Source organism: Ranitomeya imitator, chromosome 1 (assembly GCF_032444005.1).
Source record: "Ranitomeya imitator isolate aRanImi1 chromosome 1, aRanImi1.pri, whole genome shotgun sequence".
NCBI classification, from domain to species: Eukaryota; Metazoa; Chordata; class Amphibia; order Anura; family Dendrobatidae; genus Ranitomeya; species Ranitomeya imitator.
The window spans coordinates 826,933,026-827,074,095 of record NC_091282.1 but is presented as its reverse complement, the minus strand read 5'-3'; the positions used below and the strand labels follow the sequence as shown (position 1 = coordinate 827,074,095).

General features: G+C 45.9%; 1 protein-coding gene across 1 annotated transcript; it reads right to left on the bottom strand.

Annotated features, from left to right (window-relative positions):
- Window positions 1–23,803: 23,803 nt before the first annotated feature.
- Window positions 23,804–112,733, bottom strand: FKBP8 (FKBP prolyl isomerase 8). The gene is made up of 9 exons (XM_069740568.1): window positions 112,537–112,733; window positions 92,245–92,548; window positions 66,331–66,497; window positions 64,949–65,037; window positions 58,143–58,360; window positions 55,082–55,254; window positions 53,924–54,001; window positions 29,826–29,957; window positions 23,804–25,418 (listed from the first exon to the last, which is right to left on the bottom strand). Exons 2-9 carry the CDS (start codon window positions 92,543–92,545, stop codon window positions 25,332–25,334), a joined length of 1,245 nt encoding a protein of 414 aa, XP_069596669.1. The 5' UTR covers window positions 92,546–92,548; window positions 112,537–112,733; the 3' UTR covers window positions 23,804–25,331.
- Window positions 112,734–141,070: the final 28,337 nt, after the last annotated feature.

Here is a 141,070-nt window from a genome sequence, read left to right as displayed (position 1 = left end):
GACGGTGCTGGAACCCGGTTACTAAGCTGTAGGTGCCCGCGCTTAAAAGCACTACCAAGGACCGCCTGGCGTTGGCGGAACTCGGATACCCAGGAGGAGGCACCTAAGCCAAAGGCTCGGCCCGGAACCAGCTGACGGTGCTGGAACCAGGTGGTGGACCCGAAGGTCCACAGGAGAGGAGAGAACAGCTAGGCCGCGAGGCAGCCGCAGTTACCGAACCCCAACAGTCCTACAGGGGGAGCTGGGCCTACTGGCACTACAGAACCAGCCTTGACTACCAGTTCACGCAGCCCACATAGGAAGCTCCTAAACTGGAGGCACCCTGGAGTTGGCTAACCCGACCGCACCACGACGAGGCAAGCATAGGTGTCTCAGTGAGCTTGACACAACCCGGAAACAGCTGACGGTGCTGAAACCAGGCTTGGCACGAGGGAGTACCTGTGACAAAAACACTGCCGAGAACCAGCTGGCGGTGCTGGAACCCGGATGCGTTGCCCCAGTGTGCAAGAGCCAATGGCACGACCGAGGACCAGCTGACGGTGCTGGAACCCGGTTACTAAGCTGTAGGTGCCCGCGCTTAAAAGCACTACCAAGGACCGCCTGGCGTTGGCGGAACTCGGATACCCAGGAGGAGGCACCTAAGCCAAAGGCTCGGCCCGGAACCAGCTGACGGTGCTGGAACCAGGTGGTGGACCCGAAGGTCCACAGGAGAGGAGAGAACAGCTAGGCCGCGAGGCAGCCGCAGTTACCGAACCCCAACAGTCCTACAGGGGGAGCTGGGCCTACTGGCACTACAGAACCAGCCTTGACTACCAGTTCACGCAGCCCACATAGGAAGCTCCTAAACTGGAGGCACCCTGGAGTTGGCTAACCCGACCGCACCACGACGAGGCAAGCATAGGTGTCTCAGTGAGCTTGACACAACCCGGAAACAGCTGACGGTGCTGAAACCAGGCTTGGCACGAGGGAGTACCTGTGACAAAAACACTGCCGAGAACCAGCTGGCGGTGCTGGAACCCGGATGCGTTGCCCCAGTGTGCAAGAGCCAATGGCACGACCGAGGACCAGCTGACGGTGCTGGAACCCGGTTACTAAGCTGTAGGTGCCCGCGCTTAAAAGCACTACCAAGGACCGCCTGGCGTTGGCGGAACTCGGATACCCAGGAGGAGGCACCTAAGCCAAAGGCTCGGCCCGGAACCAGCTGACGGTGCTGGAACCAGGTGGTGGACCCCAAGGCCCACAGGAGAGGAGAGAACAGCTAGGCCGCGAGGCAGCCGCAGTTACCGAACCCCAACAGTCCTACAGGGGGAGCTGGGCCTACTGGCACTACAGAACCAGCCTTGACTACCAGTTCACGCAGCCCACATAGGAAGCTCCTAAACTGGAGGCACCCTGGAGTTGGCTAACCCGACCGCACCACGACGAGGCAAGCATAGGTGTCTCAGTGAGCTTGACACAACCCGGAAACAGCTGACGGTGCTGAAACCAGGCTTGGCACGAGGGAGTACCTGTGACAAAAACACTGCCGAGAACCAGCTGGCGGTGCTGGAACCCGGATGCGTTGCCTTGCCTATTAAAGATTGTCTTCCTAGAGCCCCAACTAGCGGTGTTGGAGCAAAGGGTAAGCAGGGGGAGATGAGTGTAGGCCGAAGCCTGCACTGGAGGCAGCTTTGTGTCTGCGTTGCGTTTGCAGGACACTTTGCCGGCTACACACTGGGGGAACAGCTGGCGTTGCTGAACCCCACTAACACAATGGCGTGTGTTTTTCTCTGTGCAGCTAGCACTTGCGGGCAAAAACTAGCGATGTTAGAGCCCGTGTTGAAGCAGGAGGAGGAGGAGAGGAGCAGAGTGTAGGCCGAAGCTTAGTTGAACCAATTTCAAAGGAAACCTTTAACCCCCCCCTCAGGTGTTACAAAGTACAAGAGACACACCTTGTGCAGTATTAATGCTGCACAAGTGAAAGGTTGCTCTATTAATTTGTCTACTTGCACACGCTGAATGAAAGACATACACAATTTACCCCATTCTACAGTCAAACTGTAGTGGATGCGTGACTTGGTTTTTTGATGAGACGCAGCACAGGTGTCCAAAATAACGCCTTGGTGCTTGGAGCAGCTTCCTGAGCGTTGTTATTTGCTGTACAGGAGTCTGCGCTCTTGTGTTATCCCTTGGCAATGCCCTGTTAGCGCTGCCCATCTTATGACATCATTTCATGTTGGCCGGTGCGGTTAACGATGGCCATAAATCCCAGACCCACAGTGTCTTTTCATAAAGCCACACTGCGGTGCTGGGATTCGTGGCCTTGAGCAGTAAATATTTTGGCCGCTCACACACGTCCTTACACCTGCTTCAGACTGGGCGGCCTCTGCATGCCCTTGCCTCGCATGCCGCGGCCATGAGGCTGCACAGTCTGAAGAAGGCTGAAGGAGATGAGTTAAGACAGGCGAAGATATGCACTGCTCGTGCCCATCAATCACACCCTCGCAGTCAAAATAATTAAGACAACGAGGAGCATTTTATTCAGGCAGGGCGGACGAACAGGCGCAAGTAGCCAACCAATGATGTCAGAAGACGGGAAGCGCTACCAAGGGGGGTGCTGCGTATCATTAGAAAGGAAAGTCACACCTCAGGGACAGTGGAATGGTCTCAAAGAGACACATTTTGTACGTGTTGAGTTCCACGTGGGCAAGGAGAAAACATCAGCCACCTTGTACAAATGCAGCAGTACTGCTGTACAAGGTGGCTGTTATACATAGAAACACCTGGGGGTGGGGGCCAGGCTCCCTTCAATTTCAGTTCATGTGCCTGCGTGGCGTTTGCAGGTCACGTTGCAAGCTGCACAGCAGGGGAACAGCTGGCGGTGCTGAACCCCACTAACACATTGGCTGGTGTTTTTCTCTGTGCAGCTAGCATTTCCGGGCAAAAACTAGCGGTGTTTGAGCCCAGGGTCAGCAGGAGGAGGAGGAGAGGAGCAAAGTGTAGGCCGAAGCCTGCACTGGTGGCAGCTTTTGGTCGGTTGTGCCAGCGTGGCTTGTGCTGGACACGATGCCGGCTACACAGCGGGGGAACAGCTGGCGTTGCTGAACCCCACTAACACATTGGCTGGTGTTTTTCTCTGTGCAGCTAGCATGTCCGGGCAGAAACTGGCGTTGTTTGAGCCCAGGGTCAGCAGGAGGAGGAGAGGAGCAAAGTGTAGGCCGAAGCCTGCACTGGTGGCAGCTTTTGGTCGGTTGTGCCAGCGTGGCTTGTGCTGGACACGTTGCCGACTACACAGCAGGGGAACAGCTGGCGGTGCTGAACCCCACTAACACATTGGCTGGTGTTTTTCTCTGTGCAGCTAGCATTTCCGGGCAAAAACTAGCGTTGTTAGAGCCCAGGGTCAGCAGGAGGAGGAGAGGAGCAGAGTGTAGGCCGAAGCCTAGTTGAACCAATTTCAAAGGTTACCTTTAACCCCCCCTCAGGTGTTACAAAGAACAAGAGCCACTCCTTCTGCAGCATTAATGCTGCACAAGTAAAAGGTTGCTCTATTAATTTGTCTACTTGCACAAGCTGAATGCAACACGTAGACTATTTAGCCCATTATACTGTTTAACAGTAGTGGAGGCGTGACTTGTCTTTTTAAAGAAAAGCAGCACAGGTGTCGAAAACAACACCTTTTTGCATGGGCGCAGCTTCCTGAGCGTTGTTAGTTGCTGTACAGGAGTCTGCGCTCTTGTGATCCTTTGGCCATGCGCTGTGAGCGCTTCCTGTCTTATGACCTCATTTCATGTTGGCCGTTGCGGTTAGCGATGGACATGAATCCCAGACCCACAGTGTGTTTTTAAAAAATCACACTGCGGTGCTGGGATTCGTGCCCTGGTGCAGTAAATATGTTTGCCGCTCACACATGTCCTTACACCTGCTTCAGACTGGACGGCCTCATCTGATCCCTTATCGCCTGCCGAGGCCATGAGGACACCCAGTCTGAAGAAGGCGGAAGGAGATGAGTGAACACAGGCAAACATATGCACTGCACATGCCCATCAATCACACCCTCGCTGTCCAAAAAAATAAGACACCGAGGGCCGTTGTTTCGAGCAGGGGAGATGCACAGGCGCAGCCAGCTAACCAATGATGTCAAAAGACGGGCAGCGCTAACAAGGGTGGTGCTGCGTGTCATTACAAAGGAAAGTCACACCTCAGGGACATTGTAATGGTCTCTAATGAGACACATTTTGTACGTGTTGAGTTCCACGTGGGCAAGGAGAAAAAGTCAGCCACCTCGTACAAATGCAGCAGTACTGCTGTACAAGGTGGCTGTTATACATAGAAACACCTGTGGGTGGGGGGCAGGCTCCCTTCAATTTCAGTTCATGTGCCTGCGTGGCGTTTGCAGGTCACGTTGCAAGCTACACAGCAGGGGAACAGCTGGCGTTGCTGAACCCCACTGACACATTGACTGGTGTTTTTCTCTGTGCAGATTGCATGTCCGGGCAAAAACTAGCGGTGTTAGAGCCCAGGGTCAGCAGGAGGAGGAGGAGAGGAGCAAAGTGTAGGCCGAAGCCTGCACTGGTGGCAGCTTTTGGTCGGTTGTGCCAGCGTGGCTTGTGCTGGACACGATGCCGGCTACACAGCGGGGGAACAGCTGGCGGTGCTGAACCCCACTAACACATTGGCTGGTGTTTTTCTCTGTGCAGCTAGCATTTCCGGGCAAAAACTAGCGGTGTTTGAGCCCAGGGTCAGCAGGAGGAGTAGAGGAGCAGAGTGTAGGCCGAAGCCTAGTTGAACCAATTTCAAAGGTTACCTTTAACCCCCCCCCTCAGGTGTTGCAAGGTACAAGAGCCACACCTTGAACAGCATTAATGATGCACAAGTCAAAGGTTGCTCTATTTAATTTTGCTCCTTGCACACGCTGAATTAAACACGTACACTATTTAGCCCATTATACTGTCAAACAGTTGTGGAGGCGTGACTTGTCTTTTTAACGAGACGCAGCACAGGTGTCAAAATTTGCACCTAGGTACTGGGCGCAGATTCCTGAGCGTTGTTATTTGCTGTACAGGAGTCTGCGCTATTGTGTTATCCCTTGGCAATACCCTGTTAGTGCAGGCCGTCTCATGACCTCATTTCATGTTGGCCGGTGCGGTTAACGATGGCCATAAATCCCAGACCCATAGTGGCTTTTCCTAAAGTCACACTGCGGTGCTGGGATTCGTGGCCTTGTGCAGTAAATATGTTCGCCGCTCACACATGTCCTTACACCTGCTTCAGACTGGGCGGCCTCAGCTGATCCCTTATCGCATGCCGCGGCCATGAGGCCGCACAGTCAGAAGAAGGCGGAAGGAGGGGAGTGAAAACAGGGGAACATATGCACTGCTCGTGCCCATCAATCACACCCTCGCAGTCAAAATATATGAGACAACGGGGGGCGTTGTGTCGGGCAGGGGGGACGCACAGGCACAGCCAGCCAACCAATGATGTCAGGAGACGGGCAGCGCTAACAATGGGGGTGCTGCGTGTCATTAAAAAGGAAAGTCACACCTCAGGGACATTGTAATGGTCTGTAATGAGACACATTTTGTACTTGTTGAGTTCCACGTGTGCAAGGAGAAAAAGTCAGCCACCTTGTACAAATGCAGCAGTACTGCTGTACAAGGTGGCTGTTATACATAGAAACACCTGTGGGTGGGGGGCAGGCTCCCTTCAATTTCAGTTCATGTGCCTGCGTGGCGTTTGCAGGTCACGTTGCAAGCTACACAGCAGGGGAACAGCTGGCGTTGCTGAACCCCACTGACACATTGACTGGTGTTTTTCTCTGTGCAGATTGCATGTCCGGGCAAAAACTAGCGGTGTTAGAGCCCAGGGTCAGCAGGAGGAGGAGGAGAGGAGCAAAGTGTAGGCCGCAGCCTGCACTGGTGGCAGCTTTTGTTCTGTTGTGCCAGCGTGGCTTGTGCTGGACACGTTGCCGACTACACAGCAGGGGAACAGCTGGCGGTGCTGAACCCCACTAACACATTGGCTGGTGTTTTTCTCTGTGCAGCTAGCATTTCCGGGCAGAAACTGGCGTTGTTTGAGCCCAGGGTCAGCAGGAGGAGTAGAGGAGCAGAGTGTAGGCCGAAGCCTAGTTGAACCAATTTCAAAGGTTACCTTTAACCCCCCCCTCAGGTGTTGCAAGGTACAAGAGCCACACCTTGAACAGCATTAATGATGCACAAGTCAAAGGTTGCTCTATTTAATTTTGCTCCTTGCACACGCTGAATTAAACACGTACACTATTTAGCCCATTATACTGTCAAACAGTTGTGGAGGCGTGACTTGTCTTTTTAACGAGACGCAGCACAGGTGTCAAAATTTGCACCTAGGTACTGGGCGCAGATTCCTGAGCGTTGTTATTTGCTGTACAGGAGTCTGCGCTCTTGTGTTATCCCTTGGCAATACCCTGTTAGTGCAGGCCGTCTCATGACCTCATTTCATGTTGGCCGGTGCGGTTAACGATGGCCATAAATCCCAGACCCACAGTGGCTTTTCCTAAAGTCACACTGCGGTGCTGGGATTCGTGGCCTTGTGCAGTAAATATGATCGCCGCTCACACATGTCCTTACACCTGCTTCAGACTGGGCGGCCTCAGCTGATCCCTTATCGCATGCCGCGGCCATGAGGCCGCACAGTCAGAAGAAGGCGGAAGGAGGGGAGTGAAAACAGGGGAACATATGCACTGCTCGTGCCCATCAATCACACCCTCGCAGTCAAAATATATGAGACAACGGGGGGCGTTGTGTCGGGCAGGGGGGACGCACAGGCACAGCCAGCCAACCAATGATGTCAGGAGACGGGCAGCGCTAACAATGGGGGTGCTGCGTGTCATTACAAAGGAAAGTCACACCTCAGGGACATTGTAATGGTCTGTAATGAGACACATTTTGTACGTGTTGAGTTCCACGTGGGCAAGGAGAAAAAGTCAGCCACCTCGTACAAATGCAGCAGTACTGCTGTACAAGGTGGCTGATATACATAGAAACACCTGTGGGTGGGGGGCAGGCTCCCTTCAATTTCAGTTCATGTGCCTGCGTGGCGTTTGCAGGTCACGTTGCAAGCTACACAGCAGGGGAACAGCTGGCGTTGCTGAACCCCACTAACACATTGGCTGGTGTTTTTCTCTGTGCAGCTAGCATGTCCGGGCAGAAACTGGCGTTGTTTGAGCCCAGGGTCAGCAGGAGGAGGAGAGGAGCAAAGTGTAGGCCGAAGCCTGCACTGGTGGCAGCTTTTGGTCGGTTGTGCCAGCGTGGCTTGTGCTGGACACGTTGCCGACTACACAGCAGGGGAACAGCTGGCGGTGCTGAACCCCACTAACACATTGGCTGGTGTTTTTCTCTGTGCAGCTAGCATTTCCGGGCAAAAACTAGCGGTGTTTGAGCCCAGGGTCAGCAGGAGGAGTAGAGGAGCAGAGTGTAGGCCGAAGCCTAGTTGAACCAATTTCAAAGGTTACCTTTAACCCCCCCCTCAGGTGTTGCAAGGTACAAGAGCCACACCTTGAACAGCATTAATGATGCACAAGTCAAAGGTTGCTCTATTTAATTTTGCTCCTTGCACACGCTGAATTAAACACGTACACTATTTAGCCCATTATACTGTCAAACAGTTGTGGAGGCGTGACTTGTCTTTTTAACGAGACGCAGCACAGGTGTCAAAATTTGCACCTAGGTACTGGGCGCAGATTCCTGAGCGTTGTTATTTGCTGTACAGGAGTCTGCGCTCTTGTGTTATCCCTTGGCAATACCCTGTTAGTGCAGGCCGTCTCATGACCTCATTTCATGTTGGCCGGTGCGGTTAACGATGGCCATAAATCCCAGACCCACAGTGGCTTTTCCTAAAGTCACACTGCGGTGCTGGGATTCGTGGCCTTGTGCAGTAAATATGATCGCCGCTCACACATGTCCTTACACCTGCTTCAGACTGGGCGGCCTCAGCTGATCCCTTATCGCATGCCGCGGCCATGAGGCCGCACAGTCAGAAGAAGGCGGAAGGAGGGGAGTGAAAACAGGGGAACATATGCACTGCTCGTGCCCATCAATCACACCCTCGCAGTCAAAATATATGAGACAACGGGGGGCGTTGTGTCGGGCAGGGGGGACGCACAGGCACAGCCAGCCAACCAATGATGTCAGGAGACGGGCAGCGCTAACAATGGGGGTGCTGCGTGTCATTACAAAGGAAAGTCACACCTCAGGGACATTGTAATGGTCTCTAATGAGACACATTTTGTACGTGTTGAGTTCCACGTGGGCAAGGAGAAAAAGTCAGCCACCTCGTACAAATGCAGCAGTACTGCTGTACAAGGTGGCTGATATACATAGAAACACCTGTGGGTGGGGGGCAGGCTCCCTTCAATTTCAGTTCATGTGCCTGCGTGGCGTTTGCAGGTCACGTTGCAAGCTACACAGCAGGGGAACAGCTGGCGTTGCTGAACCCCACTAACACATTGGCTGGTGTTTTTCTCTGTGCAGCTAGCATGTCCGGGCAGAAACTGGCGTTGTTTGAGCCCAGGGTCAGCAGGAGGAGGAGAGGAGCAAAGTGTAGGCCGAAGCCTGCACTGGTGGCAGCTTTTGGTCGGTTGTGCCAGCGTGGCTTGTGCTGGACACGTTGCCGACTACACAGCAGGGGAACAGCTGGCGGTGCTGAACCCCACTAACACATTGGCTGGTGTTTTTCTCTGTGCAGCTAGCATTTCCGGGCAAAAACTAGCGGTGTTTGAGCCCAGGGTCAGCAGGAGGAGTAGAGGAGCAGAGTGTAGGCCGAAGCCTAGTTGAACCAATTTCAAAGGTTACCTTTAACCCCCCCCTCAGGTGTTGCAAGGTACAAGAGCCACACCTTGTGCAGCATTAATGCTGCACAAGTAAAAGGTTGCTCTATTTGTTTTGCTCCTTGCACACGCTGACTAAAACACGTACACTATTTAGCCCATTATACTGTCAAACAGTTGTGGAGGCGTGACTTGTCTTTTTAACGAGACGCAGCACAGGTGTCAAAATTTGCACCTAGGTACTGGGCGCAGATTCCTGAGCGTTCTTATTTGCTGTACAGGAGTCTGCGCTATTGTGATCCCTTGGCCATGCGCTGTGAGCGCTTCCTGTCTTCTGACCTCATTTCATGTCGGCCGTTGCGGTTAGCGATGGACATGAATCCCAGACCCACAGTGTGTTTTTAAAAAATCACACTGCGGTGCTGGGATTCGTGCCCTGGTGCACTAAATATGTTTGCCGCTCACACATGTCCTTACACCTGCTTCAGACTGGGCGGCCTCATCTGATCCCTTATCGCCTGCCGCGGCCATGAGGACACCCAGTCTGAAGAAGGCGGAAGGAGATGAGTGAACACAGGCAAACATATGCACTGCACATGCCCATCAATCACACCCTCGCTGTCCAAAAAAATAAGACACCGAGGGCCGTTGTTTCGAGCAGGGGAGATGCACAGGCGCAGCCAGCTAACCAATGATGTCAAAAGACGGGCAGCGCTAACAAGGGTGGTGCTGCGTGTCATTACAAAGGAAAGTCACACCTCAGGGACATTGTAATGGTCTCTAATGAGACACATTTTGTACGTGTTGAGTTCCACGTGGGCAAGGAGAAACAGTCAGCCACCTCGTACAAATGCAGCAGTACTGCTGTACAAGGTGGCTGATATACATAGAAACACCTGTGGGTGGGGGGCAGGCTCCCTTCAATTTCAGTTCATGTGCCTGCGTGGCGTTTGCAGGTCACGTTGCAAGCTACACAGCAGGGGAACAGCTGGCGTTGCTGAACCCCACTGACACATTGACTGGTGTTTTTCTCTGTGCAGATTGCATGTCCGGGCAAAAACTAGCGGTGTTAGAGCCCAGGGTCAGCAGGAGGAGGAGGAGAGGAGCAAAGTGTAGGCCGAAGCCTGCACTGGTGGCAGCTTTTGGTCGGTTGTGCCAGCGTGGCTTGTGCTGGACACGATGCCGGCTACACAGCGGGGGAACAGCAGGCGGTGCTGAACCCCACTAACACATTGGCTGGTGTTTTTCTCTGTGCAGCTAGCATGTCCGGGCAGAAACTGGCGTTGTTTGAGCCCAGGGTCAGCAGGAGGAGGAGAGGAGCAAAGTGTAGGCCGAAGCCTGCACTGGTGGCAGCTTTTGGTCGGTTGTGCCAGCGTGGCTTGTGCTGGACACGTTGCCGACTACACAGCAGGGGAACAGCTGGCGGTGCTGAACCCCACTAACACATTGGCTGGTGTTTTTCTCTGTGCAGCTAGCATTTCCGGGCAAAAACTAGCGGTGTTTGAGCCCAGGGTCAGCAGGAGGAGTAGAGGAGCAGAGTGTAGGCCGAAGCCTAGTTGAACCAATTTCAAAGGTTACCTTTAACCCCCCCTCAGGTGTTGCAAGGTACAAGAGCCACACCTTGTGCAGCATTAATGCTGCACAAGTAAAAGGTTGCTCTATTTGTTTTGCTCCTTGCACACGCTGACTAAAACACGTACACTATTTAGACCATTATACTGTCAAACAGTTGTGGAGGCGTGACTTGTCTTTTTAACGAGACGCAGCACAGGTGTCAAAATTTGCACCTAGGTACTGGGCGCAGATTCCTGAGCGTTCTTATTTGCTGTACAGGAGTCTGCGCTATTGTGATCCCTTGGCCATGCGCTGTGAGCGCTTCCTGTCTTCTGACCTCATTTCATGTCGGCCGTTGCGGTTAGCGATGGACATGAATCCCAGACCCACAGTGTGTTTTCAAAAAATCACACTGCGTGGCTGGGATTCGTGGCCTTGTGCAGTAAATAGGTTGGCCGCTTACACATGTCCTTACACCTGCTCCAGACTGGGCGGCCTCAGCTGATCCCTTATCGCCTACCACGGCCAGGAGGCCGCACAGTCTGAAGAAGGCGGAAGGAGATGAGTTAAGACAGGCGAACATATGCACTGCTCGTGCCCATAAACCACACCCTCGCTGACAAAATAAATATGACAACGAGGGGCGTTGTTTCTAGCAGGGCGGATGCACAGGCGCAGCCAGCTAACCATGATGACAAAAGACGGGAAACGCTACCAAGGGGGGTGCTGCGTATCATTACAAAGGAAAGTCACACCTCAGGGACAGTGGAATGGTCTCAATGAGACACATTTTGTACGTGTTGAGTTCCACGTGGGCAAGGAGAAAAAGTCAGCCACCTTGTACAAATGCAGCAGTACTGCTGTACTAGGTGGCTGTTATACATAGAAACACCTGGGGGGGTGGGGCCAGGTTCCCTTTTAATTTCAGTTCCTGTGCCTGCATGGCGTTTGCAGGTCACGTTGCCGGCTACACAGCAGGGGAACAGCTGGCGTTGCTGAACCCCACTAACACATTGGCTGGTGTTTTTCTCTGTGCAGCTAGCACTTCCGGGCAAAAACTAGCGGTGTTTGAGCCCAGGGTCAGCAGGAGGAGGAGAGGAGCAGAGTGTAGGCCGAAGCCTGCACTGGTGGCAGCTTTTGTTCTGTTGTGCCAGCGTGGCTTGTGCTGGACACGTTGCCGACTACACAGCAGGGGAACAGCTGGCGGTGCTGAACCCCACTGACACATCACCTAGTGTTTTTTTCTGTGTAGACAACACTTCCAGGTGGCAACTGACAGTGTTGAAACCCAGGGAATCAAAGAGGAGCAGAGTGTAGGCCGAAGCCTGCAGTGGAGCAAGTTGAAAGGGAACCTTTAACCCCCCCCCCCCAGGCATTTGTTGCTGAAAGAGCCATCTTGTACAGCAGTAATACTGCACATGGAAAATGGTGGCTCCGAAAATTATGCTCCTTGCAAACGCTGAAGTACACACTCATATAATGTGTCCCCTCACACCGTCAAACCATCCCGGAAGTGGGACTTTCCTTTGTAATGTGACACAGCACAGCCGTCATTCCAACCCCCTTGGTGCCGGGCACCACCTCCTCAACGTTGTTTGGTTCTGTCACGGAGCCCGCACTGTAATGTTATCCCTTGGCCATGCACAGTTAGCGGTGCCCGTCTTCTGACATCATGTAGGTGTCAGGCTGGCAGTGCCTGTGCGTCCAAGCTGCCCGAGATCCAACCTTGCAGTGTCATCTAATGTAGTCCCACTGCGGGCCAGGGATCCATGGGCATGCGCAGTGCATATCATCGCCTCTCACTCACCTCCTTCCTGCTTCTTCAGACTGTGCGGCGTCACGGCCGTGGCATGCTATTAGGGATCAGCTGACGCCGCCTAGTCTGAAGAAGCGTGAAGAAGGGGAGTGAGAGGCTAGTATATGCACTGCGCATGGCCATGGATACCAGGCCCACTGTGGGATCACATTAGACGACACTGCGAGGTGTGATTTCGGGCAGCGTGGACGCACAGGCGCAGCCAGGACGACAACAAATGATGTCAGAGGACGGGCAGCGCAAACTGTGCATGGCCAAGGGATAACATAACAGCGCAGGGTCCATGACGGAATCAAACAACGCTAAGGAGGCAGCGCACGGTGCCAAGGGGGTAGCAATGACGGCTGTGCTGTGTCACATTACAAAGGAAAGTCCCACCTCCGGGACGGTTGGACGGTGTGAGGGGACACATTACATGAGTGTGTAGTTCAGCGTTTGCAAGGAGCATAATTTCAAGAGCGACCTTTCCCTTGTGCAGTATTAGTGCTGCACATGGTGGCTCTTTCAGTAACAAACGCCTAGGGGGGGGGGGGGACAGGTCCCCTTACATTTTAGTTGTGCCAGCGTGGCGGTCGCATGACACGTTGCCGGATACACAGCTGGGGATCAGCTGACGTTACTGAACCCCAATAACAGAGGAGCGACTGTTGACTGTGCACACAGCACTTCCAGGCACCAACTGGCGGTGTTAGAGCCCAGGGACAGCAGGAGGAGCAGATTGGAGGTATTGCCGCACACACAGCTGGGGATCAGCTGACGTTACTGAACCCCAATAACAGAGGAGCGACTGTTGACTGTGCACACAGCACTTCCAGGCACCAACTGGCGGTGTTAGAGCCCAGGGACAGCAGGAGGAGCAGAGGAACAGAGTGTAGGCCGAAGCCTGATTGGAGCAAGTTGAAAGGAAACCTTTAACCCCCCCCCCCCAAGACGTTTGTAGCTGAAAGAGCCATGTTGTGCAGCACTAAGGATGCAAAAGGAAAAGGTTGCTCTTTTAATTATGCTCCTTGCAAACACCGAAGTAAACACTAAAAATGTGTCCCTTTATACCGTTAAACCGTTCCGGAGGTGCGAATTTCCTTCGTAATGGGACACAGCACAGCTGTCATTCCTATCCCCTTGATGCCGTGCGCTGCCTCCTCAGCGTTGTTTTAAGCTGCCACGGAGCCTGCGCTGTTCTGTTAGCCCTTGGCCATGCCCAATTAGCGCTGCCTGTCTTCTGACATAATTTGGTGTCAGGCTGTCAGTGCCTGTGCGTCCACGCTGCTCCAGATCCCACCTCGCAGTCTCATCTAACGTAATCCCACTGCGGGCCTTGGAACCATGGGCATGCACAGTGCATAACCTCGACTCTCACTCCCCTCCTTCCCTCTTCTTCAGACTGTGCGGTGTCACGGCCGTGGCATGCTAGGGATCAGCTGACGGCGCACAGTCTAAAGAAGGCGGAGGGAAATGAGCGAGAGCCCGAGGGGAAGATATGCACTGCGCATGCCCATGGATCCCAGGCCCGCAGTGTGACTCAATCAGAAGACACTGCGAGGCGGGATCTCGGGCAGCGCGGCCGCACAGGCGCAGCCAGCCTGACACCAAATTATGTCAGAAGACAGGCAGCGCAAATAGGGCATGCCCAAGGGATAACAGAACAGCGCAGGCTCCGTGACAGCTTAAAACAACGCTGAGGAGGCAGCGCATGGCACCAAGGGGGTAGGAATGACGGCTGTGCTGCGTCACATTACGAAGGAAAGTCCCAGCTCCGGGACGGTATAACGGTATCAGTGAACACATTTTATAAGTGTTAAGTTCTGCGTGTGCAAAGAGCTAAAAAAAAAGAGCTACCTTTTCCTTGTGCAGCATTACTGCTGCACAAGATGGCTCTTTCAGTAACAAACGACGGGGGGGGGGGGGACAGGTTCCCTTACATTTAGGTTGTTGTGCCAGCGTGGCGGTCGCAGGACACATTGCCGGCTACACAGCTGGGGATCAGCTGACGTTACTGAAACCCAATAACACTGGGTCGTATGTTTTTACTGTGCAGCCTGCACTTCTGAGCCGCAACTGGCGGTGTTGGAGCCCAGGAATAGCAGTTCAGGTGGTAGAAAGATGAACACAGCAGGAGACCTGGATGACACCCAATTACTTAATCAGGCAGAGGAGTGGCAAATTCCTGCGAGATCCAGGCCTGGTTCATTTTCAGGAAAGTAAGCCGGTCAACGTTATCGGAGGATAGTCGCATGCGACGGTCTGTTAGTACACCACCTGCGGCACTAAAGACACGTTCCGATAAGACACTAGCCGCAGGGCAAGCCAGCACCTCCAATGCATACTGGCTTAGCTCTGGCCATGTATCCAGCTTAGAGACCCAAAACTTGAACGGGGAAGAGCCGTCTGGGAGTACAGTAAGAGGGCAAGCCATGTAGTCTGTCACCATCTGACGGAACCGTTGCCTCCTGCTGACTGGAGCCGCCGGTGATGGTGTAGACATTTGGGGCGGGCACACAAAAGTGTGCCAGAGTTGTGCCATACTGGGCTTGCCTTGGGCAGAGGCACTGCTTCTGCTCCCTCTTTGGGCAGAGCCTCCCCCACTGCCTCGACGCACTGAGCTGCTTTGTAAAGCACTAGCAGCACTCCTCTCAGTTGGACAGGAGAAGATGATGGAATTCACCAGTGTGTCGTGGTACTCCCGCAATTTACGCTCCCGGGTCAACGCAGGGATGAGGTTTTGGACGTTGTCCCGGTAGCGAGGATCGAGGAGGGTGAACACCCAATAATCAGGCATGTTGAGAATGTGGTCGATGCGGCGGTCGTTTCTCAGGCACTGCAGCATGAAATCCACCATGTGCTGCAGAGTGCCAACCGGCCCAGAAACGCTGTCCCCTGCTTGAGACATGATCTCTGCCCGCTCGTCATCACCCCACCCTCGCTGTACACACTGACCACTGGACAATTGTGTCGCTCCCTCCTCTGGACGGAGCTCTTCCTCCTCCATTGACTCCTCCTCATCCTCCTCACAAATTGGCCCCTGCGTACCCCTTTGTGAGGAACCACGTGGCGCTGACTCTCCAGAAGCTGATGGAAAAGGTGACTCCTCATCCTCCACCTCTTCCACCACATCATCCCTTAACCCTTGCAAAGTTTGCTGAAGCAGGCAGATAAGGGGGACAGTCATGCTGACTAGTGCATCATCTGCACTTGCCATCCGCGTGGAATAATCAAAAGGACGCAAAACCTGGCAGACGTCCTTCATAGTGGCCCACTCTGTGGTTGTGAAGTCTGATCGGCGCTGACTGCGACTTCTTTGCGCCTGATGCAGCTGGTACTCCATAACTGCTTGCTGCTGCTCACACAACCGCTCCAACATATGTAACGTGGAATTCCACCGGGTAGGTAGGTCACATATGATGCGGTGTTCCGGAAGGCGGAATCGGCGCTGCAGAGCAGCAATGCGGGATCTGGCCAAGCTGGAACGCCGCAAGTGAGCACACTCTAGGCGGACCTTGTGCAGCAGGGCATCAAGATCCGGATAGTCCCTCAGAAAACTCTGCACAACCAAATTGAGCACATGTGCCAGACATGGGATGTGAGTGAGGTTGCCAAGGGCCAAAGCTGCCACCAGATTTCGGCCATTGTCACACACTACCATGCCTGGCTGGAGATTCGCTGGCAGTAACCACACATCGCTCTCCTGCTTTATGGCATTCCAGAGCTCCTGCGCTGTGTGGCTTCGATGCCCCAATGAAACTAGTTTCAAGACGGCCTGCTGACGTTTGGCCACGGCTGTGCTCATGTCGGTCATAGGTAAACGTTCACGGGTCCATGTGGGGGTGGACTGTGACGGATCCTGCAGAGAGGAATCAGAGGAACTGGTGTAAGAGGAGGAGTCGATGCGTACAGACTGGATTCCTGCAATCCTTGGAGTGGGCAGGACACGTCCTGCGCCACTCGCACGATCTGTACCTGGCTCAACAACATTAACCCAATGGGCAGTGAGGGAAACATATCGCCCCTGTCCATGCTGACTGGTCCACGCATCGGTGGTGAGGTGGACCTTGCTACTGACGGCGTTCAGTAGCGCATGTTTTATGTTTGCCTCAACATGCCTGTGCAGGGCAGGGACAGCCTGCCTGCTGAAGTAAAAGCGGCTGGGCACCTTGTACTGTGGGACTGCCAATGCCATCAAGTCACGGAAGCTGTCAGTCTCCACCAGCCTGAACGAGAGCATTTCCAGGGACAACAGTTTGGCAATGCCTGCATTCAGAGCCTGTGCTCGGGGGTGGTTGGCCGAGAATGCCCGCCTTTTCTCCCATGCCTGTACTACCGATGGCTGTAGAGTAGACTGGGAGTGTGAGGATGACTGGGAAGGTGGTGCTGTGGGTGGAATTACACAAGGTCTCTGGGAGGAAGCCAAACCAGCTGTGCGTGAGCTGGAGGAAGAGGCAACACGAGCTGAAGAGGTGGTAGCTGCCGCTGTTGGTTGGCCTACATCTTCAGTGTGTTTCTGTAACTCCACCGCGTGCCTGGTCCGCACATGTTTCCACATATTTGTGGTATTGAGGTTGCTGACATTTTTCCCTCTTTTTACTTTATGATGACACAGCTTGCATTTGACAAAACAAATGTCATCTGCAACTGTGTCAAAAAAGGACCAGGCACTGCAAGTCTTGGGAGCGCCCTTTTTGGCTTTGGAAAGAGACAGGCTCCTAACGGGTGCCAAAGTGGAGGCTACAGGCTCCGCAGTCTTCCCCCTCCCTCTCCCTCTTTGGCCCGTAAGAGGAAGCTCTTCCTCTGAGCTGCTCCCACCACCTTCCTGTTCCTCACGCCACGATGGGTCAAGGACCTCATCATCTCCACTACCCTCTGCCACCAACTGCTCCTCCTGGGTAGTCTCAGCAGCACAGTACGCACGAGAAAGCGGCACCTGAGTTTCATCATCAGATGCGTACTGCGCTGTGGTCACCGGAGGCACTGGCCCACCTGCCTCTTCAGAGTCAGAGAGATAAAGCTTTTGGGCATCACTGCACACTGCCTCTTCTTCCATTTCTCCAATGCTGCTTGGCTGGCCCCCTGTTTCCAAGCCAAGAGATTCAGAGAACAGAAGTAGAGACGGCTCCTGTCCTGGGCTCTCTGACTGCCTGGCCAATTTGGCAGGTGGTGAAGAGACAGATGGCTGCTCTCCAGTGCTCTGTGCCTGAGAGGATGTGGCACTAACTGAAGTCGATGCCGAGGCGTTAGCTGCCATCCACCCGACAACGGCTTCAATTTGGTCTTCACGCAGCAGCGGTGCACGGCGCTCTCCGACAAAGCTGCGCATGAAGGACTGTTCCCTGCTGAAACTGAGTGACGACGAGTCACCGGCGCCCGCAGCAGGCACAGAATCACCACGTCCTCTCCCTGCTCCTCTCCCTGCTCCGCGCCCACGCCCACGTGCCTTACTCCCTGCCCTCTTCATCTTGGTTGACAGATAAAGATAAGCAGAAAAGTACTAAGGCCTTAGTGTGCTTATTCCTGTAATGCTCCTCCTAACAGGTGTAAGAAACACTAATGTTGTAAATTGTGGACTAAACTTTATTATTTTTCAAATGTGGCCTACACAAGTGTAAGTTGTGTTTGGTGAACTTAACCTTTTTTTTGGTGCAGATCGGGCTACAGAGCTAGTTTAAATCACACGGAGACCGTGCAGACAGCCGTAAACGGCGCTGCAAGGCCAAGAAACCCTCCTCTAGGTTATCCTATATAGTGTTTTTCCACTATTTAGCTGGATACAAGTGGAAAGACACTAATAGGAATTTTTTTTTTCAAATTTTAAACTGGCTGCACTATTTGAAAAAAAGGAAATTGTTTTTCAAGGTATGAGGCAGTAACGCACCCTGAGCTGAATCCAACCGGCTATGGCTGCACACAGACTACAGGGCGAGCTGGGCTCACACGGAGACCGTGCAGACAGCCGTAAACGGCGCTGCAAGGCCAAAAAACCCTCCTCTAGGTTATCCTATATAGTGTTTTTCCACTATTTAGCTGGATACGAGTGGAAAGACACTAATAGGAATTTTTTTTTTCAAATTTTAAACAGGCTGCACTATTTGAAAAAAAGGAAAATTTTTCTCAAGGTATGAGCCAGTAACGAACCCTGAGCTGAATCCAACCGGCTATGGCTGCACACAGACTACAGGGCGAGCTGGGCTCACACGGAGACCGTGCAGACAGCCGTAAACGGCGCTGCAAGGCCAAAAAACCCTCCTCTAGGTTATCCTATATAGTGTTTTTCCACTATTTAGCTGGATACGAGTGGAAAGACACTAATAGGAATTTTTTTTTTCAAATTTTAAACAGGCTGCACTATTTGAAAAAAAGGAAAATGTTTCTCAAGGTATGAGCCAGTAACGAACCCTGAGCTGAATCCAACCGGCTATGGCTGCACACAGACTACAGGGCGAGCTGGGCTCACACGGAGACCGTGCAGACAGCCGTAAACGGCGCTGCAAGGCCAAAAAACCCTCCTCTAGGTTATCCTATATAGTGTTTTTCCACTATTTAGCTGGATACGAGTGGAAAGACACTAATAGGAATTTTTTTTTTCAAATTTTAAACAGGCTGCACTATTTGAAAAAAAGGAAAATTTTTCTCAAGGTATGAGCCAGTAACGAACCCTGAGCTGAATCCAACCGGCTATGGCTGCACACAGACTACAGGGCGAGCTGGGCTCACACGGAGACCGTGCAGACAGCCGTAAACGGCGCTGCAAGGCCCAAAAACCCCCCTCTAGGTTATCCTATGTAGTGTTTTTCCACAATAGAGCTGGAGACTGGTGGAAAAACACTAATAGGAAATTTGAGAAAAAATGTGCAGCAGGCTGCACTAAGAGCAAAAAAGAACAACTGTGTGAGGCAGTGTGAACCCCCCCTGAGCTGAATACAACCGGGTATATGGCTGCACACAGACTACAGAGTGAGCTGCACACACACACACACAGAGACCTTGCAGAACGCTGTTAAAACAGCGCTGCAAGGCAAGAGCAAGGTGAACAGTGAAGAACACACAGCGTTTTGCTAAATTAGCCTTTGGAAAGGAAAATAAAGCAATTAGCTAGCTCAACTGGCCCTCAGTTAGAACACAGCGTCCTGTCCCTAACTGAAATCACAGCAGAGTGAGCGCAAAATGGCGGCAGCGCTTTTTTATAGTGCAGAGTGACATCATTTCAGCAGCCAATCCAAGCCTTGCCAGTACTTACATGCCCACCATGCTAAACAGGATGTGCCCACACTTTCATTCATTCCTCATTGGCTGCTGCGTTCAATTTGAATTCTGGGAACTTCCGATTCCGGTATCCGATACGCGGGAAGTATCGGAATTCGGTATCGGAATTCCGATACCGCAAATATCGGCCGATACCCGATACTTGCGGTATCGGAATGCTCAACACTAGCCATCACATTACTGTTGGCAGAACTATGGAAGAACTATAGCTCTCAAAACATGGAGATACAAAAAATAATTTTTGCAATAAAAAGCCAAAACATAAAAACCCAATATACATCTAGTATCGCTGTAATTGCACCAACCCGAAGCATAAAGTCACCTAATCACTTACACCGCACAAGCAACGGCTTAAAAAAATAAATAAAACTAACTGTTCACCTGCTGTTGATTTGTTCATTTTGCCTCCCAAAGATCGCAGTAAGGCTCGGTTGACATTTATCTTGCGCTCTATGCTTAACACTTACACTAGGGTTTCTGTGTAAATCTCTGAAACACGTGATTCAGATAGAACTCCCAGCGGAAGTTTCCCTATGAGGCAGATGAAGGCACTGTGGATGCAGTCTGGCCCGTGATCCAGCGGTGTCAGTCTTTTTAGTTGTACATAAAAGCGCGGTCTGCCAGACCTCTGAAAAGGAGGACACCAGTGAACAGAGGCCAGATGGAGTCCAGAGCAACTCTGCTGCCTCATTATAGTGAATGGATCCCTTGGGGGTTTTATCTGAATCACGTCACTCTGAGATTTAGATGGATACGCAAAGTAAGTGCTCTGGGTAGAGTGCCGGATAAATGTTCCCAATAAAAGCGTCAACACAATCCACAAAAAAAAAAAAATTAAAAAAAAAATTCCCCACTCACGTCCATCGGTTAACAGGAATATAGGGGGCTTCCACATTACTGGTAGTACAAAAGCTCTAGGGCACAATTCTGCACTCCCAAATCCAAATGCCCCCCTCTCTTCTAAGCCTGTGTGCTTATATCCACGTACAACGTCCATATGTTTGGCATTTCTGTAGCAGTGAGAGCTCGCCCAATTTATGGGTGAATGTCTCCAGCAGCATGAGCTGCACATAACGTACCGGGCACTACAAAGTACTGGTCACTACCATGGCAGTTTGCAGTTTTCACTCAGAAACATCCACTGCTGCCAGTTTCTAGAAAACACATATGGAGTCAAAATAGTCACTACACCTGTAGATAAATTCCTAAAGGGAAGAGGCTAAGGCCACATTCACACGTTCCTTTTTATCCTGCGGGTTCTCCCGCAGCGGATTTGATAAATCTGCAGGGCAAACCCGCTGCGGTTATCCCTGCAGATTTATCGCGGTTTGTCCTGCGGGTTCCACTGCGGGATTTACCCCTACTATTGATGCTGCATATGCAGCAATATGCAGCATCAATAGTAGTGTTTAAAAATAATAAAATTATGATGATATACTCACCCTCTGACGTCCCGATCTCCTCGGCGCTGCAGGCGGCGGTCCAGTTCCAAAGATGCTGTGCGACCAGGACCTTCGGTGAAGTCACGGTCATGTGACCGCGACATCACCGAAGGTCCTGGTCGCATAGCAAACCTGAGACCGGACGGCCGCGTGCAGCGCTGAGACTTCAGAGGTGTGTATAACATGATTTTTTATTTTAATTCTTTTTTTTTTTAATACAAATATGGTTCCCGGGGCCTGGAGGAGAGTGTCCTCTCCTCCACCCCGGGTATAACCCGCACATTATCCGCTTACTTCCCGCATGGTGTGCACAGCCCCATGCGGGAAGTAAGCAGATCAATGCATTTCTATGGGTGCAGAAACGCTGCGATTCTGCACAAAGAAGTGACATGGTCCTTAGTGACATGGTCCTTCTTTTTTTCCGCAGCAATTCAGCGCGGTTTTTTTCGGGTTTTTCCGCATCATGTGCACTGCGGTTTCTGTATTCCATAGGGTAACATTGTACTGTACCCTGCATGGAAAACAGCTGCGGACCCCCAGCGGCAAAATCGCCGCGGTTCCGCAGTAAAAACCGCATAGTGTGAACATGGCCTAAGGGCGAAATGCGTGCCAGGGTGAGGGGGAGCATCTGGACTATCCATCTTCAGTTGGGCCCCTGTATTATGAGGAAATATGACCAAATACTTTGTGATCTAGTGTTTATTTCTATACACCTACAGGCACTTACCCTGTATACAAGTTTTTTAGTGGGCCTATTTACCTTTGGTATTTTTTCCATTCTTCTCAGTACTCATGTGTTACCTACACTTTGGTATTAATTTGATTGATTTATGTCATTTATATATCTGCTAGAAAGTGCACGTGACTTTTTCTGATGTAACACCTGGTTACTGACAGTATATTTGTATAGCTCTAACTTTATTGTGCAGGATAGCACTGGAGTTCCCCGTACAGGGTGCACCTTGTGTTTGTCTTAAGCCTTTTAACTTTTATATGTCTATAATAAAGCATTCAAGTTTTAAGTATGATTTGTATCTCTTTCCATGACTAGTTTATCCGACTGGTCATTGTTGTTGTAAATTCCCAAAGGGGTGTAATTTCCAAAATGGGGTCACTTGAGGGGGGGATTCTGCTCTCCTGGCATTTAGAGGCTCAGTATAAGGAGTCCGGAAACTATTCTATAATAAGTTGTTCTCCTTGAGTCAAATAGCGCTCGTCCCTCCAGAGTCTCGCTGTATGGCTAAGCGGTACTGTACAGCCACATGTGGGGTATTGCCACGTTCAGCAGAAATTGTGTGACATTTTGGCACTATTTTTACCCATTTTCCTGTGTGAACATGTAAAAATCGGGGGCTAAAATTTTTTTTGTGTGTGGTAAAATATGTAATTTTTCTTCACTGCCCAATGGTATAAAATTATGTGATTAACCTGTGTTGTCAATATAATCACTGCACCCCTAGATGAATTCATTGAGAGGTGTAGTTTCTAAAATGGGGTCATCTACAGGTGGGTTCTGCTATTCTGGAACCCCAAGGGCTCTGCCAATGTGACATGGCTCCCTCAAACTAGTGCAGCAAAATCTGCAATATAATATGGCGTTCCTTCCCTTCTAAACTTTGCACTGTTCAAAGTAGTTTTTAACCACATGTGGGGTACTGATGTACTCAGGAAAAATTGCATAACAAATTACACTGTTCATTTTCTCCTATTACCCCTTTTGAAAATTGCAAACCTGGGGTCAAAGCACCATTTTTAGTGGAAAAAAAAAAATAGTAATATTTCGTTTACTCAGCCCAATTTTATACAAGTTTGTGAATCACCTGAGGGTTAAAAATACTCACTACTCCCCTAGATGAGTTTCTTGAGAGCTGTAATTTACAAAATGGGATCACCTGTGGGGGTTTCTGCCGTTTTGTCATGTCAGGGGCTCTTCAAATGTGACATGGTATCCCCAACCTATTCCAAACAAAATAGCACGCATTCCCTCTCCAGCCCTACCATGCAACTAAACAGTCGTTTTCCAAGTATGGGGTACCTGCATACTTTGTGTGTGGTTTCCACTGTTTAGGCACATCAGGGGCTCTCCAAACGCAACATGGCGTCTGCTGAAAATTCCAGCCAATTTTGCATTCCAAAACTCAAACGGCGCACCTTCCCTTTGGAGCCCTGCTGTGCACCAAAACAGTGGTTTTCTACCCCATATGTGGTATTGGTATACTCAGGAGGAATCCCACAACAAATTTTATGGTGCATTTTCTCCTGTTACCCTTATTAAAATGAGAAACTTAGCGCTAAAGTAACATTTTTGTAGGAAAAAGTTAGATTCTCTAAATCTGGCATATGGTCCCAGAGATATGGTCCCTTATATTTGGTGCTAATTTTGTGTGGCCGATAGCGTTAATTGGGGGGGTGTCTGCATTGGTACCCTTGAGCGTCACCCTTCGGAACAGACCATAACAACTAGAACCAAGTAAAAAGGCCTAAGGCTCTGGATTGTATGGTGGATTTATAAAAATGGAATACACAAAAGCGGACCACTTTTGATCGGCTTACAGGTCCTCTTTACGTCTCTTACGATAACATCCTTGACACGTGTTCATATTAATTCCAGCAGTGGAACTGACAAACCATACAAATGGCAGTATTTATTATAAATACATTCCCCGTTATGCTAGTATATTGGCCAGTTTATTTCTAGCCCGGAATGAAGAATAGATTTCTTGATCTACCGTATTTGAGTGCCGGTTTACTAATCACTTTGCAGCTTTTTCTAGTATGCCACCTCAATTAGTAATTGTGGAGAGGGACTTGATTGTTGGCCCTCTACCAATCTTCACAATTAAGGAGACGCAGCACTACGTAATCAATTTTTTTTCCTTCATGCCATTTCCAGAAGATATTTCCACAAAATGTTCATAATTACATTTAGAAGTCTCACAATGCATTGGAACAGACCATTAATAAATTAAACAGTGGAATCAGGTTTATTAACCGATAAAATGAAAACAATATAATATTTATATCAATTAACATATATAATCTTATCTCTAAAATGGTCTTCATAATGGTACCTACCAACAGCCAGCAGGTTCAATTCCAAAATATATCACTTATTAGCTGGAGGCAATGTAGCACGTCTGGGAAAGTGCCTAACTCTCAGAACTTGGTCTCTATTAACCATCTCAGGACCTATAAATCAATGCCTACGTCTTGGTATAGCTTTCTGCAAGAACATTGGCTATATTGCCATAGAAACTGAATGCTCAGTCATTCGATGCCATAACAAAGTTAACGTTGTACATGGAGGGGCAATTTTACTCTGCTCACTTCTGTATCAGAAGGCCGGTGACGTCACACCTACACATATCTGCTGACTCCTGTGCACCTTCCTATAAGAATGTAATCAGGAGAGAAGTGCTCCAGTCGCTCCAGCACACGAGCTGGCAGAGGTCTGCAAATGTGACAACGCCTCCTGGTGCACAAGTGAGGAGGGCTGGAATATCCCTTCAAGGGTCACCTATTGGCAGTATATCGTATTGCAAATCCAATTTATAACTTTGATTTAAATCACTTATGTTTGGATTAAAGGTTCAACAATAGGAGGTTATATGAATTTGGCAATGTTAACTTCTTACTGAAATATCAACAATAAAAGAACAGGTAAGTAACAATTGCAAATAATGATTGGGCTAACTACAGTGTGCTCCTACACAGCTTACTAGCAGCTTGGAGGGAATGGTCCCACTACAGATATCAGAGAAATGACCGGGTGCTTCCATGTGCCATTATGATGCCATTTTATGCTCTTTTTAAAGCCAATGCTAAGAAAAAAAGAATGTGAAAGTAATTTTATAAGTGTTTCGTCCTTTCACATGTACCATGTTGGTGCCAAGATGGTAGAGCACCCTCAGATTTCGGACCATTCTTAAACTCTGTAATAAATATACATCTTTCTTTTGTCATTAAAGTAATCTGGAATATACAGAACACTATTTGCCAGGGACTCCTAGATGTCTTGGAGCTCCAGCAGGTAACCTGTGGTGTCTTCTATGTCAAACACTGTGCGACATCTACCAAAACGACTAGATGTGAAGACACCTTACGTGCAGCGCTTCTCGGCCAGTCAGTACGCTGGAACGAGCTCAGCTCCTGTGGAATGTACAGACCTTGGCATTTCACTAAATATACAGAACAAAAACATTCTCATTATCCATAAATCGTACATCAAGCACTGCCATGAATGGAGCTGAAATCATTGCACTGTCACATCCCACGATTAGAGAACTCCGTGATTAAGGTGCGCTGATTGACGGGACAAATTATCTGCTCAGAAAAATATTTTTAGAAATATCACGTAAATATCTTTATCGATTGTACACTGCACCTTACACAAAACTTCTTTCAGAGTGAAGGTGGGAGAATTGTTGATGCTTCCAGATCTTTGCAGTAGAGAAAATGGCTTCTGTCCTCGTAATCGAATAATGCCAGCTTAATTGCGGGCGGCTATTACAACAGAAAGGGCAACACCTCCTATTGCTATGGCTGTGGCGCCAAAAAGCCACTTCCAGGAAATAGACTGTGGAAAAGAAAACAATTATTTTAGCATATCAGAACAAAATGGTATAATGCATTAGAGCAGGTGACAAATCACAAATTCAGGACAAGGGTTGATTTGGCTGTAAAATGTAAACCCTTTAAGGCCACATTCACATGTTGTGAAATCACAGTGAAACACCACTGGGTTTTGGCCATGTCCAAGTATGGCCCGTGATGCACGGACTGGCCGCAGATCTCCGGACCTGACTGTGACAGTCTAATATATGCCTATAAAGCGAGGATCAGACTGCCATAGATTCTACCATCCAAGAGAATCGGGCTGATTGATCAGACTCTGATCAGAGGGTCATTTGTATAGAGTGTGACCCGATGCTCTCGTCTGAGGATACCAGACACTATCAGTGCACGGAAATCACTGACCGAGAAGTCATCAGAGTACAGTCTCACGTTTTCCACACACTCATTGAGTTTCATAGCAGAGTGTGATCCAAATACCTGATCCAACTTGGGCACGCAATGATTTTTTTCCTTGGACAGTCTGTCATGTGCACGGCCCAATAGACTAACATCGGTACGAGTGTGATCTGATGTTTTGTTGGATCGCACTACGACAGCTATCCCCCCAGTAATACCAGTCAATCCCTGAGGTTTGGTACGGTTGGTATAACTGTCTTTAAAGATGGAGTTGGTCAATTTTGTATGCTGATATACAGTGTCTGCAAATTGAGATTCTGGTTTGTCTTATATCCTACGTCATGTGACAAGGCTTGTTAAAGGATCGATATTGAGTTTTAGGATCGCTACTTCCAATAGGTGGCACTAGAGTTTTAGTCCTCTTCCCCCCTGAAAAGGCAATTTGCATATTTTAATTTCCCAGAGGAGCATTGCAGGGCTTATAAGCCTCCTCACTCTGACATGCCAGGCTTGGCATGTCACTCTCTACAAGGAGAAATGTTACCCATGGTATGCTGATTAACTATTCTCCCTTATCCAATTTGTTTAACGACTATCTAATCTAACCCAAGTAAAACCCTATATCCATGGATTGTATATACACATTAATACAGACCTATGAGTAACAGCATGTTAAATCTAGTCACAGAAAGAGGATCATAGCTGAGATATATAGAAGGAATGCTACCAAGTGATTCACATGACAAGAATGTGAGTGGGAGTGCACCTACTGTATATACACGTGGGACAGGGGAAGTTACAACGCTCAGGCTGCCCACTGGCTGGTATGTGACAGCAAGCGTATAAATAGGAAGATCTCCATCCTGTGCAGCTCATGATGGAGAAGAACTTACGATCCTTTCCTACAAAGCCTCACTGGTCAAATACAAGTACTGTGACAGCAGTCATCTGTCATCCTGGGAAACTAAGTGGGGGACCATCTTACAACCACTTGTAGAGAATCTGGAAAGCTAGCACTCAATCAATATAGTTCACGGTGCCAGTGAACGGGACACTAAATCCCACAAGTCATAAAGTCAAAGTAATCACTGCACTCGTATAGTTTCAAGTTGCATATATCAAAAGTTGACCCAAGCCAAATAAACTTTTGATATATGCAACTTGAAACTATACGAGTGCAGTGATTACTTTGACTTTACATCTTACAACCACTGCATGAAATGGCTCAATGTAAGTGGACTAGACCCCAGTTCCTCTTAATAGTCCAGCACAAACACAGTCAGTGAATCGGTGAGGGCCTCAAGGTGTCAAACATTTCTCAAATGAAAACCCTTTTCACACAGGGCCTGTCAGACGTTCCCAGTTCTTGCTCATTTTATTCCTGCTGCTCCCGAATAGGCCAGTTGTGTTTTTTTTGCAAATTCGCCATACAGTTCCAGAGATACGAGTGTTGATTTAGTGAGCATTTTTATAGTCTGCACCAAGGAGTCGTTGCTCACAGGATTCCCTAAGATCTTGTCTTTGGGCTGCCCTGCAATACTACCTTGTGAACACTGCCCCTTAGTAAAAATAAGCACTAGAGCACAAATCTCTGGAACCATATGGCAGGTTGAAAAAAAAAAAAAAAACATCAAAATAATTACTCAGGAGCAGCAGGAAGAAAATATGAGCAAAAACTTTCCACATTTTACTGGGCGACAGGTCCTCTTTAAAAAGGAGCTGTCATCTCTCCTGACATGTCTAAACTGATACATCCTTATATTATCTGTGAAATAATTTTGAAGTATTACATCTCTAATTTTGTGTTGTGCTGTTTCCATTATTTCTCATGAATAAATTGACAACTAGGTGTTACCCTTCCCCTTGTGATAGGAGTGTTTCCCTGCCCTGATTGGACAGTGTCAGTGCTACCAGCTTCTAATGCATTATTCATTAAGAAAGATTAACCCCTTTCCGATGTTGGGCATAATAGTAAGCTGATGTCAGACTCCCTCCCTTTGATGTGGGCTCAGGTGCTGAGCTCACATCTTTCCCGCCACATGTCAGCTGTTCAAAACAGCCGACGTGCCTCTAACAGCCGCAGGTGGAACTGCAATCCACCTGCGGCTGTTAACCTGTTAAATGTCATTGTCAATCTCTGACAGCGGCATTTAACTCGCACTTACCGGAAGCGAGATGAAATCCCGCCCATCGGTCACCGATGAGTTGGCACGACAACCAGACGTCTCTTGTTGACCTCTATGGTTGTCATAGCAAGTGAGCATTTCCGCTACACACAGGTGATCTGTTCATCGACTGTGTGTAGCAGAGCCGATCAAACAACTGCAGCTTCTAGTCTCCCATGGTAACTATTGAAGCATGTAAAAAGTAAAAAAAAAAGTTTTAAAAAATATTTAAAAAAATATAAAAGTTCAAATCGCTCCCCTTTTATCCCATTCAAAATAAAAAAAAAAAATCAAAAAAAAAATCAAACAGACATGTTTGGTATTGCCGCGTTCAGAATCGATCTATCAATATAAAAAAAGTAACGTCAGAATTAGTTTTTTTTGGTCGTCACCACACTTCATTAAAACGGAATAACGGGGGCAATCAAAAGATCGTATCTGGGCCAAAATGGTATCAATAAAAAAAGTCAGCGCGGCACGCAAAAAAAATAAGCCCTCAAGTAACCCCAGATCACGAAATATGGAGACGCTACAGGTCTCGGTAAATGGCTCCATTTTTTTTTTAACCAAAGTTTGGAATGTTTCTTCACCACAAAGAACCTAGATATGTTTGGTCTCTATGAACTTGTAATAACCTGGAGAATCATAACTGCAGGTCAGTTTTAGCATTTAGTGAACATGGTAAAAAATAAATAACTGTGGAATTGCACTTTTTTTGCAATTTCACAGCTCTTGGAATTTTTTTCACCATTTTCCAGTACATGATATGTTAAAACCAATGGTGTTGTTCAAAAGTAAAACTTGTCCCCCAAATACAAGCCCCCAGGCATTGCTACATTTACCGAAAAATAAAAAAGCTATGACTCTGGGAAGAAGGGGGAGCAAAAACCAAAAACGCATAAATGAAAATACCCTCAGTCATGAAGGGGATAAGAAAAGATGTTCCAGAATTGGCATTTCATAAAGAATAAGAATGTTCACCAAGACCCTTTTCAGTTTTTTGCCATCAGTCACAATCCGGCGAATTTTGAAAAAAACAGATCCGGCAAAAGTTGCCGCCAGATCAGTTTTTTTTCCATAGGCTTGTATTAGCGATGGATTGCCACGGATGGCCTCACGTTTCATCCGTCGTTCCCCGGATCCGTTAGAAAATGGTCGGTCCAGCGGCTGGAGAAAACAGACATAAAAAAGTTTTGTGTGTCCGACGAAAAATAAATGGACAGTCGCCGTCCGTCATTTGCTAGAATGGAAGCCTCTGGCGCCGGATCAGTCAAATGATGGAATACGGTGACGGATTCCATTTTTTTAAATTGAGAATGCTCCGATTTTTATGGGATCCTATTAGCCGGATCAGCTAGTCAGATCCGGCGAAAAAACGGCTCTGTCGCATCAGTTTTTCACAATCTGCGATGGATTTGTTTTTTTTCAAAATTCGACTGATTGCGACTGATGGCAAAAAAACTGATGTGTGAAAGCAGCTTAACAAAAACATGTCCAGACATGACAACCCATAGATAGTATGAATGCCTAGATCAACATATATCCAGTGCTGCAGTCGTTTCCATCTGGCCTTTATAAAAAAAAACGCTGGATGGACATGGATGGGGAAACTGAGTCTCTTGTTTGAAATAGGATCTTTCCCAACTTCCCAGCTCACCACATCAATGTCTTATGCAGCATTGTGATATGAGCCTGTGTGTAGATGGGAAAATGCAACAGTTGCCATCCGTCTTTTTTTCTATCAGTTGTGATCCTATTGTGTTGCATCAAGCTTACAAAAATATCCCTCCATTTTCATGTCCTAATGAGAGTAATGACCAACATGAAAAAGTAGTGTGGCTTCTTACCCAAGAGGACTTCTTGTCTGGCTTGTTGGACGAAGCGCTCACATTTCCCAGCATCTTCTTGTACATAGCAGTCTCTACATTCTTCTGGTCCGTGTGTTTTTTCACCAGCTTAGACAGCTCGGCGTGGATGGTCTGTCAAGATCAATAGATTATAAAACATCAGCACCGATCAATAAGGATGTATTCACAAGTGACTTTGTCAGAAAGGACCCATTGTAGGCCACATAGCTACAGGTGAAAAACATATGTGCATTTGTGTCTAAATAATTTTTTTCTTAAATTTATGTATTTTGGGCTAAAAAAATATTTTTGCAGTCATGTTGTAATATAAATTTGATGCAACTTGCCTTCTATAGCCTCTGTCTATACCATACGGTGCTGGCTGCAGAATGAGTTCTCTAAAGGTACCTTCACACATAACTATTTTGTTAACGATATCGTTGCTTTTTGTGACGTAGCAACGATATCGTTAACGAAATCATTAAGCGTGACAGCGACCAACGATCAGGCCCCTGCTGGAAGATCTTTGGTCGCTGGGAATGATCAGGACCTTTTTTTGGTCGCTGATCACCCGCTGTCATCGCTGAATCGGTGTGTGTGTCGCCGATCCAGCGATGTGTTCACTTGTAACCAGGGTAAATATCGGGTTACTAAGCGCAGGGCCACGCTTAGTAACCCAATATTTACCCTGGTTACCATTGTAAAAGTAAAAAAAAAAAAAAACAGTACATACATTCCGATGTCTGTCACGTCCACCGGCGTCAGCTTCCCGCACTGACTGTCAGCGCCGGCCGGCCGTAAAGCAGAGCACAGCGGTGACGTCACCGCTGTGCTCTGCTTTACGGCCGGCGCTGACAGTCAGTGCGGGAAGCCGACGCCAGGGGACGTGACAGACATCGGAATGTGAGTATGTACTGTTTTTTTTTTTTTTAAACTTTTACAATGGTAACCAGGGTAAATATCGGGTTACTAAGCGCGGCCCTGCGCTTAGTGACCCAACATTTACCCTGGTTACCAGGGGACTTCGGCATCGTTGAAGACAGTTTCAACGATGCCGAAGTCTTTCCCCTGATCGTTGGTCGCTGGAGAGAGCCGTCTGTGTGACAGCTCCCCAGCGACCACACAACGATTTACCAACGATCACGGCCAGGTCGTATCGCTGGTCGTGATCGTTGGTAAGTCGTTTAGTGTAACGGAACCTTAACCCCTTAGTGACAGAGCCAATTTGGTACTTAATGACCGAGCCAATTTTTGCAATTCTGACCACTGTCACTTTATGAGGTTATAACTCTGGAACGCTTCAACGGATCCCGCTGATTCTGAGATTGTTTTTTCGTGACATATTGTACTTCATGTTAGTGGTAACATTTCTTCGATATTACTTGCGATTATTTATGAAAAAAACGGAAATATGGCGAAAATTTTTAAAATTTTGCAATTTTCAAACTTTGTATTTTTATGCCCTTAAATCAGAGAGATATGTCATGAAAAATAGTTAATAAATAACATTTCCCACATGTCTACTTTACATCAGCACAATTTTGGAAACAAAATTTTTTTTTGTTAGGGAGTTATAAGGGTTAAAAGTTGACCAGCAATTTCTCATTTTTACAACACCATTTTTTTTTTAGGGACCACATCACATTTGAAGTCATTTTGAGGGGTCTATATGATAGAAAATAATGAAGTGTGACACCATTCTAAAAACTACACCCCTCAAGGTTCTCAAAACCACATTCAAGAAGTTTATTAACCCTTTACGTGCTTCACAGGAACTGAAACAATGTGGAAGGAAAAAATGAACATTTAACTTTTTTTTGCAAACATCTTAATTCAGAACCATTTTTTTTATTTTCACAAGTGTAAAAACAGAAATGTAACCATAAATTTTGTTATGCAATTTCTCCTAAATACGCCAATACCCCATATGTGGGGGTAAACCACTTTTTGGGCGCACCGCAGAACTTAGAAGTGAAGGAGCGCCGTTTGACTTTTTCAATGCAGAATTGGATGGAATTGAGATCGGACGCCATGTCATGTTTAGAGAGCCCCTGATGTGCCTAAACAGTGGAAACTCCCCACAAGTGACACCATTTTGGAAACTAGACCCCTTAAGGAACTTATCTAGATGTGTGGTGAGCACTTTGAACCCCCAAGTGCTTCACAGAAGTTTATAACGTAGAGCCGTGAAAATAAAAAATCGCTTTTGTTTACACAAAAATGATCTTTTCGCCCACAAATTCTTACTTTCACAAGGGTAACAGGAGAAATTAGACCACAAAAGTTGTTGTGTGATTTCTCCTGAATACGTCGATACCCCATATGTGAGGGTAAACCACTGTTTGGGCGCACCGCAGAGCTTGGAAGTGAAGGAGGGCCGTTTTACTTTTTCAATGTAGAATTTGCTGGAATTGAGATCGGACGCCATGTCGCGTTTGGAGAGCCCCTGATGTGCCTTAACAGTGGAAACCCCCCACAAGTGACACCATTTTGGAAACTAGACCCCCCAAGGAACTTATCTAGATGTGTGGTGAGAACTTTGAATGCCCAAGTGCTTCACAGAAGTTTAGAATGCAGAGTCGTGAAAATAAAAAATATTTTTTTTTTTCACAAAAAAGATATTGTAGCCCCCAAGTTTTTATTTTCACAAGGGTAACAGGAGAAATTGGACCACTAAAGTTGTTGTCCAATTTATCCTGAGTATGCTGATGCCCCATATGTGGGGGTAACCCACTGTTTGGGCGCATGGCAGAGCTCGGAAGGGAAGGAGTGCCGTTTTGGAATGCAGACTTTGATAGAATGGTCTGTGGGCATTATGTTGCGTTTGCAGAGCCCCTGATGTACCAAAACAGTAGTAACCCCCCACAAGTGACCCCGTTTTGGAAACTAAACCCCCCAAGGAACTTATATAGATGTGTGGTGAGAACTTTCAATGCCCAAGTGCTTCACAGAAGTTTATAATGCAGAGTCATAAAAAAAATATATATATTTTTCCACAAAAAGGATTTTGTAGCCCCCAAGTTTTTATTTTCACAAGGGTAACAAGAGAAATTGGACCCCAGAAGTTGTTGTCCAATTTATCCCGAATATGCTGATGCCCCATATGTGGGAGTAACCCACTGTTTTGGCGCACGGCAGAGCTCAGAAGGGAGGGAGCACCATTTGACTTTTTGAGCGCAAAATTGGCTGTCGTGTTTGGAGACCCCCTGATGTACCTAAACAGTGGAAACCCCCCAATTCTAGCTCCAACCCTAACCCCAACACACCCCTAACCCTAATCCCAACCTGATCCATAATCCTAATCACTAACCCTAACCATAATCACAACCCTTACCCCAAAACAACCCTAATGTCAACCCTAACCATAACCCTAATCAAAACACTAAATCCAACACACCCCTAATCCTAATCTCAACCCTAACCTCAAACCTAACCCTAATCCCAATACACCCCTAATCACAACCCTAACCTTAACCCTAATCCCAAACCTAACACTAATCCCAAGCGTAACCCTAATGCCAACCCTAATCCAAACCCTAACCCTAATCCCAACTCTAACCCTAACTTTAGCCCCAACCCTAGCCCTAACTTTAGCCCCAACCCTAGCCCTAACTTTAGCCCCAACCCTAACCCTAGCCCTAAGGCTACTTTCACACTTGCGTCGTTTGGCATCCGTCGCAATCCGTCGTTTTGGACAATAAACGAATCCTGCAAATGTGCCCGCAGGATGCGTTTTTTGCCCATAGACTTGTATTGCCGACGGATCGTGACGGATGGCCACACATCGCGTCCGTCGTGCACTGGATCAGTGTTTTGGCGGACCGTCAGCACCAAAAAACGTTCAATGAAACTTTTTTTTTGTACGTCGCATCCGCCATTTCTGACCGCGCATGCGTGGCCGTAACTCCGCCCCCTCCTCCCCAGGACATAGATTGGGCAGCGGATGCGTTGAAAAACTACATCCGCTGCCCACGTTGTGCACAATTTTCACAACGTGCGTCGATATGTCGGGCCGATGCATTGCGACGGCCCCGTACCGACGTAAGTGTGAAAGAAGCCTAACCCTAAATTTAGCCCCAACCCTAACCCTAAATTTAGCCCTAACCCTAGCCCTAACCCTAGCCCTACCCCTAACCCTAATTTTAGCCCCAACTGCTCTTCTCCTGCCGGCCGGCAGATGGAGACAGATGGCGGGCGCACTGCGCATGCGCCCGCCATTTTCTTTTCCCCAGAAGACGCCGGCGGCCAGGAGGAGCAGCAGGAGGACCCAGGGACACAGGTGAGTATGGCAGGGTCCCCGAATCCCCCTATTTCTCTGTCCTCTGATGTGCGATCACATCAGAGGACAGAGAATTACACTTAGCTTTTTTCTTTTTTTTTTGCGGTCGCCGGTAAACAGTTAATTACCGGCGATCGCAAAACAGGGGTCGCTAAAACCGACCCCGATCATGCTCTTTGGGGTCTCGGCTACCCCCGACAGCCGAGACCCCAAAGATTGTCGCGGGGCCGGCCGGCGGGCGCACTGCGATCACATCGGAGGACAGAGAAATTAAAAAGAAATCGCGTTTTGTTTTTTTTGCGATCGCCGGTAAACGGTTAATTACCGGCGATCGCAAAAGCGGGGTGGGTAAAAAAAAACCCGAATCATGTTCTCTGGGGTCTCGGCTACCCCCAGCAGCCGAGACCCCGGAGAAAATCCGACTCTGGGGGGCGCTATTTACTTTTTCCACAGCGCCGTTAATTAACGGCGCTGTGGTTTAAGTACCCTTAGCGGCCGCCGTTAAAAGGCGTATCGGCGGTCGCCAAGGGGTTAAGACTCCATAAGTGAGTGTGTTCGGACAGTCTAACTTGGTTGGCTTTACTGAGCCCTTATCAGCGGATTTATCACCACATAAAAGCTCTGTGGCAATATATCAGCTGAAAGAAGTTCAGAAAAAGGCAGACAACGTTCAAATCCACTTTATCAATGCTGGCTGACTGATTCTCAGGGTGGCCATATAGGTTAGATGGCTGTAGGCCGAACAATGCAGTCATCTCAGACGAGTCTCCCAAATTCTCTATGTCGGCTGGCAGCTTATCTCAGGGAGAACACTGCAGTCTACAATCGGACGTGCCTGATAGACGTCTCTCCCGGCCATCAGTCGGCCGGCGCCCCCATACACACGACTGTCGGCCGAGCCCATCAATATGGGCAGATTCAGCCAACTTTACTCTGTGTATGGGTGGACTTACTATAATAGACAGTGCAACACAGAGGCTATAGAAGATAAACAATGCAAAAAAAAATGAAAAGAATGCCAACAAAAATGTATTTTTAGCCCAAAATACACACATTTAATTAAACAATAAGCCCCCCAAAAGGGTATTACATCGTTTAACAGCACCATCCGCCTAAATCTGCCCAGTTCCAGAAATGTGCCCCTACCTGATAAGTGGCTGTAGACACATCACTGTAGAGATTAATAAATGGTAACATTTAAAGAGCTGAGCACAATTCATTAATATGTCTGATGTCAGTGGGAGCACTGTAAATGAACGGGAGCCTGTCATCAGACCACTGGCTGCGTATAGTTACTTCACACCGTTCTCTACTGTGCGTTTTTATGAAGAGCCATGCTTCGGCTGACTTTACGGCAGCACTCCAGAATAAAGCTGGATGCAATAACGCAGCTAGTGTTTAATTCTTGCTGCCGATTGTCAGTAAGGCTACGTTCACATTTGCGGTGCGTCGTGCGCAACCGCGACGACGCATGCGCCCCTATATTTAACATGGGGTGCGCATGGACATGCATTTTGTTGCGTTTTGTGATGCATGCGTTTTTTGGGCGCAAGGGTCAGGGCGCAGAGGACGCAGCTTGCTGCATTTTTTTGCGCTATAAAAATGAACGCATGCGTCACAAAACGCAGCGCTTTGCTGCGTTTTGCATGCGTTTTTGCGTGCGTTGTGCGTTGCGTCGCCAACGCAGCACACAACAACGCAAATGTGAACGTAGCCTAAGCATAGATCAGCGCACAGGTTCCTCCTTCCCCCGCAGTAAGCTCCCCCTAGGGGCACAACCCAGAAGCTCGTCGGGAAGCACTTTGCTATATCACTTCAAAAACAGAAGACCTCTTAAATGGGAGAGTATGTACGATCCTTCTGCCCTGATAGAGCTATATAGGAAGGGTAATGGCAGCCCCAAACAACGTGACCATCCAGGACTCTTAGAAAGACCTTCTTGGTGCTGCTTACTAGTGGAGATGGCTATGGTGATACCTGCTATGACTCCCCACAAAGTCTGATCGCAGGTTGCACAACTACTAAGGAGGGAGCAATGGCCACAGCATGTTACTAAAGGTGCCTTCACACTCAGCGACGCTGCAGCGATACCGACAACGATGTCGATCGCTGCAGCGTCGCTGTTTGGTCGCTGGAGAGCTGTCACACAGACAGCTCTCCAGCGACCAACGATGCCGGTAACCAGGGTAAACATCGGGTTACTAAGCGCAGGGCCGCGCTTAGTAACCCGATGTTTACCCTGGTTACCATCGTAAAAGTAAAAAAAAAACACTACATACTTACCTTCCGCTGTCTGTCCTCGGCGCTGTGCTTTCCTGCACTGACTGTGAGCACAGCGGCCGGAAAGCAGAGCGGTGACGTCACCGCTGTGCTTTACGGCTGGCCGGCGCTCACAGCCAGTGCAGAGAAGCACAGCGCCGAGGACAGACACGCCGATTCAGCGATATCTGCAGGAGGTCCAGCGACGAAATAAAGTTCTGGACTTTCTGCAGCAACCAACGACATCACAGCAGGATCCTAATCGCTGCTGCCTGTCAAACTGAACGATATCGCTATCCAGGACGCTGCAACGTCACGGATCGCTAGCGATATCGTTCAGTGTGACGGTACCTTTAGTTTTGTGGAGAGAAAGCTTTTCATACCCTGCAGCTCCAGCATTAGTTTACACGTTGTGTTTTTTTCAGCAAATTAAGCAGCTTCCAAAAATCAGGTTTTGCTGCGTTTTTGTCATCTCTTGTGCATGTTAATAAAGTTTAGTGCCTGATTAAACTCCCATAAGGTTTTTGAATTAAAATCGCAAAACCAGATACCGCACAGCAGGTCATGACCATAGAGCCCTGTAACTAAGACAAAATAAAATGAAAGGTGTACATTAGGTTGCTATGACATCCAGGGGTACATTGAAGACCCCCGTGCTTGTCATTACAGATATTCCTTGAAATCCAGGATGCGACCAGGCTTCAAAGGAGACTGTGATTTTTACCATTTATAGCAGTGCTGCGGCATTGATGCATATAGCACAAGCAATCAGACGATCACAGCTTCAACCCCTCTAGATCAAATCACCCCACTTTCCCCCCCCACTAAAAATAGAAAATTAAAAAAATTCTAAAAAAATGCATATGTGGCATCGCCACGGTCAAAAAACCCCAAAACAATCAAGTTATTAAAATTAATTGACCTGATCAGTAAACACCACACAAAAAAAACAAACAGCAAAATTACTTTTTTTCGTTGGCTGCTGCAAAACCACAAAAAATTCTGTAACAATCGATCAAAATGTAATCTCTATCCCAAAATGGTATCAATAAGAACAACAACTCACACTGCACAAAATTAGCCATCACACAGCTCCATCAACCGAAAAAGGTAAACGATACAGGTCTCAGAAAAAGGTGCAACAATCCCTCAAATTCTTAATTCCAAATAAGTTTTTTTTTTAACCCCATCATATTTTCGTTTTTCGATCCCCTTCTTCCCAGAGCCATAACTTTTTTATTTTTCAGTCATTGTGGCCATCTGAGGGCTTGGTTTTTGCAGGACAAGTTGCACTTTTGAATGACACCTTTGGTTTTAACATGTCATGTACTGGAAAACGGTAAAAAATCTCCAAGTGCAGTGAAATTGCAAAAAAAGTGCAATTCCACAATTGTTTTTTGTTTTACTTTTTTACTATGTTCAGTAAATGCTAAAGCTGACCATTATGATTCTCCAGGTCATTACGAGTTCATAAGAGAAAATAAACTTAACAATGTGCAGGGTTAGAGATATGCGTGAATGACCGCATGTAAAAGTGTCCCACATCAGCACTGTAGCAGAGTGAATCTGCAGGGAAGCGAAATGTCCAAAGACCGGGTAACCGGTAATGCATGCGAGCCCAGGTGGGCGGCATGCCGGCGTGGCAGTCAGAGACTCAGGAGTTTCTCTCATCACACACAGTTGTGTGAGCACTGCCCAAAGTCCTTTTTCTGACCAAAATTTTATTTTATTTTTGTAACAGTGGGCAAAGTCAAAACACGTTGGCGTTCGATTAAGGGCCGCTTCAACAAGGACCTGCGTCAAGACAGCCGTGTTGCCAGTGGTTCAGGAGCAAGGATCCGAACGTACAAATACCATCGCGTTCTGGCATTTTTAAGACCGGTCCTTGCCCAGAGAGCGTAAGTATTTATGACGTGCATTTTGTTGTATTGCATTGCCATACTATATATGTTTATATTCCACAGGATTTGGCATCTTGTAAATATTTGTTAGTAATTTTATTTTTCCTTTTTTCACAGCACATGGAGAACTACTGTTGGCCCAGGTTCTGGAGCGGTCCTTCATCCGACAGCGCGGACCCGTCCCAGCCATCCAGCAGCGCAGCAGCAAGTGGGCCTTCCACACTAACTGGAGATCAGGGAGCTGGTCCATCAGGTCTTCCCCTTTCGCAGTCCTTTTCCACTGCCCCTTTTTTTGGGGGCTCCTCCCGGCAGCGGCAGAGGGCTTCGGACAGGTCACTCATGCCCGAGTTTTTGCACTTGAGCTCGGTTTTACACAACACAATCAAGGCTTTAGGTGACCGAATGGATGTTTCACATAGCCTCTTGAATGCACGTATCCAGGTCGTCACCAAAAGCCTTGAGCAAGTGAAAGCCGACCTCCAGAGGCCAGCTCATCATTTTTTTAACCAAATTGAGCAGGGCATGTCGGAACACCTTACTCCTGATCTCCAGCTGAGTGTCATGCAGGACTGCAATGCTGTTTACATGCAGGTTATGCAGCAGAGTCGGTATTTCCAGCAGACAGTGGCGGCATATCCAACTGTGCCTTCACTGTCACGATTAACTTCAATGCCGACCTCTGCTGCATACCACTGCACGGCCACCTCAATTCCTTCCACAGGCGGACACCACTACAGCACCATGATAAGTGCAGTTGGACATCCCACCGCCACCACCGTGACAACCGCTGCTCCTGCTTGGACCTCCTCCGGCCCCACCACGATGCAGCAGGACCCTGGCATGGCTTTCCGTACCAGCACCACCACGATGCAGCAGGACCCTGGCATGGCTTTCCGTACCGGCCCCACCACGATGCAGCAGGACCCTGGCATGGCCTTCCGCTCTACAAGTGCTATGGACTCTGGCATGGCTGCACCCTCTACGAGCACAATGGACTCTGGCATGGCTGCACCCTCTACGAGCACAATGGACTCTGGCATGGCTGCACCCTCTACGAGCACAATGGACTCTGGCATGGCCTTCCGCTCTACAAGTGCTATGGACTCTGGCATGGCTGCACGCTCTACGAGCACAATGGACTCTGGCATGGCTGCACGCTCTACGAGCACTATGGACTCTGGCATGGCTGCACGCTCTACGAGCACTATGGACTCTGGCATGGCTGCACGCTCTACGAGCACTATGGACTCTGGCATGGCTGCACGCTCTACGAGCACTATGGACTCTGGCATGGCTGCACGCTCTACGAGCACTATGGACTCTGACACGCCATGAGCACAACAGAAAAATATTTTTTATAGTTAAACTCCGATCCTGTTCTGGCAGGTTTGATAATGCGGATGTGCTTTCCATCCACCGCTCCTAAACAGTTGGGGAAATCACACACACTCCAAAACAGGGGTGTCAAACTGCATTCCTCGAGGGCCGCAAACCATGCATGTTTTCAAGATTTCCTTAGCATTGCACAAGGTGCTGTAATCATTATGTGTGTAGGTGATTAAATTATCACCTGTGCAGTACAAGGAAATCCTGAAAACATGACCTGTTTGCAGCCCTCGGGGAATGCAGTTTGACACCCCTCCTCCAGAATTTTTCAGCTATTTCAAGCCACATGTCCGCGGTGGGTAGGGGTATAAACTCATCCCGGAGTACATTCCACAAAGCCCGGCAGGTGTCCGCAACTATTCTGGACAGGGTGGATATTCCAAGCCGGTATTGGAAGTGGAGGAATGATAAACTCTCTCCGGTTGCCAGAAATCTGTAAGAAAAACAGAAACAAAAAAAATTACAATCTATTCTATTGATGGTGTGTTTACGCTAAAGAAAGATAGGTAAATAGCCAAAACATACATGTCTGAAAACACAAAATTTGGACTGTCATTGGTTTAGATTTGTAACGTACCTTAATGTAACCAGCAGACGTTCCTCTAGTGGAATCACTCTACGGAGCTGAGTGTCCTGTCTCCGTATGGCTCCTTGGACACAAGCAAGCAAATTCCGGAACGAGTCTTGCGACATCTTTGTATATTCCTGGAATTTCTCCGGGTTGGCATTAAGCTCACCATACAGCGTGTGAAAGGCTCCACGGCTCTCACATAGTTCGATTATGGGGTGTCTCAAAAAACGCAGACGTTGTCTCCTTCTCCATCTTTCACGATTTCTGTCTTGCTCCCAAGCAAAAGCACAGGCAAGAAACAGCTTGATGCTTAAATCCAGGTTGAAATAAAAGCTCTCCATGCGAAGATCCATCATGACACTGGATACAGGAGCAAAATCTGAAGATTACAGCTGTTCAGGGGTCCATATAAATAAAGACCATAATACACGCCCTCTGTAGTCCCATTGGCGGTGTCTGGTTATCTAGATTTTTCTCTTGGGAAATTTCTCCTCATGCGTACAAAAACGCAAACACAATAAAAAACGCATAAAAACGCGTACAAATGCGGCGTTTTTGTTACCGCATGCGTTTAAAAAATGCCGCGTTTATATGCGTTTTTTCCACCACTTGCTGATGCTGGATAAACGCTGCGGGTTTAAACGCAAATGTGAAAGTAGCCTAAATTGGGCGATTCTGAACGCGGTGATACCAAATATGTGTTTTTGATTTTTTTACGGTTTTATTTTGAATGGGGCGAGAGGGGGGGGCGATTTAAACTTTTATATTTTCTTCATATTTTTAAAAACTTTTTTTTTTTAATTTTGGCATGCTTCAATAGTCTCCATGGGAGACTAGAAGCTGCCATAACCTGACCGGTTCTGCTACACACAGGTGATGATCAGATCGCCTGTATACAGCCGAATTACTCACCTGCTATGAGTGCCGACCACCGGGCGGCGCTCACAGCAATCCAGCAGTGACAACCATAGAGCTCTGCTGGAGACCTCTGTCATGCCGACCCATCAGTGACCCATGATCACGTGATGGGGCAAGCGATGGGCAGGATTTCCTGTGCGCTAGTCGGAAGCGCGTGTTAAATGCCACTGTCAGCATTTGACAGTGGCATTTAACAGGTTAAGTACCATGCGAGGACTGTGATCATGATATACAGGTGATGTCCCCAACTCTCCCGGCATTCCCCGTGCCTCCTGATCCGCCCCTCTTCCTGGAAAAAAAGAAAGAAAAAAAAATGGTATGCACATGCACGGTGCGCCCGCTAAAATCTGCTGGACAGCAGCACTAGGTACTTATCCTGTTGGTTCCTTTTGATCACTGTTATAGACCATATCACAGTGATCAAAAGCCAATAATTAGTATGTCATTCCCTTAGTCAGATTTAATTTATTTTATAATTTTTATTTATTTCAATCAATTTTTGACGTTAAGATTGGGTTTGTTTTTTTTGTATTTTTTTTTTTTTTAAGGGAACATGTCACCCCCCCAAACCCCCCCCCGCCCCCGGCGTTCATAACTAAAAGAGCCACCTTGTGCAGCATTAATGCTGCATTCTGACAAGGTGGCTCTTTTAGTTCTGGTCCCTGCCAATGCTGCAATAATCGCTATTATAATGTGCCCCCTCATACCTCGAATTCGACCTGGGGGCAGGTCTTTCTCCCCTAACACAGACGCACCACAGCCATCACTCATGGCCTCTGCGCGCCGGGCGCCGCCTACTCTACCTTCATTAGCGTTCCCGGCGCCTGCGCTGTAAGTTTTTTTTCTTTTTTTCTTTCAGTTGCGCTGCCCTTCAAACTTACAGCGCAGGCGCCGGGGACGCTAATGAAGAGGAGGCGGCGCCCAGAGGCCATGAGTGACGGCTGTGGTGCGTCTGTGTTAGGGGAGAAAGACCTGCCCCCAGGTCTAATTCGAGGTATGAGGGGGCACATTATAATAGCGATTATTGCAGCGTTGGCAGGGACCAGAACTAAAAGAGCCACCTTGACAGAATGCAGCATTAGTGCAGCACAAGGTGGCTCTTTTAGGCTACTTTCACACTAGCGTCGGAATCTCCCCGTCGCAATGCGTCGGGCCGAGATTCCGACGCTAGCGTTTGATGCGCCGCACAACGGGTGCAGCGGATGCATTTCTCCGGCGAATCCGCTGCCCCATTGTGAGGTGTGGGGAGGTGGGGGCGGAGTTCCCGGCGGTCCGCCACAACACGGCGCAACCGTCGCACGACGGTTGCGACGTGTGGCAATGCGTCGCTAATGTTAATCTATGGGGCAAAAACGCATCCTGCAAACAACTTTGCAGGATGCGTTTTTTGCCATAAACGACGCATTGCGACGTATTGCAAAAAACGCTAGTGTGAAAGTAGCCTTAGTTACAAACACCTGGGGGGGGGGGAGGGAGGAAAGAAAGAAAAAGAAAGAAAGAAAGAAAGAAAGAAAGAGAAAGAAAGAAAAAGAAAGAAAAAAAGACAGAAAGAGAAAGAAAGAAAGAAAGAAAGAAAGAAAGAAAGAAAGAAAGAAAGAAAGAAAGAAAGAAAGAAAGAAAGAAAAAGAAAGAAAAAGAAAGAAAGAAAGAGAAAGAAAGAAAAAGAAAGAAAAAAAGACAGAGAAAGAAAGAAAGAAAGAAAGAAAGAAAGAAAGAAAGAAAGAAAGAAAGAGAAAGAAAGAAAGAAAAAGACAGAAAGAAAGAAAAAGACAGAAAGAAAGAAAGAAAGAAAGAAAGAAAGAAAGAAAGAAAGAAAGAAAGAAAGAAAGAAAGAAAGAAAGAAAGAAAGAGAAAGAGGGGGGTGTGGCCTAGCTTCTGCCATGTGAAATCGCAGGAGCTTTGAGCTCTCTCACAGTTCTCCAGTTTAAGCGACAAAAACTCGACTTAATGAGACAAAACAGAAAACTCTTGACATCATTCAACGGCCTTTATTAACAGCTTCAAAAAGAGACTAAAACCGGCTTTCTAGCAGGAGTATAACCGGGTCTATCGCAAAAACCCTTCTCTGTCTGAGGAGAAGTGTGAGGCCGCCATTTGGATCCGGCATCTCCTCCATGCTGACAGAACACTAGGCGCAGCTCATCGTCTGTGGAGAGGAGTCCCCCTTCCAGGGGTCTGACATAGAGGAGGAGGTGAATCCCCTCAAAAGCAACCGACTGAAGACTGGAGTGAAGGCTTGATCTCCCTTACTACACAGTGACGCTCGACTGAGCGCTGTGCTGCAGCACCTGAACGGGGGAGTTTCCCTGCGGCTGCATCGCCAAGGACACTGTCGGCCATGACGGGGGACCGAAGGAGGAACCGCACTCCTCACAAGGACCAGCGGTGAGTGGATCCCCCGCCGTTAACTGAGGCTCCCTCCCCACGTCTGATCAACTGCTACCTGAGGCGCGGCCAGGTATAAAGAAGGGGTTTTACCCCAAGCTGGCCAGCGGGAGTTAGAGCTGTGGAAGTTAATATAAACTCTGCTTGTATAACCACCACCTCAGCGCTAATATCTGAGGAGACAGGTGTGCTGTTTGGGCGGGAAGCCTGCTGTGGAACATTACAAAGTATAACATATACCCTCTAATAATCAAGGGACTGGGAGCCAGGCTGTGGAACTGTGGCCTGCAGAGCACACGCTCTACATAAAGAGGGAATGTAAAGCAGGCTCTGTGGATGGATTCAGAGAATAAATCTCTCATAACCTATTGAGTTTAGGGTACATAGTGCCTATAATTAAACCTGGATTGGTGACCTATCTGAGCACCACAGCTCCACCTGGTGGCTAAATAAATATTTTTCAGTGACAGAGAATCTGAGGGCAATAGCTCCATTTCTTTTTAGTTTTGGCACTTAAAGAGACAGTACCGAATTTGGGATATATATGAGATACACGGAAGTCACTTCTCGTCTTCTTTTAAGTACTTAAAGCTGAGAATTTGACTGCTGAAAAAAGAGGATTTAATCCAAATAAATCGCCTATTCATCACAACTCCCAAATGGAACAAAGGTCTGAAAATAAAAAATCACTACAAGACCAGAAGAAAACCTCTGCATCTTATTCCAGATCATACACAGATATTCCTAACCTGCTGAGCCCAATTAAATTTAAATCTCCCCAAAAAGCTGACGATTGCAAAACTCATAAAATAACAACGCAACCAAACGGTGCTAAATCCACTTCTCAAAAAGCCGTCCCAACTCAACGGTCTAATCCTATCAAAACAAATCTAGATACTAGGAGCAAAAATCCACCCTCCGCGACAGTTGTCTCTTCAACATCGAGTCAGCTGATGGACACCACTGTCTCGGCCAAGAGAGGAGCACCGGAGGAGAGAAATTCGGACTCAAAGTAAAAATAAAAAAGAACGACCAGAATCAGAACCAAATACTCCAAAAATGAGTCACGAGGAAATATTCTATCAAAAAATAACCTCACTAATTGACGAGAAATTGGATAAGGGCTTTGCTAAACATAATGCCTCTTTTGAGGATGTCTGCAGAGGCTTTACCCAAAAATTGGAACTCTATGAAGCCAAAATAACTGACCTTGAAAGTAAAACAGATTCACTAACCAACCAAAATATTGTGTTAAAAAGGGAAATTAATGACCTCAGAACCAAAATGGCAGATTTAGAAGACAGGAGTCGGAGAAATAATTTGAAAATTAGAGGTATCCCAGAGGAAGTAGGGCAATCAGAACTTCCATAATTTGTCGAAACTATCTTCAAAAAGACAATTCCAAGCCTCAATGCCATGGATTTATGCATAGACAGAATCCACAGACTCCATAAACCCAAAGGCATCCTAGTAGACAAACCAAGGGACACGATCCTTCGTGTTCACTTTTTCGGCACTAAGGAAAAAAATAAAGGATTACGTTAAAACCAAAGGTTCACTCCCGGAACCTTACCACCAACTAAAGATATTCACGGATCTCTCAAAACACACTCTGGACACCCGCAGGTCCTTCAAGCCTTTAACAGATATTTTAAGAGGGAAAAATATCCAGTACAAATGGGGATTCCCTACTAAGTTGATGTTCAGCTACAGAGACAAATTTGTTGTGATTAACACCCTGGAAGAAGGCTTGGCACTTTTTAAATCCCACTCCTGATTTTATTTTAGGGATCTAAAGTGACTTCGGGAAATTTATGGCTATCACTGTCTCAATAATAGCAGGGTAATTGTGAAGAGCTAATTTTTCACGAACTTTTCCCCGAAAAGGTCGAAACTTCCTTAGGGAAAAGACCCAGTGTTTTTTTTTTGTTTTTTGAATTTCTTGTTCAAACCAGCTATATTGCTTTGTATTTAACTAAACTGTTAGTTTTTGATTATTAACTTTATTTTTTTTTTGTGTTCCTACAGCTCCTTTAGTATACCAGGTTATGCAGCTAAAATGTATGTCCTACAATGTCAGAGGGCTTAACAGCCCATGGAAGAGGTACACGTTGTGGAAAGAAATCAAGCATTCACAGGCAGATATCGTGTGCATTCAGGAATCGAAATTTAAGAAAGGTAACCAACCAAACTTCACTCACAAAGATTTTCTACACTCTTTCTCATCTTCATCACACAAAAAAAAGGCAGGAGTAATTGCGTTAATAAAAAATACAGTGCCATTCCAACTTATTGAGGAGGTGGTAGACCCTGCCGGCAGGTACCATATTCTGATATGCGAGATTAACTCGACTCAATGTACAATTGTCAACTTGTACTGCCCTAACACAAAACTACTGAGTTTTCTCAATAAAGTAATGAGGAAAATCCAACCAAAAAAGAAGGGCAACTTATTCATTCTAGGAGACTTTAATATGGTGCCTGACGGAACTTTGGACTCCACTTCTCCAACTCGCCAACTAACAAATGACCTTAACCCCTTCAAGTCGCGGCCCTTTTTCATTTTTGCGTTTTCGTTTTTCACTTCCATCCTTCCCTGAGCCATAACTTTTTTATTTTTCCGTCAATATGGTCATGTGAGGGCTTATTTTTTGCGGGACAAGTTGTACTTTTGAACGACACCATTGGTTTTACCATGTCTTTTACTAGAAAACGGGAAAAAAATTCCAAGTGCGGTGAAATTGCAAAAAAAGTGCAATCCCACACTTGTTTTTTGTTTGGCTTTTTTGCTAGGTTCACTAAATGCTAAAACTAACCTGCCATTATGATTCTCTAGGTCATTACGAGTTCATAGACACCTAACATGACTAGGTTATTTTTTATCTAAGTGGTGAAAAAAAATTCCAAACTTTGCTTAAAAAAAAAAAAAGTGCCATTTTCCGATACCCGTAGCGTCTCCATTTTTCGTGATCTGGGGTCGGGTGAGGGCTTATTTTTTGCGTGCCGAGCTGATGTTTTTAATGATACCATTTTTGCGCAGATACGTTCTTTTGATCGCCCGTTATTGCATTTTAATGCAATGTCGTGGCGACCAAAAAACGTAATTCTGGCGTTTCGGATTTTTTTCTCGCTACGCCGTTTAGCGATCAGGTTAATGCTTTTTTTTATTTGATAGATCGGGCGATTCTGAACACGGCGATACCAAATACGTGTAGGTTTGGGTTTTTTTTAATTGTTTTATTTAGGATGGGGCGAAAGGGGGGTGATTTAAACTTTTATATTTTTTATATTTTTTTCATATTTTTAAAAACATTTTTTTTTTTACTTGTGCCATGCTTCAATAGCCTCCATGGGAGGCTAGAAGCTGGCATAGCCTGATCGGCTCTGCTACATAGCAGCGATCATCAGATCGCGGCTATGTAGCAGAAATGCAGGTGTGCTGTGAGCGCCGACCACAGGGGGGCGCTCACAGCAGACCTGCATCAGTAACCATAGAGGTCTCAAGGACCTCTATGGTTACCTTCCTGATGCATCGCCGACCCCCGATCATGTGACGGGGGTCGGCGATGACGTCATATCCGGCCGCCCGGTCGGATGCGGTAGTTAAGTGCCGCTGTCTGTGTTTGACAGCGGCATTTAACAGGTTAATAGCGGCGGGTGAATAGCGATTTCACCCGCCGCTATTGCGCGCACATGTCAGCTGTACAAAACAGCTGACATGTCGCGACTTTGATGTGGGCTCACCGCCGGAGCCCACATCAAAGGGGGATTCACGGCATGCGCAGTACTAGTACGGCGCATGTCGTGAAGGGGTTAATAAATGGATTCAGAATAACGAACTATGCGACACATTCAGATGTCAAAATTCTTCATCCAGAGAATACACACACTTCTCATCGGTACATAAAACCTCTGCGAGAATTGACTTGGTTCTCACAGACGTATTCACCCTCACTAAAATAAAAAATTCATCCATACTAGACAGGTCAATTTCGGATCACTCTCCCATTGTATCAGAAATGTGGATAGGCCCATTCTTTAAAAACTCCACTCTATGGAGGTGCAATAATTTCTTATTGAACATCCCAGAATACAAAAACGAAATTGTCACGACATTAAAACTATATTTCAGAGAAAATGATACTGGGGAGATGAACCCGCTCACAGTGTGGTGCGCCCATAAGGCGGTAATAAGGGGGAAATTGATTCAAATAGCAGCAAGACAACTCCAAAAAAAAAGAGAAAAAATTAAATCTATTCAAAAACAAATAAATACAAAGGAAAATGATCTCTCTAAAACAAATATAAAATCTCAGCAAACATATAGGGAAATCCTCAATTTGAGACAGGAACTAAACAGGGCTATTCTTGACGATTTCGACAAAATCGTTAAGGTATCAAAGTTTAAAGTGTACTCTGAGACAAACAAACCAACGAGATTTATGATGTCAAAACTGAAGAGTGAGAGAATTTGTAGCAGAGTATACAAAATAAAAAATGCAGTCGGAGATACAAAACAACACCCGACTGATATTGTAGAAGAGTTCGCTTCCTATTATAGAAAAGTATACAATTTAAACGGAGAAAATGCAAACCCTCAACCACACCCCCAAAAAATAATAGAGTTTATTAATAAATTACAACTTCCAAAAATTAGCCCATCAGAATTATCACAACTAAACTCACCTATATCAATCTCAGAAATCACAGAAACGGTAAATTCACTAAAATTACAAAAATCACCGGGCCCGGACGGACTAACAAATGAATATTTCAAAAACTTTGCTGATGTGCTTACCCCTTACATGGCAAAAATTTTCAACCAGGTTTCAGGGGGTGGGAGCTTCCCGGAGGAAATGTTAGAGGCCACTCTCATTATGATTCCCAAGACTCCAAGTGACTTAGAGGAAGTGAAGAATTTTCGCCCAATTTCCCTGATAAATTCAGACTTAAATTTTTTTTCCAAAATATTGGCTACAAGATTAAAAGGAATCCTACCAAGTCTAATCAATGCCGATCAATCAGGCTTCATAGAAGGTAGACAAACTTCGGATAGCACTAGGAGGCTTATCAACATAATCAATAGAATTAATTCCACTCGAACCCCCTCAATTCTCCTAACATTAGACGCCGAAAAGGCGTTCGATAGGGTCAACTGGTCCTATTTAAAAACTGTTCTTCTAAATTTTGGTTTCAACAACAAATGGATAAGAACGGTGTTCACTCTGTACTCCCGGCCAAGCGCCAAAATTTACATAAATAACACCTTATCAAAACCATTCTATATAAATAACGGGACAAGACAGGGATGCCCCCTTTCGCCACTGCTATTCGCCCTGGCGATAGAACAATTAGCCGAAGCAATTCGCATAAACGAAAAAATTACAGGGATCAATACACCGTCTAAACAATTTAAAATAAGTCTATTTGCAGACAATATGCTGCTATCACTCACAAACCCGACACAATCCATTGCAACATTGCTTGAGATAATAGGGGAATTTTCACAAATTTCAAACTTTAAAATTAATAACAGCAAATCGAAAATTTTGCAATTCTTCCTTACAAACACTACAATAAACTCTACTAAAAACATCTCAGAGTTTGGCTGGGAAGAGGAACAAATATCACATCTAGGTATTGTATTAAAAAAAACAATACGTAACACAGTACACGCAAACTGTGAGACATTTCTGGCTACTATCACAAAAGATCTCCAACCATGGGAGAATATAGGACTGTCATGGATGGGCAGAGTACTGGCAATAAAGACAGTGATCTTACCGAAACTTTTATACATTTTTAGGGCTCTTCCTCTTACTTTCCCAATGTCATTTTTTAACAGCTGCAACAAAAAAATCTCCTCATTTGTTTGGGGTGAAAAGAGAGCTAGAGTAGACAGAACAATTCTTTATAAACATAAATATGACGGAGGAATGGGAATTCCAAACATTCTAGCATACTTCCACGCCAACCTAATCAAACAAAGCCAATACTGGTTAATTGAAGTTGTCAATCCATCTTGGATAGATCTAGAAAGATATCATAGCATCTCAAGTCCCCTTAAAAACCTCCTCTTCAGCCATATATTTAATTTAAAAAAATATAAACTCAATCACCCTATTTTTCTAGCAATTACCCAGTCTTGGGATCATCTTGCCTCACTGAATAAAGCTGAGAAATCAACACTGAAAGAGAATTTCCCAATATCTCTGATTGCTTCTGTTTTCGAATTCTCGGTACCTGAAACTTGGACAAAAAATGGCATCCGTAAGTTGGGAGATATTCTCGCAGCTAAGATACTCAGTTTTTCTGAAATTAAAAGCAAATTCAAGGTACCGTATTTTCCGGCGTATAAGACGACTGGGCGTATAAGACGACCCCCAACTTTTCCAGTTAAAATATAAAATCTTCTCAAAAGTCGGGGGTTGTCTTATATGCTGGGTGTCGTCTTATAGGGTGGGTGCGGAGCAATCTGCGGTCAAAGTATATAGTGGGGGGGGAGTGGTCCCGATGACGAGGTGAGGGAGTGGCTCACCAGGAAGGTGTAAGTGAAGCAAACTGTCAGCGTCTGGGATGCCAGGGGTATGCAAAAAAGAGAGAGTGTGGTGCTGTGCCTAGAAAAACACTCCTCTTTCACTCATCTGGCTCACCCTTGTATCCTATTATCTCCTTCTCTGCCTCTGCTTCACTTACACCTTCACGGTGAGGCGCCCCCTCACCTCGTCATTGGGGTCGCTCCCCCCACAATATGCGGCGACCGCAGATTACTCCGCACCTGCCCTATAAGACGACACCTGGCGTATAAGTTGATACCTGACTTTTGAGAAGATTTTCAGGGGTTAAAAAGTAGTCTTATACGCCAGAAAATACAGTGCCATCCTCAGACTTTATGCAATACTGCATGATTAAGGAGCACCTTAAAAAATTCTTTAGTATGGTTCCTCCGAAAACGGAAGCAATTCACCTTCTTCTAAACAATCCTAATCATAAAATCTTCTGGAGCACTACATTTCTCTACAGTTCTTTCAATAAGGATGGTGACTTCACAAAAAACAAGTATATGGTCAAATGGGAGAGGGACCTCCAGTTCTGCGCAACAAAAGAACAATGGGAGAGAGCAATAAAAAATTCATATTCTTCAAATATATCAATACAGCTACATGAGTCATTCTATAAGTTATTAACAAGATGGTACCTTACTCCGTCTAGGGTAGCACATTTCAAATCTGGTATATCTCCACTATGCTGGAGAGGGTGTGGGTTCAAAGGAGATTTGAAACACAATTTTTGGACATGCCCAGCTCTCACAGAGCTTTGGGAAAAGATTTCCATATATATCAGTGGACTTCTTGACAAGAACTTCATCCTTTCTCCACAAACGGCACTTTTCTTCTTAGACATGGAAGATGTACACCATTCAACTAAAAAGGTCATAATACATCTGTTGCTGATAACCAAAAACTTGATTGCCACCTTCTGGTGAAGGACTGACATACCAAGGTTCTCTGACATTGTGGACAGACTAAAGACGCATAATACCCTGGACTTAAAATTTGCAATAGCTAATGGATGTTTGCATAAATACGACAAAAAATGGAGCATTTGGAACACTAAACACCAAGCCTTAGATTAGTTAATGTTATTTTGTTAAATTTCTTTTTACTTTTAGGTTAAAGGTGGCTGTTGCGCTACTTTGATGTATATAGTTTTGAATATAGAAATTCATGGAAGCTTATCTGCTCAAGACAGTTCAATACTGTAGCAAATATACAAATAGTTACAAATCTGTCTATATTACTAATAAAGTTGTTTCTTCTTTCCCCTCCCTTTCCCAATACCTCACCCCCCCCCCCTCTATCCCCATCACCAATGCGAACTATCACACATATAAATAAAATGCAGATGTCTTAAAAAATTGTTAAAATGTTCAATAAAAACGTTTGAAAAGAAAGAAAGAAAGAAAGAAAGAAAGAGAAAGAAAGAAAAAGAAAGAAAAAGAAAGAAAGAAAAAGAAAGAAAGAGAAAGAAAAAGAAAGAAAAAGAAAGAAAAAGAAAGAAAAAGAAAGAAAGAAAGAAAAAGAAAGAAAGAAAGAAAGAAAGAAAGAAAGAAAAAGAAAGAAAGAAAGAGAAAGAAAGAAAAAGAAAGAAAGAAAGAAAGAAAGAAAGAAAGAAAGAAAGAAAGAGAAAGAAAGAAAAAGAAAGAAAGAAAGAAAGAGAAAGAAAGAAAGAAAGAAAGAGAAAGAAAGAAAGAAAGAAAGAAAGAAAGAAAGAAAGAAAGAAAGAAAGAAAGAAAGAAAAAGAAAAAGAAAGAAAGAAAGAAAGAAAGAAAGAAAGAAAGAAAGAAAGAAAGAAAGAAAGAAAGAAAGAAAGAAAGAAAAAAAATGACAATAGTCTTGAGCACAAGTGCTCACCATTCGAGTTTGCCTCGGGTATGCACAGAGTATCGCGGGTGCTCGAGTGATATGCTGGAGTCTCCGCACCTGCATGTTTCACGGCTGTTAAGACAAAAAAACATGCAGGGGTTGCGTGCCATAGGCCGGGGTCACACTACCATATCACATGCGAGAGCACTGGATGTGATATACTAATGACACTCGGCTCCTGCTCTGTTGCGAGCGTGAGCAAAGTGTCCGTGCTCTGATCCTCTCGCATCACAGAATCACAGCACAGGTGCGGAGGAGACAGAGAAAGTAATTTCTCTATCTCCTCTGCTGCCGGCATGAATCGCACTCAGGTGATATCCAAGTGCAAAGCAATATTTCAATGCACCCATAGACTTATATGGGCGAGTTCAACCTGAATCTTGCATGCAATTTTTTCCTCGTCTGATTGCGATTTGATTGGAACAGGAAACCTAAACCCAATTAAGAAGCATAGGATTTAATTGGTATTGACTTTTAATCGGATTGCATTTGTCAGATTTAATTGCAAGTGGGAGCGAGCCCATACATGGGCAATCCCAGCATACCAGTGTTTGGGTATCTAACAGCCGTGAAGCATGCGGGGCAGTGATATTCGGTGCATACGCGAGCACCGAATGCAAACTGGAGTAGCAATCACTTGCGCTCATCACTAAGGACAACATATTCAATATGACAACCTATGTTATGTTAGCAAGTTCTGCGTCATACCCTTAGGATCAAAATGCTCACTATACCCCTGGATAAAATCCTTGAGGGGTCTAGTTTCCAAAATGGTGTTACTTGGGGGGGGGGGTTCTACTGTTTAGTCACATCAGGGGCTCTCCAAACCCGACATGGCATTCGCTGTCAATTCCAGTTATTTTTGCGTTCAAAAAGTCAAATGGAGTGCCTTTCTTTCCGAGCCATGCTGTGTGTCCAAATAGTAGTTTTCCCCCACATCTTGTGTATTGTGGGGTACTCAGGAGAAATTGCACAACACATTTTGGTGTTCATTTTCTACCGTTACCCTTGTGAAAGTAAAACATTTTGGACTGAAGTAAAATTTTAGTGAAAAAAAGTGAAAGACTTGTGGGAAATATTTATTATTTTTTGTGGTATAACTATCTGATTTAAAGGCATAAAAATTAAAATTTTGAAAAAAATTGCTACATTTTAGTTATTTTCATAAATATACGAAAATCATTTGTTTTGGAACCAGATAAGGACCCATGCCACATCTCCAGGCTATGTAACCAAAAAAAGAGAGGGTAGGAGTGCTGCATTAAATTACATGGCCTCCTCATTCACCCAACATCAACCTAATTGAGATGGCTTGTGATGAGTTGGACCGCAGCTAAAAGGCCAAGCAGCCAATAAGTGCTCAGGACCTCTGGGAAGTCCTTCAAGACTGTTGGAAGCCCCTCCAGGTGACTACATAATGAAACTGTGTGGGAGAAGGCTAAAGGGTTGTAAAGCGGTCATCCGATTAAAAAGAGGGTACTTTAAGGAACTCTAGTTTGGTTCACACATGTTTCTTTACTCCTTGTTTCCATATGGTTTCCTTCATGGTTTTGCTGCCATCAATCTAAACAAGAAGCGGAGGACAAATTGCAATAGAAAGACTTCAGAATCAAACTACACAGGGTTTTTTGTAGCCTATTACAATGGAGATGCTTAGGAGCTTGTAGACCTAAAATAGGACCTGTTTTTCTTTTTCATCAGTACCTATTGTTAAAGCCACTTTATTTTAATTGTAGATGCATTTCAGCAATACAAAAAATTGGTTGCAAATGTGTGCACATACATTTACTGCTCTTATCCTGAATTAATAAGGCTTTAGAATGTATTGTACTTCCAGTTCTAGTCACTTTTTGGCCAGATTCACATGTGCATATACGACTGTTCCCTCAAATCAAGAGAGGCCTCGGTCAGGCTGGCAATTGTGTCCTTAACATAGACCGTAAAATACAGCCACATTCATTTGAGCCATGTACCTTATTAGATGGCTCTAGCTTCAATGCCTTCCTTAGGATGGCTATAGCCTCACTGTATTCTCCCTGCTGGGCCAATACCTGTAGATAGAGAAGTAGAACGTGAAAGCATCAGTTTGAGTACATTTCTTATTACGTAAATTGGTCATATAAAAGTTGAATATCTTCTACAAATGTGGACACAAAAAATAAAATAAAAAAAAAGTTCTATTAAAAAAAATATAAATATATTAGGACTTAAAGAAGTAAAATAGTCGAAAATCTTCTTTAACATTGGCCTAAAAACTTACGGACAGGTAGTTGCTAAGAGCCGGCACAGAATGGCCACTGACAGCTCCTGCCAGCCATTCTGTGACTTCCACTGGCATCACATTGACAGAGCAATGGCTTCTTTTCCGCCCTGCTGACAGGGCGTGACTGCAGACATCATGCTGATTGACAGCCGGCTCCCCACTACCTACCTGTGAGAAGTCGGCTGTCAATCAGCATGACGTTAGAAGGGATCCGTGACCACTCTTGTGCGGGCAGAGATACAGCAGGTGCTTGGTACTACAGTTAGTTCTTAGGCCTGTAGTAATACAATCAAATAGTTCCAGATAACCACTCTAATATATTCACTTTGTGGGTGGAAGGTGGGAATGGTTTTTACAGCTTCAAAACAGACTATGCCTTGCAAAAAAACCCTTAGTACATAACACTATCAGAAATAACCCAAAAAACATTATAATACATGGAAACAGGATAAAATCATGGCTAAGTGCCATGATGAGGAGGAACAGTAAAACTGTGACTAGTGGGGATCCTTGTGGAGGGTCTACAGTGATCTTCCCGTGGATAGATCAGTATGGAAGTGATACATGTCATCGCTGAGCTATGGAGAAGAAATGCACAGGCACCAGGAAACAAGTGGTGTTGTGGCCATCTTGTCCCCTACCTGAATCTACACAAGGTTGTGATGTCATCAGAGGCTAGTAAGAAGCAATGTTATCTCAGCCGAATACCGGAGGAGGAGTCACATTTAGACGGCTCACACACTGCTACCTGTCTGACTTCAGAGGCAGGAAGGACACAGATAATCGCTCATATTACACCACAACAGGAAGGATAGAAAATCTGATGGCGGGTCAGCTGCAGACTCGGATCTCCGTGTGTTTCCATTACCTTTCCCTTTCTGAACAAGGCCTTAATATTTTCCGGCTGCTGCTCCAGCACCACGTTACATGACTTCAGGGCTGCCTCAAAGTGATCCAATTTTAACTGTGAAGCTGCCAGGTTATTCAGACACTTCATTTTAACATCCAGCAATTCCCCCTCTTCCTCATGTGTGAAATCAACTAAAAGCAGAGATAAGAAGGCAGGAAACAGGTTAGCTTTCACACTCATCACAAGGGGTTTCTGGTAGGTAAGTGGGCCAGTGTTCCTTAAGATTTCCAAGCCAAGTATACCTCTATTCATGCACCCACTGCAATAATGGTTATCATTGGCCTTGGAGGAAACCAGGACAGACCGGGTCCCACACCCTAACTGCTAATGCGCCATGGTTGCTACTGGGTGCAGTACCTAAGGCATTACGCTGCAGCGATCAGTCATCTCTGTGCTGGCAGCTGTATAACAGCCGATACCGGCCGCATAGGGATCAGGCTGAGCCCCTTAACCTGCTCTATACTCATCAACCAGTGGATTGGAAGGACAGCAATAGCTTTTTCGGAAAACATTGGAATGGAAGTGTTATGGTTGTTCTTTCACAGGAAGTAAACAAGATTCTAACCCTAAAAGATCCCTTTAAGACATTGCCTTTAAAACGATCCATGGAGAAATTCTAAAAAGTAGATTCTCAATCGGGGTCATTTTTGTGTCTCCGTGGCATATGGATGCATGGAGAAAACTCGCAGGTCTTGTTCCTTTGCACCCAAGCACATAGCAAGTGACTAGCGCCCCATAATCCATGGACTGATTAATGCAATTTAGGGGGTTTCCTGAATTGACAGGAGTCCCTTTAAAAAGCACTGGAAATAAAGCTAGTCACCATACCAACTAATTAGGGTGCAGTTTTTCTGTGCAAATACCCCCGATCCATTATTCCATGAGTGAATAGGGTTGATATACCAGACAGTTGAATAGGGAACCACATGAAATACAGTAGCCGACAGCCAACTCTCAATGCCGTAACTCAATGTAAAAATACATTAAGGGTCTCCCCTCTCCAATATGGAAAGATGGAATCATTGTGACACAGAAGACTAAACATGTTGCATTTGCCACAATTTCCTGTAGACTGTGCATGCCCACTTCTTCAGGCAGGAATGGTTAATGACTAGAGTATGAATTGTACTATTGTAATGCATGACTCATCGGGGCCTTAAATGGAATCTGCCACCAAGTTTTTAACACCTAGTCTGAGAGCAGCATTATGTAGAGGCTGAGACCCTGATTCCAGTGATGTGTCACTTCCTAGGGCAGCACGGTGGTTCAGTGGTCCTGGGTTCAAATCCCACCTTGGACAACATCTGCAATGAGATTGTATGTTCTCCCAGTGTTTGCGTGGGTTTCCTCCGGGCACTCCAGTTTCCTCCCACATTCCAAACACATACTGATAGGGTATTTAGATTGTGAGCCCCAGAGAGGACAGTGATGATAATGTGTGCAACCTGTAAAGCGCTGCGGAATATGTTGGTGCTATATAAATAAAGAGATTATTATTATTACTACTGGGCTGCTTGCTGCAGATTTGATAATCTCATGCTGATTTTAATCAGTGAGTTTATCAGTAGAGGACTAGGAAACCTGCTGCCAGGTATTCCTCCATATTCATGAGCTGTTTAACCCCACCTCCATTGTCTCATTTCTGTGTACACAGGACATGGGCAGAAAGTGGCCAATCCGTGGTGTGGGTGGGGTCATACAGAGCTCAGCATTCAGAAAACCATGATTTTATCAAAACTGCAGCACGCAGCTCAGTAAGTGACACATTGGTGGAATCAGGGTCTTCATACATAACAAGTGGAAAGATGCAGGGAAGTGGCTTGCTAATCCTGAAAAAAGCTTTAGGCCTCATTCAGATGTCCGGATTTCATGGATAGAATATGTAGCCATTATATGGAGGTGTTCAAGTGTACGTGCATTGTTTTTTTGTTTTGTTTTCTTGCAAAGTGTCCAGAAATATAAGGATTGCGGCATGTCCATTTTTTATCTGCATCACGGATCAAAATTACCCATACAAGTCTATGGGTGAAAATCACACAGAGCACACGGATGGCATGAGTATACAATCTGTGTGCTGTCTGTAATTAACATTGTAATGTCTTCGGAGAAGTTTTGCAATACATTTTTTTTTTCAATACATTAAAGGGAACCTGTCGCCCCAAAATCGAAGATGAGGTAAGCCCAACGGCATCAGGGCTTATCTATAGCATTCTGTAATGCTGTAGATAAACCCCCGATGTATCCTGCAAGATAAGAAAAACAGGTTAGATTATACTCACCCAGGGGCGGTCCGGTGCGATGGGTGTCACGGTCCGGGGCCTCCCATCTTCATACGATGACGTCCTCTTCTTTGCATCTTGCTGTGGCTCCGGCGCAGGCATACTTTGCTCTGCCCTCAACAGGACAGACAAAGTACTGTAGTGCGCAGGGAAAGGTCAGAGAGGCCCAGCACCTGCGCAATGCAGTACTTTGCTCTGCCCTCAACAGGGCAGACAAAGTACGCCTGCGCAGGAGCAGCGGCACGAAGAAAAGAAGAGGACGTCATCGTATGAAGATGGGAGGCCCCGGGCCGGACCGCGACGCCCATCGCACCGGACCGCCCCTGGGTGAGTATAATATAACCTGTTTTTCTTATCTTGCAGGTTACATCGGGGCTTATCTACAGCATTACAGAATGCTGTAGATAAGCCCCTGATGCCGGTGGCCGCAGCTTATAGGCCGATTTTGGGTGACAGATTCCCTTTAACAAAACACTGATGAAAATCTGCTCCAAAATACTGATCAAATTCAGGCTTTTTTGTGTATATGACAACTCACTGACATCTGAATGAAGCCTTAAACTCCATTACATACAGAGAAATTTATTTCATGCCAGCAGGGCATTTTCGCAAAAAAATCAATTAATAAATCAAGGGATACTGTGTCCACACTGCGATAGCACTATGATATTATCGGGTGTTCCGAAGTCTGGATCTGGCTCCATGTACTCCTGACATAAGTACCACAGGTGCAGACAAACCTTTGGAGCTGGAGTTCACAATCCTCAGAGCTATATCATAAGAGTTTATGGCAAACACATAATCTGCTTGCTGGTAGTAGAAATTGCCACGTTCCCTCTTCTTGTTGGCCAAGGCTAGCTTTTCCTGTCCCGTGAGGAGCTCCAAATCTGGACCCTCTTTCACATCAAGCAGGGTCACCTCAAGGACAAGGTTAGCATTGGGGAAGATATTTAAACTCCTTGAAAAAAAAAAGAAAAAAAAAGATGGCATGTAGGTAAAGAAATCTATTGTACCTATTTAGCATGTAAAGAAATTATGGTATATGCAACGCCATTCCTAACAGCAGCTGCACAAGCCTCAAAGCATGCAGGTTTGGCACTGTACACTGCGCCGGTATATACAGCTGCCACAGGCAACAATAATCCCTGGGACTCTTAAGGTACCGTCACATTTAGCGACGCTGCAGCAATCTAGACAACGATCCCGATCGCTGCAGCTTCGCTGTGTGGTCGCTGGAGAGCTGTCACACAGACAGCTCTCCAGCGACCAACTATGCGAAGTCCCCTGGTAACCAGGGAAAACATCGGGTTACTAAGCACAGGGCCGCGCTTAGTAACCCGATGTTTACCCTGGTTACCAGTGCTAATGTAAAAAAAAAAAAACACTACATACTTACATTCCGTGTCTGTCCCCCGGCGCTGTGCTTCTCTGCACTGACTGTGAGCGCCAGCCGGAAAGCACAGCGGTGACGTCGCCGCTGTGCTCTGCTTTCCGGCCGGCGCTTACACAGTGCAGAGAAGCACAGCGCCGGGGGACAGACACCGGAATGTAAGTATGTAGTGTTTGATTTTTTTTTTTTACATTAGCACTGGTAACCAGGGTAAACATCGGGTTACTTAGCGCGGCCCTGCGCTTAGTAACCCGATGTTTACCCTGGTTACCAGTGAAGACATCGCTGGATCGGCGTCACACACGCCGATTCAGCGATGTCTGCGGGAGTCCAGCGACAAAATAAAGTTCTGGACTTTCTGTGCCGACCAACGATGGCACAGCAGGATCCAGATCGCTGCTGCCTGTCAAACTCAACGATATCGCTATCCAGGACGCTGCAACGTCACGGATCGCTAGCGATATCGTTCAGTGTGAAGGTACCTTTAGTAACAGTGTAACCAATGAATTGGAGCCAAAATAGACATTGTTTTTTCCAGAAACACCAGATGGTTTTTTTTTCTACCATTTTTTTTTTTTAGATTAATTTCCATTCACATTTTAACACAAGGATGCATAACATTTTTTTTGGTCCAAGGGCTGCGATGCCATCCTGAATCAATCCCAAGGGCTGCAATAAATTTAAAACAGTACATACGCCCAAGTTTTGAGTATTAGAGGAGGATTTGGAGAGATTCTGCTCAGTTTGTGCTCCAAAAAATAAATGTGAACACACGCTAACCGACATTGAGTTCTTAGAGCAGAAACTGAGCCCAATCTGGCAAAATCCGCCTCAATCTCAAACTCTGCAGTAAGTGACAGTTTTTTTTACATATATTTAGGCATAATTCGGCATTCAATCCTTGGCTTCTTGATGGAGCACTTCATGTTGGCCGCTCCGTTTGCTCTCCAAGCGCTTCGGTGCCGGCAGCATTGTGGTGACGTCCACAGAGTGCTGACCTCGTGATGCTGCTGCACGTCAGAGCTGGGAGTGACGAGCGCTGCTCCTGTCCTGGCTCCACACTGTTTAAATGTATTGGCCCGCACCACATCATACAGCGGGACGCATGTCAATGTGCACCCAAAGTCCCTAGGCTGAAAGGACGAGATTGTGTACCCGGCTGTCAGAGACCCGGAGGAGAAGGTACAAACATTATAACAAAACGTTAGACACATTCTTAGTAGTGAAGGGCTCCATTTAAGTTCCTCCATAACAGAAGAAAAATCCAACAACTTTGAGGAAAAAAAAAAAAAGTTATAATCTAAATAATAATTTAATAGGTTATTTAGTGTGAAAAGTGAGCAATATAAAATAGGGATTTTTGTGTACTCACCGTAAAATCCTTTTCTCCGAGCCATTCATTGGGGGACACAGACCGTGGGTGTATGCTGCTGCCAATAGGAGGCTGACACTAAGTGATACAAAAAAAGTTAGCTCCTCCCCTGCAGTATATACCCTCCTGCTGGCTCTCAGCTAACCAGTTCGGTGCAAAAGCAGTAGGAGATCAATAACAATATATGAGCGTATAGCATGTCATATTCTAAAAAACAAGCATAAGCTAATAACAGGGTGGGAGCTGTGTCCCCCAATGAATGGCTCGGAGAAAAGGATTTTACGGTGAGTACACAAAAATCCCTATTTCTCCTTCGTCTCATTGGGGGACACAGACCGTGGGACGTCCCAAAGCAGTCCCTGGGTGGGGACAAAAATAGATCAGGCCCTGTGTAACCGCTACTTACCAGTGCGCCACCGCGGCCTGCAGAGTCCGCCTGCCCAGACTCACATCTGTGGAAGTGTGGGAATTATAGTGCTTCAAGAATGCATGCGGACTGGACGAATCCACAAGCTTGCAGGCGTGCCTTGCTGACGCCTGGTGCCTAGAACCCTTGATAGACAGGGAGATAGGCTGACATCTAGCACGGAAGGACTCCTGGATGGTGAAAAGAATTCACTATGTTATCATGGTCGATGAAACGGCTAAACCCTTCCTGAAAATGTCAGGAAGCCTTCCTCTACCGTCAGGAAGCCCAAATAAAATGTCCAACCTTCAGAAGGACGCTGTCCTCAAGACGAACCTACTCAGAGCACTCACTTCGTCCAGAATATGGGGGATCTTATTCCATTTTGTGGACTGGAGCCAAAAGAGTTGAGGGAAGAACTATGCCCTCATAACAGTGGTAATACAGTACCATCTTGGTAACAAGGGATGGAGATGGCCTGAGGACAACCTTGCCTCGAAGGTAATAAGGGAAAAAAGTCTGAAAGAGCAGAGAAGCTAGCTCCGAAGACTCGTCAGAGTGAGAATATCGCAGAGAAGAACGGGACGACTTTCCCTGATAGTAAAGTCTGCCCGGATGAAAAAGGAGCCTACTGTAAGGCTCCTAGGAATAATAAGGTCCCAATGATCTAACGGTATGCGATAGGGAAGAACTACGTGTGAAAACTCCCTGTGAGAAAGTCCCTACTTGCAGTTGTGCTGCGATAAGGCGAGAAGATACTAGCTCCGCAAACAAAAAACGGACGTGGTCAGAGCGGATCTCTGAGGATCACTGGGGCCCCTTTCTGCTTCCGAAAGGCTTTCGGAAGTAGTGGAAGGGGAGTTATGGAAACTGGTACCACGGCAGAACCAGAGCATGGAGAGCGATGTGCCTGTATGTTTCTAGATGCCTGCACGTTTCTAGAATACTTGCAGCCCCTGCTAGCCGACGGCTCCCATGTAGGATAGGGACCATGTATATTGGTCCTGCGAGCACTCCAAACACAGAGGGTACACAGAGGGATTTAATCTCTTGGTCAGAGAACCATGGATTGGTCAGTGAAGAAGTCCACTGAGGGGAACTAGAGGATAAAGCTGGGGTCGGCGGCGGAGGGCTCCTCGGACTGATCAAGCGCCTTTAAAGGGAACCTGTCACCCCGTTTTTTGAGATTGAGCTATAAATACTGTTAAATATGGCCTGCGCTGTGCGTTACTATAGTGTATGTAGTGTACCCTGATTCCCCATGTATGCTGAGAAATACATTACCAAAGTCGCCGTTTTCGCCTGTCAATCAGGCTGGTCTGGTCAGGTGGGCGTGTTCACAGCGCTCTTTTCTTCCCCAGCTTTCCGTTGGTGGCGTAGTGGTGTGCGCATGTCCAGAGTTCCGACTTCCCTGCGCCCACGTGAAGACACAGCGCGCGATCTGCGCTGTAATCCCTTGCATCGGTGGGGGCGGCCATCTTCCTGGGGCCGCGCGTGCGCAGATGGAGTGCTCTGCTGCACGGGGCTTCAGGAAAATGGCCGCGGGATGCCGCACGTGCGCATTAGAGATCGCGGCGGCCATTTTCTTAAAGCCGAGATGCAAACTCGGCTTTGGGAAAATGGCCGCCGCGATCTCTAATGCGCACGCGCGGCATCCCGCGGCCATTTTCCTGAAGCCCCGTGCAGCAGAGCACTCCATCTGCGCACGCGCGGCCCCAGGAAGATGGCCGCCCCCACCGATGCAAGGGATTACAGCGCAGATCGCGCGCTGTGTCTTCACGTGGGCGCAGGGAAGTCGGAACTCTGGACATGCGCACACCACTACGCCACCAACGGAAAGCTGGGGAAGAAAAGAGCGCTGTGAACACGCCCACCTGACCAGACCGGCCTGATTGACAGGCGAAAACGGCGACTTTGGTAATGTATTTCTCAGCATACATGGGGAATCAGGGTACACTACATACACTATAGTAACGCACAGCGCAGGCCATATTTAACAGTATTTATAGCTCAATCTCAAAAAACGGGGTGACAGGTTCCCTTTAAGACCAGGAAATATTGGTCATACGCCTTTAAGACCAGGGAATACTGGTCATGCGCCTTTAAGACCAGGGAATACTGGTCATGCACCTTTAAGACCAGGGAATACTGGTCATGTGCCTTTAAGACCAGGAACTTCCTTACCCGGGTACTGATGTAGAGTCGATGTGCCCCTTTAATACAAAAATACTGTCACCCCAGTGTGAGCTGGCCGGGTGGACCAAGATGGCCACCGGGAGCTGCAGAGTTGATAAAATCTCGCAGAGAGCGAGAAGCGCCAATTTGGGGGGCGGAGCCACAGACACGATGTTGAATAGGCCCAAGCCGGGGCCTAAATTTCTGTAGCCGGCGGACGTCACCAGTGGGTCGTTCCAGGCAAGACTTCCAGGATGCGGCCTACAAATCGGCCGAAGCCGGGGACTAAATTTTTGCAGCCATCCAGAGCGTTACCTCAGAGAGGTGGGCCACAGGGAAGTGGCTGAGGCTGCCTGTCAGCATGTGGATATCCCTCTGAAGATGGATCCACTCACCATTGGTGCGCGTCCCGGCATGGAGCCGCCGCGGATGTGGGTTTCAGCGCTGTTCTGTGCAGCGTGGACGGTGCAGGGATAAGCCTCAATCCATCACCCCTTTGTTAGGGAGGTGGAGAGGAACCGTCCTCCTCCTTGTGCCATCCGCTTTCACAGTGGTGGGATAGTGGGGGCTGCTCGGACGCCATAGAGAGGGGCCTCTGTACATCCACGGAGCTCAGTCCGGGTGGACAGGGCCAGTTGTCCGGCATTAGGCCTGGCTCCAGGAGAGGATACGTGGAGGCGACACTCCATGTGGTCGCCTGCTGCTGGTGTGGGGAGATCGGGACCATGAAGGAACCGTCGCCCCTGAAGTGAGCTCAGGCATGGCTTCCCACGTCGCAGGAGAGGGTACGGGGAGGTATACTCGCCGTGCTCGCCTGTTGATGATTCGGGGGAGATCGGAACCTTGAAAGGAACCGTCGCCCCCTTCACTCCGTTAATTAAAAAATAAAAACTTACAGAAAAGTAAAAAGTAAAATAAAAACGTTGGGGTCTGAAACAGACCTGTGTGCCTCCTACAGACACTAAGCAAGAACTGGTTAGCTGAGAGCCAGCAGGAGGGTGTATACTGCAGGGGAGGAGCAGAGAGCCAGCAGGAGGGTGTATACTGCAGGAGAGGAGCCGAGAGCCAGCAGGGGGGTGTATACTGCAGGGGAGGAGCAGAGAGCCAGCAGGAGGGTGTATACTGCAGGGGAGGAGCTGAGAGCCAGCAGGAGGGTGTATACTGCAGGGGAGGAGCCGAGAGCCAGCAGGAGGGTGTATACTGCAGGGGAGGAGCCGAGAGCCAGCAGGAGGGTGTATACTGCAGGGGAGGAGCTGAGAGCCAGCAGGAGGGTATATACTGCAGGGGAGGAGCCGAGAGCCAGCAGGGGGGTGTATACTGCAGGGGAGGAGCAGAGAGCCAGCAGGAGGGTGTATACTGCAGGGGAGGAGCCGAGAGCCAGCAGGAGGGTGTATACTGCAGGGGAGGAGCCGAGAGCCAGCAGGAGGGTGTATACTGCAGGGGAGGAGCTGAGAGCCAGCAGGAGGGTGTATACTGCAGGGGAGGAGCTGAGAGCCAGCAGGAGGGTGTATACTGCAGGGGAGGAGCTGAGAGCCAACAGGAGGGTGTATACTGCAGGGGAGGAGCCGAGAGCCAGCAGGAGGGTGTATACTGCAGGGGAGGAGCCGAGAGCCAGCAGGAGGGTATATACTGCAGGGGAGGAGCTGAGAGCCAGCAGGAGGGTGTATACTGCAGGGGAGGAGCTGAGAGCCAGCAGGAGGGTGTATACTGCAGGGGAGGAGCTGAGAGCCAGCAGGAGGGTGTGTACTGCAGGGGAGGAGCTGAGAGCCAGCAGGAGGGTGTATACTGCAGGGGAGGAGCTGAGAGCCAGCAGGAGGGTGTATACTGCAGGGGAGGAGCTGAGAGCCAACAGGAGGGTGTATACTGCAGGGGAGGAGCTAACTTTTTTTGTATCACTTAGTGTCAGCCTCCTATTGGCAGCAGCATACACCCACGGTCTGTGTCCCCCAATGAGGCGAAGGAGAAAACATAACATTTAAAAAACAATTTTTCAATAATTATTCTAAAAAAAGAAAAATAAATACATGCATTATTTGATTTGTACCCCAAAACAGGAATAAAAAAAATAATACAATCTCACCCACATAAGCCAAGCCTTATGTGACTGACAAAGATCTATAAAGTGTTGGCTGCTAAAATGCCCAGGAGGCAAACACCTGAAGCGCTTATCAAGGCTTACATTAAGAAGTAACGAGATACCGACCTGCCTTCCTTCCCATAGCAGTATTTCGCATGTGCATCAATAAGTATGGTTTCCTCCACTTCCATAAGCTGCACACACAGATCCAGGGCCTAGACAGAGACACAGAACAATGACCTGGTCGTTATAAGCCCACCTTGTAGCCTTCAGGGAAGGTTAAGGTACCGTCACATTAAGCGACGCTTCAGCGATCTAGACAACGATGCCGATCGCTGCAGCGTCGCTGTGTGGTCGCTGGAGAGCTGTCACACAGACAGCTCTCCAGCGACCAACGATCCCGCAGTCCCCGGGTAACCAGGGTAAACATCGGGTTACTAAGCGCAGGGCCGCGCTTAGTAACCCGATGTTTACCCTGGTTACCATTGTAAAAGTAAAAAAAAAAAAAAAAAAACACTACATACTTACATTCCGGTGTCTGGTCATGTCCCTCGCTTTCAGCTTCCCGCACTGACTGAGCGCCGGCCGTAAAGCACAACTGTGCTGTGCTTTATGGCCGGCGCTCACCAGTCAGTGCGGGAAGCTGAAGGCGAGGGACATGACCAGACACCGGGAATGTAAGTATGTAGTGTTTTTTTTTTTTTTTTTTTACTTTTACAATGGTAACCAGGGTAAACATAGGGTTACTAAGCGCGGCCCTGCGCTTAGTAACCCGATGTTTACCCTGGTTACCAGTGAAGACATCGCTGGATCGGCGTCACACACGCCGATTCAGCAATGTCAGCGGGAGATCCAGCGACGAAATAAAGTTCTGGACTTTCCCCAGCGACCAACGACATCACAGCAGGGGCCTGATCGTTGGTCGCTGTCACGCATAACGATTTCGTTAACGATATCGTTGCTACGTCACAAAAAACAACGATATGGTTAACGATATCGTTATGTGTGACGGTACCTTTAGCCCTCTTCTCTTTCTGCTTCTCAGGACACAACTATTCTACGCAGCTTCTTCTTACAACCTGCATAATGTATTCACAACTAGGCATTAACATTACCCTGCTCACCTGGGGGTATGCAGTGTGTCAGGATACTTCCATTTTTTGGTGACCATCTGCAATGGCTAATCTTGCTAATTCTAATGTTGTAGTTTGAGGAACCACCATACTGCATAATAATGGATGGCCACCTTAAACCTGAAGTGACTGGATACATTTTCCACCAGAGATAATAAAAAAAAATAACAATAAATAAATCACCGGAGAGCTTACAATGTGTTGTGTAAAACCAGATCAATCATAGAAAGTATATTCTTGGTAAAGTAAAGAGAAGATTATGGTGATTGTGATTCCTAGAAATCCTCATCTGCTGGCTTTACAAGCTGCCGATCAACTGATCAGTGAGAGAAGGACTCCTTCCTCATGGATCCATTATGATCAAGTCTGCATTACCTGAATGACGTCGCCATCTCCCAGTGTGAAAGTGATGGAGCCATCATCTACTACGCTGCCATCTCCTAGTGAGGTCTTCAGCTGCACAGTGACATCTTGCCCTTTCCTTGGTCTGCTCTCCGCACCCTTGCCTGGAGCCAAAACTTTCTTTTTCAGGAGTCCATTACCTGTATATGAATTAGTGTGAACATTGTTTTTACTTTATAGAGAACCAGCAAACATGAAAGTGGTTAAATACTTTATCGGTCTGATTTCCGGAACAATGCTGCAAAGAGGACAACTGTTCATTTATTCACAACCAGATCGTAGTCTGTACAAACCTTACAAATAGTTAGAAATTAATGTATTAGTTCTTTGAAAAGACAATTAAAATTAAAAGAATATCTGTCAAGAGCGATTGTCCCCCCCCCAAACTGTTTATATTGTCATGTCGCTCTTTTAAAGAGAAGGTCATCCAGATCTTTACGAACAGTTGTCAATCAAGAAGAGGAAGGCGAGGCTGGGTGAAAAACACAGCCAATAAGGTAGATGCTCGGGAAGTGCTCCAATTCTCTAGGAGCACTTAGGGCTCATTTGAATATGAATTAAAACAGCAATTTTCAGTTAAGGAATAAAAGTTGCATAAGCAAAGGTGTGGATGAGTAGCTTCCAGAGCACAACATGACCATATAAACAATTTGGGAGAGGAAGAATATATGTAATTTCACCAGAAAAGAAACACATGGTATACTCAGGGTGACCACTAGAGGACAGAATAGACCATATATCAAATTAATGGGCGATATTCAGGTCTCAAGGAAATGTGCTGGGATCAAGTTTCTAGCTTCGCTTACAGAAAATCAATTCTAAAATTCGATGCAGACTGTAAATGAATGCCAGACTGCTGGTAGCTAAATACGGGACTTTAGAGACAAGGCGTGGGATCAGCGTCCTGGCAACCCTGCGTGACGGAATTCCCAATCTGCTCTTCATAACTCATAATGATAGAGAACTCCTATTAACAATGCACTAAATGCCCTGCACCACTTATGTATACTCGTAGATCATGCTTTACTTTCAAGTAGGTGAGCGTAATAGGAAGGAAAAAAGTCAACTTATTCAACTACGTCTTTTACAACACTGATGAGGCTCTGAACAGTCAAGGGCTTGCCCTCTCCTGTCTCCAGAATCCTTATGAGAGTTTTTCAAGTAAAGGGCATCTGTCAGAGGTTTTTGCTATGTAATCTGAACAGCAAGAGGTAGGGGTTATAAAACAGATCTCAACGATGTGTCACAAGTCAGGCTGTGTGCTTACTTACAATGAAGGTTTTATCACCTGGTGATAATCGTTCGAACTACAGCAGCATGTGCATGATAGTCCTGACTCCACCCCCTCCTGTTGTAAGCAGCTCGCCGTCAATAGCCTATGTGCACAGGGAGCCTGGTGTGGGCGGGATTAGCTTTCACAGCTCTGCTACATCTAAGAATTCAGTGTTACAACTACTGCACCCAGTAAACTAAGGGATACATTACTGGATTCAGCTTTCCTTTGCCTAAAGCATAATGCTCACAGATGAGGAAAGAAGGTTTAAAGGGACACTGTCACCTGAATTTGGAGGGAACAATCTTCAGCCATGGAGGCGGGGTTTTTGGTTGTTTGATTCACCCTTTCCTTACCCGCTGGCTGCATGCTGGCTGCAATATTGGATTGAAGTTCATTCTCTGTCCTCCGTAGTACACGCCTGCACAGTGCAATCTTGCCTTGCGCAGGCGTGTACTATGGAAGACAGAGAAATAACTTCAATCCAATATTGCAGCCAGCGGGTAAGGAAAGGGTGAATCAAACAACCAAAAACCCTGCCTCCATGGCTGAAGATTGTTCCCTCCAAATTCAGGTGACAGTGTCCCTTTAAGCATAACAACAGACGCGGATTCTTTACTGTAAGAGCAGTGAGACTATGGAACTCTCTGCCGTATGAGGTTGTAATGAGTGATTCATTAAATTTAAGAGGGGACTGGATACCTTTCTGGAAAAGTATAATGTTACAGGGTATATACACTAGATTCCTTGATAGGGCGTTGATCCAGGGAACTAGTCTGATTGCCGTATGTGGAGTCGGGAAGGAATTTTTTTCCCCAATGTGGAGCTTACTCTTTGCCACATGGGTTTTTTTGCCTTCCTCTGGATCAACATGTTAGGGCATGTTAGGTTAGGCTATGGGTTGAACTAGATGGACTTATAGTCTTCCTTCAACCTTAATAACTATCTTACTATGTTACTAAGATGTAGCAAAAACCAGCCAACACATTTCCTTTAATGTATTAAGTTCTCTACAGGTAATGCTCAGATCAAATTTGCATTTTTCTTGTAAATCTTGTTTCATTGAGGTTATCGGACAGCACATCTTTAAAGGGTTGGTCCAGCACCTAAAAAGTCCTTTATAAATATCTTTACACCACAACCACTCTTGTACCCTACACTTCTCCCTATCCAGCTAATCACTCACACATCAGTGATTTTTCAGCAGTGCTTGAATGCTAAAGTCAGGAGTGGAACAATACAGAGAAAAGCTAGAAATGAAATATGGACACCTGCTCTGTGTTTTGGAGACATTTGTGGTTTTTGCATGTAAACATTGATGAAAAACACACTGATATTTGAATGAGCAATAAATGAGTTATTTTATTTTGGAATTTGTTACTACACTTCCTGTGACATTTGATATGCCTCTCAAACAGGATGTCACAGGAGGCTGGGGCTGCGGTCACTTCCCTGCAGCGTCTATTGCCCCGACCGGTGCAGGACGTCAGAGATCAGTTACTATAGTTTCTCGCATCTACGCCCTCTGAAGAAGATGTCCTGGATCTATGGCGATGGACTCTACAGGAGAGGTGAGAGCAGCACCAGCACTCTGCTTCTAACTCCACCACTATAGCTTCAGTGAAACAAGACATTGTGGGGGGATAGAAGCAGTGAGTGACACTATCTCTGCTTCAGAGCTTCTAGCACCACACTCAAAAACTGTCATCAGGGCACAGCACTGGTGTAACGCACTGCTTCTTTCATCACCCCCGATGACAATTCGTTTGAGGGCAGTGCTAGAAGCTGTGGGGCTGCGCTGGTGTCACTCACTAACATCCCACTAATGACATCTTCTTTCGTAGGGGGCACACAGCCATTTTCTCTCCATCTGAGCAAAACTGATTATTCTGATCAGTTTCCCAAAGATGGAGAGAGAAAAAAAAAAAGTTTCTCCATTCTGTCCATCTGTCAAAACCCGGTCCACACTGATGTCATCCATGTGCGGTCCGATGTTTGTCACAGACTCCTATGCTTGCATTGCCAATTTTGCTCTGTGTTAGAAAAAAAAACAAATAAAAAAGACACGATTTGTGCACAGCCCTATAAAATATCATGAGTGCGAGTGCTTTCGGTGAAAACAATGGCTAGAGCTCGTCCAATATAAAATCAGTCATATGCACGATCCCTTAGAAGCAGAGTGCCGGCGCTGACCTCTCCCCCAGCTTCTATCACCTTGGATTGAGGACATCTTCAGAGCGCAGTGATGCCCCAGTACAGCCCTAGCCCCCTGTGATGTCCCTCTTGAGACAGGAAATGCAGTACAAACAACAACAAAAAAGTGTAGGGATCAGCAGGATAGGGAGAAGTGTATTTTACAATAAAACCAAAAGGTATGAGCTGGAATCTAAACTGGTGTGCGTGTAGCGTGTAAGCGCACATTCACACTGGCCACTGAGCAGAAAAAAACAAAGAAACAAACATAAGGATTAAATACCCTGCAGTAAATAAGTAACAGTGCATGAAAACAACATACGGCAATTTCTGTCTTCGTTTTTTTCTATTTTACAATAAAGCGAATGACAAAAGTGGTTGTGGTGTAAGGATAGATCTGTGCCACACCAACTCTTTATAGATGTGTGCTGTAACAAGTTGTTGAGCAGAGTACTGAGAGTACACCCAAGGCCAATGTGGATAAGCACTGTGCTGATAAACTCAGTTATCAGCAGGAGATCAGCATTAGAAGACTATGCCGCCATAGCCAGAATATTCATGAATTCTGTATAATCTACCCCATCCACTACGGTACTTGGCAGCTTTCTGTGTACACCGTGCAAAGGTGAAAAGCTGCCAATCGGTGGTGTAGGCAGGGATATAGAGCTCAGCTTTCACAGAACTGGTAGATCAACAGCAGAGAAAACAGGGATCTTTTTTTTTTTTTATTAAAACTGCAACAAGCAGCCCAGTAAGTGACACATTGCTGGAATAAGGGTCTCTGTCCCTGCTGAGCTATTGTTTATGTTGGTGCTGCCCGTCACTTCATTTACTCCAAGCCAATTTACGGCAGCCATTATGTGAATTCCACATTTCCTGTAACTAGACACATTAGATGGTGATAAGGCGATGATGATTCCCCACCTTACAGTATTCCACAGATAGCCAAATGTGCAAGCGCAAGTATCCCAGCTTGGGGTCATCTGTGAGCCTCCACTCGGACCAGCATTGCACTTCGCCTTCCTAATATCTCAAGAACACCATATAAATGATACTACCTGCACCTACAGCTTGTAATGGGACGCCATTTCTAAATGCAATCCATGGGGTTGTGCCTTCAGCACTAGGACACTAAATCGCACATAATTCCGTGTATCCTGGCAAATGCCGGTTATACTCCTAATGAGCTCCCAGCTCTGCGATCCCCAACCGCAGCCTTGTTATTCCACCTGCGCACTCTTAATAGGGAGATTTAAGGCTACTCACTTCACCTGTCCTTAAATACGCACCATTTCCCCATATCCTGCCAATGTCCTCACTGGCTGGCCGGATTATTCCGGCATCTCATAAATCACCTCCGCCCATCACACTCCGTGCCTGTAATGGTTTCCTCTGGGCCTCCTATATTTTACTTGGGTGACAGCTAATATATTCCCTGCATCATAGGCGAGTGCGGAGACCCATGGCAGGCTGACTATTAATGGCTTTCTGAATGGAAATAATCATTGACTGCTACTCCCTCTGCTGGCTCTGGATCAGCTCACCTGCAGTCTGGGGCACTGTGCGTCATTATGCTTTATGAAGAATGGACTGCAGAAAAGGACTAGGATTAGGGAGGAAGCCTCCGTCATTCCACCAGTACTCCTGCTCCGCACTGCCCTGGCTGACTGGTATGGCAGTATGTGATTGCAATCTGCAGCTATCGGCCTGTGAAATCGGCAGTTCTGATATAGGAACAGACCGCTTTGTATTATGTGGCAGAAAGGCCAAGCTTACACGCTGCAGTAAAGAAAAGGCCGAGTGTGTGTGTTCTCTTGTGAACATTGATAAAGTTTAAATCTGGATTTAACACCCTTCGTTTTTGCTGTGTTTTTGGTGCAAAAACCTGATACCTGCATTTTTTGCACTTACCCATTGCTTCCTATGGGTGAAAAAATGCCGCAAATCCGCAGCTGAAAGAAGTGACATGTTGCAGTTTTCCCAAAACAGTCAGGAAAATAAAACCAATGTGTGTGCATGAGATTTCAGAAATCTCAGACTTCGTTGGTACTGTAAAATTAAGCTTCAAATTTACATTAAAAAACGCAGCAAAAACAAAAACCACTGCAAAAGTGCAACGTGTGAACATAGCCTTAAGGCTAGATTTAGATCTGCATTAGAAATTCTAATTTTAAGTTACAGAAACATAAGCTAGGATAAAAAACAAAATGAGCAAATTCCCTGCAGAAAGTAAATAGTAATAGCAGCACATATAAATAACATTGGATACTTAGTTGACACTATGCCATCCCCACCACCACAATCAGGATGGTCCTATCTCCAATGGAAAACCTCGCAATGTGCCAGCATGCCTTCTTGAGCTGTGCATTTGGGTTATATAGCTTTCCATGGGCAGGTGGGTAGACCGCCACGTCTGGGTCCTGCTCTGCCCCTGTCTATTGAGGCCTGCTGGCAGAGAAAGGTTTTACCCTAGAGATAGGGTAGTCCTGACTGGGCACACCTTGTCGGGTTGAGATTGCTTTGACGCTTTTCTGATCAAAAACAATATCGATGAAGTATCATATGTGGTTACATCTATTATTACCATTCACATACTGCAGGGTATTTTCTCATTTCATGTTTATCCTAGGTTATATTGCCTAATGGCCACAGTGTGAATGTGCACCTACACGCTTTGCACTTTTATCAACAGGTGTGTCGGCACATTTCTTTGGTTTTGTTTAACTTACAGAAGCTAAAAAATGGAGGTGCAGATCTTCCCGTAATAAAATCAGCAAATACACAACAAGTGAGCAGAAAAGTTGCTTGCTAAAGTATTCACCCCCTTGGCATTTTTTGTGTTTTGCTACCTCACAACCTGGAATTTCAGTGTTCTTTTTTCAGAGTTTGCATCAGTTCATGTAAAGAACATGCCTACAACTGTGGACATTTGATTTTCTTTCATTGTGAAACAAACAACAAATAGGACAAAATAACTGAAAACTTTATTGTGCATAACTATTCATCCCCCTAAAGTCAGTATTTTGTGGAGCCTCCTTTGGTGGCAATTACAGCTGCAAATCACTTTGAATGAGTCACTATGAGCTTTCCACATTTTGCCACTGGGATTTTGCCCATTCCTCAAGTCACAAATGCTCCAGCTCTTTCAAGTTAGGTGGTCACCAGAGGAAACCATCCATTTGACCGCACATTCTCAACTGGATTAAGGTCTGGGCTTTGACTAGGCCACTCCAAAATATTTACACTTTTCCCCTTAAACCACTCGAGTGTTGCTTTAGCAGTATGCTTTGGGTCATTGTCTTGTTGGAAGGGGAACCTCTGTCCCAGTCTCAAATCACTGACCGACAAACAGGTTTTGCTCAAGAATATCCCTGCATTTCACACCATTCATTTTCTTTTTGACTCGGACCATTTTCCTTGTCCCTGCTGCCAATAAACATCCCCACAGCATGATGATGCTGCCACCACCATGATTCACTGTGGGGATGGTATTCTTGGGGAGATGAGCTGTGTTGGTTTGGCACCAGACATAGGGTTTACCATTGTTGCCAAAAAGCATTAAGCTACTTACCAGTAGCAGCATTTTTCGGAGGCCCATGACAGCACCACGAGAGAGGGGATCCGCCCATTAGGAACAGGAAACCTACAGAAAAAAAGGGCGGCACCTGTCCCACATATCAGCTGTATTACAGAGCCTGAGAGGACTACCGTGGTTAATTGCAAGCATATACAAATATTATATACAATCAAATACCATATCTTTAATAAAGTAAGAATCCAGATATCACACGTGAGAATTTTTTTTTTTTTTTTAAGGATGCGCAACCCCCATGTGAAAAAGGAGGGAACTAAGGGTGCCATCATGGGCCTCCGAAAAATGCTGCTACCGGTAAGTAGTTTAATGCTTTATTCGGACTCCCATGACAGCACCACGAGAGATTTACAGAGATGTAAGCCACCATAGGAAGGGACTATAGCCTGCAGCACCCTTAACCCGAAGGCGAGATCTGAGGAGACCCGCAAGTCCAACCGATAGTGTTTGAAAAAGGTGGAAGGGGATGACCATGTGGCAGCCTTACATATCTGGTCGATTGACACTACAGACCTTTCTGCCCAGGATGATGCCATGGCCCGGGTGGAATGCGCCCTCAGATTCTGGGAGCAGGACCCCCACCTGCCTCCCTAATTCATTTGGCTAGTGTGTATTTTCATACTCTAAGGCTATGTGCACACGTAGGAAATGTGGTGCAGAATTTTCTGCACTAAATCTGCATCTGCAGATTTGATGCAGTTTCTGCGCAGTACAATGTAAATCAATGTGAAAAAAAAGCTGTTCACATGGTGCAGAAAAATCTGCACAGAAACGCTGCAGAACTGCACAAAAGAAAGCAACGTGCACTTCTTTGAAATCTGCAGCGTTTCTGCGCAGATTTTTCTGCACCATGTGCACAGCTTTTTTTTCACATTAATTTACATTGTACTGTAAATCACAGTGCAGTTCTGCAGCAGAAAAATCTGCTGCAGTTCTGCACCAATTCTGCACTAAATCTGCATCGTGTGCACATACCCTATGGGTATGTGCACACGTTGCGGATTTTGCCGCAGCGGATTTTGAAAATCCGCAGTGCAAAATCACTGCGGTTTTCACTGCGGATTTTCACGCGGTTTCTTCTGCGGATTCCTCTGCGGGTTTTCAACTGCACTTTCCTATTGGTGCAGGTTGAAAACCGCTGCGGAATCCGCAGAAAGAAGTGACATGCTACTTTTTTTCCACAGCGTTTCCATAGGTTAACATTGTACTGTACACCGCATGGAAAACTGCTGCGGATCCACAGCGTCAAATCCGCTGCGGATCCGCAGCAAAAACCGCAACGTGTGCACATACCCTAAACCCTTTCCTAGGACCTAGGAAGGATAAGAATAGCGCATTATCCTTCTTCCAATCGTTAGTGACCGAGATATATTGTAGAAGACATCTTCTAACATAATGTATGGAGCTCTTTTTCTTTAGGGTTAGCTGGATTAGGGATAAAAGATGGCAGAACTATCTCCCGCGACCTGTGAAATTGGGACGCTACTTTCGGCAAGTAAGCTGGGTCCGGTCTGAGGACCACCCTATCCTGTAAGAATTCTGTATAAGGAGGAAGTCTGGAAAGTGCCTGGATGTCTCCTATCCTGCAAGCCGATGTTATAGCTACCAGGAAAGCTGTTTTAAGGGACAACATTTTGATTGAGGCTTCTTGTAAGGGGTCAAAGATGAAAGAACTAGATTTAGGTCTTACGGTACAGTCTTGGTTTTATGCAAAGGTCTAGCTCTACCGACTACCTTAATGAACCTCGACACCCAATAGTTATTGGCAACATTACAAGAGAACAGGGCACCCAGGGCTGAGACCTGTACTCTCAGTGTACTTGTGGAAAGGTTTAATTCTAACCCCCTCTGCAGAAATTCTAAGATCTGGCGTATCGGCACCCCTTCTTTGATGTTGAAATCTGAAAAGGCCAGGAACTTCCTCCAGGTTCTAGAGTAGATTTTTGTTGTTATCCGTTTCTTACTCTGTAGAAGGGTATCTACCAAATTTGGGGAGAAGCCCCTGTCCTTTAACAATGACCGCTCAAACTTCAAGTCATTAATTGGAGTCCCATCACTTGTAGATGGCAGATCGATCCCTGAAAAAGCAAGTTCGGAATATCTGGTAGTACCCAGGGATCGCCTACCGACATTGTCCTGAGCCATGCGAACTAGGTTCTACTGGGCCAGAATGGGGCAATTAGAATGACTCTCGCTCGATCCTCCCTGATTTTCCTCACCACTAGAGGTAACAGGTTCAATGGTGGGAAAGCGTAAGCCAAAGGAAAATCCCATTTTATTAGGAATGCATCCACCGCCAGAGGATTCTCCCTGGGATTCAGAGAGCAAAATCTTTTTACTTTTCTGTTGACTCTGGTGGCAAAAAGGTCCACCACTGGCTGACCCCATCTGCGGACAATCTGATTGAAAATGTCTCCGTTTAGAGACCATTCTCCTTGTCTTAGCGTATTGCGGCTGAGAATGTAAAGACTTTCTCTTTCCCTTTGATGTGAAGAGCAGTCAAAGATTGAAAATTTGTCTTTGCTGTTTGGAACAGGCGATCTTTGACCTGCATCAGAGCTTCGGAACGTGTTCCACCTTGATGATTTACATAAACCACTGTCACCTGGTTGTCCGAGAGGATCCTGACATGGTGTCCCTGCAGATATAGGAGGAGTTTTTTAACTGCTAACTCGATCGCCATTAACTCTCTCTGATTGGATGAAGATGTGTGGGGTTCCCATTGTCTCTGAATCACCATGTCACCCATGTGGGCCCCCCACCCTGAGGGGCTAGCATCAGTGGTTATCACCCAAGTTATATCTGTTAACCAGGGAACGCCTGCAGATAAATTATCTTTATCTAGCCACCACCTAAAGGTACCTTCACACTGAACAACATTACAACGATATCGCTAGCGATCCGTGACGTTGCAGCGTCCTGGATAGCGATATCGTTGTGTTTGACATGCAGCCATCTGGATCCTGCTGTGACATCGTTGGTCGGAGCAGAAAGGCCAGAACTTTATTTTGTCGCTGGATCTCCCGCAGACATCGCTGAATCGGCGTGTGTGACGCCGATCCAGCGATGTCTTCACTGGTAACCAGGGTAAACATCGGGTTACTAAGTGCAGGGCCGCGCTTAGTAACCCAATGTTTAACCCTGGTTACCACTGTAAATGTAAACAAACACTACATACTTACATTCCGGTGTCTGTCCCCTCACCGTCAGCTTTCCGCACTGACTGTGAGCGCCGGCCGGCCGTAAAGCACAGCGGTGACGTCACCGCTCTGCTTTACGGCCGGCCGGCGCTGACACAGTGCGGGAAGCTGAGGCCGGGGGACAGACACCGGAATGTAAGTATGTAGTGTTTGGGGTTTTTTTACATTTACAATGGTAACCAGGGAAAACATCGGGTTACTAAGCGCGGCCCTGCGCTTAGTAACCCGATGTTTACCCTGGTTACCAGGGGACTTCGGCATCGTTGGTCGCTGGAGAGCTGTCTGTGACAGCTGTCCAGCGACCACACAGCGACGCTGCAGCGATCGGCATCGTTGCCTATATCGCTGCAGCTGCGTTCCTCCACAGCTGATCTACCCTCCTAGCGTTCCTCCCTGTACGCTCCGGGCCTCTGTACGCTATTGCGCTTCCCTCTCCTGGCACAGCGTTGCCTATACTGCGCAGGTGCGCGTCTCCTTCCCTTGAGAGCGCTCCGGCTCTGCCTTCCACACAGTGCGCCTGCGTCCCACGGCACTGCTTCCCTATTTCTATACCGCGCCTGCGCCCCCTGGCTTCTGCGTTCCACACCTCGGTCAGCGTCCCTGCCTATGCGCCGGTGCACCCCCGCTTCCGACTTCCTGCCGCCTAGTACATAAGGGGCTCCGGTCCTCTAGTCCCCCACACACCACCGCCGCAGATACCAGTATTCCTTTATCTATAGGTAAATATGCCCGGTTCTCTCTCTCTTCTTTGCTGCACACTCCTTGCCGCCATTTTACCACCAACATACTCACCCCTGTGCCACTCTTCTCCTCAGCCCCCAACGGGACTACTTCACCCCTCCAGGGACCTGTGCCCTCCAGCCCTATTTCTACTGATTCAAGGTTAGTTTCCTACTGTCCACCACCGTGAGGCTTTCTCTGTAATACTGTATTTGATTATATATGTCGCAGGCTGCTCCCCACTGTTTTTTTTTTTTTTTCTGTTATTTTATTCCTGTCCTTTGTTCCCACTTTTGATTAACGATAAACAAGTCTTTGTACCCTTACATTTTTGCTCTATTTAATCAGTTGTTGTACCCCTACATTGTTTCTTCCATGGTGCATTCCGCTCTCGCTGCCTTCTGCTAGACTACTATTCCCTAGTACCTCACCGCTCCGTCAGCATCCCAACCGTTACCCTGATGTCGTGCTCCGCTATATCCTGCTGGTCCCCTGATGGATACTATCGCCTTGTTATCCACTACCCTGGGCCACTTAGCGCATTTTGAGGGAACTTGCTGTTATTGTTATTTTGTTTATTACTGTACATATTTTGTATATATTCTGTGTTCATGTCTTGTGATATTTTGTATTTTTTGTTTATGTTTCAGTAAGGTTTGAAAAAGACCCTGTGGGTCGAAACGTTACCTACGAAACACTGCGGTGATAACTTTTTGTTCTGGTGTCTATAAGAAAACCACGTTTTTCAGCTCAACCTATACTCTGAAAATCTCTTTTTGAGTGCGACTGTTGTTATATAGGACTATATCGCTGCAGCGTCGCTTAATGTGACGGTACCTTAAGGAATTTAAGCGTTAATGGCCTCAAGGTAATCTTTTCGCATAAGACCCCTCCCAAGGCTTTGTCATTAATCAAGACATCTTTCTGTAGGGATCTAGTGTGAAGTTGAGCCCATCTAACAGCTGGCATACATGACGTGAGGGACCCTAGCAGGGACATAGCTTGTCAAAGAGTCATGGAGGGTGTATTAATTGCTTTTAATACCTGTCGCTGAATTTGATCTAATTTCTCCATAGGGAGAAGACACTTGTGTAGCTGAATCTAATAACTCTAAAAACTTTAGAATTTTTAGGGGCTGTAACCGAGATTTTTCATAATTTATTATCCAACCTAGGTGTTCCAACTTAATTCTAGCTACTTCCAATTGTGACAAGCAGTGATCCATTGAATTCCCTGCTATGAGGAAATCGTCTAGGTAGGGGACAATAAGAATATTGGATTCCCGTAAATGTGCCATAACCTCAGCGATTATTTTTGTAAATACTATAGAGGCAGAAGATAGACCGAAGGGAAGTGCCCTGTACTGAAAATGGCGAACTATACCCCCCATTAATACCGCTACTCTAAGGAATTGTTGGAAATCTGCATGGATGGGTACATGATAAGCAACTTTTAAATCCACTACCATGAAACAGTTCTTAAACAGCATCTTTATTGTTGAATTAATAGACTCCATCTTGAAAGTATGTTTGACCAAAAAATTATTAAGGTATCTAAGATTTATGATGGTCCTATATGTTTTGTCAGGCTTCTGAATTAGGAACAAGGGAGAGTAAAATCCCTTTCCTCTATCAGATTCTGGAACCTCTATCAAGACATTTTTAGAACAAAGAGCCGCCACCTCTTCTTCTAATGCCGACTGTTCAAGGGGAGAAGAGCGTAAGGGAGTCAATTTTAAATTATCTTGTGGGATACGAATAAACTCAAGTTTGAGTCCCTGAGATCTCAGTGTTCTGCACCCAAACACTATTTGTGATCTTTGTGCAACCTGTAAAGCGCTGCGGAATATGTTAGCGCTATATAAAAATAAAGATTATTATTTATTATTATTATCTTTGACCATGCTGAAAAGAAATGTAACAATCTACCCCCCACCGGAATTGCTAGTCATTGGTCTGACTTCTTTCTCTCCCTCAAGGAACGACGGAACATAAATCCTATATCTCTTCTACGTTTATTATCCCATCTAGATCGATCTCTAACGGGTGAAAAAGCATAATAAATTAGGGAACTTCTTTTTGTCATCTCCGGCCTTTTCTAGGAGATCATTCAAGGCGGGACCAAACAAATATTCTCCCTTGCAAGGAATGGCGCAGAGTTTAGACCTCGTTTGTATATCTCCCAGCCATCGCTTTAACCACAAGGCTCTTTTAGCCGCATTAGAGAGTCCTGCTGCTCTAGCTGCCATCTTAACTGAGTCAATAGAAGCGTCTGACAAGAAGGCAGCCGCCTCCTGAATCACTGGTAGAGCAGTTAAAATAGAGTCTCTAGAGGCCCCTTCCTTCAACTGGGTTTCTAATTGGTCCAGCCAAACCATCAATGACCTGGCTGTACAGGGTGATGCCACCGCAGGTCTTAAGGAACCAGCCGCCATTTCCCAGGTACCTTTCAGAAAGGTGTCCGCTTTCCTGTCAAGAGGGTCCTTAAGGGTTCCCATATCCTCAAAGGGAAGAGGAGGTCGTTTTGCCATTTTGGCTACTGCCACATCTAATTTAGGAGCCTTCTCCCAATTGCTGACTGCCGGGTCATCAAAGGGATATCTACGTTTTTGTGCTGAATGCAAGGAACTTTTTTTCTCAGGTTTCTATCATTCTCTATTAAGTCCTTGAATTTTTTCATTTAGCGGAAAAACTCTGCTCCAATCCACTAAACATAATTTCTTCTCTGGATAGTTGAGGCTTGGGTTCTGCTATGCCCATTGTCTGACCGCCTTAACTAACTTATCTATGCTTTTAAGGGGTAGACAAAAGCGGGCAGTGTCTTTATCTGAGGAAGAGGACGATGAGGCCGAATCGCAGGAACCTTCATCTATATCCTCATCCACCGAAGAATCAGAGACCAGAGGAGCTTTGTATTTAGAGCTTCCCGTTTGAGACAAGGACTTAATGGACTGTTTAACTTCCGCCCTGACCATCTCTATCAGGCTTGCTGCCACACTAAAGGATTCCTCCGCTCCCTGAGGGGGCAAGTAAGGCAATCTAGTCGATGCAGATCTAATGCCCTCACCCCTTCCCCCTCCCTGAGAGCTCACCGTCTGCTGGATACAGGGGGCACACAGTTTTTTAGGGCAGGAATCGGGTAAGGGAACTCCACAGATGGCACATTCTTTATGTTTAGCCTAACCGATGCATTTCTTCCCATATAATAAAGAATATGAGGGAATCACGTCACTGAGTGAACATTCTCTCAGATCACTTACCAGCGGTTGCCCAAAAAGAAAGATACCGGAATATGAGGGGGATTCTTCCTTGCTGATGCTCCAGACCCCTGTCTGGAGGAGCTTTTGCGACCAGACTCATCACTCCTTCTGTCATGCTCCTTCCCTTTGGGCTTCTGACATACCTAGTGCAGCAGCTGAGGCTGCTGCTCACGATCACTCTCCATACCTCACGGATTTGAGGCCAGAAGCAAGGGACCAGATCTGGAGCTCGTTTAAATACCCTTCCTCCGGTCAGCAGACTCGCCAAGCGCTCCACCCTGATTCGCTGTTTGCCTCCCCAGGTGCAGAAGATCGGCCGGGGGTCTGAGTGAGCGGCGTGCAAAATCCGGTGGACACCGCCATTTTGGAGAGACAGTGCATGCGCGGAACCCCGAGATCCAGAAGTAGATGCCGGCTCCGCCCCCAGACGTCACCCCGGCCCTCAGCGCTTCGAGCAGCGTGGGATGCCCGGCTAGTCAGCGATACCCTGGGTGGCGCCACCATAATGCCCGCGCACAATGTACAGCCCGCAGCACCAGCCCGCCCTGAAGGAGGAAAACACCAGGAGAATATACTTACCTCGCGTTGGCCTGGAGACAGAACACCACCGGTGACTGCTCCCTGCTGTGAAAGCCACCACCGTGCAGCCCTGCCAGGGCCACTGTGACGTCTGTCCCTCCCCCCCCCCCCCGCCCCCCCTACCTGAGTCGGCCGGCCTGGGATCCTTGACAATTCTCTAGGATAAAGTCCCTTTAGGAATAGGAAACCAACGGATACATGGGAGAGGTGCTGCCCTTTTGTATCTGTAGGTTTCCTGTTCCTAATGGGCGGATCCCCCCTCTCGTGGTGATGTCTTGAGGGTCCAAATAAAGTTCAATTTTGGTCTTGTCTGATCACAACACCTTCCTCCATACATTTTTGGAGTCTCCCATATATCTTTTGGCAAACTCAAAACAAGCCTTACAATTTTTATGTGTAAAGGTTTTTTTTGCCCACTCTTCCATGAAGGCCTAATGTGGTCATATGAACTGATACTCCAGCGACTGCTTGGGCACTCTGCAGCTCCTTCAGGGTTATCCTCAGTCTTTGTGCTGCATCTCTGATTAATGCCCTCCTTGCCCAAGCTGAGCGTTTTGGTGGGCAGCTAGCTCTTGGCAGGTTTGTTTTGGTACTATGTTCTTTCCATGGTGCTCCAGTGGATCCTGACTTTATTTAACCTTGTCCCTGACTTGTTTACAGATGTCCTGGGGCTTCATGGGGAAGGGGTGAATACACATGCCAATTTTTAGTTATTTGATCGTATACCGTATATACTCGAGTATAAGCCGACCCCCCTAATTTTGCCACAAAAAACTGGGAAAACTTATTGACTCGAGTATAAGCCTAGGGTGGAAATGCAGCATTTACCGGTGAATTTCAAAAATAAAAATAGATCATTATTTCCCCATAGCTGTGCCATATAGTGCTCTGCACCGTTCATATTTCCCCATAGCTGTGCCCCATACAGTGCTCTGCACCGTTCATTTTGTCCCATAGCTGTGCCCCATATATGCTCTGCACCTTTCATTTTGTCCCATAGCTGTGCCCCATACAGTGCTCTGCACCATTCATTATTGTCCCATATCTGTGCCCCATATATGCTCTGCACCGTTCATTTTGTCCCATAGATGCTCCACATAAATCTGTGCCATGGCCGCTGCTGCTGCAATAAAAAAAAAAAAAAAAAAACACATACTCACCTTTCTTGCTTGCAGCTCCCGGCGTCCGATCCCGGCGCCTCCATCTTCCCGGCGTCTCTCTCCGCTCTGACTGATCAGGCAGAGGGCGCCGCGCACACTATATGCGTCATCGCGCCCTCTGACCTGAACAGTCAGAGCGCAGACGCCGGGAAGATGGAGGCGCCGGGAAGATGGAGCGACGCCCGGCGGCTGGAACGAGGACAGGTGAATATGACATACTTACCTAGTCCCAGCGATCCTGACGCTCACTCTGCCTGTCACAGCTGTCTTCGGTGCCGCAGGCTCTTTCTCTATCAGCGGTCACAGGCACCGCTGATTAGAGAAATGAATACGCGGCTCCACCCCTATGGGAGGTGGAGCCGCCTATTCATTTTTCTAATGAGCGGTCCCACGTGACCGCTGAAGAGGGGAAGAACTGCAGCACCGAAGACCGTGGGACGGCAGGGACAGCGCCAGGATCGCTGGGACTAGGTAAGTATACCTCTCCCCCTCACCCGCCGACCCTGCCGCCCACCTTGACTCGAGTATAAGCCGAGAGGGGCACTTTCAGCCCAAAAATTTGGGCTGAAAATCTCGGCTTATACTCGAGTATATACGGTAAGTTTAATTTATGTCTATATTTTTCTCAGTTCACCAACTTAGACTATTTAGTGCTGATGCATCACACACAAATCAGATTACACAAATATTTACACAGTCCTCATATGAACTCGAGCCTGGGAAAATATTCTGAAAAGTTCCCAGGCTCGAGTTCATATGAGGACATCCAGCAGAGGGCGCCTCACTGCAACTCGAGGTAACTACAGGTCATTCACCTACATTCCATTCATTCGCCGTGTTATTACAGGCAGGGACGGCTGCATTAGCAGGCTTCTGCTTGTAAAATTAGTTAACCCTTTCAGATGGATTTACAGCGTGGGACAAGACTGATCATCGGAAGGTATGGGATATTGTTGTTTGTTTGTTTTTTACATTTGTTCCAGGTGCCAAGGGTCTTCAGGTGGATTACCAGTATAATAAAATATAACAACAACCTGTGTATTTACTTCATTAAAATACTTTGTAATAATGTGTGTATGTTTTTTTTAACCATTTCATACTATTGGTTTAATAATGGATAGGTGTCATAATTGACGCCTCTCCATTATTAGCCTGGCTTAATGTCACCTTACAATAGCAAGGTGACATTAATCCTTCATTACCCCATATCCCACCGCTACACGGGAATGGGAGGAGAGTGGCCAAGTGCCAGAATAGGCGCATCTTCCAGATGTGCCTTTTCTGGGGTGGCTGGGGGCAGATGTTTTTAGCCGGGGGGGGTGGTGTTGTGAATTCTGTGGCTGAGTTCACTTCTGTGGTCACAAGTGGTATTGCAGTCTCTGGGCTTCCTCCCTCAGGTGTTTTGGTGAGCTCGTTGGCTGCCTTGCTATTTAGCTCCACCTGAGTCTGTCTTCCTTGCTCCTTGTCAATGTTCCAGTGTTGGATCTGAGCTACTGCATCTTTCCTTGGGCCTGCTGCTCTGCTAGATAAGTGCTTCTAGTTTGTTTTCTGTTTTTTCTGTCCAGCTTGCTATTAACTTTTGCTGGAAGCTCTGAGAAGCAAAGGGGTGCACCGCCATGCTGTTAGTTCGGCACGGTGGGTCTTTTTGCCCCTTTGCGTGGTTTTCGTTTTAGGGTTTTTTGTAGACTGCATAGTTCTCTTTGCTATCCTCGCTCTGTCTAGAATATCGGGCCTCACTTTGCTGAATCTATTTCATTCCTACGTTTGTCTTTTCATCTTGCTAACAGTCATTATATGTGGGGGGCTGCCTATTCCTTTGGGGTATTTCTCTGAGGTAAGTCAGGCTTGTATTTCTATCTTCAGGCTAGTCAGCTCCTCAGGCAGTGCCGAGTTGCATAGGTAGTTATAGGCGCAATCCACTGCTGCTTATAGTTGTGTGAGGATAGATCAGGTACTGCAGTCTACAGAGATTCCACGTCTCAGAGCTCGTCCTATTGTTTTTGGTTATTGCCAGATCTCTGTATGTGCGCTGATTACTGCACGCTGTGTTGCCTGATTGCCAGCCATAACAGTACAAGGAGCCACACCAATGATTCCCAATAGAGGGAAAAAAGAAATCCTGACATCATTTTTTTTTCTTAGCTCTGTCTTCAGTCTTTTTTTTCCCCTAGACATTAGAGTGCTTCAGGACACAGCTGTGGACATGGATATTCAGGCTCTGTGCTCCTCAATGGATAATCTCGTTGTAAATGTACAAAAGATTCAAGATACTATTGATCAGAAATCGATGCTAGAACCAAGAATTCCGATTCCTGATTTGTTTTTTGGTGACAGAACTAAGTTCCTGAGCTTCAGAAATAATTGTAAGCTATTTTTGGCCTTGAAACCTCATTCTTCTGGTAATCCTATTCAACAGGTTTTGATTATTATTTCTTTTTTGCGCGGCGACCCACAGGACTGGGCGTTTTCTCTTGCACCAGGAGATTCTGCATTGAGTAATGTTGATGCATTTTTCCAGGCGCTGGGATTGCTTTACGATGAGCCTAATTCAGTGGATCAGGCTGAGAAAAATCTGCTGGCTTTATGCCAGGGTCAGGATGATGTAGAAGTATATTGTCAGAAATTTAGAAAGTGGGCAGTACTCACTCTGTGGAATGAATCTGCACTGGCGGCTTTGTTCAGAAAGGATCTCTCTGAAGCTCTTAAGGATGTAATGGTGGGATTTCCTATGCCTGCTGGTTTGAATGAGTCTATGTCCTTGGCCATTCAGATCGGTCGTCGCTTGCGCGAGCGTAAATCTGTGCACCATCTGGCGGTATTGTCTGAGAGTAAACCTGAGCCTATGCAGTGCGACAGGACTATGACTAAAGTAGAACGGCAAGAACACAGACGTCTGAACAGACTGTGTTTCTATTGTGGTGATTCTACTCATGCTATTTCTAATTGTCCTAAACGCACTAGGCGGTTCGATAGCTCTGCCGTTATTGGTACTGTACAGTCCAAATTCCTTTTGTCCATTACCTTAATGTGCTCTTTGTCATCGTATTCTGTCATGGCATTTGTGGATTCAGGCGCTGCCCTGAATCTGATGGATTTGGATTATGCTAAACGTTGTGGATTTTTCTTGGAGCCTTTGCGGTGTCCTATTCCGTTGAGAGGAATTGATGCTACACCTTTGGCCAAGAATAAGCCTCAGTACTGGGCCCAGCTGACCATGTGCATGGCTCCTGCACATCAGGAAGTTATTCGCTTTCTGGTACTGCATAATTTGCATGATGTGGTCGTGTTGGGGTTGCCATGGCTACAAACCCATAATCCAGTATTGGATTGGAACTCTATGTCGGTAACCAGCTGGGGTTGTCAGGGAGTACATGGTGATGTTCCATTTTTGTCTATTTCGTCATCCATTCCTTCTGACATCCCAGAGTTCTTGTCGGACTTTCAGGATGTATTTGAAGAGTCCAAGTCTGATGCCCTACCTCCGCATAGGAATTGTGATTGTGCTATCGATTTGATTCCTGGTAGTAAATTCCCTAAGGGTCGTTTATTTAATTTGTCCGTACCTGAACACACCGCTATGCGCAGTTATGTGAAGGAGTCCCTGGAGAAGGGACATATTCGCCCATCGTCGTCACCATTGGGAGCAGGGTTCTTTTTTGTAGCCAAGAAGGATGGTTCGCTAAGACCGTGTATTGATTACCGCCTTCTTAATAAGATCACTGTTAAGTTTCAGTATCCCTTGCCATTGATTTCTGACTTGTTTGCTCGGATTAAGGGGGCTAGTTGGTTCACCAAGATAGATCTTCGTGGTGCGTATAATCTGGTGAGAATCAGGCAGGGAGATGAATGGAAAACGGCATTTAATACGCCCGAGGGTCATTTTGAGTATCTGGGGATGCCGTTAGGACTTGCCAATGCTCCATCTGTTTTTCAGTCTTTTATGCATGACATTTTCCGTGAGTATCTGGATAAATTCTTGATTGTTTACTTGGATGACATTTTGATCTTCTCAGATGATTGGGAGTCTCATGTGAAGCAAGTCAGAATGGTTTTCCATGTACTGCGTGCTAATTCCTTGTTCGTGAAGGGATCAAAGTGTCTCTTCGGTGTGCAGAAAGTTTCATTTTTGGGGTTCATCTTTTCCCCTTCTACTATCGAGATGGATCCGGTTAAGGTTCAGGCCATCCAGGATTGGACTCAGCCGACATCTCTAAAAAGTCTGCAGAAATTCCTGGGCTTTGCTAATTTTTATCGTCGCTTCATCTGTAATTTTTCTAGCATTGCCAGACCATTGACCGATTTGACCAAGAAGGGTGCTGATTTGGTTAATTGGTCTTCTGCTGCCGTGGAAGCTTTTCAGGAGTTGAAGCGTCGTTTTTGCTGTGCCCCTGTGTTGTGTCAACCTGATGTTTCTCTTCCGTTCCAGGTCGAGGTTGATGCTTCTGAGATTGGTGCAGGGGCGGTTTTGTCACAGAGAGGTTCTGGTTGCTCAGTGTTCAAACCATGTGCTTTCTTTTCCAGGAAATTTTCTGCTGCTGAGCGTAATTATGATGTGGGCAACCGAGAGTTGCTGGCCATGAAGTGGGCATTCGAGGAGTGGCGTCATTGGCTTGAGGGTGCTAAGCATCGCGTGGTGGTTTTGACTGATCATAAGAACCTTACTTATCTTGAGTCTGCCAAGCGCTTGAATCCTAGACAGGCCCGTTGGTCGTTATTTTTTGCTCGTTTTGATTTTGTGATTTCATACCTTCCGGGCTCTAAAAATGTGAAGGCGGATGCTCTGTCAGGAGTTTTGTGCCCGACTCTCCGGGGTTATCTGAGCCGGCGAGTATCCTCAAGGAAGGAGTCATTGTGTCTGCCATCTCCCCTGATTTGCGGAGAGTGTTGCAGAAATTTCAGGCTAATAAACCTGATCGTTGTCCGGCCGAGAAACTGTTCGTCCCTGATAGGTGGACTAGTAAAGTTATCTCTGAACTTCATTGTTCGGTGCTGGCCGGTCATCCAGGAATCTTTGGTACCAGGGAGTTGGTTGCTAGATCCTTCTGGTGGCCATCTCTGTCACGGGATGTGCGTGCTTTTGTGCAGTCCTGTGGAATTTGTGCTAGGGCTAAGCCCTGCTGTTCACGTGCCAGTGGGTTGCTTTTGCCCTTGCCGGTCCCGAAGAGGCCTTGGACACATATTTCGATGGATTTCATTTCTGACCTTCCCGTTTCTCAAAAAATGTCGGTCATTTGGGTGGTCTGTGATCGCTTTTCTAAAATGGTCCATCTGGTGCCCTTGGTTAAATTGCCTTCCTCCTCTGATTTGGTGCCTTTGTTCTTCCAGCATGTGGTTCGTTTACATGGCATTCCTGAGAATATTGTTTCTGACAGAGGTTCCCAGTTTGTCTCGAGGTTCTGGCGAGCCTTTTGTGGTAGGATGGGCATTGACCTATCTTTCTCCTCGGCCTTCCATCCTCAGACTAATGGCCAGACCGAACGAACCAATCAGACCTTGGAAACATATCTGAGATGTTTTGTTTCCGCTGACCAGGATGATTGGGTGTCATTTTTGCCGTTGGCTGAGTTCGCCCTTAATAATCGGGCCAGCTCGGCTACCTTGGTCTCTCCATTTTTCTGCAATTCTGGGTTCCATCCTCGTTTCTCTTCAGGACAGGTTGAGTCTTCGGACTGTCCTGGTGTGGATTCTGTGGTGGACAGGTTGCAGCAGATCTGGACTCAGGTGGTGGACAATTTGACCTTGTCCCAGGAGAAGGCTCAGCTTTTCGCTAATCGCAGACGCCGTGTGGGACCCCGACTTAGTGTTGGGGATCTGGTTTGGTTATCTTCTCGTCATATTCCTATGAAGGTTTCCTCTCCTAAATTTAAACCTCGTTTTATTGGTCCGTATAGGATTTCTGAGATTCTCAATCCGGTGTCTTTTCGTCTGACCCTCCCAGACTCCTTTTCCATACATAATGTATTCCATAGGTCGTTGTTGAGGAGATACGTGGCACCTATGGTTCCATCTGTGGAGCCTCCTGCCCCTGTTTTGGTGGAGGGGGAATTGGAGTATATTGTGGAGAAGATTTTGGATTCTCGTGTCTCTAGACGGAAACTCCAGTATCTGGTCAAATGGAAGGGTTATGCTCAGGAAGATAATTCCTGGGTTTTTGCCTCTGATGTCCATGCCCCAGATCTTGTTCGTGCCTTTCATGTGGCTCATCCTGGTCGGCCTGGGGGTTCTGGTGAGGGTTCGGTGACCCCTCCTCAAGGGGGGGGGTACTGTTGTGAATTCTGTGGCTGAGTTCACTTCTGTGGTCACAAGTGGTATTGCAGTCTCTGGGCTTCCTCCCTCAGGTGTTTTGGTGAGCTCGTTGGCTGCCTTGCTATTTAGCTCCACCTGAGTCTGTCTTCCTTGCTCCTTGTCAATGTTCCAGTGTTGGATCTGAGCTACTGCATCTTTCCTTGGGCCTGCTGCTCTGCTAGATAAGTGCTTCTAGTTTGTTTTCTGTTTTTTCTGTCCAGCTTGCTATTAACTTTTGCTGGAAGCTCTGAGAAGCAAAGGGGTGCACCGCCGTGCTGTTAGTTCGGCACGGTGGGTCTTTTTGCCCCTTTGCGTGGTTTTCGTTTTAGGGTTTTTTGTAGACTGCATAGTTCTCTTTGCTATCCTCGCTCTGTCTAGAATATCGGGCCTCACTTTGCTGAATCTATTTCATTCCTACGTTTGTCTTTTCATCTTGCTAACAGTCATTATATGTGGGGGGCTGCCTATTCCTTTGGGGTATTTCTCTGAGGTAAGTCAGGCTTGTATTTCTATCTTCAGGCTAGTCAGCTCCTCAGGCAGTGCCGAGTTGCATAGGTAGTTATAGGCGCAATCCACTGCTGCTTATAGTTGTGTGAGGATAGATCAGGTACTGCAGTCTACAGAGATTCCACGTCTCAGAGCTCGTCCTATTGTTTTTGGTTATTGCCAGATCTCTGTATGTGCGCTGATTACTGCACGCTGTGTTGCCTGATTGCCAGCCATAACAGGGTGGGAGAGGGAGGGGGGCAATAACCATGGACCCTCTCCAGGCTATTAATATCTGCCCTTAGGCACTGGCTTTACCATTCTGGCGGAGAAAATTGCGCGGGAGCCCATGCCAATTTTTTCCGCAATTTAACCCTTTAATTTAATAGCTAGAGCGCCCAAATTTTGCACATACACACTATTAACATTAGTAGTGTGGAATATGCAAAAAAAAAAAAAGGGATATGAGATGGTTTACTGTATGTAAACCATGTCTCATATCATGTCGGGTTTGAGAAGGAGATAGCTTAAAAGCCGGCAATTCAATTGCCAGCTTTTGCTATCTAGCGCTGTACGAGATATGAGCAGGAATAACTGTTGATATTACTAGACGAAATAATTAGCTGTATGAACACCTGACACTTTTAGCACTTAAGCACTTTATGTAACCAATGATGATATGTACAACAAGTTATGCAATTGCACTTTAATTGGCTGTAAGCAAGGGATGATGGGATTGTCTATATATATGCACTAAGATGTAATACTCACTGCTTGAGAAAGGCTCATTCAGAGCCGAAACGTCGCAGAGACATGTGGGTTTAAATAAATCCTGCATACTATCTTTAAGAAAATGGAGTGCTGCCTGCTTTTTTGGAAATATATGGACTAGAGACAACCGGTGGTCTAGGGGCTTTGCACCCGAAGATAAGTAAAGGATTTGTGCTGTTCCAATTTTTGCTAGTATGTATATATATTATATATATGTGTTTACGATTATTTGAGCCCATGGATCCACTGTATGTCTGTATGTCGATTTTGCAAGCCTGCGAGAATATCTCGCAGTACGGATGCCATACGGATTACATACGGAGGATGCCATGCGCAAAATACGCTGACACACCCTGCCTACGGATGAAATACGGCTCATTATTTTGGGGATTTTTCTGCGTATTATGGCCGTAAATAACGGACCATATTTTTATACGCTGAGTGTGAGGCCGGCCTTACAGCTAGAAGATTTAGGGGAAGAAAGTGACATTGATTCAGAAGATGATGTGGAAGAATGTCCAGATGTGTCTGATACAGATCAAGATGGAGAGAGTGAGGAGGATGCTCAAGACATAGAAACATATTACTTTTCTGGTTATTAAACTTTTCTTTTTTTTACAGGTAACTGATCACTTTTAGAGCATTGAAATTTTTAAAAAAGGAAAATATAGCCAATTTTCTAGCCTGTGCTGGACAGGCACCTAAACTCATTATGAAACATATTGCCCCTGACGGAGGGTTAATGACAATGTTACACCTTTGTTCTGGCACTTCTCTCTATTTTTCATTTCAGTATTCACGTGCCTCATGGTAACCTAACCTTAACTATATAGTAAAATAAACATTTGGGCTATTTGAGATTTATTTGATCTTGTTGCTGGTCACAAAACTATGACCTCAAACCACGTCAAAGGACAGTTGAATCATCAATTGACCAAGATCCCCTTGGTAAACCATCTAAGAGGAGATCAGGAAAAGACAGATAAGAGCTATAAACTCCCTGTCAGCAAACACCAACTATTAATCCACTGAATAGGTCATCAATATCTAAAAATAATCAACAACCCCTTTAAACCCTTGCATCAGCAGCCAAATTTCATTTTTGCGCTTTCGTCCAAGAGCGTTATAACGTTTTTTTAATTTTCCAACAAATCTAGTCATAGAAGGTCTTGATTTTTACACATTATCCTAAATAATTTACCAAAACATTCCAAGTGGGATGAAAATGGTGGAATAAATGTTTTGGGGTTTTGTCATTTATGGTATAAAATTACTGTGGTAAAAAATTACTGAATCGTGATTCTCCAGGTCTGACAATTATAGCGATACCAAACTGAAAGATTTTTTTTTTTCATTACGTAAGAAAAAAAAAAAGTATATTTTAAAAAAAAAACCACGTGAACCCAGGAGAGAAGGTGCCAACACTCTTGGAACAGCACCAACACCAGAGGAACGCTTTTTCAAAAAGGGGCGTGGGCTATTTTACTGGGGGAAACAAAGGGATTCAGAAAGGGTTGTCCAAATAGTGGATAATCCCTTTAAAACAAGAAACATTTGGTGACAGATTATCTTTTAATTCCATTGTGATCAATTGAACAAGTGCATCCAGTTTTTCCTACATATTACAGACAATTGCTGGGGTCACTTGCTGGGGTCACTTTGCAGTTCTCCATCGGGTCCTACTGGTGTTACACAACGGCAGACCATAGGACTATAAGCAACAAGTCTAGCGTATAGATGTGCACCAAAATCTCCATGAAAATCCACGTTTCACATTACACTACAATGAATGAAAGCCATAGGTAAAATCCATGGCATTCCTACAACGGGCAAGGCAAGCTGTGGATAAAAAATCCCCTGCTGTTTTCTCCATGCTTTGATCAAATGGGGCATGTTAGAACCTTATTCATCACCATGGTAGAGTACGCCAGTACAGTTTCAGCAGACAAATATTTGCACTATGTATGAAATGTGCGAACTGAACCCTAAAACCGAAAACGCAATCAACAGCAGCAAGCAGTGCTATGTCTGTGGCTACAATACACAGAGGTTTTAGATGTATTTCCCCATCGCACCTTTGGCCGGATTTCTGTGCGCAGGATCCGCTCACAGTTTGATTTGTTTTTGAAAAAGGGCAAAATGTAGTTTTTAATGTACTTTCTTAGAAACCATATTAAAAGGGCAGAAACAAATAGACCATTTGCCTCATCTCATTTGTCTCTGCATACACTGACAGTACCCGATAAAAGACATTTTGGAAATCTTGGGTGCATTTTCCGGTGACTAGACTGATTCAGTGGCCTGCATTTTGAGCGGAGATATCCTGCCCCCGTGTTGTGCCCACCATATGGGTTCTGCCAACTTCTTACCTATAATATCTTGCCACTCCTCCTCTGGGCTTTTGCCGCCAGCATTATCGTCTGTCTGTTCTTTGGACTCCTTTTGGGGTTTGGCCGATGCCTTGTTCCCCACAGTTTCCAGAAGTGGAAGATCACTGAAGTCATCCTCTTCCCCATTGCTGTATATCATCTCAAACTCCTCTGAACTGTCCGGCAGGGAAGTCCTGTCTCTTGGTTTGGAGTCATTCTCCGACAGCTGCAGACTGTCAGAGCCATCTTCAAGCACTGGAGAGTCATCCACACTGGACACAAGTTCAACTGGGGACGCCATCCTCTGGATCAAGACAGGAAAACACAATCAACTAAAAGAAACCCACAAAAAATAGATGGCATACAATAATGCTAATGCCATTACATCAAAGAAAAAAATGCGCTTTACTAACTCCTTCACCCCCAAGCCTGTTTACACCTTCTTAACCAAGCCATTTTTTACAATTCTGACCACTGTCACTTTATGAGGTAATAACTATGTAACGCTTCAATGGATCCCAATGATTCTGAGAATGTTTATTTGTGACTTATTGCATTTCATAACAGTGGTAAAAATTCTTTGATATGACTTACATTTATTCATGAAAAAATTGGATATTTGGCAAAAATGTTAAAAATTTTGCAATTTTCAAACTTCTAAATTTTTATGCCCTTAACGACCGCTGATACCCCTTTTAACAGCGGCAGTTAAGGGGCCTTATTCCTCAACGCCGCTTTTTAACGGCATTTAGAATTACAGTGCCTACAAGTAGTATTCAACCCCCTGCAGATTTAGCAAGTTTACACATTTGGAATTAACTTGGCATTGTGACATTTGGACTGTAGATCAGCCTGGAAGTGTGAAATGCACCGCAGCAAAAAAGAATGTTATTTCTTTGTTTATTTTTTTTTTTTTAAATTGTGAAAAGTCTTTTCAGAGGGTCATTTATTATTCAACCCTTCAACCCACCAGAATTCTGTTTGGTTCCCCTAAAGTATTAAGAAGTAGTTCAGGCACAAAGAACAATGAGCTTCACATGTTTGGATTAATTATCTCTTTTTCCAGCCTTTTCTGACTATTTAAGACCCTCCCCAAACTTGTGAACAGCACTCATACATGGTCAACATGGGAAAGACAAAGGAGCATTCCAAGGCCATCAGAGACAAGATCGTGGAGGGTCACAAGGCTGGCAAGGGGTACAAAACCCTTTCCAAGGAGTTGGGCCTACCTGTCTCCACTGTTGGGAGCATCATCCGGAAGTGGAGGGCTTATGGAACTACTGTTAGCCTTCCACGGCCTGGACAGCCTTTGAAAGTTTCCTCCCGTGCCAAGGCCAGACTTGTCCAAAGAGTCAAGGCTAACCCAAGGACAACAAGGAAGGAGCTCCAGGAAGATCTCATGGCAGTGGGGACATTGGTTTCAGTCAATACCATAAGTAACGTACTCCACCGCAATGGTCTCCGTTCCAGACGAGCCCGTAAGGTACCTTTACTTTCAAAGCGTCATGTCAAGGCTCGTCTACAGTTTGCTCATGATCACTTGGAGGACTCTGAGACTGACTGGTTCAAGGTTCTCTGCTCTGATGAGACCAAGATCGAGATCTTTGGTGCCAACCACACACGTGACGTTTGGAGACTGGATGGCACTGCATACAACCCCAAGAATACCATCCCTACAGTCAAGCATGGTGGTGGCAGCATCATGCTGTGGGGCTGTTTCTCAGGAAAGGGGCCTGGCCATCTGGTCCGCATCCATGGGAAGATGGATAGCACGGCCTACCTGGAGATTTTGGCCAAGAACCTCCACTCCTCCATCAAGGATCTTAAGATGGGTCGTCATTTCATCTTCCAACAAGACAACGACCCAAAGCACACAGCCAAGAAAACCAAGGCCTGGTTCAAGAGGCAAAAAATCAAGGTGTTGCAGTGGCTTAGTCAGTCTCCTGACCTTAACCCAATTGAAAACTTGTGGAAGGAGCTCAAGATTAAAGTCCACATGAGACACCCAAAGAACCTAGATAACTTGGAGAGGATCTGCATGGAGGAGTGGGCCAAGATAACTCCAGAGTCCTGTGCCGGCCTGATCAGGTCTTATAAAAGACGATTATTAGCTGTAATTGCAAACAAAGGTTATTCCACAAAATATTAAACCTAGGGGTTGAATAATAATTGACCCACACTTTTATGTTTAAAATTTATAAAAATTTAACTGAGCAACAAAACTTTTTGGTTTGTAAGATTTATGCATGTTAATAAATCCTGCTCTTGTTTGAAGTTTGAAGGCTCTAACTTATTTGCATCTTATTAAACCTGCTAAATCTGCAGGGGGTTGAATACTACTTGTAGGCACTGTAAGTGTATAAATCCCCCCAGAATCCGAAAATCTCCGGGGTCTCGGCTATGGAGCAACTTGAACCCGCAGGTGCTTCACAGAAGTTACAACGTTGAGCCGTGAAAATAATAAAATCACGTTTTCCCGACAAAAATCATTTTTCGCTCCAAATTTTGCATTTTCAAAAGGGTTACAGGAGAAATTGCACCATACAATTTGCTCTGCAATTTCTCCTGAGTACACAGATACCCGATATGTGGGGAAAACTACTGTTTGGGTGCACGGCAGGGCTTGGTAGGAGCGCCTTTTGACTTTTTGAATGTGAAATTAGCTGGAATAATTAGCTGATGCCATGTCGCATTTTAAGAGACCCTGATGTGACTAAACAGTGTGTATCTTCACAAAAGTAACAGGAGAAAATGGACCCCAAAGTTTGTTGTGCAATTTCTCCTGAGTGCATCGATACCCCATATGTGGTCGAAAACTACTTTTGAGGCACAGTGCAAAGCTCAGAAGGGAAGGAGCACCATATTACAGGGCAGATTTCACTGCACTGATTTGAGGGTGCCATAGTACACTGCAGGACCCTTAAGGTGTCAGAACAGCAGAACCCCCCTATAAGTAACCACCCAATTTTACAAACTAAGCCTATCAATTAATTAATCTAGGGGTGCAGTGATTACATTGACACCACAGGGGTGTCACAGTTTTATACCACTGGGCACTGAAGAAAAAATAATTTACATTTTTACCTCCAAGATTGTGTGTTAGCACCAAGTTTTACATTTTCACACTGGGAAATAGGTAAAAATGGCAACAAAATTTGTCCCACAATTTCTGCTGAATGTAGAAAGACAAATAGAAATGGGCACAATTGCAGACATTTGTATAGAGGGACAAGAACAATTACTGACAGATTGCATTCGGATAACGGTAATACGGTAAATAGTAGCATAACGATGTGACCCACAGACCCGACATGTTTCGCGTGGGCTTCCTCCTTTGGACAGATTGAGTATGGGAAATCACTTGTACATATGAATATGCTTTGTGTAGTTTTAGCATTATACAGTAAGTACTTTTATTTAGGATTATCAGTTCTGGTCTATATTATTATAGTGCTGCACTAGCATATGTTTCTGTTATGCTACTATTTATTGTCTTTATCTGACTGAAAGAATTTTTGCTATTTAATAAAGTGATCCATTTTTTTTTACCCAGGCATTAAAATGATATATGTGACCCCATTATTCTGTAGACATCACGTACAGTACATAAAAGTAGCCAAGTCACTGCTGACAACTGCTCAGGTCCAAACCTCCTTGGGCATCAACATTAGTACAAATAAGCATTGGGAGCTTAAAGGGCCATTGTCACCCCCCTCCAGCCGTTATAAACTAAAAGAGCCACCTTGTGCAGCAGTAATGCTGCATTCTAATAAGGTGGCTCTTTTAGTTTTTGCTTCTGTTATTCCCTCAATAAAGCGTTTTATAATTTTCCCCAAATACCTATCTTTGTCCATGGAGGCGGGTCTGAAGCCTCCTCTGTGAAGCGCCCAACTGCCGTCACTCATCTCTTCTGGGGCGATGGTCGCCGCGCCCTGCGCGCTGTTCTTCTTAAATCCGGCGCCTGCGCTGTGCGTGCCTGCCTGGGGCAGGCGCATTGAGAATTGGCAGTCAGCTCAGATGCCGGGTTCCTGCCTGCGCCTGTGCGGGCAGTGCGGCCACCCTGTTACTGAATCCCCGCCCCGCACTGTGTTATGCATTATGCACAGTGCGGGGCTGGGATTCCTGGGCATGCGCACTGCGCTTGTCAGACGCTCCCCCAGGTACCCCGCCTTTCAGCGTTGGTCTGTGCAGGAATCTGCCCAGGAATCCCAGCCCCGCACTGTGCATAATGCATAACACAGGGCGGGGATTCAGTAACAGGGTGGCCGCACTGCCCGCACAGGCGCAGGCAGGAACCCGGCATCTGAGAGCTATGACGGCCAATTCTCACTGCGCCTGCCCTATGCAGGCACGCACAACGCAGGTGCCGGATTTAAGAAGAACAGCGCGCAGGGGGCGGCGACCATCGCCCCAGAAGAGATGAGTGACGGCAGTTGGGCGCTTCACAGAGGAGGCTTCAGACCCGCCTCCATGGACAAAGACAGGTATTTTTGAAAAGTTTCAAAGCGCTTTATTTTAGTAATACATGAACACAAAACTAAAAGAGCCACCTTGTTAGAATGCAGCATTACTGCTGCACAAGGTGGCTCTTTTAGTTTATAACGGTTGGAAGGGGGTGACAGTGGCCCTTTAAGGGCATGGGTTCCATCACCAAGCACAATGCCAAGTGTTGGATGGAGAGGTGTAAAGCACACAGCCATTGGACTCTGGAGGTCATGTGTTCTGTGGAGTGATGAACCACACGTCTCTATTTGCCAGTCTGATGGACCAGTCTGGGTTTGGTGACTACCGGGAGAACTTTAACTGCCTGTATTGTGCCAAATGTAAAGATTGGAGGAGGGATAATGATATGGCATAGTTTTCCAATGGTTGGCAAGGCCCTTTATTGCAGTGAAGGTAAATCTTGACATGACAGAATACCAATACAATTATATGCTCCCAACTTTTTGACAGTTGTTTGGGGAAGGCACTTTTCTATTTCAGCATGACTTTGCCCAAGTGCACAATGTAAGGTTCATAAAGGAATGGTTGAGGGCGTATGAAGCGGACGAACCCGAATGCTGGAACAGAACTTTAATTTCAACCCTACCAAACACCCTTTGGAAAGAACTAGAATGATAGGCCCTCTAATCCAACATTAGCGTCTGACCTCACAAAAGTGGAAGCAGTTTTAGTTGTAATGTGGGAACAACTCCATATTATTGCATATGGGTTTAGAATGAGATGTTGTGCAGGACAGCAGAGAGATCATGCACAATACCACCACATGTGAAGAATGGCACCAGAGAGATCACGCAGAATCCCACCTCCTGAAATCACTATTACATCTGAGGGATTACGTGGTACATTCTCCTCACTTAAAAGTATGTGACGTTTCACATCTCCTGGGGTCACGCAAGGTCAGCTTGGCAGTTTTAGGCTGTGTGCACATGTTGCTGATTTTTTGCGATAAAAACGCTATAAAACCGCAAAAAAAAAAAAAGCATTATGCATCCCATGGGCAGCACGGTGGCGCAGTGGTTAGCACAGCAGCCTTGCAGCGCTGGAGTCCTGGGTTCAAGCCCCACTAAGGACAACATCTGCAAAGAGTTTGTATGTTCTCTCCGTGTTTGCGTGGGTTTCCTCCGGGTACTCCGGTTTCCTCCCACATTCCAAAGACATACTGACAGGGAATTTAGATTGTGAGCCCCATTGGGGACAGTGATGATAATGTGTGTAAAGCGCTGTGGAATATGTTAGCGCTATATAAAAATAAAGATTATCCCATCATTTAGAATGAATTCCGCAATTTTTGTGCGCATTGCGGTAAAAAACGCAGCATGTTCATTAATTTTGCAGATTTTTTGCGGCTTTCCCACTATATAATGCACTGGGAAATGTCCGGAAAAATCCGCAAAAAAAAAAAAAAAAAAAAAAAAGGCAACAAAAATGCGGTAAAAACCGCACAAAAAAACGCATGCAGATTTCTTGCAGAAAATTTTCAGGATTTTCCCAGGAAATTTCTGCAAGAAATCCTGAACGTGTGCATATAGCCTTATACAGACACCCCCTGTCCACAAGGGCCCAGGGAGACACAGGGAGTGAGAATGTGGCCCACGCAGTAGCTGACGTGGCACCACACTCACTCACAACCTTGACAGGCTGAGAGGCACCTTTGACTAGCACCAGTGAAAGAGTCTGGTAAGACTGCCACCAGTTCCTCCTTAGATATATACAAAAAAAGGTTGCACTCTATCGTGCCAAAGCATTGTCTAATATGAAATACATGAAATATGAATAGCAAAATGGCTTTTGAACATTAGGAAAAATACTTGAGAGACGCCTTGCACAGAATTTGGCCAAATAGTGTGAGCCCATCAACCATCATCAAGGTGGTCTCATTAATCTGATGGGTCCTTGACCTCCCTGTCCAAGTGTGAACACTTACCGAAGGCTAATGTCTGCATGCTTGGGTGAATGTTGACACCTCTGTCAGCAAAGCCTACATTTGTGTTGACCAGAACCAAGTGTGATTAGATGTAATTAAAAACCACATGGTGAGGGGAGGAGTGCTCAGTCAGTAAGCCAACATAGAAATGACAGAAAAATGACTGGCACATCCAAAAACATGTGTTTTGTGAGGACTTACCCTAAGCTGCAGACACAGCTAGCCTTGCTGATTTTTGGGTGCCCAGCAACTGCGGGACCCACACTATACGGACTTTATTGCTGGAGTAATGATTGTGCCCATTTGCACCTATTCATTTTGAAAACTCCACTGATGATTCTCCTGTACTGGAGTTGAAACACGTAGGGAGAAGAAAGACGTTTTGGGTTCATTTACTGGATGGTGGGTGTCCATTGTAGGGCTCATTCGGGGCCTGTCCTTGTCAGGACAGGAGCTCTACAAGGGTGCTACAGGAAAGATAGTGGAAACATCCCTACCCCCACCCTCTGCCCTTTACTCTGGGACCACCACTCAACTCTTGGACATTGAGAGGTAAATTATTGATACGTCTGTCCAGATTGGTAAGACTGATCAAATTTTTAATCTTGAGCACTGGTTCACTTGAGCACGTTTTCTTTGGTTTAGGTTTGTGTTTTTGTTGGGATCCAAAATTTTAACTAGATTATATTAAAGGTTATGTTTTATACAGTGGGATATCCTCCATAGCTATTTTTGACATCTAATTGACGCCTCTCCATTTCTAACCTCAGGGCTTGAGATCTGAGCTGGAAAACAAAAACGCCGATGAACAGACAGTGATAGAATAACATTGGTCCGAATACAATCTGATTTTTAATCATATTGCATTCGTGCAATTTCATCGCAAGTGGGACTGAGCCAATAGGGGCACTACCAACACGGCTTCAGTCACCCCTTAGTACATAGCGAGTGGCAGCTGTAATCACACCCCAGAGTTGACTTTCAGTCAATGAAGATGTGTAGTTTCAGCTACTGCTCATTATGTACGGAGCAGAGACTGAAGCAGCACCGACCCACCCCTATGAATCGATGCCAGAGGCTGCCGGGAGGAATAAATTTAATTTCCTCACAGAACCCAGGCTTTCAGTGCAGCGGCCACATGGCTTCAGAACGCTACTAATCCGCAGTTTTTTGTTTACATGACTGGTTCCCTTTACATGGAATCTGTCAGTAGGATGACCACCCCTAAGGCTACTTTCACGCTTGTGTCATTTTAGATCCGTCGCAATGCGTCGTTTTGGGAAAAAAAACGCATCCTTCAAATGTGCCCGCAGGATGCGTTTTTTCCCATAGACTTGTATTGCCGACGGATCGCGACATATGGCCACACGTCGCGTCCGTCATGCACTGGATGCGTCGTGTTTTGGCAGACCGTTGTCAAGAAAAAACGTTCAAGGGAGCGTTTTTTCGTACGTCGCATCTGCCATTTCCTACCGCACATGCGTGGTCGGAACTCCGCCCCCTCCTCCCCAGGACTTTACAATGGGCAGCGGATGCGTTGAAAAACTGCATCCGCTGCCGACGTTGTGCCAAACTTTCACAACGTCCGTCGGTACGTCGCGACAGCCGAGTACCGACGCAAGTGTGAAAGAAGCCTAAGCGGTCTATATAGGCATGCAGGTCATAGGAAGCTGAATGCAATAATACCTTTATATCTGCAACCCGATATCTTATTTCAGAGAAATCCCCATTTTTCTTATATGTAAATGAGCTGTTCAGAACTATGGGCCGGACACTGATCTGCATGACACTCTGCCTCCAGAGATTATTATAAATGAAGGGGGAGTTATCAGTGTGAGACATGTAATGACCGACAGTCTGCTCTCCCGATCTCACTGCAAAGCTGTGTATAACACTGGTGTACGGTGATTTTGGTGCCAACCATGTCTGAACGGTTATATATTAAGCTTATGGTGCTGATCAAGAATATGACTTGGGTTTTGCCAGATTCACTCTATTTTCTGAGATATTCTAAGACACTGTAAAGAGTCATACTACCAAAAGATACAGCATTTGTCATCATACACAAGTCGCTTTGCGTGAATGCATTATTTTCATGGATGAATTATCTCAAAACTAGAACCAATTCAGCAAAAGTAATAGAATTTTTTAATTTAGCACCCTCAAAATTAAAAAAAAAAACGATTGTCACAACTCTTGTTGGGTGTTCTGGGACCAGGGGCTCCTTCCCTTTCCCGAAGGCTAGGGGATTGCTAGCTACACCTGCTTCCCAGAATACTTCTGATGGTGAAGACGCCCAGGCCACATACCTTGCCTTAGCTCCTGAATCCCCCTTCAGTCTGTACGCTTTCCCCCATCCAGGAAAGAGGGGAGTAGTAGTGTACGGTAAAACACGAACAACACTAACAAGGTAATGTGAACAGGCATAATGAAAAAAAGCAATCGTACAAAAATATTCAAACAGAGGAATGCACCGGGGAGTGGAGGATGGGGTTAAACCAAAGGTGGAGAAGAAGGTGAATTATCACACACTCAAAACCTAGCATCAGTCACAGATAAATCCACCAAACGCCTTTTCCAATAACAACCACCAGCCATGCAGCATAAGCCATGTCTGACAATGAGTATTAGCCAGGAGTCAGATTATATAGGAGATGAGAGTGGCTAACAGTGAACAACTGAGCCATAATGCAAAAAAGCTTCCAAGAGCTCTCAACTGAGCAGATTAACCCCTGCACAGCTAAAAGAAACCTGTTCCATTTAATATGAAGGTAAAGTGCTTCTAATAAGTGCAGGACTAGGAGAAATTAGACGCTTTGGTCTTCTGGCTCCTCTGTCGCAGTAAACCTATGACAACAATTTTTTGTAGACTTGTGTTATAGCTATCAGTACAGTAGAGCTAAATTTTGACTCATTACAAACATGTCTACAGCCAGTGACAGGTCATCTAATCTGTCTTTTGAACTATCATCACAGTATCTTTGCGAGCATAAGAGGCGAGTGTTGGAAAACTACCAGAAGGCAGGCCACGCTGTATACAACTGTATTGCAGAGTTATCCACTAAAGCTCCAAAACCTTCCACATAGTAAATGGCTTCAGTTGTGGCAGCAGTGGGTATATTGTACCATTATTGAATATGCTCAGTATCTTGTACAGTTTATAAGCTACATGTGGTTTTATTCTCTATTCCCAAGTAAATCCTGCTGGGGAAACGTGAAACACAAAAGGAAGCCCAAGAAAAAAACATCCAAACTTTGCTTTCCTCTAAATAAACAATGCATGCACTACCAGAAATACCATGCCCATTTGCCAAACCTGAACATGCATACTTATGTGGGGGAAGAGTCGGTTGATAGGCATCTTATCTACATAGCGTTAGGTCACACCCTGAGGAGTAGAATTAAAGGTACTGTCACACTAGACGATATTGCTAGCGATCCGTGACGTTGCAGCGTCCTCGCTAGCGATATCGTCCAGTGTGACAGGCAGCAGCGATCAGGCCCCTGCTGTGCTGTCGCTGGTCGGGGAAGAAAGTCCAGAACTTTATTTGGTCGCTGGACTCCCCGCAGACATCGCTGAATCGGCGTGTGTGACACCGATTCAGCGATGTCTTCGCTGGTAACCAGGGTAAACATCGGGTAACTAAGCGCAGGGCCGCGCTTAGTAACCCGATGTTTACCCTGGTTACCATCCTAAAAGTAAAAAAACAAACACTACATACTTACCTAACGCTGTCTGTCCTCCAGCGCTGTGCTCTGCTCTCCTCCTGTACTGGCTGTGAGCGCCGGGCAGCCGGAAAGCAGAGCGGTGACGTCACCGCTCTGCTTTCCGGCTGCCCGGCGCTCACAGCCAGACCAGAGAAGCTGAGCGCCGAGGACAGACAGCGGTAGGCAAGTATGTAGCGTTTGTTTTTTTACTTTTTAGGATGGTAACCAGGGTAAACATCGGGTTACTAAGCGCGGCCCTGCGCTTAGTTACCCGATGTTTACCCTGGTTACCGGCATCGTTGGTCGCTGGAGAGCGGTCTGTGTGACAGCTCTCCAGTGACCAAACAGCGACGCTGCAGCGATCCGGATCGTTGTCGGTATCGCTGCAGCGTCGCTTAGTGTGACGGTACCTTAAGGTACAGTCACACTCAGCGACGCTGCAGCGATATAGACAACGAGCCGACCTAAACTAGATCGCTGGAACATCGCTGTTTAGGTCGCTGTAGAGACGTCAAACACAGCAACTCCAGAACGATGCAGGAGCGATCCAGTGACGTAACGGCGACTCACTTTTCGTTCTCGCTGGTTGTTAGGTCCATGTCAAACAGCCGGAGTGTACCGATCCGACACACACATCTAGGGGCCCTATGCTCGTTGCTGGCGTCGTTGCTTTTGATGTCAAACATGACGATACATGCCGACCTGGCGACTAAATAAAGTTCTGGACTTCTAGCGCCAACCAGTAATGGCACAGCGGGATCCAGATCGCTGCTGCGTGTCAAACACAACGAGATCGCTATCCAGGATGCTGCAACGTCACGGATCGTTGTCGTTCTTTTTGCAAAGTTGCTGAGTGTGACGGTACCTTTAGAGATGGTCCACTGTCCAGGCCCCTGAAAGAATACCTAAAGCTTTATTCACACGTGAAAATTTGATGTTTGTGTGGCGTCAGCTTTTTTCAATGGTCCCATTATATAGTATGGAGCTATAGTGGTTGACCACTGACAGTAAAAACAGACACAAGAACAGGAGTGGACTGAAAACCTAGCCATTTTTGTATACACAAATTGGGCACAGATATGTGAACAAGGCCAAAGGGTGAGATAAATGTCAAGAAGTAGAAGTAATCCAAAGCACTGTGTTTTTGTAGCAATCCAAAGCAGTCAGGAAGTTGCTCTTTCACATATGGAGGGCTAAACAAAAGTGAAACTTAGGCTCTATTCACACACGCGTGCAGATTTCTTCAATTTCCATCTCAGCAACCTCCGATCCTCACAAGATCTCCTTCTCTACTCCCCTCTTATCTCCTCTTCTCACAATCGTATACAAGATTTCTCTCGCGTACCACCCCTACTCTGGAACCCTCTACCACAACACATCAGACTCTCGCCTACCATCGAAACCTTCAAAAAGAACCTGAAGACCTACCTCTTCAGACAAGCCTACAACCTGCAGTAACCACCGATCGACCAAACCGCTGCATGACCAGCTCTACCCTCACCTACTGTATTCTCACCCATCCCTTGTAGATTGTGAGCCTTCGCGGGCAGGGTCATCTCTCCTCCTGTAACAGTTGTGACTTGAATTGTTCAAGATTATTGTACCTCTTTTTATGTATACCCCTCCTCACATGTAAAGCGCCATGGAATAAATGGCGCTATAACAATAAATAATAATAATAAGGTTCATGCAGCACTGTCCTATTCATAAAAAACAAACAGACAGATACCCCACGGGCTGATTAAGAATCAGTTGGGAAAGAGATCATAAGGGATTTGTCAGGTGTCATGGGGCTTAAACAAATGCTGTGACACCGGTGTAAATCGGGCCTGGGGGCTGTACAGGTAGTTATAGCTTGCTAAATGGCCATCTTCTAAAGAGATCCCCTGACATGTGCCCTGTTCTAGCAAATGGGCAATGAACAGATGAGGGAGGGTCACACCCGAGACCGTATTAATGGACCAGAATGGGCTAGACTCTGCATTAAATAGGCTGAATGCCTCCTAAAAAGAAGCAGTTCTTAATGCAGGGTGTCCCTAAAGTCTGGACACATAGGAATTCTCATTAACAATAATTTGAATTAATTTAATTAACTATAATAGAATTTAGCAAAGTGAATCACCCTTTGAATGGCAAATATGGAAGTTATTTAATATTCCAATTGAATAAAGTGTTGTTAATGCATTTTGTGTCTTGAAAATATGTATTTTTGGCTGTGTGAGCAGACTTTAGGGACACTCTGTAGACAACCACTTTAGTGAAATAAAGTAGATTTGTGTATTTAATCATTCACAAAACAATCACCACGGGAGCGGTCAGATTATAGGGTGGGTTGTGGGGTCACTGTTCAGAACCCTCTGCTGGTTAGAAGAAGGCACAGTATTGTGGACTGGGCGCAGATATAGCATGTGATGCCCCATGCCAGAAGTGGAGCCTGCAAAACCAATAAAATAACATTGATATGTTGCAAATAAAACATTGAGATAAAGCAAAGATGCTAAAAATCAGATCCATTTAAGGATCACTCAACACGGACCTGAGCACATGCTACCAAGAAAAGCATGCGAGTTGGGTAGACAGGTGACCCTATCATGGGTCTGGCTATTAGCACATTTGCTTAATTCCTTTTAATGTCTTATCTGCCAATATCCATGTTACGTCACTATGTCTACCGGTTTATTCCCTGCTCAGTACCCTAATGGACAGAGTATGTCAGGAAAATCCATTGGAACAAATGTGTATATAGGGTTGGCAAAAAAAAGGACGAGTCACGCGTTTAATGGGGTTATTGGTCTGTTATCTACGGCGACTATTAGGCCATAATCACACTAGCAGTATTTGGTCAGTATTTTACGTCAGTATTTATAAGCCAAAACCAGAAGTGGAAGAGTCAGAGGAAAAGTATAACAGAAACGAGAATGAGAGCGCGCGCGAGATGCAACCAGCCACTGGCTCATGCTGCACGTTTGGGGAACATGAGCCAGATTACCTTACTTGCAGAAATCAGTTTGTACCACGGTAGAAAGCCAGAGAGTGGCACTGTCTTTGCCACCAAGCTGAGTCAAGGTGAAAAACTTCGGGTTGCTTGAGTACAAATTTATTTGCACCTAAATATATTATTTATTTCCAATGCGAGGATAGAATGAACAAAGAAAATAGTTTTTTTAATTTTTTAAGAAGGCTTCATGATTAGATACCGTATATACTTGAGTATAAGCAGAGATTTTCAGCCCATTTTTTGGCCTGAAAGTCCCCCTCTCGGCTTATACTCAAGTCATACCCAGGGGTCGGCAGGGGAGGTGGAGCGGGGGCTGTCTAATTATACTCACCTGCTCCTGGTGCGGTCCCTGCAGGTCCCCGGCGACCCAGCTTCTTCCTGTACTGAGCGGTCACATGGTACCACTCATTACAGTAACAGGGGTGGAGCCACATATTCATTACTGTAATGAGCGGTAACGGTAACCCTCAGTACAGGAAGAAGCTGCCGGCGCCGGGAAACCAGGGACCTGCAGGGATCGCGCCAGGAGCAGGTGAGTATAACGGGGAGGGGAGCGCTGTGCGATATTCACCTCCACGTTCCGGGCGCAGCTCCGTCGTCTGCAGTATTGTAATAGGATCCACCGCACTCCCTATGTGGAATATCTTATACAGAAATCGAATTTTTTGAAATTTGTTAATTTATTCATGTGCAAAAGAACAATCACTCAGGTATATCAGATCAAAACAGAATTATTACAAAGATGGTGAATGCGACTCAATATGATTTCGACGTTTCGACCCTTCCCGGGTCTTATTCTTGTGGTCGCACTGTGGATATAAAGCGGTATATACATATCTTAACATAGATAATAAACAATGGATAAATACAATACAACAGACAAATATATGGTACACTATATACAACATGGTTTGATTCTTTGGTAAGTGCTCCCCATACGAAAAATAATAATACTATGAGGCTAGGCTCTGTTGAATATTGTAAAGGGAGTCTGTCAGGTGACATAGTATCTTAAGAGAACTTCAATCTCATCGAGTAGGATTATTACCTTAGTCCAGGCTACGTGAATAGTTCTTAGGATAGAAATGATGTCCCTGTAATGTCCAGGGGCTATGGAGAATGATAATTAAATTAATATCCGGTGGTGAATATCATAGGTCAGAGTCAGGTATATGCATCTAAGGAGGTAAATTACCAGGTATAGTCTCTTTGAGATTAACGTGCAGCCTATTGATCTGTCTCCGGATGTGACCTGTAAAGTCACATGCAGCTGTAAGTGTTAGTGGGTGGTAGACTCCCAAAGAGATTTGGTAAAGTAATTACCTTAATAAAGACCAATGGTGACGTTTCAGTGTCTTGCTGATAGTTGTTATTTAGTATGGGGGCTGATTCGCCTCTCTGTATAACCTGGAAGGTTACATGTATAATGGTAATATGATATATAGAATAAAGTGAAATAGATATAATATACACAACCCCATGATCATGGTAAAGGGTAATTACCTCCTCCGGGCGTAATGGTCTAAATAATATTGGTGATGGCTAGAGTGGTGCGTGCAGCCTTCTGGGTATAACGTTTCCAGGGAAAGCCTGAAATATTATAGGTCGATCTAGTGAGATACAGTTATTTATATGGCGTGTGTCCCAGGGAGAGTGAAAGAAGATTATTACCTTAGGAAGTGGTTACAGCGGCGCATCCGCGTCTTGCTGTAGTTTACAATGGCATATAACCCTATAGGGACCAAAGTAAAAAACTAAGTGTAATACAATGTATGGCACCTGCTTCCAGAAGTAGTGAGGTTCAGGTTCATCAGGTTCATAGATGACATATTCCTCATCTGGAAAGGCACGACCACCACTCTTGACATATTCTTTACCTTCCTAAACTCCATTTACCATGAATTGCAGTTCACCATTCACCAAGATAGTAACTCCGTACCATTCCTCGATACATTAATAGTCAAAGACTCATTGGGCAATCTCCAGACTGACTTATTCTGTAAACCTACAGATTGCAACAGTATACTGCATTATACTAGTTGCCATCCCAAGAGTACAAAAAATAGCATACCTCGCTCACAATTCAATAGGGTCACACGAATTGTTTCTGAAACGACCACAGCAACTACCAGACTTGAAACAATGGCACAAAAATTTCAAGAACGCAGCTATCCATTAAACTTATTAGCCAAAGAAAAAACCCGCGCCCTCACTCCACCTTCGCCTTCTCTACATATTCAACACAATGAAAGAGTGCCGTTTGTGCATACATACCATCCCCTGATGCCTAAAGTTCACTCCATTATTAGGAGACACTGGCCACTTTTGGCCTGGGCCTATCCCAACATTGAATCATTCAATAACCCCACATTAATGTGTACCAAGAGGGCAGCCAATCTGAGAGACAAACTAGTACGAGCGGACATAGGCAATGCTCACCCAACAGTCACACAGAGACTATTAGGTACGAGACGCAATGGTACATTTCCCTGCCTTAGTTGTGCTTCATGCTCAAACGTCATAAAATCAGAAAATATTGTGCATCCCAGAACTGGTAAATCCTACCCCATAAAAGGGTATTATACCTGCAATTCTAACTTTGTTGTGTACCTGGTGAAATGCCCATGTGGCCTCCTGTATGTAGGAGAGACCACACAACATATAAAAGACAGGATATCCAGTCATAAGTCCACCATAAGATGCAGCAAGACCTGGCTCCCCTTACCGGATCACTTCCTGAAGAATCACCATTCGATAGCCCAACTCAAGTTTCAAGTAATAGAGCAAATAGACCGCCCTAGGCGTGGGGGCGATCGAGTGAGGACCCTTAAACAAAGGGAGAGTTACTGGATCCACACCCTGGATACGTTAGAACCCAGGGGCCTTAATAGGGAAATCAACTGGCTAATATAATTATACTAACCGTTTTCCTTTTTACTCCTTTTTTAGACACGCTGATGCCATTCGGTTCTAGGTGAGTGTCTACTCCTGGATCCCCTGGTTCTATTTTTTCTGTTCCATTTTTATTTTATTTCATTCTATTTTTTACTTTTTTTTGTCCACATATATTCATTTAATCGTCGTTCCCCTTTTTTCTTTTATATTTTTATTTTTTTATTTATTTTACATTTTTCCGGTTTTTTCATCCAGGCCTATTTTATTTTTATTATTATTATTTTTATTTTATTTTTATTTCTATTTTGTTCATTACTTTTCGATTTTTCTAGTTTGAATCTCCTACTTTCATTTTATTTTCACTTTTGTCTGCATTACTTTATCCTACATATATCCACTATATCCGGTAGGATGATATATCCCCCAGCCCTTTTAAGCTCCTTAGGACATGGATAGGGACATGAATAGGTCCCTGCTTCCTTCCACCAATAGCGATGACTTATCCCTGGGACATACGATAGTGCATTCAAATAGGGCGCTACATCCTGATACCCCTTCCTGTGACATGCGCAGATACCACCAACAATGCTATACTATATCCTAACGAGGATCTCTCCCTCACACGCAGCGGCGCCAGGGGGATTCAGGGACATGCGCACAAGCGGCGCTGTGTGACGCACCTTTCACCCGCCCCTGCATCTAGCACAGAGCGGCGCCATGAACACACATGGAACGCCGGGGCATGCGCACACACACTCTGCCAGGGCACACTACATCATTTCCGGTCATAACAATCCATGGAGCGGTTATACTATATAAGGGGCCCCGCAGGATAGAAAACTTGCCTCACATCAGGACACAGGAGCGCGATTCACCGGCCACCACAGGTACAATAATGCAGACTCCTCACTACTTCTGGAAGCAGGTGCCATACATTGTATTACACTTAGTTTTTTACTTTGGTCCCTATAGGGTTATATGCCATTGTAAACTACAGCAAGACGCGGATGCGCCGCTGTTACCACTTCCTAAGGTAATAATCTTCTTTCACCCTCCCTGGGACACACGCCATATAAATAACTGTATCTCACTAGATCGACCTATAATATTTCAGGCTTTCCCTGGAAACGTTATACCCAGAAGGCTGCACGCACCACTCTACCCATCACCAATATTATTTAGACCATTACGGCCGGAGGAGGTAATTACCCTTTACCATGATCATGGGGTTGTGTATATTATATCTATTTCACTTTATTCTATATATCATATTACCATTATACATGTAACCTTCCAGGTTATACAGAGAGGCGAATCAGCCCCCATACTAAATAACAACTATCAGCAAGACACTGAAACGTCACCATTGGTCTTTATTAAGGTAATTACTTTACCAAATCTCTTTGGGAGTCTACCACCCACTAAAGGTACCGTCACACTAGACGATATCGCTAGCGATCCGTGACGTTGCAGCGTCCTGGCTAGCGATATCGTCCAGTGTGACAGGCAGCAGCGATCAGGCCCCTGCTGTGCTGTCGCTGGTCGGGGAAGAAAGTCCAGAACTTTATTTGGTCGCTGGACTCCCCGCAGACATCGCTGAATCGGCGTGTGTGACACCGATTCAGCGATGTCTTCACTGGTAACCAGGGTAAACATCGGGTAACTAAGCCCAGCTTAGTAACCCGATGTTTACCCTGGTTACCATCCTAACAGTAAAAAAAAACAAACACTACATACTTACCTACAGCCGTCTGTCCTCCAGCGCTGTGCTCTGCCCTCCTGTACTGGCTGTGAGCGTCGGTCAGCCGGAAAGCAGAGCGGTGACGTCACCGCTCTGCTTTCCGGCCGCTGTGCTCACACAGACAGTACAGGAGGAGAGCAGAGCACAGCGCTGGAGGACAGAAGGCTGTAGGTAAGTATGTAGTGTTTGGTTTTTTTTACTTTTAGGATGGTAACCAGGGTAAACATCGGGTTACTAAGCGCGGCCCTGCGCTTAGTTACCCGATGTTTACCCTGGTTACCGGCATCGTTGGTCGCTGGAGAGCGGTCTGTGTGACAGCTCTCCAGCGACCAAACAGCGACGCTGCAGCGATCCGGATCGTTGTCGGTATCGCTGCAGCGTCGCTAAGTGTGACGGTACCTTAACACTTACAGCTGCATGTGACTTTACAGGTCACATCCGGAGACAGATCAATCTCTAGGCTGCACGTTAATCTCAAAGAGACTATACCTGGTAATTTACCTCCTTAGATGCATATACCTGACTCTGACCTATGATATTCACCACCGGATATTAATTTAATTATCATTCTCCATACATAGCCCCTGGACATTACAGGGACATCATTTCTATCCTAAGAACTATTCACGTAGCCTGGACTAAGGTAATAATCCTACTCGATGAGATTGAAGTTCTCTTAAGATACTATGTCACCTGACAGACTCCCTTTACAATATTCAACAGAGCCTAGCCTCATAGTATTATTATTTTTTGTATGGGGAGCACTTACCAAAGAATCAAACCATGTTGTATATAGTGTACCATATATTTGTCTGTTGTATTGTATTTATCCATTGTTTATTATCTATGTTAAGATATGTATATACCGCTTTATATCCACAGTGCGACCACAAGAATAAGACCCGGGAAGGGTCGAAACGTCGAAATCATATTGAGTCGCATTCACCATCTTTGTAATAATTCTGTTTTGATCTGATATACCTGAGTGATTGTTCTTTTGCACATGAATAAATTAACAAATTTCAAAAAATTTGATTTCTGTATAAGATATTCCACATAGGGAGTGCGGTGGATCCTATTACAATACTAGTAATAGACCCTATGGTCTGTCACACCAGCACCCCGACTCAAGTTTAGAGTGCAGGCCAAAATATTTGTATTTACCGTCTTCTGCAGTGACGCTCAGGTCAGAGGGCGCGGTGACGTGGTTAGTGCGCGCCCTCTTATGGGGCATAATCAACGTTTGTGCAGCACTATATGATGCAAATATCTTTATGGAGCATCTTAAGGGGCCATAAATAACCTTTATGCAGGATTATATGGGGCATATTTTAATATGGAGCACCTTATGGGGCCATCATAAACTTTATGGAGCATCTTATGGGGCTCCTGATTCAATATGGATATTCAAAAACACTTAACCTACTGATGTCTCAATTAATTTTACTTTTATTGGTATCTATTTTTACTTTTGACATTTACCGGTAGCTGTTGCATTTCCACCCTAGGCTTATACTCGAGTCAATAAGTTTTCCCAGTTTTTTGTGGCAAAATTAGGGGGGGTCGGCTTATACTCGGGTCGGCTTATACTCGGGTATATACGGTATATTTTATTTCTCTTTTTTTAAAGACAATAGGATGTTACCCTAATATATCATTTTTAAGATATAGTTTGTTATTTTATAGCAACATTTTAAGTTTAAGAAATAAGGGATAAGTGTGTGATTAAGCACTCCTTTTTTTGGTTCTGTTCCTTCATCCCCGCCCCCTTCCCTCTATATAAGAGCCAAGTTCATTTTTACCATACACCTGAAGAAGGCTGAAAGCAGCCAAAACGCACTGTGTCTATAGGGTTTTATGGTTTTATAATAGTGCAAAGAAATTTCTACTCAAGTAACCTGAAGTTTTTCACCTTGACTCGACTCGGTGGCAGAGACCGCCCCATGCCCTCGCTTTCTACCATGGTACAAACTGAACTAGAAAGAAATCCAGCTTGGAAGATTTAATGGTGGGTGCACGGGGCGGACACTGCACGCCCAGCTCCCCGGCTGCCTCCCCCGCACACGATAATTGGGCAGGCACCGCCTGGGATGGTCTCCTTAGGGGGGCGATGGTCCACCTCTTGCATCATCATCAGGAGGTTATGGACAGACCCCTTGGTGAGGACCACCCTGGCCACAGACTGCAGACCCCAGGCAGGTCACTGAGGTAAGAGGCTAGGGTAGCCCCCCGAAGCTGGAGGGGCAGGGTCCGCTCCCCGCACTTGGGGGCTGGATTTCACCAGAACTTCTATACTAAGTGCTAATCTGGAGCCAGGGGTGTTATCCTGATGAGCGGCCCCTGCACCACCTGTGGAGAAGCATCCCCTCATGGAGTCTGTGTACCCAGCACTGGTCACCAAGGACCCTGACCCTGGGAGTAACCGGCCATAGGGGCTGAGCACACGGCGGGTCTCTCCTCCGCAGGGAACACTCGTGTCTGTGCGGGGCCCCTGCCAGACGCAGCCATTAGTCCGCTGCTCACCTCCTGCTGCCGCGTCCCTGCCCCGGGGACCTGCACACGGCACCTGTGGCTCCGCGCCGCGAACACCTGCACTGGGCAGCCCTTCCGGTAGCAGCATGTAAGCAGCGCTGTGATTGGCCACGCGGCCTGGCTCCCTGATTGGCCAGGCAGATCACGATGCGGATACGTGCAGTGAGCCGCTCACTGCTGCTCTAGTCAGTCACTGGTGTGAGAGGTGCAGCTCTCGGGTCCGGTGCCCACAGGGAGCGGGCGGAAGTCGGCTTCTTGCTTACCACTTGTTACTGCAAAATGTTCTTTTATCATTTCATCTACAGAAATGGTCAGTAATGGCTACGTTGTCGTGAGGAGCCATGAGCCGTGGTCAGCAGCCATGAGAGACGTATAGGAAGCACACAAATGGGCACCGGAGGGTGCTATCAAAAGGGTTAATCCTCCCCTTACCCTGAGGGTGGTGGTTTGCACGTTAATGACTGGGCCCAGAGGCGTAGCTAGGGTTTTGGGGGGGGGGGGCGAGGCTTCCCAGTGGGACCCTAACCAGGTAACCTTGATTACTACTCGGTGATGCCCCCAAATAGCGGAGGAGAACCTCAGCAGATGATTGCACTGTAAGGCCGGCGTCACACTCAGCGTATAAAAATACGGTCCATAATTTACGGCCGTAATACGCAGAAAAGTCCCCAAAATAGTGGTCCGTATCTCCTCCGTAGACAGGGTGTGTCAGCGTATTTTGCGCATGGCATCCGTACTGCGAGATTTTCTCGCAGGCTTGCAAAACCGACATACGGCTATACAAGGGATCCATGTGCTCAAAAAATAATAAAAACATATATACTGTCTATCTATATATATATATATATATACAATGCCTACAAGTATTTATTCAACCCCCTGCAGATTTAGCAGGTTTAATAAGATGCAAATAAGTTAGAGCCTTCAAACAAGAGCAGGATTTATTAACAGATGCATAAATCTTACAAACCAAAAAGTTTTGTTGCTCAGTTAAATATAAATTTTAAACATAAAAGTGTGGGTCAATTATTATTCAACCCCTAGGTTTAATATTTTTTGGAATAACCTTTGTTTGCAATTACAGCTAATAATCGTCTTTTATAAGACCTGATCAGGCCGGCACAGGTCTCTGGAGTTATCTTGGCCCACTCCTCCATGCAGATCTTCTCCAAGTTATCTAGGTTCTTTGGGTGTCTCATGTGGACTTTAATCTTGAGCTCCTTCCACAAGTTTTCAATTGGGTTAAGGTCAGGAGACTGACTAGGCCACTGCAACACCTTGATTTTTTGCCTCTTGAACCAGGCCTTGGTTTTCTTGGCTGTGTGCTTTGGGTCGTTGTCTTGTTGGAAGATGAAATGACGACCCATCTTAAGATCCTTGATGGAGGAGTGGAGGTTCTTGGCCAAAATCTCCAGGTAGGCCGTGCTATCCATCTTCCCATGGATGCGGACCAGATGGCCAGGCCCCTTGGCTAAGAAACAGCCCCACAGCATGATGCTGCCACCACCATGCTTGACTGTAGGGATGGTATTCTTGGGGTCGTATGCAGTGCCATCCAGTCTCCAAACGTCACGTGTGTGGTTGGCACCAAAGATCTCGATCTTGGTCTCATCAGACCAGAGAACCTTGAACCAGTCAGTCTCAGAGTTCTCCAAGTGATCATTAGCAAACTGTAGACGAGCCTTGACATGACGCTTTGAAAGTAAAGGTACCTTACGGGCTCATCTGGAACGGAGACCATTGCGGTGGAGTACGTTACTTATGGTATTGACTGAAACCAATGTCCCCACTGCCATGAGATCTTCCCGGAGCTCCTTCCTTGTTGTCCTTGGGTTAGCCTTGACTCTTCGGACAAGCCTGGCCTCGGCACGGGAGGAAACTTTCAAAGGCTGTCCAAGCCGTGGAAGACTAACAGTAGTTCCATAAGCCTTCCACTTCCGGATGATGCTCCCAACAGTGGAGACAGGTAGGCCCAACTCCTTGGAAAGGGTTTTGTACCCCTTGCCAGCCTTGTGACCCTCCACGATCTTGTCTCTGATGGCCTTGGAATGCTCCTTTGTCTTTCCCATGTTGACCATGTATGAGTGCTGTTCACAAGTTTGGGGAGGGGCTTAAATAGTCAGAAAAGGCTGGAAAAAGAGATAATTAATCCAAACATGTGAAGCTCATTGTTCTTTGTGCCTGAACTACTTCTTAATACTTTAGGGGAACCAAACAGAATTCTGGTGGGTTGAGGGGTTGAATAATAATTGACCCTCTGAAAAGACTTTTCACAATTTAAAAAAAAAATAAACAAAGAAATAACATTCTTTTTTGCTGCAGTGCATTTCACACTTCCAGGCTGATCTACAGTCCAAATGTCACAATGCCAAGTTAATTCCAAATGTGTAAACCTGCTAAATCTGCAGGGGGTTGAATACTACTTGTAGGCACTGTATATATATATATATATATATATATGTTAGTGAGACACATATATGTATATATATTAATATTTACTTCAGCGCGATATAGCAGAAAGCCGGTAATTCAATTGCTGGCTTTTTCTTTCTCCTTCCTAAACCCGACATGATATGTGACATGGTTTACATACAGTAAACCATCTCATATCTCCATTTTTATTGCATATTCCACACTACTAATGTTAGTAGTGTGTATGTGCAAAATTTGGGCGCTCTATTAAATTAAAGGGTTAAATGGCGGAAAAAATTGGCGTGGGCTCCCGCGCAATTTTCTCCGCCAGAGTAGTAAAGCCAGTGACTGAGGGCAGATATTAATAGCCTGGAGAGGGTCCATGGTTATTGTTTCCCCCCCCCCTTCCCCCTGGCTAAAAACACCTGCCCCCAGCCACCCCAGAAAAGGCACATCTGGAAGATGCGCCTATTCTGGCACTTGGCCACTCTCTTCCCACTCCCGTGTAGCGGTGGGATATGGGGTAATGAAGGGTTAATGTCACCTTGCTATTTTAAGGTGTCATTAAGCCAGGTTAATAATGGAGAAGCGTCAATTCTGACACCTATCCATTATTAATCCAATAGCATGAAATGGTTAAAAAAAACCACATTACTAAAAATTATTTTAATGCAATGAACACACAGTTTGTTTGAATATTTTATTGTTCTCTCAATCCACCTGAAGACCCTCGCTCTGTAACAAAGGCAAAATAATAAACCAACAGTATATATTCCGATGATCTGTAACATCCCACAATGTAAATCCATCTGAAGGGGTTAAAATATTTTACAGGCAGGAGCTCTGCTATAATGCAGCTGTGCTGGTGCCTGTAAAACCCCGGGGAATGAAGGTAATATAGGTCAATGACCTGTAGTTACCTTCATTCGCGGTGATGCGCCCTCTGCTGGTTGTCCTCATATGAACTCGAGCCTGGGAGCTTAAGTTCAACTGAAAATGCTGACAGGTTGACTCTCATCAAAATGAACAAGGCCTGGATTGGGAAAGACTTCTGTACACCACTAAGTGAAAACAGCAAAACATAACCTCAAATACATTCTCTCTTTTGGGGAGGTGTATTTTCATGCACCTTTTCACAACCACACATGGGTATACGCTTCCAGATTTGAGCTGTTTGTTTTTATCCTCATCCTCCTCATCCAGAACCACTATATCACCAGGGTGAACGTGGTCTGTACTGTGCATTTTGGCCAAGGGTGCTGTGATGGCACTCTTATTTTTTTAAAAATGGACCCAACATTGGGGAATTGAGCATGACATTTCTTTGGGCCTACTTCTTAACTCGGTCTCCTGCAATCTGTCCTGTACCTGCCAGTAGATCACCAGGGAGCACGTGCTTTGTACGGTGCATGTTGGCCAAGGGGCCTGTGATGGCACTCTTTTCTTTTTAAAAAAAAAGGATTTTACATTGGGGAATTGGGCATGACATTACATTGGGCCGACTTCTTAACTCTGCCTCCTGCAATCTGTCCTGTACCTGCCACTAGATCACCAGGGTGAACGTGGTCAGTACTGTTATAGGCCGTTGAAGTTTGGGCTAGGGGCATGCGATGGCACTAGTGTATTTTTAAAAAAAGGTACCCCCATTGGGGAATTGTTTGGCAGATCATGCACTGCATTAAAAGTCTCAGAGACCCACACCACTACATTGGCCCTAATTCTTAACTCTGTCTCCTGCAATGTCTCTTCCTTATCTCCGACATGACCAGGGTGCACATGCTCAGTACTGTTATAGGCAGGTGATTTTTGGGCACGGGGGCTGTGAAGGCACTATTTTAGTTTGTAAAAACAGGACCGAACATTCGGGAATTGGGCATTCCATTACATTGGGGATACTTCTTAAGTCTGTCTCCTGCAATGTGTCCTTTAACTGCCACTAGATGACCAGGGTGAACGTGGTCTGTACGGGGCATTTAGGTCTAGGGGGCTGTGATGGCACTATTTTAATCAGTCCAAAAAGGACCCCACATTGGGGATTTGGGCAAGGCATTCCACTGGGCCTACTTCTTAACTCTGTCTCCTGCAATGTCTCTTGTTTATCTGCCACTAGATCACCAGGGTGAACGTGCTTTGTACTGATATAGGCCGGTGAAGATTGGTCAAGGGGGGCTGTGTTGGCACAAGTCTATTTTTTCAAAAGGTACCCCCCATTGGTGAAACCACATCCATGTTGGAAAAAACTTCAGAATCATAACATTTGTGTACCTTAAAGAGCTCACTTGAAAAGCTCCTTTTTTTGTTGCCTGGTTGCTAACATTGGACACAATAAACTTCATATAAATTTGATAAAGGAATGTTTTACTTTGCCTTAGTAGTTCATTAAAAATATAGCTTTGTCCACTATATTTGTTTCTCTCCTTAAGACGTTAATAGCAAGCCAAATCCGAACAGTCTGCTCAGGACTAGTCTGACAAATATAAATACTCACTTATTAGCAAAGCCAGCTCATATATTTACTAAATCTTAACATTTAACACATATACATAAAACTAAATGACAAGAAATAAAGTGCTCAAAATTACCAGTGCGCTAATAAAAAATTGGTACAACCTCACCCAGTTGTCTCCTGCTTCTCTCAGATTCCATGCAGGATTGGGTAAGTAAGACCAGAATGAAGAGAGGAGGGGGGGGGGGATTTTTACCCTCACACTGAGGCATTTACCACAGGGAGGTCCGATCTGCCACTGCAGGGGTCCTCATTCGGCCTGGACAACTTCCCCTGATAATCCCCCTGAATAGGGGAGGAAACGCATTGGGAAGGGAAGACACATTATCCAGGGAGACTACATGTATCATGGGCACAACAAAGTAGTTCCATACTTGGCTACTGCACTTGTCAGGGCAGGAGTGAATTGCGGAGGGCACGACAGGGAAAACTAGACCTGGAACCCCCCCCCCCCCTACTCCCCCCCTCTCCTCTCTTCATTCTGGTCTTACTTACCCGGTCCTGCATGGAATCTGGGAGAAGCAGGAGACAACTGGGTGAGATTGTACCAATTTTTTATTAGTGCACTGGTAATTTTGAGCACTTTATTTCTTGTCATTTAGTTTCATGTGTATATATTAAACGTTAAGTTTTAGTAAATATATGAGCTGACTTTGCTAATAAGTGAGTTTCTCTCCTTAAGAGCCTTAACTTTGTCTGCCTCAAATGTACAAATGGAGAATATACAAATGGCGATTTGTAAACAAGATTGAAATACTGTATACTGAATGCATTCAGACAATCACATAGCTGCATTTCTTGTAAAACATTTAGAGATGTGACAGACAATGCTCATAGTGACACAATCTTAATAAATGTTTGTTTATTTACTTTACAAACAGTTCTAAGCCTCTATATGTTTGCTGTTTGTCATTGTAAAACATTAAGGTTTACTGAAACTATGGCGGTGGTGGTTTGATCTAAATCCTTGTGGCTTTTATTTTCTAGGGGTTTATGGCCCCTCGTCTGATGACTCCATGATATCTCAGTTTCATCCAACCTTGAAAAGTGGCCACTTGAAGGTGTGGGTGAAACTAGAGTTACTACATAGTGCTATTCACTATATAAGACCAGAGAAACATGACTAAGACAGATGCCAAAACTGGGGTACCTGTACTTGTACAGTGTGCTGATACCTGCATAATTGGGGACGCCCATGCAGTGTAGGTAATCTCCCAGGGGTTCTCTGTCTTGGTGTTGCTTCTCTGATATTCCAGATGGATGATGTTTAAAAGCCTCTTGGTGATGATCTAACTATACTGTATGTAGTTAATCTTCATATATACATAATATCACATTTATTTAATCCTTATTATTATTTATTGTTATAGCGCCATTTATTCCATGGCGCTTTACATGTAAGGAGGGGTATACATAATAAAAACAAGTATAATAATTTTAAACAATACAAGTCATAACTGGTACAGGAGGAGAGAGGACCCTGCCCGCGAAGGCTCACAATCTACAAGGGATGGGTGAGAATACAGTAGGCGAGGGTAGAGCTGGTCATGCAGCGGTTTGGTCAATCGGTGGTTACTGCAGGTTATAGGCTTGCCGGAAGAGGTAGGTCTTCAGGCTCTTTTTGAAGGTTTCGATGGTAGGTGAGAGTCTGATATGTTGGGGTAGAGGGTTCCAGAGTAGGGGTGATACGCGAGAGTTATCTTGGATACGATTTTGGGAAGAGGAGATAAGAGGGGAGTAGAGAAGGAGATCTTGTGAGGATCGGAGGTTGCGTGTAGGTAAGTACCGGGAAACGAGGTCACAGATGTATGGAGGAGACAGGTTGTGGATGGCTTTGTACGTCATGGTTAGGGTTTTGTACTGGAGTCTCTGGGCAATGGGGAGCCAGTGAAGGGATTGACAGAGGGGAGAAGCTGGGGAATAGCGGGGGGACAGGTGGATTAGTCGGGCAGCAGAGTTTAGAATAGATTGGAGGGGTGCGAGAGTGTTAGAGGGGAGGCCACAAGCAGGAGGTTGCAGTAGTCAAGGCGAGAGATGATGAGGGCATGGACTAGGGTTTTTGCAGATTCTTGGTTGAGGAATGAACGGATTCGTGAAATATTTTTGAGTTGAAGTCGGCAGGAAGTGGAAAGGGCTTGGATATGTGGTTTGAAGGAGAGATCAGCATCAAGGATTACCCCGGGGCAGCGAGCTTGTGGGACTGGGGAGAGTGGGCAGCCATTTACTGTAATGGATTCATTCGTTGGGGGGGATCACATGAGATGGGGGAAAGATGATGAATTCTGTTTTGTCCATGTTAAGTTTCAGAAATCTAGCGGAGAAGAAGGATGAAATAGTGGACAGACAATGAGGGATTCTGGTTAGTAGGGAGGTGATATCTGGTCCAGAGATGTAGATCTGTGTGTCATCAGCATAGAGATGATACTGAAAGCCATGAGATTCTATGAGCTGTCCCAGGCCAAAGGTGTAAATGGAGAAAAGCAGGGGCCCTAGGACTGAACCTTGTGGGACTCCGACAGATAGGGGGCGAGGTGAGGAGGTGGTGTGTGAGTGGGAGACGCTGAATGTCCGGTCTATATGAACTTATTAACCTGTGTATGTTAACACATACAAAAGTGTACACACTCACACTATTCAATCATACTATTCCTTGAATTTTGTAGTTTTGTATATGGTGTTGACTTATACTCTGAGCTAGATATAGAGAAATAGCTTTTTGTAATGTCAGCAAGAGGCAATGTGCTCAGTACAGAATTGAGAATAAGAATAATTCAATTAATATTTAACACCTAGTAGCCAGAATCCCACAATGTCTGTCCGCTATTTCATCCTTCTCCGCTAGATTTCTAAAACTTAATATGGACAAAGCAGAATTCATCATCTTTCCCCCATCTCACTTGACCCCCCAATGGACCTATCCATTAAAGTAAATGACTGCTCACTCTCCCCAGTCCGATAAACTTGTTGCCTCGGGGTAATCCTTCACTCTGATCTCTCCTTCAAACCCCATATCCAAGCCCTTTCCACTTCCTGCCAACTTCAACTCAAAGTGCATGCAAAATTACCAAGGAATCACACAGAACTAGAAGAATTATCCAAGGAAGAATGTATGAAAATCCCTCAAATAACAACTGAAAGACTCTTTGTTGGGTACAAAAAGCATTTACAAGCTGTAATACTTTCAAAAGGGGGTGTTACTAGGTATTACCATATTTTTCGGACTATAAGACGCACTTGACCATAAAACGCACCTCAAATTTTCAGAAGGAAAATAGGGGGAAAAAGTGTCAAATGGGGGTACGTCATACAGTCAGAATTCAGCTTACCGGGGAGTGGTTTTGGCACAGGTGGAGGAGTGGTCACAGGGGTTGTTCAATGGTCCAGGCTGGTGCGGTCACCTCCGGGAAATCCCATCCCAAGCTGGTGCCATGGTGCTGCTGTGTGGTGGGGCATTTTGCGACAGGTGCTCTGTGGGGTGGCGGTGCTCTGTGGGGCTGAGATGGCCTGTGGGGCTGCGGTGGCCTGTGGGGCTGCAGTGGCCTGTGCTGCTCTGTGGGGCTGTTGTGCTCTGTGGGGCTGCCGTGGCCTTTGGGGCTGCAGTGGCCTGTGGTGGCATCTGTGGGATGGGTGTGGCGGTGGTCTGTAGGGTGGCAGGGCTCTGTCGGCATTTCATAAATGCCCGGAGGCCCGCTCAGATCCATTCTTGCAATGCGGTGGCCTCTGGGAAAATGGCCGCTGGGGGCGGTGTATGCTCAGGTTCAGATCTCGGCAAAGAGATCTCGTCCCGAGATCTCAGGAGATGAGATCTTTCTACCGAGATCTGAATTTGAGAATGCGCCACCCCGGCTGCCATTTTCCCGGAGGCCACTGCATCACAGAAATGGATCTGCGTGGGCCTCCAGGAATTCAAGTAATGCCCCCACAGACCACCGCCACCCCGTCCCACAGGGCACCGCCTCTGCCGCCCAACAGGCCACCGCTGCAACAAAGAGCCGCACCAGCCTGGGAAGGGAGTCTGCAGCGTCGGACCGGGACCGCCGCCACGGTATTTGAAGGTATATTCTGACTATAAGACGCACCCACATTTTCCCAAAAAAATTTGGGGTAAAAAAGTGCATCTTATAGTCCAAAAAGTACGGTAACTATGCAGGGTGCCCAAAGTTTTGCATCAGCCTATTTTCTTTTAATAATTTTTAAAATGAAAAGGATGAAAATACTGTATGGGTTTGTGTTTACATGTTTACATGTTGTGACAAAGTCACTGGTAAAGTGCTGGAGGAGAGATATGTTTCACTACGCTTAATGGCATCAGTGATATAAACCCCAGAGATTTTCCTCCAGCACACTAAGTGCGATGAGGAGTTAAGCTAATTTGCATAATGGGCTGGCTTTTATGTGGATATCCATAGAGCAGGTGGGAGGAAGTCCACCTTATCTCCACCCCAGGGTGGGGTCTGTGGCTTTAGCAGCTACCCTCCAAAGGCAGCAGTGTTCAGTGTCTGGAGAGGAACACTCCAGAGAAGTGTTTTGTGTTTTGTTTATGCCTGAACCGTAGATCTTTCTAACCCTGAGTGGGCTGATCCTCGCTAATACAAGGACTGCGCTTTGTGTTACTGTTTTGTTTTGCTGTTTTGCCCAGAGGGCCGTGTTTACTTTTTACTTCACCTTGGTTTACGTCGTATCTGAATAAACCAAGCACATTTCTAAAGCTACAGTGTTCCCGTGTCTACCTCCATGTACAGCCAAATGAGCCGATTTACCACAATGCATATATGTATGGTTTTCTTTTGTGTGCCTAAAATACAAAAGAAATGTGTCATCTTTAACTTTAGGCCTTTTAGAGATCATTTCATCTTCAACTTGCTTAACTGTTCACAATAGCTATAATTTTAACCAGGGGTGCCCAAAGTTTTATATGTAACTGTACATCGGCAGAGCTGTTGAACTCAATTGTCTACAGTGCTGTTGACGTGATGTCATTGCGGCAGACAACAGACCCCCAGGACTTGTAGCGAAGACCTAGCAGTAGACTCAATTCTGGAACTGGCAAGAATGGTAAGTATAGCACAGTTTGTTGTTTAACTACTAATGGAATTTATAGGAAAATATTTTCTGAAGGGGGACAATCCCTTTTAAGGGGTTGTACAGGATTTGAAAGCATGACTATTTTCTTAAAAAACCCACACCATTTGCCTATATGTCATGTATGTGCTTCACTGAGATTAAATGCCATGCCAAATCCGGTGGCATGGTGTGGTGGTATTTTTTTTAAAAGAAAGCTTGGTTATTCTAAGTCTTGACATCCCCTTCAATTTTATGCTAACTGGAGTGCCTAATCCCCGCATAGCCAGGATTTCCATTGGGGCTCACGTTCCTTCACATCAATAAAGCAATGCACTTTCTAAAAGATGATTCATAGCTATGGAATTTCAACAGAGAGATTTGCACAGGGCTTCTGAGGACTGTAATAACCTCTACTTTCTACACAAATCACTGAAAAATGACACATTATTTCCATGGGGACTTTATTCTTTCCCATTAAGGAAACCACCAAGTAAGGACGTGGTTATATTTCACAGCAATTTTATATTTCAATCCATTTAAAATCCATATATAGAAAACAAATATTACACATTCATGAAAGCCTTCTCCTTTGTCTGGTATGAACAACTGATTCCTGAGTTACTGTATGATCTGTCTGGACTTCAGGTTTAGGTAATTCGATTTTATGGTTTATTTTGTAGTCTCATTCTGCTTTGTATAAAGGTTACTTCCCAATAATTATTAACCATTATTGTGTCTATTTTCAACTGTTTTATAGTTAATTTAATTCCTAAATGCAAAGTTAATCAACTTAATACTAATAATTTTCTTTCTATAGCGCCAACATATTCCACAGAAATTTAAAATTAACCAGGGACACAAACAATTAATACAATATAAAGAAACATCAGTTACAGAAGGAGTGAAGACCCTGGTCGCAAGCTTACAGTCTATATGGAAATAGAAAGACACAATAGGTGAAAAGTCAAGGATTAGGAGCAAGGAGTCCATTTTTGCAGTGCGTCTGGAATGAAAAAAACAGTGTTATTATGATGCTGTGCTCCTGTATATCATGGAATTAATTCACAGTCACACTGACTCTTCAGGTCATGGACCTCCCTACCATTTTAATCAGTATATTATTATTCACAGACTGAGACAACCATTTCCATATTCTCTGTTCTTTAGCACCACAGTAGTACACTACACCCTGGTTTAGCTTTTCTATCCGTATCTGTAATGAAGAGTTGTATGCTCAGATCTCATATACTAAAGCTGTAAAACCCTAAAATGGACACTGCTTTTCCTACCTCATCTTTTATAGTGACTGTGATAGCCAGCCTGTTATGACCTGGTGGTTAGGAGCACCCGGAATGACCTGATAGTTAAACCTCATACAGGACGAGCTCTGGGATGTGGGAACTCTGCTGACCGCAAGCCCTAATCCTATCACACACACTAGAAATAGCCGTGGAGCGCTCCTGACCAGACCCTAGGCACCTCGTCACAGCCTAAGAACTATCTAGCCCTAGAGATGGAAAATAAAGCCTACCTTGCCTCAGAGAAATTCCCCAAAGGTAAAGGAAGCCCCCCACATATATTGACTGTGAGTAAAGATGAAAGTCACAAACGCAGAAATGAGACAGGTTCAGCAAAGGGAGGCCAGACTTACTAAATAGACAGAGGATAGGAAAGGTAACTTTGCGATCAGCATAAAAACCTACAAAAGACCACACAGAGTGCAAAAAAGACCTCCGCACCGACTCACGGTGCGGCGGGGCCACTCTGCATCCCAGAGCTTCCAGCTAGCAAGACAAAATCATGATAACCAGCTGGACAAGAAAGCAAAGAACAAATAATGACAATCAGGAACTTAGCTTCTGCAGGAGAAGGCAGGTCACCAGAGAGATCCAGGAGCGAACTGAACAAATGCAAAAACATAGACAGCTGGCATGGAGTAATGATCTGAGAGGAGTTAAATAGAGCAGCCAACCAAAGGACAAAGCACGTCACCTGTGTAAGAAACCTCAGAAGCCGCAGCTTCACTCATAGCCACCAGAGGGAGCCCATAGACACAATTCACAACAGTACCCCCCCCTTGAGGAGGGGTCACCGAACCCTCACCAGAGCCCCCAGGCCGATCAGGATGAGCCAGATGAAAGGCACGAACAAGATCGGCAGAATGAACATCAGAGGCAAAAACCCAGGAATTATCTTCCTGACCATAACCCTTCCACTTGACCAGGTACTGAAGTTTCCGTCTCGAAACACGAGAATCCAAAATCTTCTCCACCACATACTCCAACTCCCCCTCAACCAACACCGGGGAAGGGGGATCAACGGAGGGAACCATAGGCGCCACGTATCTCCGCAACAACGACCTATGGAACACATTATGGATGGCAAAAGAAGCTGGAAGGTCCAAACGAAATGACACAGGATTAAGAACTTCAGAAATCTTATAAGGCCCAATGAAACGAGGCTTAAACTTAGGAGAGGAAACCTTCATAGGAACGTGACGAGATGACAACCAAACCAAATACCCAACACGAAGTCGGGGACCAACACAACGCCGGCGGTTAGCGAAACGTTGAGCCTTCTCCTGGGACAATGTCAAATTGTCTACCACATGAGTCCAAATCTGCTGCAACCTGTCCACCACCGCATCCACACCAGGACAGTCCGAAGGCTCAACCTGCCCTGAAGAGAAACGAGGATGGAAACCAGAATTACAGAAAAAAGGAGAAACTAAAGTAGCCGAGCTGGCCCGATTATTGAGGGCGAACTCAGCCAAAGGCAAAAAGGACAACCAATCATCCTGATCAGCAGAAACAAAGCATCTCAGATATGTCTCCAAAGTCTGATTAGTTCGTTCGGTTTGGCCATTTGTCTGAGGATGGAAAGCCGAAGAAAAAGACAAATCAATGCCCATCTTAGCGCAAAAGGACCGCCAAAACTTCGAAACAAACTGGGAACCTCTGTCCGAAACGATGTTCTCTGGAATGCCATGCAAACGAACCACATGCTGGAAAAACAATGGCACCAAATCAGAGGAGGAAGGCAATTTAGATAAGGGTACCAAATGGACCATCTTAGAGAAGCGATCACAAACCACCCAAATGACCGACATCCTTTGAGAAACAGGGAGATCTGAAATAAAATCCATAGAAATATGTGTCCAGGGCCTCTTCGGGATCGGCAAGGGCAAAAGCAACCCACTGGCACGAGAACAGCAGGGCTTAGCCCGAGCACAAGTCCCACAGGACTGCACAAAAGAACGCACATCCCGTGACAAAGAAGGCCACCAAAAGGATCTAGCCACCAAATCTCTGGTACCAAAGATTCCAGGATGACCAGCCAACACTGAACAATGAATCTCAGAGATAACTCTACTAGTCCATCTATCAGGGACAAACATTTTCTCCGTAGGACAACGGTCAGGTCTATCAGCCTGAAACTTTTGCAGCACACGCCGCAAATCAGGGGAAATGGCAGACAAAATTACCCCTTTTTTTAGAATACCCGCCAGCTCCGGAACACCTGGAGAGTCGGGCACAAAACTCCTTGACAGGGCGTCAGCCTTCACATTCTTAGATCCCGGAAGGTATGAAACCACAAAATCAAAACGGGAGAAAAAGAGCGACCACCGAGCCTGTCTAGGATTCAACCGTTTGGCAGACTCGAGATAAGTTAAATTCTTGTGATCCGTCAAGACCACCACGCGATGTTTAGCTCCTTCAAGCCAATGTCGCCACTCCTCGAATGCCCACTTCATGGCCAACAACTCCCGATTGCCACATCATAATTGCGCTCAGCAGGCGAGAATTTTCTAGAAAAGAAGGCACAGGGTTTCATCACTGAGCCATCAGAACTTCTTTGCGACAAAACAGCCCATGCTCCAATTTCAGAAGCATCAACCTCAACCTGAAAAGGGAGCGAAACATCTGGCTGGCACAACACAGGGGCAGAAGAAAAAAGTCGCTTCAACTCCTGAAAAGCCTCTACAGCCGCAGAGGACCAATTGACCACATCAGCACCCTTCTTGGTCAAATCAGTCAACGGCTTAGCAACACTGGAAAAATTAGCGATGAAGCGACGATAAAAATTAGCAAAGCCCAGGAACTTCTGCAAGCTCTTCACAGATGTCGGCTGAGTCCAATCGTAAATGGCCTGAACTTTAACAGGGTCCATCTCGATAGTAGAAGGGGAAAAAATGAAACCCAAAAATGAAACCTTCTGAACTCCAAAGAGACACTTTGACCCCTTCACAAACAAGGAATTCGCACGAAGGACCTGGAACACCATTCTGACCTGCTTCACATGAGACTCCCAATCATCCGAAAAGACCAAAATGTCATCCAAATATACAATCATGAATCTATCCAGGTACTCTCGGAAGATGTCATGCATAAAGGACTGAAACACAGATGGAGCATTAGAAAGCCCAAATGGCATAACCAGGTACTCAAAATGGCCCTCGGGCATATTAAATGCCGTTTTCCATTCATCACCCTGTTTAATTCGCACAAGATTATACGCACCACGCAGATCTATCTTGGTGAACCAACTAACCCCCTTAATCCGAGCAAATAAATCAGACAGCAGCGGCAAAGGATACTGAAATTTGACTGTGATCTTATTAAGAAGGCGGTAATCAATACAAGGTCTCAAAGAACCATCCTTCTTGGCCACAAAAAAGAACCCTGCTCCCAATGGTGACGACGACGGACGAATATGACCCTTCTCCAAGGATTCCTTTATATAACTCCGCATAGCGGCGTGCTCTGGCACAGATAAATTAAACAGACGGCCCTTAGGAAACTTACTACCAGGAATCAAATTAATAGCACAGTCGCAATCCCTATGAGGGGGTAGGGCACCGGATTTGAGCTCTTCAAATATATCCCGATAATCTGATAAAAACTCAGGGACTTCAGAAGGAGTGGAAGGCGAAATTGACAGCAATGGAACATCACCATGTACCCCCTGACAACCCCAGCTGGACACAGACATAGATTTCCAATCCAACACTGGATTATGGACCTGTAGCCATGGCAACCCCAAAACGACCACATCATGCAGATTATGCAACACCAAAAAGCGAATATCCTCCTGATGTGCAGGAGCCATGCACATGGTCAATTGAGTCCAGTACTGAGGCTTATTCTTGGCCAAAGGCGTAGCATCAATTCCTCTCAATGGAAAAGGATACTGCAAGGGCTCCAAGAAAAAACCACAGCGCCTGGCAAACTCCAGATCCATCAAATTCAGGGCAGCGCCTGAATCCACAAATGCCATTACAGAATAGGACGACAGAGAGCAAATCAGAGTAACGGACAAAAGAAAATTAGACTGTACCGTACCAATGATGGCAGAACTAGCGAACCGCTTAGTGCGCTTCGGACAATCGGAGATAGCATGAGTGGATTCACCACAGTAAAAACACAGCCCATTCCGACGTCTGTGTTCTTGCCTTTCAGCTCTGGTCAAAGTTCTATCACACTGCATAGGCTCAGGCCTATGCTCAGAGAACACCGCCAGATGGTGCACAGCTTTGCGCTCACGCATGCGCCGATCGATCTGAATGGCCAAAGACATAGACTCATTCAGACCAGCAGGCGTGGGAAATCCCACCATGACATCCTTAAGGGCTTCAGAAAGACCCTATCTGAAAATTGCTGCCAGGGCACATTCATTCCACTGAGTAAGCACAGACCACTTTCTAAACTTCTGACAGTACACCTCCGCTTCATCCTGACCCTGACACAAAGCCAGCAAGATTTTCTCTACCTGATCCACTGAATTTGGTTCATCGTAAAGCAATCCAAGCGCCAGAAAAAATGCATCAACATCACGCAATGCAGGATCTCCTGGCGCAAGGGAAAATGCCCAGTCTTGAGGGTCACCACGTAACAAAGAAATAATGATTTTTACTTGTTGAGCGGGGTCACCAGAGGAGCGGGGTTTCAAAGCTAGAAACAGTTTACAATTATTTTTGAAATTCAAGAACCTAGATCTATCCCCAGAAAATAAGTCAGGAATAGGAATTCTAGGCTCTAACATAGGATTCTGAACCACAAAATCTTGAATGTTTTGTACCCTTGCAGTGAGATGATCCACACAAGAGGACAGACCTTGAATGTCCATACCTACACCTGTGTCCTGAACCACCCAAAGGTCTAGGGGAAAAGAGAAACAAAACACAGTGCAAAGAAAAAAAAATGGTCTCAGAAGTTCTCTTATCCCTCTATTGAGATGCATTAATACTTTGGGCCAGCTGTACTGTTATGACCTGGTGGTTAGGAGCACCCGGAATGACCTGATAGTTAAACCTCATACAGGACGAGCTCTGGGATGTGGGAACTCTGCTTACCGCAAGCCCTAATCCTATCACACACACTAGAAATAGCCGTGGAGCGCTCCTGACCAGACCCTAGGCGCCTCGTCACAGCCTAAGAACTATCTAGCCCTAGAGATGGAAAATAAAGCCTACCTTGCCTCAGAGAAATTCCCCAAAGGTAAAGGAAGCCCCCCACATATATTGACTGTGAGTAAAGATGAAAGTCACAAACGCAGAAATGAGACAGGTTCAGCAAAGGGAGGCCAGACTTACTAAATAGACAGAGGATAGGAAAGGTAACTTTGCGATCAGCACAAAAACCTACAAAAGACCACACAGAGTGCAAAAAAGACCTCCGCACCGACTCACGGTGCGGCGGGGCCACTCTGCATCCCAGAGCTTCCAGCTAGCAAGACAAAATCATGATAACCAGCTGGACAAGAAAACAAAGAACAAATAATGACAATCAGGAACTTAGCTTCTGCAGGAGAAGGCAGGTCACCAGAGAGATCCAGGAGCGAACTGAACAAATGCAAAAACATAGACAGCTGGCATGGAGTAACGATCTGAGAGGAGTTAAATAGAGCAGCCAACCAAAGGACAAACCACGTCACCTGTGTAAGAAACCTCAGAAGCCGCAGCTTCATTCATAGCCACCAGAGGGAGCCCATAGACAGAATTCACAACACCAGCCTAATTGGCTGTGCTAGTGTTGTGAATTCTGTGGCTGAGTTCACTTCTGTGGTCACAAGTGGTATTGCAGTCTCTGGGCTTCCTCCCTCAGGTGTTTTGGTGAGCTCGTTGGCTGCCTTGCTATTTAGCTCCACCTGAGTCTGTCTTCCTTGCTCCTTGTCAATGTTCCAGTGTTGGATCTGAGCTACTGCATCTTTCCTTGGGCCTGCTGCTCTGCTAGATAAGTGCTTCTAGTTTGTTTTCTGTTTTTTCTGTCCAGCTTGCTATTAACTTTTGCTGGAAGCTCTGAGAAGCAAAGGGGTGCACCGCCGTGCTGTTAGTTCGGCACGGTGGGTCTTTTTGCCCCTTTGCGTGGTTTTCGTTTTAGGGTTTTTTGTAGACTGCATAGTTCTCTTTGCTATCCTCGCTCTGTCTAGAATATCGGGCCTCACTTTGCTGAATCTATTTCATTCCTACGTTTGTCTTTTCATCTTGCTAACAGTCATTATATGTGGGGGGCTGCCTATTCCTTTGGGGTATTTCTCTGAGGTAAGTCAGGCTTGTATTTCTATCTTCAGGCTAGTCAGCTCCTCAGGCAGTGCCGAGTTGCATAGGTAGTGATAGGCGCAATCCACTGCTGCTTATAGTTGTGTTAGGATAGATCAGGTACTGCAGTCTACAGAGATTCCACGTCTCAGAGCTCGTCCTATTGTTTTTGGTTATTGCCAGATCTCTGTATGTGCGCTGATTACTGCACGCTGTGTTGCCTGATTGCCAGCCATAACAGTACAAGGAGCCACACCAATGATTCCCAATAGAGGGAAAAAAGAAATCCTGACATCATTTTTTTTTCTTAGCTCTGTCTTCAGTCTTTTTTTTCCCCTAGACATTAGAGTGCTTCAGGACACAGCTGTGGACATGGATATTCAGGCTCTGTGCTCCTCAATGGATAATCTCGTTGTAAATGTACAAAAGATTCAAGATACTATTGATCAGAAATCGATGCTAGAACCAAGAATTCCGATTCCTGATTTGTTTTTTGGTGACAGAACTAAGTTCCTGAGCTTCAGAAATAATTGTAAGCTATTTTTGGCCTTGAAACCTCATTCTTCTGGTAATCCTATTCAACAGGTTTTGATTATTATTTCTTTTTTGCGCGGCGACCCACAGGACTGGGCGTTTTCTCTTGCACCAGGAGATTCTGCATTGAGTAATGTTGATGCATTTTTCCAGGCGCTGGGATTGCTTTACGATGAGCCTAATTCAGTGGATCAGGCTGAGAAAAATCTGCTGGCTTTATGCCAGGGTCAGGATGATGTAGAAGTATATTGTCAGAAATTTAGGAAGTGGTCAGTACTCACTTTGTGGAATGAATCTGCACTAGCGGCTTTGTTCAGAAAGGGTCTCTCTGAAGCTCTTAAGGATGTAATGGTGGGATTTCCTATGCCTGCTGGTTTGAATGAGTCTATGTCCTTGGCCATTCAGATCGGTCGTCGCTTGCGCGAGCGTAAATCTGTGCACCATCTGGCGGTATTGTCTGAGAGTAAACCTGAGCCTATGCAGTGCGACAGGACTATGACTAAAGTAGAACGGCAAGAACACAGACGTCTGAACAGACTGTGTTTCTATTGTGGTGATTCTACTCATGCTATTTCTAATTGTCCTAAACGCACTAGGCGGTTCGATAGCTCTGCCGTTATTGGTACTGTACAGTCCAAATTCCTTTTGTCCATTACCTTAATGTGCTCGTTGTCATCGTATTCTGTCATGGCGTTTGTGGATTCAGGCGCTGCCCTGAATCTGATGGATTTGGATTATGCTAAACGTTGTGGATTTTTCTTGGAGCCTTTGCGGTGTCCTATTCCGTTGAGAGGAATTGATGCTACACCTTTGGCCAAGAATAAGCCTCAGTACTGGGCCCAGCTGACCATGTGCATGGCTCCTGCACATCAGGAAGTTATTCGCTTTCTGGTACTGCATAATTTGCATGATGTGGTCGTGTTGGGGTTGCCATGGCTACAAACCCATAATCCAGTGTTGGATTGGAACTCTATGTCGGTAACCAGCTGGGGTTGTCAGGGAGTACATGGTGATGTTCCATTTTTGTCTATTTCGTCATCCATTCCTTCTGACATCCCAGAGTTCTTGTCGGACTTTCAGGATGTATTTGAAGAGTCCAAGTCTGATGCCCTGCCTCCGCATAGGAATTGTGATTGTGCTATCGATTTGATTCCTGGTAGTAAATTCCCTAAGGGTCGTTTATTTAATTTGTCCGTACCTGAACACACCGCTATGCGCAGTTATGTGAAGGAGTCCCTGGAGAAGGGACATATTCGCCCATCGTCGTCACCATTGGGAGCGGGGTTCTTTTTTGTAGCCAAGAAGGATGGTTCGCTAAGACCGTGTATTGATTACCGCCTTCTTAATAAGATCACTGTTAAGTTTCAGTATCCCTTGCCATTGATTTCTGACTTGTTTGCTCGGATTAAGGGGGCTAGTTGGTTTACTAAGATTGATCTTCGTGGTGCGTATAATCTGGTGAGAATCAGGCAGGGAGATGAATGGAAAACGGCATTTAATACGCCCGAGGGTCATTTTGAGTATCTGGTGATGCCGTTCGGACTTGCCAATGCTCCATCTGTTTTTCAGTCTTTTATGCATGACATTTTCCGTGAGTATCTGGATAAATTCTTGATTGTTTACTTGGATGACATTTTGATCTTCTCAGATGATTGGGAGTCTCATGTGAAGCAAGTCAGAATGGTTTTCCAGGTACTGCGTGCTAATTCCTTGTTCGTGAAGGGATCAAAGTGTCTCTTCGGTGTGCAGAAAGTTTCATTTTTGGGGTTCATCTTTTCCCCTTCTACTATCGAGATGGATCCGGTTAAGGTTCAGGCCATCCAGGATTGGACTCAGCCGACATCTCTAAAAAGTCTGCAGAAATTCCTGGGCTTTGCTAATTTTTATCGTCGCTTCATCTGTAATTTTTCTAGCATTGCCAGACCATTGACCGATTTGACCAAGAAGGGTGCTGATTTGGTTAATTGGTCTTCTGCTGCCATGGAAGCTTTTCAGGAGTTGAAGCGTCGTTTTTGCTGTGCCCCTGTGTTGTGTCAACCTGATGTTTCTCTTCCGTTCCAGGTCGAGGTTGATGCTTCTGAGATTGGTGCAGGGGCGGTTTTGTCACAGAGAGGTTCTGGTTGCTCAGTGTTCAAACCATGTGCTTTCTTTTCCAGGAAATTTTCTGCTGCTGAGCGTAATTATGATGTGGGCAACCGAGAGTTGCTGGCCATGAAGTGGGCATTCGAGGAGTGGCGTCATTGGCTTGAGGGTGCTAAGCATCGCGTGGTGGTTTTGACTGATCATAAGAACCTTACTTATCTTGAGTCTGCCAAGCGCTTGAATCCTAGACAGGCCCGTTGGTCGTTATTTTTTGTGGAAACAGCTAGAAGAGCATAACCCAATAGAATAAAACATAACTTTTACTAATAATATTAAAAGAGTGGACAAAACAATACAAAGGAAATAAATAAGTGCTCACGCCGAAAACTGTGCTCATATAAAAAATGGTTTGATCTCACCAATCATGGACAAAGGGTCCCCATACCAATGATGCAGGATCCCTGGGAGGGTCCAATAGTTGTGGGATGAAGAAATGGAAGCGGGGGACCTGTTTCCTAAGCCCCTGTCGTGCCCCAGCAATGACTCCTGTCCTAACAAGGACAGGCCCAAATCAGTCCCACTATGGACACCCTCCAATAAATGTTAGATGTAGATGAAAATAACGCCTCCCTACGCGTTTCTTCTCCAATCGCGGAGATTCATCAGGGGAGTTCTTAATGGCCAAATGGCCAAAAAACAGCTAACAAGTCCGTGGATAATATAAAGTAGTCCAGACGAGCAGAGCCCATACGCAGTGGCTGTATGGCTTTACAAAAAAGGCAGACCAGTGTGCTGTCTGCCGGCAAGAAGATGAGTGAGTCAGCCCCACATGGCGTCTACTGCCTCCTAATAAACGCGAGGCCACTCCCCCCTGGCCAGCTGAAAATAATAATAGCCCCCGCCACACTCCTATCCTGGAGCACACATAAAATCACCCCCACATGTCTGCGGACACCACGCCGCTCAGTACGGCGAAACCGGAAGTAACGGCCACCAACCTATCACGTAGTCCCTCATTGAAGAAGGGTCCCCACCGCGCTCCCATCCTGGAGCGCATGTCAGATCTCCCCCACATGTCTGCGGCCACCACGCCGCTCTGTACGGCGAAACCGGAAGTACCGACGCCATATTGGATGGCCGTACTCTCTCCGCAAAGGCATCCCCAAAGGGCAGTACCTTCGTTTGAGGAGGAATTGTTCGGATGATGCAGATTTTAAAATCAAGGCAAGGGACCTTAGATCTAGGTTCCTGGACAGGGGGTACCCTGATCGGGTGCTGAGGGAGGCATACCATCATGCCAGAGGACAAACTAGAAGCAATTTGTTGGTACCCCGGGAGAGGGGGAGAGAGTGTGATAAAACCATCAGAATGATTTGTGCCTTTGACAATGGGGCTCCATTGGTTAGGACCATTCTTAATAAGTACTGGGGCATACTTGCTATGGATGATGATCTGAAAAGTGTTGTGGGTACACAACCACAAATCACATACAGAAAATGTAAAACATTAGGGGATCGACTAGTACATAGTCACCTGACTACACCTAGCAAGACGACCTGGCTACCAAATAGACCTAAGGGATGCTATAGATGTGGCACATGTGTAGCATGTGAAAGTATTCAGGTGGGTAAGGAATTCCATAACATCCACACGCAAAAAACATATACCATTAGGGAATTCATCAATTGTAAATCGAAAGGTGTCATATATAGAGCATCCTGTATTTGTGACATGACGTACATCGGCAAAACCATCAGGGAACTCAGAAGGAGAGTGGGTGAGCATTTGGGGGATATCCGTCATCGAAGAGATACCCCCATTGCTAGACACGTGAACACCTGTCATGATGGTAATGCCAAGGTCATGAGTTTCATGGGGATTGACAAGGTTACCCCCCCGCTGAGAGGAGGGGACTTTGACAAGATCTTATTACAAAAAGAAACAAGGTGGATCTTTACATTGGACACATGTCACCCTCATGGACTTAATGATCAGCTCAATTTTAGCTGCTTTCTTTAGGCTGTTTTTGGCATCCTTTCTTTCTATCCCCTGGTTTGTCCTTTAGTTTCCTCCTTCTCCTGGGCTCTTGCACTTTTTATGGTTCTATTTTCTCTGACATATTTGTATGAAATCTATATATAAGTCAGTCAAGTGGTATCCGGTATGTCCTGTTCTGGAAACAGTCGTAATAAACAAAACTATTGCAAGGCATCGGTGCGGGGCCACTACCCTGTAACGTTGTTCCCCTCTTGACTGTCTCCTGGCATTAGATAATGGGGACTTTTTCTCCATGGTTGAACCCCCAGGAGGGAGGGGCAATCTCGCTTTTAGTGGGCAATCTTTACAGTGTGTTTTTATGCAATGGCGTCTAATTAGTGACAACATCTCGGTATCCAGATTAGTATGTTCCCTCCCCCCTTTAGGCTCTTTTGGCCCTCTTGCCACCTTCTGTCTCTCCCCTACAAGGGACATTCATTGACACATTGGCATCATTTGGTCATCCTATGTGCCATTATTGGCCATATATATTAGGAATATCATTTCATGCAGATTGTTGTAAGTACATTTTGGGGGTGTTTTAGTCTGGACACTTCCAGCTAACACCTCTGCAAGAATCTAATTAATATTAATATGAGCATCTACGGACATTTTGGGGTATTTGGTCACTCTATGTGGCATTTATGGCCCTTTATATATACTCTATGTCGTCTGGTCTGGACACTTCCAGCTAGTACCTTGTTAATTATCTGAATACAGTTTTGATATTTACTGACGTACTCGTATTATTTGATCATTTTCATGTGGCCTTTATGACCACTTTTGTGCACCTTGTAATGTGGGTCAACTGGTCTGGATACTTCCAGTTACCACCCTTGTTTACTATCTGCATACAGTATGAACATTTACTGAGGTACTTGTACCATTTGGTCATTCTATGTGGCTTTTATGACCACTTCTATGTACTTTGTAATGTGGGCTAACAGTATTATATGATGCATTGGTGGCGATTTATTTATTTAGGGAGAGAGGTGGATGCTGTTATGGGGGGCAATAGCAATAAGGGTTTCCGCTCCTGTACATTCTCTTTATTGGATTGGTGTGGTATATGTGGATACCCTATGCTTCCCAGTACTCCCCTCACTTTCCACCCCCCCCCCTTTTGTCATTTTTGGAGTGTGGCAGTGTATGTATCCGGGTAAGTACCGGGCGCCTTGGCTGTCATCAGGCGCTCGGCCCGGCGCTGCAGTGGCGTACTCTTCTGCTCCTCTGGACGCTTACATCATCCTCTGGCGTCCGGAGCTTGCGTCTCACTGGTGGAGCGCATCCTGGCTGTGGCGCGCCGGAAGTTGCGCCGCTGGTGGAGCGCATTGCTCCTGTGAGCGCACTTCGCATACGTAGGCGCCCAGCGCTTGCGTTCCAGCAGAGGAACGCATTACTCCAGCGGCGCACCGGAAGTCGGCCATCCAATATGGCGTCGGTACTTCCGGTTTCGCCGTACAGAGCGGCGTGGTGGCCGCAGACATGTGGGGGAGATCTGACATGCGCTCCAGGATGGGAGCGCGGTGGGGACCCTTCTTCAATGAGGGACTACGTGATAGGTTGGTGGCCGTTACTTCCGGTTTCGCCGTACTGAGCGGCGTGGTGTCCGCAGACATGTGGGGGTGATTTTATGTGTGCTCCAGGATAGGAGTGTGGCGGGGGCTATTATTATTTTCAGCTGGCCAGGGGGGAGTGGCCTCGCGTTTATTAGGAGGCAGTAGACGCCATGTGGGGCTGACTCACTCATCTTCTTGCCGGCAGACAGCACACTGGTCTGCCTTTTTTGTAAAGCCATACAGCCACTGCGTATGGGCTCTGCTCGTCTGGACTACTTTATATTATCCACGGACTTGTTAGCTGTTTTTTGGCCATTTGGCCATTAAGAACTCCCCTGATGAATCTCCGCGATTGGAGAAGAAACGCGTAGGGAGGCGTTATTTTCATCTACATCTAACATTTATTGGAGGGTGTCCATAGTGGGACTGATTTGGGCCTGTCCTTGTTAGGACAGGAGTCATTGCTGGGGCACGACAGGGGCTTAGGAAACAGGTCCCCCGCTTCCATTTCTTCATCCCACAACTATTGGACCCTCCCAGGGATCCTGCATCATTGGTATGGGGACCCTTTGTCCATGATTGGTGAGATCAAACCATTTTTTATATGAGCACAGTTTTCGGCGTGAGCACTTATTTATTTCCTTTGTATTGTTTTGTCCACTCTTTTAATATTATTAGTAAAAGTTATGTTTTATTCTATTGGGTTATGCTCTTCTAGCTGTTTCCATAAATTACCCTAAGAGTAGTGCAACAGTTTGGTCTTTTTCCAGCTGAAGCTGTCTTACTATTGATCCAGTTTTGGTATGGCTGGTTTTCTGGCAACAGGGCCGGATACGGATTTATGGCTCACTGAAGCAAGGGATATTTTCTCTGAAAAGACCTTTGCACAGAAAAAGTATACTCCCACTTATAGCACTGTCTTTAAAGATCTAACTAGAACATATAAAGAACAAATAGTGTCATGGTGGGAGTTGCAGAGTTTGGAGAATTATATAGCTAACAACATTGTACCCAGGGGTCTTCGTATCTCACTATTACCAGCAGTACGCTGTAGAACACCACAGCTTATGAGTTTGTGGGAGAAGGAGGCCACGTCTAGTTCCCTTAGACTTATGCGTATTTTGGCAAATGAGGAAAAAGCTAACTTGGAGAGACTGAATCTCAAACTTAAGGAGCAGATTGACATTACAAAAAAGTTCAATACAGAGGGCGACTTCTCCGTCAAAGAAAATCAACTGCAAAATACCATCGAAAAATTCCAGTACAACTTAAAAGAAAGGAAGCATAAACAATATCTTAGAGACTTACAGGACTTTAAGGATAATAGAATTTATCAGGTGGTGGGAGAACGACAAGAGAGAGTGGATAGGGACGTGGAGCTCTCCTCTACAGAAACCGATTTGTCTGACACTGAGGGTAGGACTGGTCCATCTAGAGGACGACAAAGGGGAAGAGGTAGAGGCTACCAGAGGGGAGGTAGATACCACTCCACAAACCCCAGGACTGGTTTTTTAGATCGCCCGTATCAGTTGAGGAGTCACAACATCTACAGCAGGGAGTAGCCCCACAGATTATTAATCTATCTAAGAGATCATTAGATCCTATAGAAATGTCGGTCCTATCCAAAGGATTGTCATTTATACCCACCACTGATTTTGCGGTTTTTGACATGGTAAAAGATCTGCACCTCTTTGTAAGGAGACTAAGATGGCACAAGCTCTTTAAACAGAGAGATAGAAAGACTGCAGCTGATCTAGGTATTCCTCCTGACATGATAGAGGACGTTCGACTATTGGCGGACCTGGACACCATACCACAGACAGAGAGGGGTCTCGGTCCTTTCACTCAGTTGAGGAATCCTAGTAATAGGATGGCACCTGTGGGGGGGGACGTCTCTGCTATTGATGTCTTTCTCAATCTGGCTATGAAGGATATTAAACAGATAACACAGATAGAATCTAGGCACAATTTGAGTAAAGCACAGATTCTAGCTCTCCGCAGCCTGGAAACAGATAAAACTATAATCATGAAGCCCTCCGACAAGGGGGGCAATGTGGTTGTCATGGATGTGGAGAACTATAAAGACATGTGCCTGGCCTTATTAAATGACCAGACTACATATGCTCGAGTCACACATAATCCAACAGTTTGTTGTATGAGAGATCTAGAGACCATTTTGGTAAAGGCCAGAACTGACAAACTCATTGGTCAAGAAGAGTTTCTTTTTCTCCTCCCTCAGCACCCGGTTATGGCTACCTTTTATGCCCTTCCAAAGGTCCATAAGGGTACTGACCCCCTGAAAGGGAGACCCATAGTCTCGGGAATAGGGAGTATTTGCCAGAATGCGGGGACATATATTGACCAGATTTTGAGACCATTTGTGACCTCCCTCCCTTCCTACATTAGGGATACCATGGACCTCCTGCGGAGATTGGAGGGGATCTCCTTGGAGCCAGGGTCATTCCTTGTCAGTATTGACGTTGAGTCGTTGTATTCATCTATACCTCATGTCTATGGAATTCAGGGAGTACGGCACTTTTTGGGGATGAGGGGCCAACAACATGCCCCCCATAATGAGTTCGTGTTGAATCTTTTGAACTTTGTCCTCAATAACAACTATTTCTGTTTTGATGGGCGGATCCTCCACCAGCTCAGGGGCACCGCTATGGGTAGCCCTTGTGCGCCCAGCTACGCCAACCTGTTCCTGGGCTGGTGGGAGGATAGTATCGTCTTTTCAGAAAATAATGAGGAGTTCACTGCCTATGTCGACCTCTGGGTTCGATATATAGATGACGTTTTTGTTTTGTGGAGAGGCACTAGAGAGACCTTTCAGAGATTCATGGTATCATTGAATCGTAACAATATAGGTCTAAGGTTCACCTTTGAAATGGAGAACAGTCTACCATTTTTGGACATTTTGATCTCCAAGACGAGTGGAGGTGATGGCCTTGATACCACCATTTTTAGAAAACCCACATCTACGAATTCTGTACTAAGATGGGATAGTCATCACCCGTACTCTCTCCGCAAAGGCATCCCCAAAGGGCAGTACCTTCGTTTGAGGAGGAATTGTTCGGATGATGCAGATTTTAAAATCAAGGCAAGGGACCTTAGATCTAGGTTCCTGGACAGGGGGTACCCTGATCGGGTGCTGAGGGAGGCATACCATCATGCCAGAGGACAAACTAGAAGCAATTTGTTGGTACCCCGGGAGAGGGGGAGAGAGTGTGATAAGACCATCAGAATGATTTGTGCCTTTGACAATGGGGCTCCATTGGTTAGGACCATTCTTAATAAGTACTGGGGCATACTTGCTATGGATGATGATCTGAAAAGTGTTGTGGGTACACAACCACAAATCACATACAGAAAATGTAAAACATTAGGGGATCGACTAGTACATAGTCACCTGACTACACCTAGCAAGACGACCTGGCTACCAAATAGACCTAAGGGATGCTATAGATGTGGCACATGTGTAGCATGTGAAAGTATTCAGGTGGGTAAGGAATTCCATAACATCCACACGCAAAAAACATATACCATTAGGGAATTCATCAATTGTAAATCGAAAGGTGTCATATATAGAGCATCCTGTATTTGTGACATGACGTACATCGGCAAAACCATCAGGGAACTCAGAAGGAGAGTGGGTGAGCATTTGGGGGATATCCGTCATCGAAGAGATACCCCCATTGCTAGACACGTGAACACCTGTCATGATGGTAATGCCAAGGTCATGAGTTTCATGGGGATTGACAAGGTTACCCCCCCCGCTGAGAGGAGGGGACTTTGACAAGATCTTATTACAAAAAGAAACAAGGTGGATCTTTACATTGGACACATGTCACCCTCATGGACTTAATGATCAGCTCAATTTTAGCTGCTTTCTTTAGGCTGTTTTTGGCATCCTTTCTTTCTATCCCCTGGTTTGTCCTTTAGTTTCCTCCTTCTCCTGGGCTCTTGCACTTTTTATGGTTCTATTTTCTCTGACATATTTGTATGAAATCTATATATAAGTCAGTCAAGTGGTATCCGGTATGTCCTGTTCTGGAAACAGTCGTAATAAACAAAACTATTGCAAGGCATCGGTGCGGGGCCACTACCCTGTAACGTTGTTCCCCTCTTGACTGTCTCCTGGCATTAGATAATGGGGACTTTTTCTCCATGGTTGAACCCCCAGGAGGGAGGGGCAATCTCGCTTTTAGTGGGCAATCTTTACAGTGTGTTTTTATGCAATGGCGTCTAATTAGTGACAACATCTCGGTATCCAGATTAGTATGTTCCCTCCCCCCTTTAGGCTCTTTTGGCCCTCTTGCCACCTTCTGTCTCTCCCCTACAAGGGACATTCATTGACACATTGGCATCATTTGGTCATCCTATGTGCCATTATTGGCCATATATATTAGGAATATCATTTCATGCAGATTGTTGTAAGTACATTTTGGGGGTGTTTTAGTCTGGACACTTCCAGCTAACACCTCTGCAAGAATCTAATTAATATTAATATGAGCATCTACGGACATTTTGGGGTATTTGGTCACTCTATGTGGCATTTATGGCCCTTTATATATACTCTATGTCGTCTGGTCTGGACACTTCCAGCTAGTACCTTGTTAATTATCTGAATACAGTTTTGATATTTACTGACGTACTCGTATTATTTGATCATTTTCATGTGGCCTTTATGACCACTTTTGTGCACCTTGTAATGTGGGTCAACTGGTCTGGATACTTCCAGTTACCACCCTTGTTTACTATCTGCATACAGTATGAACATTTACTGAGGTACTT

Bases quoted from the DNA above. Each gene is read 5' to 3' on its own strand.
- FKBP8 (XM_069740568.1), bottom strand. From the start codon at position 92,545: ATGGCGTCCCCAGTTGAACTTGTGTCCAGTGTGGATGACTCTCCAGTG. The intron at 55,255-58,142 runs GTTTGTCTGCAC...CTCTGCTTTTAG, and splicing joins TGTGAACTCCAGCTCCAAAG to TTGATTTCACACATGAGGAA. The intron at 54,002-55,081 runs GTAATGGAAACA...CTCTATCTACAG, and splicing joins CCTTGTTCAGAAAGGGAAAG to GTATTGGCCCAGCAGGGAGA.